Raw genomic sequence first — 144,179 nt, 5'->3', positions numbered from 1 at the left:
CCTTCTCTTTCTCCTTTTCTTTTCCCTCTTCCTTTCCCTACATCCTTCACCTCCGCGCGTCCGTCTCTCTGTTCGCCAGCCTTCTTCGAGGATACGATGTACGGTGGATCGCATTATCACGCGCATCTAACCTCCGAGAAGGCTACGCCTTTCGGCGTAGCGTGCCAACCGAGCGAACGGAGTAGACCGTTTCCGAGCAAAGTGAGTCCGAATAGTATGTATATCTACCGATGCGTCCTTCTTGTACGAGTACGTGTGCCGTGGTTCTACACGCGTGCATACCGCGCGCGGCCTTTTCACACTAATATGCGTCCTATAGAAACCGCTTCTTCACGCGTTACACACGTCCCTCGTCCGCATCCCCACACGCACGGCCGCATACGGCCGCACGCGGTCGCGCGCACGCATGCACACGCGGGCCAGCCAGCACGCACACACGCGCGCGACCCGTCGAAAGATACGTATCGTCGGATCGAACGACGGTAGCCGGGGAGAACCAGAGCAGGCAAGTTCCAACGCCTCTCCCTTCTTGTCGCCTATCCCCCCCTTTTTTTTTGTCGCAACGTCAACTCAACGAGGCAAAAACAGCGAGGGGTACACCGAAGACGGTCGGGATTCTTGTTTTCGTCGGCCTCGAACCGCTCGCTCCTCCGCTCGCTTTCGCTCTCCTGCTCCTGCTTCTGCTCTTCTCGCACGGCGGATTGCTCCGTTTACTGCACTTCCAGGACGACCGTAAGAAAAGCCCCCTAAGAAACGCGACGCGGAGTCCCTGCTCTTTGTCCGGCCCCGTAACTCGATCGATCGGCCATGATTTAGTATTAGGGAAGAGCAACCTCCCGCGCGGATCTACCGGAACCGTTCTATCCGCGGAACGATTTAATTGGCCTTATTCGATGAATGAGTGCCTGTTTGTAGGTAAGCGAATCGCATTCATCACCATATCGTCGGTTTCAATGCCACTGGGCGGTTTGGTTACCTGCGAATAATTGTCCGCTGCTACACGCTTTAGTGCGCCGTCTTCGCCGTGCATCGGTCGCTTGGGAAGTTTCTCGAATGGTTCGACGCGTGACTGATGTGTCTTGATAACCACAAAAAGTAGAACAAATCGGAGCAATTAAATTAAGTCTTTAGAAAGGACTTTTTCGATTGCGTCAGAGATGACGGTGCTTAAGATCAGCTACGTATTGTTCATTTTACATTGTATTTCGATAATCGGTTTGTGATTGGTCTTTTTATCGCATCTAATGGAAGCAGCAGCGATATCCTTTAACTGCGGAATGCTCTAAGTTGTGCCATTGCTGAGGACGCAATATCTTTTCGTGTTGTGTGGACTTCGAGTGCTTGTCGAAAAGACGAATATAGAAGTCAATCAAGTTACTGGCTAAATGGTTTAACTACGCCAAATCAGAATTAAACATTTTCATGTGGGATATATAAGACAAAAACAGCGCTCAAATGGTTTTAGAACGCTGGGTCAAAATGAACCCATGGGACAAGGGTTGATAAAACGAAAACTGAGAAGTTCAATTTTATGATATCGTTCATTCTTTCGAGGCTTTCGTAGTTTATTGATCACGTGCAAAGAAAAAAATTTTGAATCTGGGAAAATAATCTCATCGCCCAATGATAAATGTCGCATCAGACGACGTATTGGTAGAAAAATCGAATGCTGAAAATGAAAGGAACGTATTTTTTTAGCTTTTAGAATAATCCCATTCCGGTTCATAAACATATCATATCGAGTCACAAGCCTCTGATTTTCTCTATATCAGTCTACTGTTGGAATAATTTATAAATGTTATCGTTCCGTCTTGCAGATTGAAACGTCACAGTTTCGGAAATACTCGTTACATCGATTTATTCCTTTAGGAAAGTAGTACAAACCTTCAATCTTTGAACTGTATGAATAGATGATTGAAGAGAATTAATACGAATATATTAGTCAACAATATTTAGTTATGTGTTAATAACTCTCTCTCTCTCTGTTTACGATATATACTTCAGTTTATACTTATCACTATCTTTAATCATCATCAAACCACCTCGTGACAATGTCATACATTTGTCGCAAATTCTGAATGAATAGTACGCTTTCCACATCGTTTTATTAGCTATCAAAAACGCGAATACTCTTTGTTTTTAAACCTATCAAATATATTAGTGTTTCATTCTCAAAGAAGAAGTTTGTGCAATTGATTATCTATCTTCTCTATTGACTTTTTCATGTTGTTTCAACGTAACAGCAGTGGACGAATTAACATCAAAATTACCGGTTAAAATAAATTTCGAATTATTTCTTTCACAGTTCCCGATATTATAAAAATGTTTCTATGACAAATGTTTATATAAACTTCTTTATTCAAACTTACGATAGAAGTTCTAAAAGGTTTAAATAAATCAAATATTCTCATTGTTATAAAATAATATAGATTAGTCGAGTTCAGGGCTCGGTAATTCGAGTGTTAAGTCGAAAAGTGAGGGACAAATGAGGGTGAAAATAATTAAATATTTAGGGGACACAGTTCTTCGTCTAGATCAGAAATATTAATTTCCATAGTGATATATCAAGTAACCCCGTTAAAATGTGTAAGCCACGTAAGGATAGTGAAAGTAATTACTAGATTGCGTTTTTTTATGGAAAATAAAAATTATCTGTGTTGATTGCAAAATGCAGGAGCTACATAGGCTCTTATTTCTTTCTTTAATTATTTTAACGAGTTGAACATAATACAACAATGTATCTAAATTCTTTGAATGTTTTCACTGTTTTTAATTGTCATATTAATTTTCACCATTAATTTTCACCGTCTGCCATTACAACAAATGAACATTATTCAACGAATACCATAACGATATTAAAGAATTATTACACTCGAATGATATTCTGTATATGTTACTTATTTCTAATATTTTGTATAAATAAATCCATAAAATCTGCAGTGTAACAGTTACTGTATAATAGATATTAAGCTCTCCGTTTCTATTCCGCGAGAGAAATTGCTACCGATTTCGGGAATTTTATGACTGTTGGTTCGACAGCCATCACGCCGAGCGCACCGTTGCGTGAAACATTACACGGCATAGCGTTATAGCTTTCGTACAACAGACGTATTCCTCCCCATACGTCTCGTGGGTATTAGCATTCACAAATTGTAAGTTGTCGAATGACGGAACAAGTTTTGTGTTTCTTTCGACCGGTAATCGAATTGAATGTCTCGTTCGGATGAAAGAGGAACGTTCACGCGAACAATAGGACACAATTCGAGCAATCGAACACCGGTCCCCGTTGCACCGATTCTCCGTCCAGCAAATTTGTAGGATTCTTCCCCGAGAATAAAGGAGTGAAGAACACCGACAGAGAGATTAGTATCCAAAGTTTCATTCGCAGAGATATTTCGCGACGGACTTTCACGAAAATATAGAGTCGCAGTTGCCACAATTTATCGCGTATTTTATTCCCGTTGCGCGGAGCTACCTAATTTTTTCTTGGATGAATCGGTATCGCGACGCGCATCGTTGTTCTACTCTACATGATGACGAAGCACCGCATTAGTTTGCACTGCAACGGGCCCCCGCGTGCATAATTTTTAATTACTTCTTCTTTCTAATTAATCCCGAAAGCGGACATCAAACTAATAACATTAATACAAACTTGGTACCGTATCCTGATATAAGGACGCGGAACGATGAGCATGAATGAAAAATAATTTTACGAGAAATAGCGTGCGTATGTATCGTATCGGTCGTCCCGATAACTGCATCGAATTGATGTAACATCCGGTCCGGCATTACGGAATCTCTGGAATCCGATTCTTAGAATGCGCGATGCAATAACAAGATTACAGTAAGTTGTTTTTAACGTCCCATGAAAGTTTTATTACCGTCGATTCCATTTCACGAAAAGAAACGTTTTGAATCGCAAAGAGCGCAAGCATTCGCAGGCATCCACTTCGAAATTAAAAGCCGTTGTATAGCCCCGAGAGATTACATCAAAGATTTATATTTCTTCCGGCTGGTTCCGGTTTTCAGAGAACTGAAAGTGAATTTCCGAATGTATCATGGCTATTCTCTCCGGGCTATTCGTTTACGTTTTACTGTAATTAAATCAACGATTTGCCCCGAATTCAGGACACGGCCGGCTATATGCGATGCTATGTTCCTCCGCATACATACGTACATGTACACGCGGCCGTGTAAAGTTACACACACACATGCACACATACACAAAGAGAGAGAGATACAGACAGAGCTATGTAAACGTTTGCATACATAGGCATGTAGAGGTATGCCAAGGATGCATCTTCCTCAATAGTCGAATGTATAAGTCAAGATTGCATGCGATGGAACAAATTTCCTACCGGGAGCCGCCGAAAAAAATTTGCCCCGTTTCTCGCCAGAATACGTCAAATGCTTCGGCGATAGTTTCTATTTGCCGGTGGCTAGTGTTTGAGCATATTTTTTAAGATCTACCAGAACGTCCTCCGTGTTTATAACCGGTACTTGGTTCGTTTAGCGCTGGCGAATGTTCAATAATTGGTACGGGAAAGAATCGTGTGTGCCTCTCCGATATGTTTTTGTTTTCCTTCTGATGCATCAAGCCGTCACGTATACGCGTACCGGGTCCATGTATGTTTCCCGATTGAAAATGTTCGGTATCGTTATTATTTGGTTGCGCGATGCGCGCGATTCGCTGAATTCGACGCGAATGCGAACAGGGGCGGTATGAATGGCGATGGTTTAGTGAGAAACAAAACGAAACACAATAACGGTGGAGGACCGATTCTCCGATGATTTCCATCTCTGACTTTGGTCAAGCTCCCCGTTGTCAATTAGCGGGAAAACTGATCGAAAATAAATTCAATTTTCTCTTCGCGAACAGTGAATGCATACTTGCGGTGAATAAAACGCGTGGCACCCATGTGTCGTGACCTATTCCATTCGTTCCCCGTTCCCGTCATTTCCGCCGCGCGATGCGGCGCCGTTCCGAAACGACGAATTTGAAAACGAGAACGGAATGGGAAAACGAAAAAAAGAAAAAAAAGAAAAATGGGGGAAGGAGCGCGAGGACGACGACGCGTCGTCGCGAACGGCTGTAAATAATTCTTCGCCCCGGAACGGAACCACACCGTTGGTCAGTAATTACACGAAAAGCATTTCAAACGCGGCGCGGTTAATGCGATCAACTGAAATTGAAAAATAACGTTGTTCCCCACCGATCCGTTTATTTCCCGTTTACAATGAAGCGGGGCAAACATGTCGGGACACCGGGGCTAACAACTACCGGAGAGTTTCTCTACGGTCGCCGTGGCTCATGCAACAGATAATAGCGTTGCAAATAAATCTGAGGGAGTGAGCCGGTCGTTATTGTGTCCGATCTTTTCAGTTACGATTCTACGCGGATCACTGCACTCGAGTCCCCGCAACGAGTTCTTGAATGTATGGGTGGTCGATACACGCGGCAGTTGGGTGGCTACCTGGACGGGACGCGACGTTTGCGGCCAGGTATCTACCCCATGGGTAGAAAGAAAGGAGGGAAGGAAGGAAAAAAGTGGTCGTCGCTGCGTGGCAGTTGGTATCTGCTCGTGGCGTCGGCCAGTCTACCCTAGCATTGTTGCGGCTTGTCATTGAGGGGGTGTGAGCAGAGGGACGTGAGAAGTCAGGGGGTTTACAGGGGGAGGGGAAGAAGGAAGGAGGAGAGGGCGACCGGTGAACGTGGAAAGTAGGTAGGGTAGGTGGGCTAAGGCTCTCTCGGCGAAGGTACCTCAAAAAGGTAGAGGAAGGCGGGAGAGAACGCGAGAAGGGAACTCGACGAAGTAAATATGCGACAAGTTAGCATCCGCATATAAATCTAGCGGCGCTCACGGTGACAGGTCACGCAGCGGAGCCTTCTAGTTTAGATCGGGGCTCCCGTTCCATTTACCCACCTCATTGAAGGCGTACGTACGCGCATGTTTTGCGCGGACGTGCACGTCCCCGTCCACGATCACGACCACGACCACGACCACGACCACGACCACGTTCACGTTCACGAAATCCCGGAGTTTTATGCAGTCCCGCGATCCCATCGGGATAATTCTGAAACGTCATGGGACAGAGTAGGCGGCCGGTTGACGGTGGCCAGGGAAAGAGAGAGGGGTGGAAGGTTAGGGCATGAGCTGGCAGTTCAAAGAGCAGCCGACTTTTTCTGTTCGGAAATCCTTTTGTGCTCGTTTCCAAAGAAGCACGTTGACGGAAAAAGAGACACGGTCGCTCGTAAATCTAACTCACAATTAAGAATTAAAGGAACTGTTACTCGGCCCGGAGTTATACAGGGGTGGGGGGAACACTTGGAAAAGGGATGCCCAAATGTCAAGATAGGATCGCGTGCAGACATGTGGTATTCGCATTGTTGTTCTCGTCGTCGTTGCCGTTGTAGTTGTAGCCGGTAGACGTTGTAGCCGGCGTAGCTGTGTCGTAGCGTGTACCGGCAGGGAAATAGAAAAGGAGAGGAAGAAAAGGGGAAAGAGTGCAACGGCAGCGGCAACGACAGCGACAGTGACGACGGTGGTGGCAGTTTTCGCGAAATTACTGGGTTCAGCGGCGTACGTTTAACGGGTGCCAGTACAGGATAAAGGGTGAGGGATCGCGGTGTGGTGTTGGTTGATAGGGGACGAAGCGAGGGGGTTGGCAGCCGGGTTCGTATGTATGCGCCGGTAGAAGGCACAGGTAACGGCGCAGGTGGCGCGACGGGGCGAGTCGCGCTAACTTCTCTCTGCAAACATGGCAGTCGTCACGCAAGTCACAAAACCCGCCAACGATATCGCGGCTTTCGAACTCGCCAACAAATACTAGGAAAACGAGTATTCGAAAGCCATTACACGCAATGGCCGCAACGACTATCGTTCGTTGCCGGCCGTTAGACCCGCAAGGGACAGGAGGATCTAATATCTCTAACGTGTCGGTGCTGTGCGTACGCCGTTCTGCATATATGCAACTTAGGCCGGCAGATATGTTTTAAGTTTTTGCCGGGATTCGACGACGTTGACCGATCGTAAAAGCGATTTCACTGGCACGGCACACAGAGAACGGCCGACAAAAAAGATTGGAACCAGATCTTGAGGCCTGGCAGCGCAGCGATACGAGCAGAGGCGTAGGCCGCGGTTGAACGTGCCCTGCGAAATTGATTCCATTATCGATCGGCCAAGCGGAGCACAGAAAGCCGAGAAATTGCCGGTATTTTGTTATCGTTCGTTATCGTACGTTATCGTCGCGCGCGAGTAGGATATCTATGCATACATCCTACCTAGGAAGCGTAGGTATGCGAGTATGTAAATGACTCTCTGCGCACTGGATGCAGGCCAATGTCCTGCTGGTTGCGCCATTGGGATCGAGCGATCTTCAAGGCCGTCAATTGCTCAGCTTTAGTCCTCAATGGTGTTTCGCAAGAACGACCCATATAACGAACTTGACGCGACGCGTGGCGCCCACCCTCCTTTGATCTCCGGTGAAAGGTGCTCTCGCGAATCTCGAGGACGCTCGACCGTTTTATCGTGAGTTCCCTTTCTCCTGAATTGCGTCGTGCAGTGAGAGCAAACCTCGTGGAATCGACCCGCCTTGCTGCCGCTCTTACCGCGATACGGAACGGAACGGAACGGAAATTGGTGCGACCGTGTGATACCGCAAAGATTGGCGCACCGAGCGCGCTCGTAGACTCGATCCCTGCCAGCGAGCGCTAGATCCGATCACGTGGCCGGGGCTAAGTATGGTGCAAGTAATTACAGTTGTACTTACATTCCGCGGGAACCCGAGTAAAACTGGTTTCGTACGGACTGCCCACTCGAGCTCTCGATTGCAATAGCGCCGCGGAAATCATATTTCTGCGAAGTATTTACGAGACAGCCGGCTCCGAACGACAACTGGATCGCTCGGCCGGAAAGAAAAGAAAAAATGAACGAGTGTAAAGCGTACACCGAGATTTCCATCGGCACTTACGCGAACTATGCGTCTCAGAACTTTACTGGTGAACTTTCCGGGCTGGTTTTATTTCCTATGCTCTCTCGCAGTCACCGGGCGAAATAAAAAAAAAACTCCATTTAGCCGGATGCGGATGTTCCGCACTTCTTTTCCCTATTATCGTCCTATAAACGGCGCGTTTAAACTTTCAAGAACAGAAACTTCTTGGGGAACTGGTATCGAACGGAAGTAATTTCTTGTGTGAATGCGCAACACGACCCCCGACGCAATCCTCGCACGACCCTTTGCCGTGCTCGCGTCGCGTTTCACCGACGACCAGAGCCTGCTGATTTTCACCTGTTTGTCCGCTGAAAGAAACAGATTTTCCAAATAGAAACATTGGTCTCCGTGGTACGTGCAGACTGCGGTAGTGGTGTAGGCCCATTAATAATGTAAGTGTGCAGATGGTGTGCAGTGAGTGCGCGGTGGCGCTGACTAGGATCAATGTTCCGTTCGCAATCTATATAGTATATAGTACAGTATATGTAACGATAACCGGCTGTACGAGAAACAACACCGTTACACAGGTTACTTCCACAGAATGTATTTGCAAATATTCCGATCAAACGTAGGATAGAACGGATATATTCGAAAGCAAACAGAGACAAGGATCGCCGTGATTGCGTATTCTTCGAGTTCTTCTGACTGTGATTCTTCGAAAAATAGAGATCGATTTTCGTGTTCTTACGATAGAACGCGTGTAAGCGTTCAAGCGCCGCAAAATTAGCTTGAAAGATCGGGAAACGTCATGAAATGTAGAAATTTAATTGAAGCATGGTGGGTTAACACGAATTATGCGGGCAGAACGTATCGCGAAAAGGGCCTCCGGGATGATAATGTTGGTCCGAAATATAAAGATATAGATCGATCCTCTAACAATAGAAATAGGAACGGTGAACGATGATAGAGCGATAATGTAGTCCACGCGTCCGGTAATTCTAACATAATTTTCGGGCGGACAGGATGGGGTTATTAATCAGATATACGATTCGCAGGTGTATAATAATAACGTATTTTATAAATTTATTCACATGATTTAAATAAATCAAGTATACAGTTAAGTTTACGACGCATGCGCTAAATGCGTGTCTCTGTGGTTCACGGTGTCGCGAGCGCATGCTTTTCCGCTTCTCACTCTTAATTATCGTTTTTTTGTTGTCATTCATTCTTACGCGATGAATAATATCTTACACGAGGCGACGCGTCCGAGATATACATATTTACATATCATACAACATTCGATTGGACATATAAAATTACAAAAAGGTCACTCTACCTAGTCGAGAATTGAAAATTGAAGCTAAAACTTTCTACGCGGCGGAACTCGTACGCCAGAATCGACGTTATCGTTTTGTTGGTATTATAGTTATGTACAATGTACATACGTACACATACGCTGACGCGCGTATACAGCTTGCGGCTCTATTTACATATTGCGCATTTTTTCTCGTTTTCTTTTTTTGTTATTTTATAATAAATATGTACACGCGTGGAAACGAATCGCCATTTATGGACGATTACCCGGCGATTTTCCGCGCAAAGGAGACGGCTTGTTTATACTTTATTGCACAGTGAAAAGTCGTCAAGCGAAGTGGAAGAGGGAATAGAAGAGTCCCAGTCGGACTAGGTTCTCGCGAGACGCCATTCAGAAATTCACATAGTACAGTTTTGCGCGCGCGCAATCTGTTCCCGAAGAGAAAGAGAGAGAGTGAGAGAGAGAGAGAGAGAGAGAGAGAGAGAACGAAAGAGATGGAGGTTGAGGTTCTGATATCTAGCGAAGAAGGATGAAAGACAACAAAAGAGAGGGAAAGGGTGGAGGAAATAGAGCGAACGCAAGGGAGAAAAGGAAACGGTACAAGTGGAAAAGTGGACAATCACGCTTTTACCGATGAAACAAAGCAACAGCGAGCATACTCGACGGGTAGAGAAAGAATCGTCGCAAACAAATATTTCCAAAGTGGTTATCGGTGCTCGGCTAATCGTATGTACCATCGCGAGGCTACCCCGTCGTGTGTTCCCGTCGAGGGAAGGCCGTAACAAAGCGAAAGCTCGATAATCTTTAGAGGTACCAACACGAAATCTCGTTTATCCCGTAACCTCCGATACTCGATACACGAATTGTAATCGAAAATATATCTATCATTTATCAACTATCCAAGGTTATCGCGTTGATCACGATCAGAAAAACTTGGGAAATATCTGTCGCCGTCGCCGTCACCGTGAGTATACGCCAATCCCTCCCCTTTGCGGCGCGGACACGGAAAGCGGGACAAGCTTTTTTTTCCAACGGAGAAATGTATCACAAGCAGAAGACAATTCACGCGGAGCTAGACGAGATAGGCCTGGCCGGAAGATGGTGGCGGCGGCGGAGGCGGTGGTTGTTGCTGTCTCCAGGCAGTTCTCTCGAGCGTCGAATAATCCGAGTCGATGGACGAGTATATGTGTTCGGACAGCGGTCTCCTGTGATCCTCGCTGCTGCCGCTGCTCACCGTCGTGTTCGTGGCGATGAGATTGCTACCTGGTACAGTAACCGCATCTCGGTAGGCGTGATTGACGGTCAGCCTAGGCTGCGGCGACGAAGGTGGCAGTTGCTGTTGCGGCATCGAAACCGTGCCGCAGGAATAGGCGGGCGGCGCATGCTGCAACATTAATGCGGTTGTTGGGGACGAGTCTTTGAAGAAAGTCCTCTGCCTCTCTTGCGCCCGCAGCGTCGACATGCTCGTCTTCTCGCTGCCGACGCCGTCCAGCGTGTACGTATTGATGTTGCGTTTGTAAACGAGCGGCGACGATTTGTTCTCCATGGATATGTCCCCCGTATTCGCCGGTGGTATCGCGTATCTCAGACGCTCCCAGAACCTCTTCTCGCCCCACGTGAGTATCGCCGCCGCGGTTCGAAGGTACGGCCGCAGCTCCGGATCGCGTTCCACTTCCGGGCATGCATGGCCAGCCTGTACAACGATCAACTGAGTGGTCCGGCCGCGGAGCGCCTCGTGAAGCGCCGCACGGAATTCGAACCGCGACCATTCGGTTTGCAAGAAATTACGAGTTAGAACTATCAGTACTCTGCGGGACGCGTCGACCGCTTCCAGGACGATCGGTGCCGGGGCGGAACTACGGAGCACGCAGGGCAGATCGCGATGGTGTAGACACAGTCTCAGACCGGCGGTGCCGTGCTCGAGCTCCACGGCCAACGAATGAAGCACGAAGTCCTCGTCGTTCGGACTGTAACAGACGTAGCAATCGTACCGACGTTCCCTGTCGCCGTCGCAACAAGCAGTCATCGGCGCGGCTGACGGTATCGTCGCCGTCCCCGTCGATTTGCCGGGTTTCGCGCGCAAGAATCGCAATCCGTACTTCGAGTAAGCCCAAGCGCCGACCGGCTCGCGGAATATGAACGCGAGGACTATGATTACCAAGAGAACCAGCACCGCCGACAGAGTGGCGGCTACGTGAGGCAAATAATCGGATAACATGATGCTTTCGATCACGCCGCCCTCGGAAAAGTAATCGGAACAGACCGTTTCGTTGACGTTCAAACGGCGCCTGTAAGCTGGTCTCGCGTCGCCGCCGTAATAGCACCAAACGTCGCTCGCATCCACGATCTTGTGAGCATTGTCCGATACCCAACCCGACAACTCCTGCAAGAATTTACACCGGCAAGACCATGGATTACCGCCTAAAGACAGTTCGACCAGCCGCGCGTTCAAATTGACAAGCCAGACCGGGAATGTTACCAGTCGGTTACCGCTCAGTCTCAATATCTCCAGGGAATGCAACTTCCAGAACGTCAGGTTACCGATATATCCTATCACGTTGTTCTGCAGATACAATTCGCGCAGATGAGAGAGATGCTCGAACTCGAAACCCTTCAGCTCGCGTATCCTATTGTCCTCTAGATGAAGTATCTGCAGATTGTTTAAACCGTTGAACGTGCGGTTCTGTATCGACTCGATGCTGCTACCGTTCACGTAAAGTACACGCATATTCTTGCGTCCGATAAACACATGATTTTGCAACTCGCGCAACACGTTACCGTCCAGATAGACCTCGGTCGCGTCCATCGGTATTCGCCGGGGTATTTCCTCGACTCCGAGGCCGGAACAATCCACAGCGTTCGTATTCCAAGTGCGGTCGTTGTAACACTTGCAGCCGGCCGGGCAGGTCATCTCGCAGTCGCACGCGTCGAAATCGCAGCAATGACAGAGGGCGAAACAATGGGCCTCGTAACGGCAAAGGAATTGTTCGGATCGGGCCGTGGAGGCGGGTACGATGGCGACGCCACGTGGGCCGGAAGTGCGGCACATCACATTGTCGAGATCCATGATGCGCGGGTATTCTCGGGTCGACGTTTGATTGTTGATCGCCGGCAGCCAGTCCATCGAGCAGTTGCAGTTGAACGGGTTGCTGCCGATGTAGAACTCCGGCAGCGGTCGATCCTCCGGGACTTTGGTCAGCAGCAACGAAGTCAATTCCATTGTCTCGATCATGTTCGCGTACATGTCGACCCTGGTCAGGTTCACCTTGTCCACGAATGTATTCGGCCGAACGACGCTAATGTAATTGTTATTTATAAAGAGCAACTCGACGCTGTCGGGCACCGACAACGGAGACAACTCCGTGATGCGATTATGACTGGCGTCCAAGGTTTTCACTTTCGAATCGCGAATCTCGTAGTAGTTTCCCAGGCTCTCGATGAAATTGCCGTGTATATCCAGCCATTTCAGGTTCCCCGGTATGAACGCGTAGTCGAACCATTCGATATGATTCTCGGAAAGGTTTAGCAACAGCAAGCTGGTTATGCTGGTGAACACGCCGTTGATGTCCGACAGGAAGTTCCCGTCCAATCGTATCGCCTCCAGCCGTAAATTCCTCTCGAACGCGTGCCTCTCGACGTGCTGCACCTTGTTCCTAGCGAGATTCAAGATCTGCAGGTACGGAAGATCCCAGAGCATACCGCGCGACAGATTGCCGATGTCATTCCCGATCAATCTCAGACCGGTTAGCTGATGAAGATTGCGGAACGAGCCATTGTGAAAATCGCTGATCCGGTTCTCGCCGAGGTCGAGGGTTTTCAAGAAAGCGAGGTCGTGGAGCGCGTCGGGTACAGCGGTAAGCTCGTTACCGCTCAGATCCAGCTCCTTCAAATCGGAACAGTTGCGAAACGCGAGCGGGTCGATGCTCGCTATAGAATTGCCGGACAACGTCAGGCGGTTTAGAACGAACAGGCCGTTGAAAAGTCGTTCTCCCACGGTGTGAAGCTTGTTGTCGGAGAGCTCGAGGGTGTGCAGATTGTAGAGCGGAAAGAACGCGTTGCTCTCGATTCGATCTATGGAATTGTTTCGTAGATCGAGTATCTGCAGGCAGGAGAGGTCCTTGAACATACGCGCGTCGATGTGCGTCAATGAATTGTAAGACAAGTCGAGGACGACCAGACGGATCAGCCCGAGGAAAGTGGTTTCGTCGACTTGGTCGCTGCCGAGCCGATTGCCGGCCAGATTGAGGACCTGCAGCTGCTTCAGCCGAGTGAATATACCCTTCGGCAGGTCGCGGAGGCCATTGTACGCCAGGTGTATCTGCCGAAGGTCCCTCGTGCTGGCGAACAGCCCTTCGGGCAACGAGTCCAGGGAATTATAACTCGCGTTGAAAGTACGCAGAACGGTCAGCCCGGTGAGCGCGTCACCGGCAATTTCTACGATCGCGTTTCGCTGCAGGTGCAGCTCTTGCAGTTGCCGCAGGCCAGCCAGCGTACTGTTCTCGGGCAACTGTGTAATCTCGTTCCGGGACAAGTCCAGAATCCGTACGTCCGCGCGACAGGCCTCGGTGGTTTCGTTGGGTGGCAGGTCCTGGCGGCTCAACCCGATGTCATTGGTGTCGCGCAAACGGTTCCCGGTAAGGTTCAGCGTTTGAAGATTATCCAGTCCGCAGAGGAGATTCGCTGGAAGCGTGTGCAAATTGCTCTCGACGATTTCCAACGTGTGAAGCTCCCTTAGACCGAGGAACGAGTCGGGCGCGAACTCGAGGACGCGACCAGCACCCCAGGCGGAATTGAAGGTCTGCATGGTCAGTCGTTTCAGCTCGAGAAGCGGTTGGAAAGCACCCACGGGTACGCGCAATACTTTACACCCGTCCACGTGCAGGTCGTGCAAAGTGGTCAAACGTTGCCAGCTTTGCGCGTTGAAGGTGCTCTCGAAATGATGGACGTCGCTGCACCGTATACGCAACTTGAGGGCCCCGTCGAGGGACGGCACGAGGCTCGTGATCGCGGCAGGATCCAATACTCGGAGGGTGCAGTCCGCGGAACGGGTGTCGTTGCCACCCTCGGACAACCACTTGCAAGAGGCTCCGGCTGATTCCGAGAGTATGGTCGATGCGAGGCAGAGGAAAGCCGCGTTAATCAGCGTCAGAAAAATATAGTTGGCTGTCATCTTGGGATCGTCGCAGGGGGATAGTTGCACGCAGCTCCCTTGGCTTCTCGAGTTAGGCTGGCCGATTTTATATCACTTTCGGAATACAGGGATACTATTTCGCACCCTTGCTCACCCCTTCCTCACGGACACACTCGCGCATCGACGACACACGCACGCACATACACACGCGGAACGAGTGCGAGCGCGCGCGCGCTCATGCACCTCCTATCACGTAAGTACGGACCGGCCCATTTCTCTTGCCCTTTATTCGTAGTTGGCTGGTGGCGAGCCACCCTGCCCTACGTTCCTCCACCGTGTCTCACTCGCGATCTTTCAAATTTACTTGACTCGACGGACGTCTCTCCGCTGTTCGCGGTTTCGATCCCTCTCCCTCTCGCTAACTAAGGTTCTACATACGCCCTCGTTGCTTGGCACTACTCTCTACGTGGTCGCACAGTCGCGGCAAGTAGTACGAACACGCTTTAGCGAAGCGACAGAACGAAAACAGTCTGTGCAAACCCGTATCGGCGAAGCGACCGTGCACCACCGTACACACTCGCCTCGCATCAAGCACTAGCACTGATCCAGCAGACCGCTGTGCGCGCATCATCGGCATTCCCGACCGTTCCTTTTCGATTTCTATTTCCGTCGGCAGAGGCCGCCACTTTATTAGAATTCCCCGCAGAGGCCGGCGCGAACAACACCAGAACGCGAACCGTAACGTTAAGTCCATATGCTCGTTGGTATGTGCACCGGTTTTCCTGTGCTCTTTGCCGATTGGTGCACTTTTTCCCTACTTCACCACAACCGTACCACGACAATATGCATACCAGGCGGTCACAGAGTATTCTGTGATCGATATATAAATTTTCAATACGAAACGGTATAGGGGGTTGTGCTTGACGGGCATCGGTTCGTGTACACATAATTTACGCTGATTTCATGAATCTTTCCGCATTCTATCTCGTTTCGATGATACGATTTTCCTAAATTTTGCCTAAATCGATGATCAGTTTGTTTCGAAGCAGTCGCTTTGATAGAAATGTTGGCGTGCTTCGAGATTCGAAGAGTTCATGAGAAATATTTAAATATCATTTCTTGGAAAACTCTGTCGTTACGTTCTGAAATACATATGTACACGTATCTGAGATATGTTACGAAATGTATCTTGGTTTGACTATGTTAACAAAATCGTACGAATCGTACACTCACCGCATCGTTCCCCGTGCTTACATATTTTTTTCAAGCGATGATGAAATAACATAATTTTTTCAAATATAAACCAAATATCGCTACACTCTTGCCATTTTAATTCTAAATCTTCCAAGGAAAAGGCAATGAAATCATTTTTCTAATAATATTTACACGCCCGCATACCATGTATGCCATCTGGGGAGAGTGTTCAAAATGTAAAGTTACGTAGCGTCGCTACTGTCCTTATAGAGTTGCAATTGGTGGAAGCCGAGGCTAGCGACCAGTTCAATTTCAGCAGAAGCTTACGTTGGACGTATTTGCGACGCGTTGTTGCGGAGTTCTGTTTAACACCTGATTAAAAAGTATACGTAAATAGTTGATCGAAACTGTTCTTATCTCGCTAGAAAAATGAGATTAGTGTATCTATTTTGCATTTTCCTGACTATAGCAGTCTGCAGCATTGCGAGGAATGATGGTAAGTGTAAAAGTTTCTTGCCGTATTGCTTTCGTGGAGTCTATTAACGTTTCGTGTGTCTAAGAATGTCTAATACGTACGAAACATTTCCCTGTAAAATCTCTCGTCGTACAGTTCGTGTGATATTGTTCACACGTGTGAAAAGTAACGGTACACGCTACGTGATGAGGTGAAAGGATACTGGAGAATGATATTCTACAAATTTTGTAATTTTACGCAGCGGTCACGAACGTTTGTTTTGCACTAACACGAAGCAACCCTTCGCTATATCGTTCGAAGCCTCTAGAAACGCATATGGATTTAATTCCATTTCGTAGTTTGACGATTTCTAATAGCTTGTTTCGGATTTCTCGGTTAATTACGATGTCCTCCAATACTTTTGCATAGAGGTTTAGTACTATTATTGATTTTGTGTAACTTTCATATTCTACAGTCCCGTAACTCGCTATGATATCTTATAGTTCGGCCAGTACATAAGAGTGGCGTTGGTTTGTTGTAACGTTTACAGCATACCGTGCTTTCAAGAAATTTTGTTCTAAGTCATTCTAGTAAATATTACGACATTTTGTTCGTTCTTATATATTGAAATATACAATGAGTCTTTTTCAAATAACTCTTTCGCAACTAATGATTTATTATGTGATATGTTTTTCTATCATGTGCTCTACTAGCATAATTGAATAAATACATTTCACAAATTTAAAGATTACGAATACAATTCTATAGAAATATTATATTAGCAAAGAGAATTTATTGTTTGTATAATTTTAATTTCTAGTAAATGTATAAATACTATAAATGAAGATATGAAAAATTACCTATATTAATGATTTATGTCCTGTTAATTCTTTACACAGCTGCTCCAACAAATGAAGAGAATATACCTGCGAACAACAGTCAGGTATATACTGCTGCAGAACCTGGAAAACCTGTAACTTCAGGAAATCCTACTGCAGTTACTCCCAATGCTTCTATAAATATAAGTAATATTACTATCGCTAGCTCTGATGTTAAACCTACCAATGCTACTAAAAATAATGATTCCGAGATAACTACTTCTTTACCAACAATTCCAACGAAACCAACAACTACGACTACAACAACTAAAATACCACCAACTACATCTAATAAACCTAACGAACAACCAATAACTACTACTATTAGTACCACTACTAGTAAACAGACTACCGTTTCACCAACATCTGTTACAACAGCAATTCCAATATCAACAAAGGAAGCTCCACCACACAAAGAACGGCAGTTTGATGGTCTCAGTTTCGTAGGTAAATATTTTATATCTTTTATTATTCTATCTAAAGGTAAATTACATTTACAAAATTATTTGAGGGAAAGCATAGCATAATAGTTTCCTATAGTTGCATCATGTTCTTTACATTTTTGTAGGTGGCATCATTTTAATCATATGCTTGATGGCAATTGGTATATTCTCCTACAAGTTCTACAGAACATTGAACGAAAGAAACTACCGTACGCTATGATGGTGAGGAGGTCATCGTCTCAAAAAGTACCGTTTTTTGACAACTTAAATGCAGTTATTTGAACTGAAAACTATAAATTTTATTATTCTATAACAATATTGCGTATTTTTATAACGCACTTAAGTGTTGCGTGGTTTAAGTGCTCTTAGTAATGTGATGTGCAAAAAAGCGAGTTCCGTTTATTTGTACCAATTACAAAGAAAAATTACATGTATTACAGTATTGTCTCTCAACAGATTCGCACGCGTATTGTGATTGCGAATGCGATTGCGAGAACGAAAAGCTAATTAAACGTGAAAAGCTGGAGTGGAAGGGGAAAGTACAGAACCTAAGGGCGTGAAAAAGAAAGGGAGAGAAAATCTGAACGTTACCATGCGTATGCGCAGTTCGCGCATGAATGTTGACGACCAATCAAACATACATTCCATTAAGAAGATTAATTTGACGAGATAACGATCAACATATTACGTTCGATTTGATTTCGTAAAATATATTTTTTATTTTCATCCTTTTTTTTTATTTCGTTAACGAATGTACTTCGTACATAAAAGTATAACGGTTACATTAGCATAAGATCATCAAAATGTACACAGATATGAAGGTTCCTATGTGTATATTTATAGAAAAATTAAAAACATGAGAATAGAGAATTAATCGGTTAAGACAGAGTTTTGGGAAATGGCTGTAAAGGATGCCGATTTCGAGAATTCAAAGTACTGGATGTTCTCTAAATGCAGACTATCGTCCCTGCGGAGATAATATTTAGCATTTAAATTTGGGCGATAGCGAGGGCGGTGGTGCTCCGTGTCGCTCGAAGAAACGTGACGTTCGTGTGTATAAAGTGTAGTCGCTCCTGTGGACGACTTTACCTTGTAGTAACGTTGACGTGGAATTTTCATAGAATTCATCAGTGAGATGAAGCTTCGGAATCTCGACCTTTGTACCTGTTGAAACACGATAGATGTGTAATGGTTGACGAAAATTGAAAGGGTTTCAGCATACCACAAATCGAACATGCTGCTTAATATTTTGTTGTGAAGGGTTTCAGTTACGTTGTTCATTTTTTGTAAATCTTTAACATCAGCGGAGTATAATAAAACTTTATTTTGAATAGTTTGTTCTCGAAAATATATATTTTCTGTTGCTGAGATGAAGAAATAAAAATTACCATCACGAATACAGATGCGCCGTGACCACGGCTGATTAAACTTGCTCCTATAACACCCTCCGCAGATTGCAACGCGGTTACGACACGCTCGATATCGTCTGGCAAAACGTCGAACGATTCACGCGTGCATTGATCATTTTCCCACAAAAGTCTCCCTGTAACATTCATCAAACGTTCATTCTATAATTTTCTCCACTGGAAACATCTTTTGGGATGAATGCGTGGTACCTAAACAAAAAAAAAATACCTTTGGAAACATATTTAAAGCGAGAGAGACAGGATTTACTATTATAAAGAAAAGTATATATACATAAATGCCTAAATAATATAACATATATTCGATGTAATATTTTAACAAGCTATGTAAAATATTTGCTTATATGAATTATACAATATTAAAAGTATGCAATGGAAAAAAAAACGGCAAAACAAATTGTGTTATGCTTTCTATACTGTTTGGCATCCTACCCAACTTCTTCCATCGTTGTGCTTGTATTGCTTTTATCATTTCCGATATTCTCTTATCTTCCTTGTGCATATTCTCGGCCAAGGTCATCGTATCTTGAGAAAACAGACGTTCCATCATCGAAGCGCCTTCCGAGTTTGCACGCCATTGGGATTTCGTGTTCCTGACGATCGCGACTTCTTTCTGCCGCGATAGATCTAAGTGGTACTTCGATGATTGCCGGAGATTGATATTTGGAAATTCGATAACAATCATTTCCACTTTGATCGTCTCCCAGACGTAGTTGTCGATGTTCAAATACCGCGGATCGAAGGCAATTATCGTATCTTCGTTTCCGATTACGGAAGTCAAGGAATCGGCAGTACGATTCTGCCGTGATCCCGAGGCCAGCCTCTGCGCCAATTGACACATCAGCGTCTTTTCCAGCACGTTCGTTGTTTGCGCATTCGTAATTGCCTCGAGAAAAGTGTATAATGCGACGACCAGGGCGGAACTGCTACCGAGACCGCATTTTACCGGCACCGTTGAAACGATCACGATCTCAAATCCCGGAACATGCACTGTTATCAGTGTGATGACATTAATACGCAAGACAGTCTTTTCAAATTCCATGTCTATGATTAATCGAACTCGACTCAACATTTAGATCGTGAAAAGAAACTTGGCTTATTTTATGATATTTTCAACGGCTACACTTTGAAAATACTGTGAAATATTTAATTGCGGAGCAATGAAAATGAGGTGTAATAGATTTTCAAATGTGGCATAATGTAACAATATTATGCTCGTTTGTATTTTTTATCGTCGTCGAACATATTCTTGTTCTTCGATTTAATCCCCGAAATAAATAAATTGCGATTTTAGTTAGGGAGTGAGATATATCCTTCGTAAATAAAAAAACCAGGACTATATTATGAATATAAATACATATAGATTTTGTTTAACAGTTAAACTAATGTGTTTAAAAATATTGTAGCGTGCACAATGTCTGTGTTACTGGATGTCTATTTTAACATTCATCATACATTAGATTGATAAGCTAAGAATGATTGCATTTAAACAGCAACATCGGGATCTAAATGGTTAAATTATTCTATCAGTTCTAACAGTGTAGTTTCCATGCTCGGTTTCGCTCACACTGACAACTAGTTATAAAAAGACTAGAGCAAAAAATATAAATATGACTTTTGTGCTATTGTAATTTCTAGTTATTAACCCTTTTAGTGCTGAACGACGATATATGTATTGTCGTTTGGTACACTAGAGTTGTGTTATATGCATCACAAGAGGTCTATATTTCAAAATAACTTTATAAAACGTTAAAATACGTCACACACGTAACACACAATTCAAAGAAAAATGTTTATTAAATTTTTTTGTTATATCTTATGCTGCTCAGCGTCGAGGTTCTGTATATGCCGGAGCGATAAGGTAGAAACGGGACACGGGATATCCCTTGATACAGGGTACATAGTTTCTTGAGACCGTAATCGCAATCTTCACAATGTTTATAATAATTATCAGACAGCTCAAGTGACACGCCGTGCATCGACACGGCGAGGCTAAAATCTTTCTTTCAGTCTTTATTGATCCTTCTAAAAACCGTCAACGTTTTGATAAAAATACAATTTGTATTTTTTTTTTATTAAAAATTACTGAAAATGAAGTACTTATATTTTATACCACGTGACATGAAAATATTGTTCGTAAAAGAGAAACTCGTTTCTATGTTTTTTATCATTGTTTATATTACTGTTATTCATATATTTTTCAATAGGTATTGAAATACAATCGCCATTACATTACTCTCCCATTCTTCCCCTATACGCTGCGTTTTGAATGTTTTAAATATCATTCTTAGTTTGGTTTTTATAGGCTTCTTCCTAAACCATAGTAAATTCGTCAAATTCGTCCGGTTATCTTCGCATAGACACCGGTTTTTCGTTCGGCACTAAAAGGGTTCAAGATAATTATACTATTTGTTTCGATGTTATTGAAGTTGATATTATCTGTATATTATTTCCTCCGTAAGTAATGCATATTTGATGAATGATCTGCAATTTTCATCGATAAAATGCGTTATTGTTTAGTCTCATTTGTCATGTTTCATTTGTCATTGAGAAAATGAATTCTATAAAAGTGAGCGCGTGTAAATGAATAGAACCCCCAACAAAAATTCAATAACGCGTTAAACAAATATTTATAACAAGTGCTACAAATCTGGTTTCGTTGAGCGCGTTAAAATGCATCGAAAAATATTATGCACTGACAAACATTTGTTCCACGGTTACCACATATCATTTTGTATTCTACGTGATTATCCGATTTCGCTGACTTTCAATTAGCCTGAACGGGATGCTTCTCGAATTAACGCTTCGCAGTAATCTTATCGCACTAATCCAATCCGTACTAAACGTACAAAGTGAAAAAAGAATCTAGAATAATGATGATCGGGTGGATACCTCGTTTGGCCTTGAAACATTGTATTGTTGCCTTTAAATACCGTATCCACGCAGGATTCTCCGCGTGCATCTGGAGATTGTCATCGTTCACATAAAACCTACACGTGTTCTCCTCGGCCAATTCGTCCAACAGCGTTTTCACGTGACACCATTTGTTGTCTCGACTCCGTTTACCAACTATCAACGTGACAAGTTGAACGGCCTGTTTTATTTCAAGAGAAGATAATGGACGACACATGTGTGTGCGTTACTGTACGTTTCTGTTACGTTTTGTGTACTATGACTGCAGGCTTTGCATATCCAATTATCGTCGAAGCAAGAGGTGAATTTACGATAAACACTGTGCTCCAATGACGATTGCCGTTTAGGTCAACCGTTGACAAGGTATTATCAGTGGCGAAAGTCATTGGAGCACCGTGGCTCTGTTGACGAACACACTTTTCACAACTGCAGGGTGACCAAAAACGAAACGAATAACATTCATATTTAGCAGCTTATGTAGAAAATCTTTATCGCGAGTCTGGCTCGTAGTTTTGCTCCAAGGAGTTAAGCATCGTAATAAACGTGCGCATATCATAAATATAATTTTCTCTTTTTCTTCCAAGAAATTGTTACAATCGAAAAACTTCTAATCGTTGTAACTGCGAAGATAATGATCCGACAAGATATTAATTGTTTTAAGATTTTATATTCGATGGAGATGTTCTGCATAGAGTATTTCACAATGTAGCATACGATTCTTTTTTTTTGATATCTCAATTATTTAATTTTTTATGAGTATTTAACGTTGATTTTTTGTGATAAGAACCTGTTTTTTATTCGACCCGCGGCCATTTCTACGATTATGAAAATTTTCGAAAACCCGTTAGGCTACATTTTAGATAATGCTTTTTAGTTTATAGATCAACAAAATGTTTTTAATTTAGACGTCTGTTCTATATGAAAAGGGATTTCGTAAACAACGAATAACATCGCCGTTTCCTACGATTTTTATTGACAAAAAAGAATCGAAAAACAGAACTGAAACTTACGTTTATATTCTCTTAGAAAGGCCGTATCTTTTATTCAGTAATCACATATAACAAAAAAACTCCCAAACATTACGTATTTCTTAATGCTTTAGGGTAGCGTCCCCCCTTAAAGGCGTTAATTCATGGTCGCGGAGTTAAGAATGTGACCTCGATATATCGCGAATGTGTAACAGCGCAGTTACCAGGATGAACGACGGCGATAATTCAGCTAGAATTAACATAGGATAAAGTCGTTGTACTAACTCAGGCTTTACGATATTTGCAGAATGACCGAAGTGATTTCTGTTGCGTACCTTCCGCGCGAGTATTATCGCGTAGCCACCCTGCGTGTAACAGATAAATTTTCACGTACCATGGACAGCGAGTTACTTTCCGCCAGATTTGTGCCCTTGCCGGCTATAGTGAGGCATCCGGGCGCGTACACCGCGCATGTAGGGAACGCGCCGTAAGTTTGAATAAAGTCCTGTTCGGCGAGGTTCAGCAGATCATCGACATTAGGCGTTTGTTGTATATCGTTCGCGGAGTCGTCGGCCAGGTAATATTTGATCAGTTTGTGGTAATCCTCGAGGAACTGCGCGGACGAAGTTTCACAGTATGTAAATGGTTTTCAGTAGTTTTCACGGATACGCGTGAATCGTTGCAAGGAGTTTAACAAGAATTTGCTCGCGAACAATGCGACACGCGATTTCTCACGGAGCAACGCTCGGCGGTGGCGGACTATGGTGGAAGCGGAAGTTTTATTCGGATTTTTCTATCACGAACAATGAGAGCTCTTACTTTATTGTTCGATGAATTGCCGACCGTGGAAGAGGCACACGCTGCGCGGATATTACGGGATTTATTGTTCACTCTGGAAATAGCCATCTGAACGGAATCCAAATGTTCAAATAAACCGATTTTTAATTTGACACTTCCGGTACGTTCGTCGGAGAGAAAGACGGAGGTAGAAAACAAGCGAGAAGCTCCTCCCTGCGAATTTCTATATTTCTCTCTTCTTTTATTTTTTCCTGTTTGTCCTGGCGCAGCCGTCGCGCGAGCTGTCACGTATTTAATCTGTACGATGAACGAAGACGAGAAAAATCTTCTAATAATTTCCTTGTTTGTGAACCGCGTCCGTAGAAATGAAATCAGTCAACAATATTCTGTTTCCCGTGAATGTGTCGAAATATTATCGTTCGTGATGTTTCGCCAATAAGGAAATATATTCGCGGAAGCACAGAGCAACAGCACTGAATCAGCGAACATTAATCAATATACGATAGCGTAGCACGTACCATGGAAATTAAACCGTGCTCAAATGTTGAATGTACAAGTTTGTACGATACTTGTGGTTACGTAAACCTTGAATTCTTCCTTGGAAATTGCAATTGTATGAAATCACTTCGCAGCTGTTACTTAATATTTATTAGATGTGCATATATTTGTTAAATACATATTTATTTATAAAAAGTTGGGACGCTCGAAGTTCAAAAATGTTTGAGTTCTCACAAAGTTATGGATTCGAATTTCACGAATCTATAAATCAGGTTTTGATTCATCTCTAATTTATTTATCTTTCATATAATATTCCTTCTACTTGTACATATACACATTATCACATCAAATCAAAAATTAAATGACATGTATTCGAAAACATGTAAATTAATTAATATTAATTAATTAATTATTATTATTAATAATTAATTATTATTATTAATTAATTAATTAATAACATGTATTATAAGATGCATATATTACAAGATTATTTATTAAGACTATTAAAAAATACATATATTATAAGATGTATTATAAAATCTATTACAAGATGTATAAAAAGTTTTATTATAAGGAAGATAAATAAATATCAAGTAATATATAGTATATTTGTATAGATATTCTACTTTGTTTGTATCGTTTGTTTTATACAATTTGTATTAATACAGAACTTTATAATCGGTAAATTGTTCGAGAACAATATGTTTAAGATAATAATAAATCAATTTATAACCATCTTAAAATTAGTTACTTACTATCATTTAATAAACACACGACAATTGTTTGCTTTATTCGTTTAAAGTTAGTATGAGAATACAGCATGTTTGAAAAATAAAAAGAAAATGTTATTCATTGTTTTGCGTATGTTAATTTTTAATTAAAGTAATCGTAAAAAATGAACTCAATATAGATTATGAATTATAGAGTAACATTGATTGTAACTATGTAATATGGCAATTTAATAATATTTATATTTGCATTTTATGACACAGATGCGATGTTGTCGAAGAAAGATAATATACGAGAAGAGAAATGGAAAAAACGTCTAACGAAAACGTGTGCTGAAACTAAAAATTGTTCGAGAGCGACAATATCCTTCTGCCAGTGACGTCTGTGTTGCTGGCGATAGTATAACGGAAATTGCTGGTGTATCGACACAGAAGAACCATACGCGGCGTGTGGTTATCCTGTAGTATGATAATGAGTCGTACGTCACGAACGTTCACGTAATTATCACAGCGTGAGGTTTCGAGCTCGGTCGAGATACGAGAATTATGTAAACTGCATCGAAATTAATGTGAGAAAAATTCTACTTATGTCAAGATCTCGCAATCTGCATTAACGTAAATCGACGAAAGGCATCAGCAATGCATAGATTTACGGTTTGTGTGTTTATAACTGTAATTGCGAATATTAGCAATATGATAATTGTGGTAAGCTATTGTAAATTAACATATGTATTTGAGAATTATGTAATGAATCTATCTGCAGGAAAATGTTGTGGGGTGTATACAGGGTGTTCCACAATTATTTTAACAGCCGAAAATGAGGGGTAGCTGAGGTCATTTGAAGTAACTTTCTCCTTTGCGAAAATGGAATCTACGGCTTTGTTTACGAGTTATTAACGGAAAACGTTGGCCAATGAGAGGTGACGGCGCGAAGTTCGAGAGCCCGCAGCACGAGGCTTTGACAGATGGTCGTGACGGACTCGACCCGCGTTCGAAGTATTGAACAAATCACGAAGCGAGAACTTTCCGGATTTTTTTTACTACGTAACAGTGATATTTTTAAGAAAAACGCTGTTCACCTTTACTTCAGAACGTCTGAAGAATATTTACTAATTTTTCGGACCCGAAATAGTAAGTAATTTAACCGTGACGGCCGTTTTAATTTTCTAGTGTGCATGACACCTTGTGTGTAACATGAAATTTTTAAGCAAGGTGTACAGTGAAGATTAACAAAGTACGTAAATGATATTTTAATTTAAATAATTCCGTGTCCGAACACAGTTCAACGAATGATTCGCAAAGCTAATTTAATAGATAATAATCGTGTTAAAGGACGTAAGAGATATGTTTGTTAGAGAAATATGGAGAATATTATCAATAACCTTGACATAACCTTGATATTAACCTTCATATAACCTTGATATGCCAAGGTTTATTTATTAAGACTATTAAAAAATACATATATTATAAGATGTATTATAAAATCTATTACAAAATGTACAAAAAGTTTTATTATAAGGAAGATAAATAAATATCAAGTAATATAGTATATTTGTATAGATATTCTACTTTGTTTGTATCGTTTGTTTTATACAATTTGTATTAATACAGAACTTTATAATTTAATAAATAATAATCGTGTTAAAGGACGTAAGCGATATGTTTGTTAGAGAAATATGAAGAATATTATCAATAACCTTGACACAACCTTGATATTAACCTTCATATAACCTTGATATGCCAAGGTTATGTCAAGGTTATATCAAGGTTATGTCAAGGTCAACATATGAAATTTTTAAGCAAGGTGTACAGTGAAGATTAACAAAGTACGTAAATGATATTTTAATTTAAATAATTCCGTGTCCGAACACAGTTCAACGAATGATTCGCAAAGCTAATTTAACAGATAATAATCGTGTTAAAGGACGTAAGCGATATGTTTGTTAGAGAAATATGAAGAATATTATCAATAACCTTGACATAACCTTGATATTAACCTTCATATAACACTGATATGCCAAGGCTATGTGAAGGTTATATCAAGGTTATGTCAAGGTCAACATATGAAATTTTTAAGCAAGGTGTACAGTGAAGATTAACAAAGTATGTAAATGATATTTTAATTTAAATAATTCCGTGTCCGAACACAGTTCAACGAATGATTCGCAAAGCTAATTTAATAAATAATAATCAAGGTTATGTTAAGGTTATTGATAATATTCTTCATATTTCTCTAACAAACATATCCCATTCGTTGAACTGTGTTCGGACACGGAATTATTTAAATTAAAATATCATTTACGTACTTTGTTAATCTTCACTGTACACTATACTTAAAAATTTCATGTTACACACAAGGTGTCATGCACACTAGAAAATTAAAACGGCCGTCACGGTTAAATTACCATTTTGGGTCCGAAAAATTAGTAAATATTCTTCAGACGTTCCAAAGTAAAGGTGAACAGCGTTTTTCTTAAAAATATCACTGTCACGTAGTAAAAAGAAATCCGGAAAGTTCTCGCTTCGTGATTTGTTCAATACTTCGAACGCGGCTCGAGTCCGTCCCGACCATCTGTCAAAGCCTCGTGCTGCGGGCTCTCGAACTTCGCGCCGTCACCTCTCATTGGTCAGTGTTTTCCGTTAATAACTCGTAAACAAAGCCGCAGATTGCATTTTCGCAAAGGAAATAGTTACTTCAAATGACCTCAGCTACGCCTCATTTTCGGCTGTTAAAATAATTGTGGAACACCCTGTATTTCTAAGTATTTATACGCTGATTTGATACATGATATTGTAGATTTTATAAACTTCAAACATAGTCAATTGTTTAATATTTTAACATAACAGAAAACTTATTGTTAGCGAAATGAAGAATTGGTGTTCAAAAATCTACTGAAAATTTTAATCAATATAATTTTGATTTTACACGAGTTTCTGTAAATGAATTCATTAAAATTAGCATATTGTGTAATCTACGTACTGAATGTTGTAACAGTATTTGTAGAATAACTTCAATGGAGTAATAGAACAATTAAATTTGGAATAGTAAAACAATTGAAAGGTCGTCTGCGAATAGTTTGTAATTTAATTTTATTATTAATGTCCTTATTGTGATATTTACCAGTAACATGACAATATTATGCAAATAATAGCCTTATAACTATTACATCTATCCTGGCTAGTGGCAGGATTTTGTATGGTAAAAAAATAAGTAATCTCTACGTTTATTAACATGTGTTGAAATTTATTTTTCAACAAGATCTACAAAATACCGTATATTATTGATTTTAAGTAATAAACTTTAATATTTATTATACTTTTATATTTATTACGTATAAAATACGCTGAGTTCAAAAATATTCGATCAATTTTTACTACATTTTTCTCTCTGTTCTTTGCAGATTATATGTATAAACGTACGTCAAATTGTACAACCATATTTTACTGCATTGCCCTAGGTCAATACTGGAAAGAAACCGGTTGTAAGATAAAAAATAACTTAAAAACAAACTTAAATATCTGTAAAGATATTGAAAGTGTATTTTTTAAAGAGATACGGGTTTTCTCAAATAGACTCAATATTCAATTTAATTCTCCTACTATATTTGAATTATTTTTAGATAGTCCGACGTTTCGCACAAAAATGATTTGTGACAAAAATGTACATAAAATATATATAAAATGTATATTCCTAGAATTTTTCGTCTTATAAAAATAACAAGACCGAATTTATTTAGATTTCGTGCAATCTTTACTACAATAAACCAATGTTAAGAACATTCCCTTTGAAAATTGCAAATTTTCTCCTTATAAAAACTCCACCTTATATCAACACCATGCCATCATCCCTCTAAATAAATACAGTCTTTCGTATGAAGCAATAGACGTCGGTTACTTTTAGGGCTCGGTAGGTTCAGCGGAGATAAGGTGATCGACACGTGGAAACGCGGCGCAACCGGTAACAGCGTGATTCGCTTCAGCTAGAGAAATCTAAGAAAGAATCCCGGGGACCGCGGTTGGCACGGGTGGTCCGTTTCAGAAGAAAATAGGCGCAGTCGTGAGTTAAACTCTCGCTAGGGGCGGAGTCCCTGCCCTTCGTCAATAAGAGCATGCTCTCTCGTATCCCTTTACTTCGTCTTTCCGCTCCCCACCTTCGAGGCGGCTCGCAGCATCCTCTCTACCACCCTTCATCCTCATCTACGTTCATCTCCCGTACACTCTTCTCGATCTTCCCTCCCCCCCGCGTAATCAGTCGTCTCCCTTACCGCTTCATTTCCCGTCTTCCCCTTGCGCCATTTTCATCTCCTCCTCTCCTATTAAATCACATTCTTCCGTCCTCTCTTTCTCCCATTTCACCCGCGACCACTTATCTCGCTCTCTTTCCACCCCGTTTCTTTTCCTTCCTGTTTTGTCCCACTCTCTCCCTAGAATTTGATCTCTCTCTCTCTCTGTTTCTCTCTCATTGTCCCCTTCGTCTCTCCCGCGGCCCCGTCGCGCCGAGCATTTTTCGTTGTTCTCGAAATACACCCGCGACACGTATCCGAGGAACCGCGAATGCCGGATGCTGAATAGTGGATGCTGGATAGCGGATGCTGCGACGCCATCGTTGGCGAACCAGCCGAGCTAACTCGGCGAACGAGCCCCACGAGCAGCCGGCACGGAGCGGAGTCTCGCAGCCGAGGCTCGAATATGCGCCCAAGGTGAATCCTGATGAACGTATCATCGATCGGTGGTTGCTGAACCACCCGCCGCGCTCGGTCCACGCGTATACGCGCGAAGAGACGCGCTGGTGCCTGTGCGAGCCGTGCCGCTACCGTTACTGTTGCTTCCGACACCTCGGGCATTCGAGATTTCCCGACTGAAACGGAAACTCCCCGGCGAGGGATCATCGGTCCCGACTCCTTCGACGGCTCCTCCCGTCGACAAAGGCGGCCCCGAGAGCACCAGATCGACCGAGAAAAAAGAACGGACGGACGGACGGGGATGAAACACTGAGGGAGGAAGAGAGAGAAAGAGCGAGGGAGAGACAGAGAGAAAGAGGGAGGGAGGGGGGGCAGAGGGGCGACATTTATCGATTGTCGAGGTGAGACGAGATACGGGACGTGCTGGATTCGAGAGTGCGAGATCTTCCGCCGTGACAGAATCAATTTGCGTGGACCACGCGTGCCGAAATCGTCGTCCGGATGACTCTGTAAACCGGTGATCTGTGTCATTCGTTACCTCGGTTGATGGTGGTTCTCGGTGGACCGACCGAACGAGCTGCTGGGCTGACGGATCAGAGACACCGACGACGCGGTGAAAGTGTGTGATCGGTTGATATAACGCGGTTGTTGTACGTGCGATCCGATGGTACGTTTCCCGGCGATACCTGCCACCGATCGGCTCACCTGATCGATGTGAGTAACCCTTCTTTCGTATCCCTCGTTACGCAGCGAATCCGCGGTTCGTCGGAGCGATGCGGATTCGCGATGTCGCTGTTAAACAGCTGTAGACTCCCGGCGGATTCGACCAGGCGGCAATGTGCCCGAGCGAAAGATCTCGCGGAATTTGTTCGGTCCTTAAGCAGGAGAAATCGGGGGAACGCGGTCGGCCCAGAATTTCTGAACGCGACTTGTTCCACGTTTGACATTTATCAAACGTGATACGTGTTCCAGCGCCTGGAAGCTGCGAGAGAAAGGCGGTTTATCGAACGCTCTCCGGTTATCGTGGTTGATATAGACGAGGCAGGAAGTATTGGCTGCAGCGTGGTTTATCAAAATTCGATATCTACCGCGGCTAATGCCAAAACACGGCTCGACCCATTTCGCAGCTGGCGAAAGGCACGGTTTCAGGCGATAGTAACAATCTGTAAATGCGACCTGCAACGCTGTGTAAAATGGGTTTGCTCTCGAACCCGCGGATCGCTGGCGTTAGTTTTGTTGCACAGCGAGTCGAAGAATAAGGAAGGAACGCGAAAATATAGCTGCACCTTATATGTGCCAACGCTGAAACTGCAGTGGCGCGTTGATTGTAGCGGTTACGTGATTTTGCGGTGAAATGTTCGCGACCAACAATGCTCGAGACAGATTACTCTCTCGGCGAGCCTTTGGTAGGCTTGTTTCTAAATATTGGAGGGCTGGTCTGCCGGGGAATTTCCTCGCGACGTCAGAAGCGCGAGCTTTTACGACGGATGCTTTTATTCGAAATATTATGCGTCTGTTGCAGTAGCGGTGATACATTCGCGACGTTAATTGATCGATTCGCCGAGCGTTTCTTGGAAATGCTGCGATAATGAGGAGGTTAATGACGTTGCGCATCCGCAACCAGAAATGATATAATGACATTAGCTGCGGCTCGGATAAAAAGATAAAAGCGTTTTACATATTCACGCTGAAAGTCAATGCTCCAGTTAATTGGGGGGGGGGGGGGATTACGTACTTCATAACCTTAATTAGAGATTGTATGTTTGCTGAGCGGATGCATAACTTTCAGGAGTTCACAGCTTTCCGAAGTCGCGATGGTTGCGAATGAAACAATCGGATTCATGATTTTCATTTATGCGTTAACATATTTGGACATTTTTTGTGTTTAAATAGACTCGTGTTTGGGAGACAGTCTTCGATGTTTCTCAGGTTGTTTTTTTTTTTTTATAAACTTTCTTTACGATTTTAATAGAATCGCGCGATCTCAAAATACAATCTTTTAAATATTAAATAAAATAGTAGATTATGTCATGTTTGACCGGTTTGTAAGGAACAAAAATATTTCACAGTTGCGCAGTTGGGGTCGATGTGCAGACTTCGGCAATTACAACAGATTTGTCTATGCAGTTTTCGCTAGAAATCGAGTAATCATTAGAAACGTAAACGATATAATAATTCTGTGGAACCCATTGTTTTAGTTTTCATAGATAAACCCATGTAGCAACACCTGGATAATCGGAACGATAATTGCGTCGCTCTATACGTAGTTCCATCTACTCGCTCTAAATAAGGCGAATGGTTCTACATATTTTTCGGGAAGATAGGAATTCGTAGTAGATTGGAACGATTTGAAAACGCAGTTTGAATAATTAAACAATTTAGTTCAAATGTAAATATATTAGCTGCAGTTTTGATTATTTTTGTATTTCGATTTTCATTCGTATCCGTAATTTTGCTCATGGGTATTCATGATGAAAATATAATATAGTCAAATTTTATGCGAATAATTGGTATTTCACTTTCCTTTATTATTAAAATCTGTCGATTGGATCTAGTATCGAAAAAATGTACGAAAGGATTCTGATTAATTCATGACATTTTATATAAATATATATATATTTTACTTTTATTTTAATAATAAAGGAAAGTGAAATACCAATTATTCGCATAAAATTTGACTATATTATATTTTATATATATTTATATATATATAAAATATAATATAGTCAAATTTTATATATATAAAATGACATGAATTAATCAGAATCCTTTCGTACATTTTTCCGAACATAATCATTTTTAGATTATATTCGGCGATTCGATCGAGTATAACATTTTCAAAAATCTATTTATATGCTTATAATACTTTCACCATATTAATAATTATTTATTTACTTGAATTACAGTTTATTTATATTTCCGTAAGCAATTCTACTTTGATTTGAGTACAGTGATATTTTTGTATCCGTGCAAACATAAATACAATATTTGAAAACATTTAATTCCTTAATGTGTAATATTCGAAATAATCATTTCACTCTAGACTAAAAATTAGTATCGCTGAATTCTTTGCACATGTTATCAAAGAGCGTAATGTACCTGTAGAGAACAGGACATCCTCTCAGAGTTAAATTAGTTTCTAACACTATTTTTGTTCAATTAGGTGTACTCTGTCACAGTATGGGTACCTCAAAGGGTTGGTATAAAACTGAAGAGAATGCAAGTGTAATGAGCAAAAGAATGAATATTAGAACAATATATTCGTAAAGTAAAAATGGAGAAAAGGGAGATTAAGAAATGTAAAAATATTTATAAATAGAAACTAGTATAGTTAAAAATTAATTTACACCGGATACTCGAAGCATCGACGTTCACTTGTTTCGTTAACCACAGAGGTTTCCCGTCTCTTTACTGAGCATAACTATGTAGATGTGCGTTCCACACAGAAACGTGCAATCATTTCCAGATATAGCAGCGTGAAAACCGAATACAGTGAGAACGATAATATTCGGACATCTTTTAAAATGCAACAATGTTTTTAATATTTCACCAAATAACTTGAGTTGTCTCGAGATGCTAGATTGACTAGTTTAGTTGACAATGATCGAATGAATGTTTAAATTTATTATATTTATTTTATTTAAAAAGAATAAACGTATGATTTTTTTCCGAATTTTGCTTATCCGATTGATGTGAAAATCTCGAAATTGCTTACATTTATCGGTCGAAAAACGTGGAACACTGTTCATAACTCATAACAACCTCAATCTACAAAGACCTATAAACTACACATCGTTCAAATTTTCATTTTGAGATTAGACAATAAGATCGAAAATTCTTTTATTTTCGTTGTCATTCTAACCAACTGCAATTTTTCCAAACATTTGTTCCCTCGTTATCTAGTAATCCAGTCAGTCTAACATCTCAAAATAATTCAAGTCGTTTGATCCATCTTTAACCCTTTGTACTCGGATGTCGTCAATACGGTAACACTATAATATAATCATGTCGAAGTGGCCTTTCTTTTTAATTATTATCTTTTTTTCATACCGTAATGGAATCACGTGAAATACATAAATAAAAGCACAAGATCTTTTATTCATTAATTCTAACAAAATTTCACAGCAGCATAACGATTTTTATTTCAATTTGATTTTGTATAGCAATATCACAATTTTTGCAAGATTTGCACAGAATTGCTGGTAGGTATGTCAGAAAAATCATCATTCAAGTACTAAAAATTAAAATTTAAAGTTATATAAAATTGATCACAGTGGATGGTATTTGAACATTTTCGCATCTTAAACGTCCTAGTAAAATTCAATTTCGTTCAAATACGTATATTACAATAAATCTGAATTTTGAAAATTAATCAGAGATCGGTTGAAAAAGTTATTCCATTTGGAAAGGTGTCAACATAGTTTCCGCGACGACAGTGCAATAAACATGATACGAACTTAAATTCCATACGTCGTGCGTCGGTTACCAATTACGGATATCATTGAACAACCGATGCGAGGATAATTTTATCCTGACTGCTGCGCATAAAAGATCTCGTACGGATGCAGTTCGGATGCAGTCTAGGGCGGAAGGAATCAAGTGAACTCGCGACCAGTGCACATATACATGCATATATCGAATATCGTGGTACGTATGTACTCGGGAACAGGAATAGTTATCATGATAGATACCGGGACCGATACCGATAGATCGATCGATTTAATTGGCAAGTCGCGACTGTCTCTCAAGTAGCGCTCGCATTCCTGAGGATCGAGCGCTATCGAGAGACAACAAGAAATACGGAGACGTTAGAATTCATGTTAGACGTCACATTGGTTGGAAACGTCACAAAGGAGAGGTCAAGTATTTAGATACACTTTTGAAATGCAACCTTCAAAATTATTGCACTTTATCACTCGTTGACGGTTCACTGAAACCCTCTATATCTCCCTGTTTTGTATTCGTCGTATGCAATCTGTATCGCATTGGGATTGAAGTAATCAATCTAGGATCGACATAGAAATATTCAGGACATTCTCTTCGATGAAAAGAACAATGCAAACAGCGGAATAAAATCGAAGTTTTATACTGACACAATATTTTGCTGTAAGATTGTAGTTGGAATAATAAGATTAGTTAATACTGATAATCGATTATTGCCTGTAAATCGGTAAAATTTTTGGTAAAATGTCAATTTTATATTGAATCGTAATTTAATGCAAATCGATTAATATAACATTGATACAATATTTTGTTATACGATTATAGTTAGAATAGTTGATATTTAAAAGTTGATATTTATTATAAGTAGATTGCACTAGTTAATACTGATAATCGATTATTGCCCGTAAATCGGTAAAATTTTTAGTAAAATGTCAATTTTATATTGAATCGTAATTTAATGCAAATCGATTAATATAACATTGACACAATATTTTGTTATACGATTATAGTTAGAATAGTTGATATTTAAAAGTTGATATTTATTATAAGTAGATTGCACTAGTTAATACTGATAATCGATTATTGCCCGTAAATCGGTAAAATTTTTAGTAAAATATCAATTTTATATTGAATCGTAATTTAATGCAGATCGATTAATATAACATTGATACAATATTTTGTTATACGATTATAGTTAGAATAGTTGATATTTAAAAGTTGATATTTATTATAAGTAGATTGCACTAGTTAATACTGATAATCGATTATTGCCCGTAAATCGGTAAAATTTTTAGTAAAATGTCAATTTTATATTGAATCGTAATTTAATGCAGATCGATTAATATAACATTGACACAATATTTTGTTATACGATTATAGTTAGAATAGTTGATATTTAAAAGTTGATATTTATTATAAGTAGATTGCACTAGTTAATACTGATAATCGATTATTGCCCGTAAATCGGTAAAATTTTTAGTAAAATGTCAATTTTATATTGAATCGTAATTTAATGCAAATCGATTAATATAACATTGACACAATATTTTGTTATACGATTATAGTTAGAATAGTTGATATTTAAAAGTTGATATTTATTATAAGTAGATTGCACTAGTTAATACTGATAATCGATTATTGCCCGTAAATCGGTAAAATTTTTAGTAAAATATCAATTTTATATTGAATCGTAATTTAATGCAAATCGATTAATATAACATTGATACAATATTTTGTTATACGATTATAGTTAGAATAGTTGATATTTAAAAGTTGATATTTATTATAAGTAGATTGCACTAGTTAATACTGATAATCGATTATTGCCCGTAAATCGGTAAAATTTTTAGTAAAATATCAATTTTATATTGAATCGTAATTTAAAACAAATCGATTAAGGAAATTACGGTTCCTTCCATTCAGTTATAAACACACTTATTTTATTATCGTGAAGGTTCGGATTTTTACGTGCGACGAAATTATTCAGAACGTTTTCTTATACACAACCGCTTCCATAAATGTTATCGTGAACCTAATATTTTTAGATCCATCTCCAATTTAATTGGATGTTTATATTTTGGACATTATGTAATTAGTTTCCAGTGTATACATACAATAATGATAACAGTAAAAAGTAACGAAAACATAGCTCGGGGAGAAAAGTCAGCAGAGATTATAAACCGGAAGTCATTTTAAATTGCAAGGTGGGGATTAAACCGAACAAATAAGTAACCTAATTACGATCATTTCAGATGTCTCGGAAATAAATTCAAATGAATAAATCGGTTTAAAATGATAAAGTATAATAGTGAAAATATCTAGATTTTATATTACTCTTTTACGGGGTTTAATATTATATTATAAAGTTTTTCAAAAGATTTTCAGAATTTATAGTTACTCAGCGAGAGGAGTAAAAATTATCCGATCAATATAGGTTCGAAAGTCAATCCTTATGACAGGAAATCACGTTTCAGTATCCAAGAATATTCGATAACGTTCGCGACGATTTTAGCAATGTTTCAAGACTTAAAGATCGCTTTATGTAGGTCGTTGAATTCGTCTCGACGTCAACCATAACATTATTTAGCTAAAAATATATAGTGACGATTAAACGATCAAGGCAATTCCAATTGTTTATTTAAAAAAGGAAATTTTCTTAAGTTTTTATATCGAAGTTTATAGAAGACCGCGTATTAATTAATTTTTGTTCGAAATATTTTTTCGTCAAAGCACTGTAAATAACTGAAAAATAGCGATATAATATAATAATATTAACACTTTATCGACCGCTAGCCTATTTATCGGCTTTTCGATTGCCAATGTTTATCGATCGCTAGCCTATTAATCGGCTTTTCGATTGCCAATGCTTATCGACCGATAGCCTATTAATCGACTTTTAGCTATCGACGGTTTTCGCTTCTTTACTGTTTTGTTAGTAGCTGACCTCCTGTATGCTGACCTCCCCATATCCTTATGAATTATAATTATAATAATTATATTATTATTTATTATTATTTTTAAAGGAATAAGCACAACACAATGAATAGCGAAAATTTAGCCGGTACTGGGAGCAAATGCGCGCGCGACTAAGCCAGTCCTTACTGAGTGGCAGCCTCAACCACGACCGGAGGATAAAGTGTTAATAACAATATTACTAAAGAATCGAAGCCGATACAAGCCAGAACAAACACATCTAACAGTTACGACACCTTTTCAGTTCTCGATAACCGTTTCAGCGAGAACCGATATACAACAGTTTTGAAACATTTCTTTCCGGGAACCCTTTGAATCTCTGATTATAAAGAAACCAATCAATTTGTTCATCGGACTGAAACACACGTATTCTTGCTGGTGAATACGAGTTGTAGGAGAAGCTGGCACGAGATCGATCAAAGTGCTTGGCAATGTTGATTCCGCCGAGATTTGCGATCGCAAAGGGTTCAATAATCTCTCGCGGATCCGCGCGAGTCAATAACACGAACGATGCCGGAAGGTGAAAAACGAGCTCGCGAAAACGCGTGCACGGTGGACGGAGCAATAGAGAAAACAGGAGTAACGAGCGCCGTCTAAATCTCGCGTTGAATCGCGTCGAGTGGGCACTTGATCCTCACTTGCCGAGCGATCGCTTCAATATTTCGGAAAAGAGAGAGACAGTGGCGGCGCAGGGAGTGAAAAGGATGACGTAGGGAACGCGGAGACGGATAGAGAGTGCGAGGGCCGTAGGGAATTAGAGAAGGTAGGACACGACTAACAGGACAGAGAGAAAAGGAAAAACAGAGTTCCTCGATTGCCGTTAACGACAATCAAGAGATTATCCAGTTGAGAGTGCGAGATCCTATACCCTATAACGTGATGCTGCTAGTTACGTTTCGTCGTTTGCGGGCGTCGCGGTCACGATCCCGCGTCGTTCTCTCTGTATTTTCGAATTTCAGGTCGGCCGGACCCGTGCTTTGTTTTTCTTTTTTCATCGACCACTTTCGTTTGATACAGGTGACACGCACCCTGCTGAATCGATCGGTAGAAAACAATTGGAAGCACGTCGAAATCGTGGTTATTATCGCGCTGAGACAATGCGCGACTGACAAGAGCTGGACAACAATCGGAAACGGAGGAGTGCTGCTCGCGCGAGACAAACGGATGAATACGGGAAAGCTATGCTGGTACATTGTTCATCACCGGCTTCGGGGCTCTTTGCAAATCCGACGTTATTCCCGTGGTCTTGGAACAAAAACACAGCGAAGACTACTCTTTCATCTCCGAAGGTTTATTTTTTTTTTAATATCCCGATACCAAGACATTCTGTTATCTAAAAATTTCATTCGAGTTCTCTGTTTATCTAAATAATACATGATTATATTATATTATAATATATATATATATATATATATATATATTATAATATATATATATTATAATATAATATAATCATGTATTATTTAGATAAACAGAGAACTCGAATGAAATTTTTAGATAACAGAATGTCTTGGTATATATGAAATTTTATATATATATATATATATATATATAATATATAATATATATTATATTATATTATAATAATATATATTATATTATATTATAATAATAGGACGTTTGGATGCCGGGATATCGTAAAAATGAATGTTCGGATAAGGGAGTCTCTACTGTATTAACCCTTCGCGCTCGAAGCTGTTTGAATTCGAAAACACGTTTTCTGACCCGCGGCATTTCCATTATTTATATAGAATTCTCGTTCGGAAAATAGCTACGATTTATTGCAATTTATGCGTATGAAATCGAGCACGTTGGCACGTACGATACTTATAGTCTTAACAGTTTTGAAATACAAACGAGTTCGACGCTGTCAAAATTATTTTGAAACGTGGCACAGCAATATTTAGCGGGGATCGTGATTGCGTGTCGAGTGCAAAGAGTTAAACACGGTGATCGCTTACATCGAATGCAATCGTTTTTCGTTTTCGCTGTCGACAAATCGATATTTCTGTGTACCCTCGTTTCTTTGCCATCGGGCGTTGTTTGTAGTCGACATTTAACTGTAAAATATTTAGCGACGTGTGATCGTACGAAACGTTATTTTTATCAGGATTTTTGGTGAAACGGCTCGACGTTGTTATCGGTTATGGAATTATTTATATAAGCGTTAAAAATTGAGGATACTGTTCCACGAATTTTTAAATACTTATTGCAGAACCTCGCCGAAAGGATTTCTCAAAATTATACTTTGGCGTAGCTTTTTTGTAGAGCTCGAGAAATATGATATCGCACTTTCGTTTTGATATGGATCAATCTACAAAAGCGTGTAGCATCGAGGAACATTCAATATTTGTAATTACGTGTTCATGTTCGTAGTTTTTTAAACACTTATGTCCATTGGTAAAAGAATTCATTACCGTATGGTAGTCGTTAATTAAATTCTTTTCATGAATGCGCAAACAACATTTTTATTACGACTCAATTATTAATTATATGTTGTATACTCGGAGTCTTGTTAGTTATGCGTTGTATACTTGGGGATTCTTATTAATTTAGCGTTAAAGAAATACAAGCTTTCAACGTGGAAAGGGTAGATTTTAATGTGGGCTTTTTTAGATGAAACAAATCATATGTGAAATGTTGCACTTCCATATTATGCGAACCATCTTGTATATACTTGGAATTAGGATTGAAAAGAAACTCGGATACATTTCGTTGATAACACGACGAGGGGCAATTTCGTAGCGGCACACCGGAAATTATGGAGTATCGGTGAATCAGTTATTCCATTTCCACCAATCATCGCTTCGCTTCATCATCCAACTCACCCTCTTGACACTAGAAATAGTGCGACTTGAACAGCTTTGCCGATGGTGCGACGATAATATTTGGTCTTTTAACTTCGATGGCTTAATATTTCAACGCATCGATTGGAAAATATTGAATCACAGAGATTAAAAATATAACGGTAATGTATTGTTTGTAGAATAAAATATTAATATTCGGAAGGCGGGACTTGGACGATTTCAAATATGTTTTACATCGGTTCGATCTAAGGCAACTTATGTGTAAAACGATTTGCTGTATAAATGAAAAAAGGATTAAATCTGGTACTATAACTAACCATTTTTATTAATCGAGTATTCATATCACCGTGCTTAACGAGGCTAAACGAGGTCCAGATAATTCGGATAATCGATAAGGGATATACTACCCCTGGAAAATAGTATTCGAACACGTTTTAAAACACAATAATTTTTTCATAACTGTATGATGACTGAAATACACTTTTTTAAATTTTAATATTACTAGTAGTAAAGGAAATGGAAAAATCGTTGTTTCATTTTTCGATCCGAGCCTACAACAAAAATTTGAAGAATGTCTCAGTAAACATGTATGAATTACCTGTTCTTGGTTGAAATTCGTGAACAACTGCTATTCTCGCGAACTTTAAATGTTCACAGCTCATATACAACGTCAACCGAGATCTACAAAACGCATTTTTTAAATGTTCGTTCCAGTTTCAGATAAAAAAGTTAAAGAACGAGAGCTTTTTCCTTTTTTTGTCGTACCAAGTAATAGTGATTTAGTAGTTGTATAGTAAGTTAATCCATTTAATATTTTTAAAAAATCAGGTCATTTAGTCCAATTTTGAAAGAAATTAAAATTAGCCAGAGGTTGTATCGCCACATGTTTCATTAAGGTCTATGGAGAAATTAACGTGTTTAGAAGAAGCACCTTAAAAACATGTCGAGAAAATTCTTAAATAAAATTATAAACGAATCTAAGTAGATTCAGTTATATTTTCATTTGAAAAGTCCGTCGTTCGAGTGTTAAATAACAGTTGCAAAGGCACGCTCGTTGCTTGGTAGGGCGGCATAAGCTCTCATCGAAACAGCCTGAAAAATGAGCGCAGTCAAAGCATTCGTACGCGTGAAAACTTATCGTTCAATTTAAAGTGTCACAGTCAAATTTAGAAAAAAAAGACAGTAGTTCTGGAAAATAGTTAACTGTCATACTTCCTATGTTATTTTATCCGTCTTCCGTAAATGAAGATGTAGCACCAACGATGCATCTCCGTATCCTGCAAAGCTATCAATCACTTTACGCTCAACTATTTCTATCAACAGTTTCTAGCGTCAGCGTTCTATCGGCGAACGCCACGAAGAGCAGAAAACTCTACTTTCTTTTCCTCGCAAAACTGTTGGTAGGGTTTCCTCAAACACGAACCCATAAAAGCTTGAATAGTAATTATAAGTGCGACCGGAGGATTCGACGAGAAATGTTTGCGAGAACGAGACGTTCCAGGGCTTCGGTCGCGTCTCAAGTACCCGTTGACGAGTGTTTCCAGCAACGAAAAATCGGCTCGAAACCACGACGACGACGACGACGACGACTTTTATTAACACGTTCCGTGCCACGTGTACCATCGATGGTACACGCTTGCATGTTTACTTAGTGAACTGAACAAATTGTTTACAAGAAATTTAGAACCGAAGAATCAATTTCCACCGCAAGAATGGGCGTTGATAAGTTTTTGTTACGTTGTTATGTGTACGAGAATTAATAATTGCACGTAATACATCAAGTTTTAGTAAAATATCAAAGTGTGAAGATTCGAGTAAAAAAAGCTCGGCACGGAACGTGTTAACCAAGGCATGGAAAACGCATGATGCTGTCCAAGGCGATGCGCGGCCGTATAAAATATTTCTTCCGCGAGTCTACTCTTCGATTTTGAAACTCTCGGCCAATCTCGCTCGCAATTACAAACTTATTTCAACTTTTTACTGAAGCGTACTCATTAGCGACGCGAAACGACCGCGATTATTATTATCTATTTACTAATTTCGCTTGCGTTATTCCGTTTTCAAGCAGGTCGGTGTATCTTTCTGCGCTGAGGAACGCTAACAAACAATATCTTTCCAGTGTATAACGACGACTGTACGATTACTCCGTTCCTCTGTCAAAGCGCAAAACATGCACCGTTAAACAGGCCGCACGCGAAACGTTATTTCGGTGCAATTTAACACGTTCCGTGCCACGTGTACCATCGATGGTACACGCTTGCATGTTTACTTAGTGAACTGAACAAATTGTTTACAAGAAATTTAGAACCGAAGAATCAATTTCCACCGCAAGAATGGGCGTTGATAAGTTTTTGTTACGTTGTTATGTGCACGAGAATTAATAATTGCACGTAATTTCGTAATCGTATCTCCTCTTCCCATATTGTTCATTTTTATTTACAAGCTGAAGGAAAATTGGGGAGAATTTACTACACACCCTCCTCCAAAAGTGTTGGAACACCTGCTGATCTAGTGTAAATTATAATTTTTTCTCGTTCACTTTTCAGGTTTTTGTTTTATGTTTAGTATTCAGTTTTATAAATATGCAGAACATTCTAAGATACGCATGCAACCAAACAGAATCAGGAATAATAGACAAAGTCCAAAGAAGTAATTAAAAAGCGCGGTGGATATTACATTAATTTTCTTTTATAAAATTGACCTTATTTTTATTATAATGTAAACAAAGATGATATGTGTACTTGTGTACTTGTTTAATACAATTAACTTTGAAATACATTGATGCATCAAGTTTTAGTAAAATATCAAAGTGTGAAGATTCGAGTAAAAAAAGCTCGGCACGGAACGTGTTAAACGTCAGGGAATCTGTTTCAAGAACGTTTTAGGGGATCGGCGAGCGGATCGAGGCCCGTGGTTCCACGTAAAACCGGAGCTGTAGGTGAAAAGTTGCGTGTGACTTTTTGCAGGATCTATCGAGCGGCTACACGAAGAAACCACGGAGTAATGATCAGAGGTACGCGGTCTGGGGTGCCGACCGCGAATTCGAGACAGGCGTGTCACAACACCGGACATGACTGCCGATGTAGATTTCGCTTAACCGGCGACCTAGTGTTGAGGATCCTTCTCGGCCTTTGCTACATCACCGGCACCTGTTGCGACTGGAAGGAAAGAATGCCGCAAGGAAGCAAGAAGATACAATTTGATCGCAGTCGAACGGCCGAGCTCGGCTACTGCGATTTCGAAAGCGCTTGTAATTCCTGGTGGAATGTAACTATACCCTTCAAACGAGTTACCCCGGACCGTAGCGGATTCGGGCCGATGACGGATGCTAGTAACTCGGTACACGGTAAGACACCTGCAATTTTGGACTGGAATTGGAGACACGGTCAAATTCGATATATAGTAAATTCTCCCTAATTTTCCTTAAGCTTTTAAATAAAAATGAACTATTTGGGAAGAGGAGATACAATTGTTTGAGCCTTGCACCTCGTTTTTATAATTGCTGACAAACGGAAACTATAAAAAAGAGCCGCGAGGCTCGGATATTCGTATCTCCTCTTCCCATATTGTTCATTTTTATTCACAAGCTGAAGGAAAATTGGGGAGAATTTACTACACACCCTCCTCCAAAAGTGTTGGAACACCTGCTGATCTAGTGTAAATTATAATTTTTTCTCGTTCACAGTTCAGGTTTTTGTTTTATGTTTAGTATTCAGTTTTATAAATATGCAGAACATTCTAAGATACGCATGCAACCAAACAGAATCAGGAATAATAGACGAAGTCCAAAGAAGTAATTAAAAAGCGCGGTGGATATTACATTAATTTTCTTTTATAAAATTGAGACGTTATTTTTATTATAATGTAAACAAAGATATAGATATGTGTACTTGTTTAATACAATTAACTTTGAAATACATTGATGAAATTATAACAATTTCCTATCGGTTTCTCAAATTTATTCAATTTTCTGTGAATGTTCTAAATTAGAAACTTAGAACTTAAATTAAATAAATAGTTGTGGAGGGGAATGTACCCGTGTTTTCGTATTCTTAAGTCTCGCGGTGCATTTATGGAAAAAATGTCTTGCATATAAGAATACATTGCTAGATAAAATTATGACAAATAGGAAATTGTTGGTATGAGAACTATAATAATACTTACATTAAAATGTATTTCATCGAAAACAAAATAGTACAATTTTACTTGGTCAGAAATATAAGACACTGCTTATAAAAATGAAGGAAATGTAAAAAATTAAGTAAAATTATTACATCTTTTAGTATATTAGTGGTGGGTAGAGCCTTCGTTATGCTTGGTGTTTCAACATCGGTGGTACAACCGAGGACGGGATGATTTTCCATGAAAAAAGAAATAGAGAATAAGGAATAACATTTTTTTCATTTAAGGCTTCGTTGACGCGAGAATCGAATTTAAATATTCAGCATTTTCAACAATTTTTGCATTAATAAAGTAAGTTAGTAACTAAATTACATGTCTTATTTTTATTTGAACACGCTCTAAATCCATAGGCAGAAATGAGTAACGAAACACATGTTGATACTAATGACATTAGCGCTATTTATAAGTGACATATGACTCCTGTCGAGATCCATCCATCTAAACGATTCTAAACCATAGTTACGTGTATGCGTACTCGCTGAATATACGAAGTATATGAATATACAACGAAGTCTCGTATAAAAAAATTTTATTCCTTGTTTTCCATTTGTTTTTTCATGTCTCGATTGTACATTTTGCTATGCTATTATTTGTGTTACTATTTAAGGAAGAACAAACTGCTTTGCATAGAAAAAGCTTTTTACTAAAGAAAACAGAACCGAATCCTTTTGAATTACAATATATCTCTCATCGGTACAATTAAACGAAGAAACGTGTTATTATAGAAGTAAACAAAAATTACGTAGAGAAAGAGATATTCTCGAAGACGCAAATATATTATGTATAATTTCAAATGATTCATAAAAATAGATTGCAAAAAGGTAATATAACTACATGTTGCATCTAACGTAAATGAGTATTTTATTTTCCAGGATATTATAGATGAGCACATTTTTTTATTAAATAACAGAAGAACTCTCAATTATATATTTATATAATGAACTATAAACCTAATAAGAAAGATCTGTAAAAATTAAACTATTTTATAAAAAAGTATTCTATAAAAATTAAACTCAATTTAGGGATCTAAAAAATTAACTGATAAATTACATATTATTATATTAAAAAGATTCTAACATTCTGTTTCAAGAAAATAATAAGCATGGATATGTAGATTATTTAATAAGCTAAAAATGTGTTCATTTAAGCTCATTTACGCGGAGCAGCAATTTCACATGCATCAACCTTAATAGTAGTCATTCGCATAAACGCGTCGCTCAATTCGCATAATGCGTTTATGCATACAAAATGTATATAACAATTTAGACTGCTAGGTATGCCTCCATTATTTTAAATAATGAACGAGAACATTATTTAGAATGGTTGTTTGGTTGCAAACGTGATAATGCAATGACTACATTATAGTTTTTTCACAGTTACATGATGCATAACCTTGACATAACTATGGGCACATCTTTTATGTGGAATCTTTATATGTTATTCCTTCATATGGAATGCATGTTCATAGAATATTTATTTTATAACTCACTTTCGCTACAAAAAAATTCAACTGAGCATTCAAAATTTGCTACTGTATCGATTTTGACAAGAAAAATTATAGACTGCATTTTTAAAAAAGTGCAAAATTATTACTTTGTATATAAACGTCATTTTGTAAATCATATTTTCGATTATTATTTGAAAGAAATAGAGACAATTGAGAAATATGTACTTTATATTGTATAACTTATTGTTTTTCTAATTTAATACTATAATTCAATTATTATACAGTCGTATACGAACATATGAATTTGGAACGGAATAATTTTCTTAAAATTGCACCAAACAATTCGAATTTTTTTGAGATGATAAGAGGACGAGTTTGCTAGACATGGGCATACAAAAAATTGCAAAAATTGTAATAGAGTGCAAGATGGAAAAAATAAAATATAACTGCTTAAATATGAAATATCAATACTTCATAAGTCAATATCTGCAAATATACTGCAATTGGATGTGACTTATAGCAATTGAAACTAATTCAATTAGAAGTTTTACGTATTAACGATAACAGTGTTGCATAACAATATGTTTACTATTATTTACTCGGTGCAATTTGAGAAATCATAATCATCAGCTACTTCATCAGCTAATCATCACCTTTACACAACATAATAATATTATGTTGTATTTCCATTATCACGAGCGTTCACAAGGAATTCTGAATAATACAAATATTTAGAAATAAATAATAATAAAATATAATAATAAAACAGATTTTTATATTTTGTTACCGGTGCAGGTACACACAGTTTATAACTTTCATTAAGTATTGCTCACTTTCTTGTGTATTCGACTCTTTGTAATAGCTACTACTATACGCAATTTATTTTTTTCAACCAATATTTAATGACCTAGTGTTACTCCACATATTCAAGTAACATGAATATGTATTTACACAGTCGTAAATATTTTTGTACACATATATATATATATATGAGATATATTTAAATTTATTTATATATATATATTTATATATATATATGAGATATATTTAAATTTATTTATATATATATATTTATATATATATATATATATATATATATATAAATAAATTTAAATATATCTCATTCTCTACTGGAATTTTATTGAAATATTCTGTTAATAAACTTATAATAATAATAAGAGGATAACATAAGCGTGTACTTTGGTAGTTAAGGATTCAATAAACCATATTTTGCGAAAAGGAAAAAAGTTTGTGTTTAAAAGAATTAAATTACCTTTAAAAAATTCTAATGTACTGTCGTTTTTCACCAGGACACTATCTGTGGTTTACTGGCAGTGGGAATATACAACTGTGGTCTTCTACGATCCCTCGAACAAGCCCACGATGTATGTTGGAATTAGCTTTATATCAGGTCGAAATGAACGATGGTGTTATCAATTTAGTCATAATTACAAATAATACAAGCTCAATTACTGGCGAAAAGCAAGGGAATAATCGTGCAAGGTACGTAATTGTCATGTCATTGCCAGAATACGAAAGCATTCCGTTGTTATCTCTCAAATGAATTCACTTAAATGTTATAGGTGGGAGAAATTATTATTTATTTTAGGCGCAATTAGTCAGCCGCACCAACTCTTACTGGAATTCTTTATACCCCATGAGAACTCAAGCGTCGGTGTTGATAATATTCGTTTGATCGATTGTTTTCAACGTAAGTATCATCCTTTGGTAAGAACTAATTGATAAACGAATTTTCTTATTCAAATCGATATTTGTCTACACTGAGCATGACACATTTTTGTACATTTCATTTTGATTCGATGTCAGCACGTAAATATTGTTCATTTATATAGAAATAACATTTCTTCGTTAGTTTCGAATTTGCTTCGTTACGCTTCGTGAATAATTTTATCATTATTTGAAATAATATTAGGTCTACCGGAAAGTTCTGTCCGTTTGAGAAATGAAAGGAAATAATAGATTTTTCATAAGTTTAGTAATATTTATATTGTACAATATAATTTCTGTCGTTACTTATGACCTGTTGCCAGCGTGATGGCAATTTGTGAGCAACATTTTTCAAAAATATATGTCTCAAATGAACATGTGCATATCTATTGAAATTTGCAACGACATTATCAGACAGAACTTTCCGGTAGACCTAATGATTTTACATCATTGTGAAATTCTTTTTCTAAATTATACGTTGATCTAATTTATCAACTCTGCGAGTCTGGTTTATACCGACATTTCTGCTGGATAAAAGGAACGACGTGATCACGTTAAATAATTATCCGATAATAAAAACCATTTTTCTAAAGAATAACAACCCTCTTTCATCTATCGCATCAGCGGAACGATTATTTTCGTTCACGGCAATATTGGAATTTTATTAAAAACAGAAAAAAATAATAATATTGAAAAGAGCCTTGTTCGAAGCAAATTGGTGTAAAGATTTCTAAAAATAAAACCTTTTTGTCCCATGTTATTTCAAGGATTATTTCATTGGTCATATTTAATTGATTATTTTCATTTGCAAATAATAGCATCGAAAAAATGATGTTGCGAAATGAATTATTTCAAAAATCTATGACAAATTATTTCGATTACGTGATTTTTTACTTCGAGTTTAAGTAAAATTTGCCGAGTCTGTGTGGTGCAAACGAATGCCAGGTGTCAGAAGGGAAGAAAAATTTAAATTTTTGTCTCCGTTTACAGAAACGCCATTGGTAAGAACGGTCTGCACGAAAGACATGTTTCGGTGTAACAATGGCACGTGTTTAAACAATACGCAGATATGCGACCTAATAGAAGACTGTCCCGATGGCGAAGACGAAAAGCAGAACTGCGGTAATTGGCAAATTATTGCTTCCCCTCTTTTTCGGTTTAGTTTGGCTCGTCTAACGTATGACAGACTATAATCGAAGAGCATTTCAGACAAAATTCCAAAGAATGCCAGATGTAATTTTGAAGACGGATGGTGTGGTTGGAAGAACGTGTCTGGAAAACTTTTAAATTGGACACTTCACAGGGGTGCGACACCGTCTGGCAAAACTGGACCTAGTCACGATCATACATTCCGCAATCAGTCTGGTAGGTGTAAATATAAGTATACTGCATCCATTTCGCGTACACTGTCATAAAAAAATATTTAATCACTTGTTCGACGATGATTAAAAATGAGTGGATTAAGACAGATTAGAATAGACTTGAAAGATATCGCTGTAGCATCAACCTATTAAAATGATCCATGAGAGGAAGAACAATTTGGTTTATTATTTATTACAACCGATGTAGAAAACTGAAGAACCATCTGACACAAAAGAGAGCTACGAATTCTTATTTTTTTGTTATTATTAAACCATTAATTGAACTGAAACTTCTTTTTAGATAATAATAATCTTTGCAGAGAGAAAAGTCATTTATAATATATTTTTCAATAAAAATTATTACACATGTGGAATTCACGATTCATACATTGAGACGTTGATCATGGCCATGGCTTCATAAACTGTGGAAACTCTTATCTTTTCTATTAATTTCGAAAAAGCAATTTAATTTTTATTAGATGCGAACGCTGAAAATCATTAAGTATTTATGTGCAGTAGTACAAACTTTATTATTACCTTAAATTAAATTCATGTGTAAATTGTATTAAACATTGGTTAACAATTATTAACAGTCATAAAATTATTTTTATATCAGTTAGAACTTCGTGTAATATTTAAAGTAACCATCTAAACTTTCACTGTAACAATTAAGTATTTATACATTTTTTCCTAAACAATGGATCATGTCATGAAATAAAATTTTGATTATTTAAATTTGAATATTTTTTAATTCTATTGACTACTAAACTATAATATTTGGATTAATGAGATGTATTTTGATGAAACTAATTTTAACTAGAAATAAAAGTAATGACTTTCATTTAGAAAATGATAGAAACAGTGATGATAAGACAGGGTTTTATTTAAATATTTTCTTTTATGGTTCAATTTATCAAAAATATGAGATAAATCTGAACGTATTATTCTTATCCAGGCTATTTATATTCCATATATACAAAATCTATAGCTTATTTATAATACTTCGTGCGCATTAACCACTTTAAAATTAGTCTTCGTTAGCCTGTTAGTACGTATCATTGTTCTTTATCAAAGGCTAGAAGTTTATTTCTTGTTAATGTTTGCATAGAAAGTAAGAAAGTATATTTAAAATACTCTCCATAATAATAATGATAATAATAAAAATAATTCAGTCTTGTTAATTAACGACATCAATATTGACTATATTATAGACTGAATTGAATATTAACCCTTTTAGTGCTGGGCAAAATGCTAAAATCATACCATTTTTATGATTTTATGGTATAACAATTTTATTTAAATTACGTTCCTTTAAATTACGCAACTGTTGTATACAAAATTTGTGTGTCTAACGCATATTTTGGAAGTTACGAAATACACAAGTCGCGTGGTACATTCTGTGTATATAATTTTCAAAAAATTATTTTTAAGTATAAAATATATATTTAATATTTAATCGGAATAATACAATTATATAAAATAATAAATATAATAGAACGTTTAAGCTATATTATTATTTTGTTTTCTATCATTTCCGTTTTTTATGGCCTCATATGCATTACGTTCTTATCATATGAACATCATTCAGATAATATTACATGCACTTACATTATATCCGTGTTATAAATCATATAACGATTGTGGTGGATCAAAGTTTTCGTAAATACTACAAATTAAACAATGTGGCTCTGACTCGTGCCAACATACATTGAAAGGGTTAAGAAAGTAAGTTCCGAAAAGTGAAAGAAATGAAACTTCGTTTCGTTTTAATTAACATGACACGAATGCACATTTCTTCCTGACAGTAACGAAATATTATTTATTTCTAATTATAGGAACGTATGCATACGTAAACGTGTCTAAAGCCCTTGGATTGGGAAGCTCTGGTACCATTGAGAGCCCATTATACAATCCGACACCGCTCTACAGCAGCGATAAGAAAAGCCCATATTATAGATCGTGTCAAGTAAGCTATTCCTTTTGTGTCAAACAATATCAACCTGAGTCTCTTTTTACACGGTATTGCTTTACACGATTCATGTTTGCGCTGCTTCTTTTACCCGTTTCATTCATAGTTACATGATTTTTTAACACGTCTCGTTCACACTTGCACGGTGTGACTCACGGTTCGCTCGCGACTAATGCGAGAATTTGGTGTACTAGGAAAACAGATCTACTAATCCTCGGAACGCGGTTATCGGGTCATTTTGGCTCATTGTTAGTATATTTAAATCGTCACCGAATTACACGACTCTTGAAAATGAAATTAAATAAATTGCTGTTGCACTAAAAACAATAGAAAGCAGTAAGTAGTTTTCAAAATATGTTTTGAAAAATTGATCAGTAAAGCTGAAACCAGTCATTAATAAACTGCTGATCTGATGCATTTCCGACAAACATAAAAACGTGAAACACAAAGCTGTAAAGACAATAGAAAAATTTACGGACATTGTTGCATTACGTTCAACTCTTATTACGATCATCAACAACAAAACTAGCGAATTATCAAAATGACTAACGTGTGTTGCATTTTAAGAATGACAAAACTGGACTCACCTAGACTTTTCGCCATTTTAATTCTCGCCTTTATTCCTTGAACAGAGAAATTTATTTAATCGTTTCATAAAAAGCAGTCCTCAAAATTTCAACAATTTAAAAATAAAACATGTAAGCACACACACACACATTTTCATTGCAGGTTCATTGTTAAAAGAGGAAAGACACTTTCGTCCGACTTATGTTTCTTACAATTAAAGCACACAAGTTTTATTTTGTTTAAAAATCCGCAGTCTAACGATAAGCATTATCAATTGTATAGTAATCCGAGAATGAAAATAAAATATCATCTTTGTTTGTTCACACACACATACATACATATATATATATATATATATATATATATATATATATATATATATATATATATATATATATATATATATAGATATATAATATATATTCAGATATATATATAGATATATAATATATATTCAGATATATATATAGATATATAATATATATATATAATATATATTCATTAAATAGAATATTTTTAGCCAAATACTTTTTGGCTATTTTTATATATATATATATATATATACAAAAAGTATTTGGCTAAAAATATTCTATTTAATGAATAAGTAAAATTAATATATATATATATATATATTAAATAGAATATTTTTAGCCAAATACTTTTTGTATAAAGTGTGTGTTGGTGTAACACCAGTCTTATACTTTGTTGAATATGAATTTTTGCACGACTTTCTTTGCACGATGTTCTTCGCACGGTAAGCGTCCAACACGTAGAAAGAGATGCAGATAAAATATTGTAAATTAGAATCGTACATATGGTTTATTTGATTTTACGCGTAAACTTATAGGTGCGTTTCTTCTACCATCAATTTGGCAGGCACAGCGGTTCGCTAGGACTGTATTTAGTTCAAAAGAAACCTCATCAAAAGCATTCGGACGTACTTTGGTGGTCTTACGGCGATAAAGGCGATGTTTGGTACAGTCAGGCCATCGCTTTGCCGGATATACGATACAGGTATTATTTCATGAAACGTACAATGAAGCATAATGCGCATAGTACAGTAGTGCACGGTTTTTATATCGATTCGGGAGCCAGAACTGACGCGAGCATGGCTCGACAAAATAAGCGAGATAGAGATGTAGTACGTCGAGCAGCGACGATCGATGGTCGGCACTTAAAGGGACACCACGACCAGCAAAAAATAAACGCGCAATAAAGAAAATGTCATTTACAGTAATCGTTGTCTTACCTTCGTAACTGTAGCATCGGTGGATAGCTGAGATTATTCCGATTAAAATGAGTCCAAACACGATATAAATCGTATCACTACAATCTCTAGGGTGAGCACGTGAGTTGCACACCTGAAGGAAAACTCTTAAATTACGATTTTTGTACAAAGTTGTTAAATACATTCGGTTTCGAAAGCAAGTAAAGGTTCTTGTACGTGGGAAGGTTTCCAAATTGTCGAGATCAACTAATTTAATGTTACGTGCAAGTGACGCGACTCGTCCTGTATAATAATTAACTCTTCGATAAACGTAGTCCGATTTACATGGTGTTTGGACTCATTTTAAGCAGAAGACTCTCAGCTAACCATCGGGGCTACGATTATTAAAAGTAAGACTAAACAATTACTGAAAGTATAATTCTCTTTCTTGCATGTTTACTTTGCCCAGTCGTGGCATCCTATTGACGTAGTTTGTCTTATTTAGTAATTCTCTCTATCTTTGTCCACTGAGACGAGGCTTCGTGTAAATTTAATCGTACGGATTTCGTGTGAATTTAACTGTGCACGACTGTATCTACAAAATACCTTGAGTTTATGACGTGGTACGTTTATTGCAAACCGATTCGTGAAAATTTTCGAATAAGATAAGAAAACCCTTATGACATTTATTCGTCCTAATTTTATCGATCTGTCAAATTAATTTTATATCAAATTTAAATCAAATTTAAATTTTTATATATAAAATTTTTATATCAAATTTAATATCAAATTAATTTTATAGATGTTATAGGAGAAGATGAAAAATCTATTGAAAAAAAAGATTAAACTTGGAACATATTTTGTACATTGAAATTTTAAAAGGGGACTTTTCACCTCTTTTTATTTATATTTTACCTCTAAATACAGCGTTAGATATAAATGAGATATAGGAATTACCTAATTTCTCCTTAAAATTGATTAGACACCGATTTTTAAAGAATTTGGCATAGATAAATGATTCACACAACCCAGATACATATTTGACTGACTTTAAAAATAAGTTTTGTCGTATAACATTTGTATTACTTTCGCAGATACTCCTTGCAATTTGAAGTAAGCAGAGGCATATCGTCAACGGGCGACGTTGCGATTGACGATTTCTCTTTGAGTCCCGAATGTTTCGGCATTGGTAAATTAGAATCTTTAATAAATAATATCATGTATACGCCTATGAAACATTTATATTGCATTTTGTTTAATTAGGGGTTCCTCCGGATGTCGTAGGAGATTTTAATTATTCCAACCCTGTCATTCCAGACGTGGAAACAATACCAGGCCAACACGCAGATTTTATGAACAAGACTGGTACTGTATAGTGATAATTATGTAATATCGATCTAGTCTTGTCAATAGTGATCATTATTAGAGGATGTTTTGATGCATCGTATATACATTCATTTTATCTTCCGCGACGGAATAAAATAATAATGACAGATAATCGTTATAAATAAATAATGATATTATCCATGAACATTATTCACGTATGACAACACTTTATTAATTCAAGAATTAATAGTAGACACAACATTAAAATTCGTATGCACATTTATGAACTAAGTAGTCAACTAGAAATCAACTAGAGAACGAGGATTATTATGCAAAATAAAAATTCTTTCCATCGATTTCAAAAAAGCAGGAGCTACGTAGAAATTAATTTGTTCTCTTTAGAATTTTGATAAGTTGCAAATAATATACAAGAATTCTTGAATTCGCGTTTCATGTCTTCGTTGTTTCGTTCTCCCTCCCACAAAATTTTGTCGAAAGTGTATAAGATTTCCAGTCTAGCTATTATAAACAGACAAACCGTTCTAGAGTAATACTTATAATGAATGCTTCTGGTCAATGAATCTACATAATACCCGAATTTCCAAATACATTGTATAACAATATTACAGAAAAATTGTATGCTAACTCGAGACATATAAAAAGCATCCACTTGCATAATCTCTTTAAAAAACCAAGTTCGTTGTTCGTGAAATATATGATATGCTATTTTTAATACTGTTATGTGTGCAAATACTGTCTACAAATACTTTACGATTTTGTAGTTATTCGAATTACAACTTGCGGGGCCATAGGAAGAACAGGCCCAACCGCTGAACAATGTGCCGAGGAGTATAATGGAACGAACATGGCCTTCGACCCAGCACTACTACGACTAGACGAAGATATGGTGCATTTAAATGGCGTTCAACGATGGATGGCGCCCAGCTATGGCTATTACACGTATGAATTCTCTCTGCAGAGTGTCCCAAGAAGGGTGTAAGTCCTCGAAAGGGATGATGCCTGTGGCTATGCGAAGTAACTTTCTCTTTACAAAACTGTTCTTCGTGGCTTTGCCAACATGTTGAATGCTATGGAGGTTGCCTGTGATCGACGAAGCCAATATCACAGAAAGCACATAGTTCGAGTAAAATGATCTTTTCGTCAAATATTATCATCGTTACTAAAACGATGTGAAACCGTCCAGCGAGAGAAATGCGTCCCCAATGATTAAATACTTTAACTTGTTTGGTGTATAAATGATATTTTACCATAATATGTAACGCATAATGAGGAATTCATGTTGACCAGACAGGCAAGCCATGTCAAGTTAGCGTGACATTCAACCTGTTAACGAATTATTAACGAAAAACCACGGACCGATAGCGGTAGCGTAATGTGGACATCTTACCAAGCTCGAGGCTTGCACAAGAGCGTAAGGGTGGTACTTATTTTCCGACTTCCTATTTCTTCTAGTCGTACTCATTTAAACAATGAGAACTCGTATCACAATTTGTGTTAATGTTAAGAAATATATTTATGATTTAATCACATTTTAAACAAAATATTTGTAAACTTTAGCCTTATGCTTTACTTTTAAAAGTACAGGGTATCCTAAAATTATGGTAGTTCCGGGAAATCAGCGGTTCCCCGGTCATTTGCAGTAACTTCTTCCTTAGCGCAAATGCAATCCGTGGCTTTGTTTAACCCTAGAAAGATAACCATATGACAACGTACGTAAAAGATAACCATACGCTTCAGAGGCGCATGCTTTTCTAAGGCGTCAATTTTATACATTTTCTATTTGTGACAATAATTTATAGACCGTACCGATGTTAAACTAACAACGAATTTGATTATTTTATATTAAATTAACGACGACAAAGAATTCTAACAAAAATCCGTAAGCTTATCCGACAAAGTAACACTTAATGATGCAGTATTTACTTAAAACGATGTATTAGCATAACGATAAACACGATCCGCATGGATACAAACATAATTTCTTTTTTATATAAATTATCGTCAAGAATTATATATATAATAACAATATAATGGATATTTATTTAAGTTAATCTAGTCATTTTAAAGGTTTGGCATTATTGTCAAAATAAAATGCATTTATATTATATTTTTTTATATTTTAAGTAATTTTAAACTTAAATCACTAGACCTCTATGAAAAATTAACAAAAATCAACAGTCTTCGCAGGCGCCTCTGCGACGTAGGTTATCTTTCTCGGGTTAAAAGTTATTAACGAAAGACAGTTCTCATGTGCAGTGCAGACATAAGACATTGTCTTTCAGTTGAAATATTTCTGTCCGCGTTTTTCGTTAATGAACGAAAGAAATCACCCCTTTCAAGGGCTTAAAACATATCGTTTAATCTTAATGAGAAAATTGACACGATTGTTTCAACTATACCTGGTTAATTGTAAATTCTAGGTTAATTGGACTGGGTGCGCGTGGAGGTAAAGGATCTAGTGGGATGGGCGAAGCGTTGGGTGCCCTTGTTCGTGGAGTGATCGAACTAGAAAAGGGTGATGAGTTATATTTCATGGTAGGACAACCGGGAATAGACGCGTGTCCTAAAGTAAGACTTACATGTATTATTCTTCGCAAGTTACTAGTTACAATTATACTGCTCCTGTAAATTCATATTTCCATAAAAATGATTTCAACTATAAACAAAACAATTAGATACTGGTTTAATGTTCGTATTCCGAATCAGCTGGGATTCCATTTCATCTTATTTCATTTCGTTTGCTTGTATTACGAACGTATGAACATTTTTGTAGATACACACATTTACCATTGATTAATTATCTCCTGTTCTATTTGTGACAATAATTTATAGACCGTACCGATGTTAAACTAACAACGAATTTGATTATTTTATATTAAATTAACGACGACAAAGAATTCTAACAAAAATCCGTAAGCTTGTCCGACAAAGTAACACTTAATGATGCAGTATTTACTTAAAACGATGTATTAGCATAACGATAAACACGATCCGCGTGGATACAAACATAATTTCTTTTTTATATAAATTATCGTCAAGAATTCAAATTGTAAATGAAATTTCTAGAACTTTAGACTGAAAACAGACAGTTGTCAAACTGCTGAACAAACTAATGGGACAGATATTTCGGGATTTACTTCTACTATACGGGACGTGAAGAAATTTAAGATAAGAGATGGTGGTGGTGGTGGTGGTGGAGCAACGTATATCTTTAGAGTGAGTCGATATTTTTTATTTCTTATATTTTACTGACAATCCATCGAAATACAAAAGTAACGTTGATTTGTTATAGTTGAAAAAGAATGGTGTGCAACAACCGATACTCATAGCTGGTGGTGGCGGCGGTATAGGCCTCGGCCAATTTGTTAATACCGGTGTACAGCATGGACGGGGACCAGTGCCATCTGGAAAACAGCCAATTCCTAGTCCGGTTCTTTCACACGATAACGGTAAGTCACAGTTAGACTCGAGTATAACGCGCGTTTCGGCATCGCGAATTCCTATAACGCACCGTAGATATTTCGATCACCGTTCCATATGTGTAACGCGATTCCTTGTGTAACGCACTATATAATAAAATGAAAATATGTAAAAGTGAAGTGAACTAACTACAGGAATAAGACGAAGACGTTAGAACGCAACTTTGGGCGGCCCGGTTAGTGACTAACGATCGACAGTGCAAAAGTTGATGTGTAAAATATTTTGTATTGCTCTTTCGACAAATTAAGAGACAACGATAACATTTTTTTGCACAAGTCGATAATTAAATCAATAAGCACAAATTCACGCAAAATATCCGAATGGTGTACGAAGCAATAGCAATTTGAATACATATTGGATGCCTAACGATAGAATTTTCCACAACTGTGTCATACCAACAAGAAAGACAAACGTTATTGACACTATCGAGCACTAAAAAACGTATGCTGTTTTATAAGAATGACAATATTGAATTTATTTAGACATTTCGATATTTTTTTTTTAGAATGTACATTAAACTCAAGGCGGATTTATTTAATTATTTTCCACGATAGAGTCTGTATAATTTCAAAAAATTTAAAATAAAAAGGGTAAAACCGGCCCTTTTGCCGGCACGATAGGTTTTGGATTAAATTGCGTTACTTTATAATAAATGGAACTTGTTGATTTACAAGTAACATATTATAGCTATTACATTTAATTCTCGTACACATAACAACGTAACAAAAACTTATCAACGCCCATTCTTGCGGTGGAAATTGATTCTTCGGTTCTAAATTTCTTGTAAACAATTTGTTCAGTTCACTAAGTAAACATGCAAGCGTGTACCATCGATGGTACACGTGGCACGGAACGTGTTAACCCCCAGCTGGTGTAATGATTCTCACAAAAATCTCGGGGATAAATCATAGATCCCGTATAGAAAACGCAAAGCTTAATAATTTAGGTTTAGATAAACGCTGTTTTATTCTTAACTAGCGTATAAAACTAGCGTATAAAATAATAAAGACCTGGAAAATTCAACTTTCATTAGAACATTAAATAGAAATACAATGTTAGGGTTATGAGTGACCCCAGTATACCAGTTAACTCTTGTCTGTACAACCCGAGGTATCCATTTCTATTTTTGTTGTAGTAATTCGTGGTAATTTTTGACAAAATATCGCAAAATTATTTTCAATATTTCGTGAGAAGAAAATGTATATAAAATATTTTAAACAATTAAGCTTTAAATATTGTTGATACTTTTGTCGTACACACAAGGATTAAGGGATGAAGAATAATTGTCGATTCAGAAATGTAATATCTTACTTCATTCTGCTAATTTTATGGTGTCTGATTAATAATTGCACGTAATACATCAAGTTTTAGTAAAATATCAAAGTGTGAAGATTCGAGTAAAAAAAGCTCGGCACGGAACGTGTTAACAACAATCACGCGCTGTCCAATGGAAGATATCGCTCCCAGTGTATTCCCTTGGCAGACGCGAGAACGGTTCTGACGTTCTTTGAATGTAACAAACGACGTTTCAATTTCATTCGGTCGATTCACATGATTCGCCGTTGCAGTGGCGCGCGTCAATTCACGTTTAGTTATAACTGTTTCGAAACTGTGTTAATTACCTGATTCTAGACGGCGTAGGTGGCCCCGGCGGCGGGTGGAATTGGTCATCAAGCGACGAAGCGGTTCAACGAACTACCGATGGAACAGCTTTAATTCGGGGTGGCATCGGAGGAATTGGTTGCGGTCCTGAAAATCACGACCACGGTAATGGTGGATTCGGTGGCGGAGGTGGTGGATGTCGTACAGGAGGCGGCGGTGGTGGTTACATAGGTAACGGACGAATCAATATTATTCGTTGTTTGCGCCTCTGCTGAAAATTTCAACTATTTTTAACGCCAATCCTGCCAGCGCCGGTCGAATCACCAGCTTCGGACTTCCTATTTTAGTACAATCGAAATTATGACTGGGAAATTTCTGAGAAATGTTCGAATCGCTTGTTCAACACTATTTTTACTAAAAGGGTTAAACGGCAGGTTTTAAGAATTTAATTTAACACTGTCTTTACCAATGGAGTCAAAATAGAACTTCTCAAAATTTCATTCAACGCTATCTTGATCGATTAGATCAAAACTTTAATATTTCGATTGAACACTATTTTTGTCAAAGGTTTTAATAAACGTCTTTTAAAATCTCAATTCGAAATTGTTCTGTTTAACACTAGATTTACGGAGCAGAGAAAACAGCTGTTCTATATTAGTTTATTAAAGTAACAATAAGACATTTATTCTGATTTTTAACAAGTGTTATTGTAACATTTCTTGTAAGTAACATATAAATTGAATAAATAACTCATAAATGTATCTTTACGATATGAATAATCATAAATTAAACAATTAGTGACCCGCCATTTTGACGGGTTCCGTAAATCTAGTGTTAATTTAATCAGTTTTCTTCTATTATGTTTTCCATCTTTTCTATAATGATTATATAAATTAATTTAATATTGATTAATGATTATATAAATAAAATACATAACATGTACAACCACTTGTTATATAATTAAGTTATAAATAATTTTGACACTTTATAAAATAGAATCAAACAGCTGCAAAGTTTTCGTAAGTTTCCATCAATTATTTAGTGATTATTTCAACAATCACTAAACAATTAATGGAATACAAAAATGGTGATGTTTTTTCAACTTTTTTATTTGGCCCTAAAAATCGGCAGATAGAAAACGAAATAAAAGAAATACGAATCTCACCGGAAGAATTGATGAATACTGTTAAATGCCGTTCTCAACGTGTTAAAATTATTAGGGGAAGAAATGCATTTTTGTCGAATCTCTGTTTTGCTTAATTGACGCAGACAATTTTCACTCTGCATAACGATCCGCAGTCTACTTATACATATAAACGCTGAAATTGGTTAATGTTTCTATGAGCTATGCTCAACCAAAAATAGTGTTAAATAAGGTAAATGTTGTAGTTTCGAAATAACTTGTTGAACAAGGCGACAACTGAAGAGTGAAAAATCATTATTATTGCTATTTTTACTTCTTTGATTCCATAGGACCTAGTCAAATTTGGTACACTTTGAAACGGAATAATTTATCCGGGCTAAAAAATGTACTTGTACAATAATATACTCGACGCACCAAATTCGATTAGGATCGATACAGTACCATGCATGTCAACTTTTCAATTATTGTTTTTCTAAACGAACGTCTTCGGTGCTTTGGAACTTTTGAGGTTGATGAAAGTCAAAGAGTGTCGAATTAATTTCAGAATTAATTTTTAATTGTTAGCGAGCAATTCCTTGTTCTCATGTGCATGCAAGCAAAGCGATGCGTGTTAATTGACGGGCATGCATAGTTCGAGTTAGGAAAGCTGTTGTCTAGTTCGATGTGATCACCATAATTTAGGCGGCGACACGGGCCACACGGAGTCCTCGAACGGTGAAGGTGGTTACTCGTACGCTAGCAGTGAGCTGATACTCGTTCAATTCCGGCCAGGAGTAAATCGCGAGCCCGGCGAAGTGTACATTATTCAAGCTATCAGTGGATGCGGCTGTGATTACCGTTGCATCGCCCTTGACCAGTATCTCAGCGAGACAAAATGTTTGTGTCCACCGGGGTGGTTGCTTAGTAACGACATGAAATCCTGCGTCAGTAAGTACCTCTCAATTCACCATACTCTCAATTCAAGTACGCACATTCCATTCGTTTAGGTATAATTTTTCGCAAGAGATTGCCTGCAGATTAACTTGTATTAACCCTTTTATATATAATATTATATTTTATTTATTTATATATAATATATAATATATAATATATAATATATAATATTATATATAAAAGGGTTAATACAAGTTAATCTGCAGGCAATCTCAATATATTATATAATATATAATGTAATATATATATTATATAATATTATATATTATATATTATATATTATATATTATATATTATATATTATATATTATATATTATATATTATATATTATATATTATATATTATATATTATATATTATATATTATATATTATATATTATATATTATATATTATATATAAATATAAACGACGATATATCGTCGTTCGGTGCACTCGCCAAAAATACCAACGACGATATATCGTTGCGCCTCTGTTAGAGCCTTATTATACTCATCACAAAAGATCTGTGTTTAAGTATAACTTCATAAAATGTTCAAATGGTTCATATTCGATGCAACACAAGTGAACAAATGTTTATTAGATCAACTTTTTGTTATATCTTATGTTGTTTCGTGCCGAGGGTCTGTATATGCCAGAGTGAATCTTTCACGAATTTCAGGAAAGTAAATGTTGAAAACGATAGCCAATATAACCCGCGCCCGTTATTTTCGGAAATACCCGGCCCTAAACATTTGCCACCGAACATATCCAAACCAATAGAATATTTCGATTTATTTTTTACGTACCAATTTCTGAACATGTTGATTTTTCCTATGTGCAATTACGTTTTGAAAAAGAGAAATTACTTTGTACGATTTTTATTGTCTTATACTTATGTTATTCTTATGATTTTTAACAAATATCGAAACTTCATTGATATCGATTTATTCTCCATTCCTTTCGCAATATGCTGCTTTCTGAATTTTCTAAATATCACGCCTACTTTGGTTTTTACGAGCATTTTCGCAAACCTCTACAAATTCGCCGATTCGGCCCAGTATTCTTCGCCTAGGTACGCTTCTTTCGCTCGGTGCTAAAAGGGTTAAAAAAAAAAGAACAGAAAAAAACAACTTTCACTTTCACAAATTCTGGAGAAATTAAACAATTGCCATTTCTATTCAATGTTACAATTATACTGTAGTCTATCCTCTATACACTTTCCCCGCTTAAATAGTGCAGTCTACGATTTTAGAATCAATGTTTTTACCGATTTACACTTGCACGGCGGACCGTTTTTCAATTTTTCAATTCCAATCAAGATCGATCAATTTTTCAAAACATATTTTTGAAGATATTTTTTGTAGACTTACGAGTCTCTCTGTTGTTCCTAGTTGCAATAGCAATTTATCTAATTTATCTTCCGAAAATTCGGACAAGATTGGATTTATTCAAACTTCGTACGATTTCGATCATAGCATACTACTGTGATCAAAAAGTAAGGTGAATTTGTTTATAAAATGTAAATTCTTTATTTATACTTCCAAATCAATTTCATCCCCTTCAAAGTAATCCCCGTCCGATAAAACGCACTGTTTCCGACGCTTTTTCCAGTCCTCGAAACAGTCGGAATAGTCTTTTTCCGGTATAGCCTTCAAGACCTTCTTCGATTCGGTTTTTATCTCCTCAATCGTGTCAAAACGGCGTCCCCGCATCGGCCTTTTGAGTTTGCTGAATAACCAGAAGTCGCACGGAGCCAAATCAGGCGAATACGGTGGTTGCGGAACGATATGAGTCGAGTTTTTGGCAAAAAAGTCGCGAAGAACCAATGCAGTATGACATGGCACCAATCGAGACTTGACGCGTTTGAGACACAAAACATCCTTCAAAATGGTTTGGGCTGAACCAAATGATATTCCAACACTATCAGCGAGGTCTCTCATTGTCAGTCGACGATTTTGAAGTACCAAATCTTCGATTTTTTGGACGTGGCCCTCGTCGGTAGACGTTGATGGTCGTCCAGAGCGCGGTTCGTCTTCAACGCGTTCTCGGCCCGCTTTGAACTCGTTGTACCACTTATAAATGTTTTTTTGTGCCATAGTTTGATCACCAAAGGCCTTCCGCAACATTTTCAACGTGTCCGCACAAGAATATTCGTTCCGCAAACAAAATTTGATGCAAGTTCTTTGCTCAACAAAATCACCCATTGTAAAAATCGAAAAATTCACTTTTGGTCGTTTACTAAAACACGTGTAACTCGGAGATAATTAAACCTTTTAACAAACAGACGCTTGGCAATTGTTATAGACAGTCCTACCAACCTAGGAAAAAAACAATTGCCTGCCTTCCTAATGTCCGGGAGTTTTAAATGACAATTTCACCTTACTTTTTGATCACAGTAGTATATGCTTGAATAAAGAAGATTATGAAAAAGTTTGTCATAGAAAAATTTGCATAATTCCAGTAACTGTAAAGGAAAACATCAGAAACCAGTTTCCTTTTGTAGACATTCGTGTTCAGCAATATGGCAAATGTAACGTTGTCATGTCAATTGTTCGACTTTGAATGATTTCAAATAAGAACTATAATAATCGACGTAAATTCTTTAATTTGCAGTGGCAGACGACTCTAAGGGATCGCATCAAACGTTCATGATTCTGTGGATCACTCTAAGCGTCTTCCTAGTGCTCGCTTGCTCCACCCTCTGCCTAGTAATTTGTAAGAGACTGTTGACCAATATTGTAACGTACAAGTCAATGCAAAAAGCATTCGTACACTGCATTTCAGATTTTTCACAAATTATCGATACTTGAATCGTTCTAATTTCGTAAAAGAAGAGTCACATTTAGCCTAATGAATCTGAACTTATTTTAAAGCTTGAAGCGGAAAACTGAAGACTTATATTTACTCGAAAATGTTACGAAAATCGAAACTCTCCAAAGCCATATTAATCATTTCTTTTCACGAATAAATCGACCACGCGGGTTTGAAGATTGAAGCTTCCCCTTTGCAATGACCTCTCAGAAACTTGGTGTACGACTTTCCTTAATTGTTTTTCATGAAACAGAAACGAAAAACAAGTTCGGTCGGTTTATGAATGCCTTTCATCGATAGATAATCGTTACCAAAGTCGAAAGGCGCTCTCACATCGGCGACAAGTTATGTTCGGCAATGGTACAGAGTTAAGGTCGTTGCAGGCCGTTACCGACACCATGATGACCGAGTTCAATCCGAACTACGAATTTGCTGGGAATCTTTACAGTTTTAAAGATTTACCGCAAATACCCCGCGATTACATCCACTTGGTAAAGTAAGTCGTAGATCTAATACGAATTGAAAAATATAGCGGTGATTAGACTGCGGATCTTTATGCAGAATAAGAATTGTCTATTTCGGTTAAAATAAACGGAAGTCGAATAAAAATGTATTTCCTCCGTTAACCACTTGACATACAATGACGTCTGGGAGACGTCATTTACTTCATGTGCCATTGTAGACTTTGACGTCTCCAAGACGTCAAGAACTGTATTCGGCGAACGCCGTGCATTTCATTATTAGATTCTTTAATCGTTTCGGTCGTGCATTGATGCTGTTTTGTTTAGACTGTTGGAGATGCTTTCCCCCTCCTAACAGTACCGATAAACAAAATTGCATCGACAAATAAAACCGACCTGTGTTCTGGAGTATAATCGTGGAATGGGAGGTGTAGACAAGCAGGACCAATCTCTTGCATGTTTCCCCCTCATGAGAAAATGTGCAAAAGGATATAAAAAAATATTTTTTTATATGTTTGATGTAGCTATTTATAATGCTTATGTTTTATATTCCAAATTGCCTACTTCACAAAAGCAATCGATTGTGAATTTTCGATTGAATATTGCAGAAGACATGCTTTGTAATTTGTCCCTGCCGGACTAACCGACACGCGGCAGACGGTCGCAAAGTGAATGCCCAACTCGGTTACAAGCAAAATATTGGACACATTTTCCTGAACATATACCCGCGACAAATAAAAAGCAACATCCTGCAAAAAGATGCCATGTTTGCGTAAAACATAATATAAGAAGTGAAACAATTTGGCAGTGTAAAATATGCCTCGTTCCGCTACATATTACTAAATGCTTTGAGATGTATCACACATTACAAAATTATTAAATTATTATTTTATACTATTACTTAATTGTTGTACACTAACACTATACTTCAACCCTATTGAATGTTATATAGCAATGTAACTTTAAAAAGAAAAGGCCCTGTTTCTGAGCTTGTACATGAGTGTCCAGTTGAGCCAAATTAAATAGTATTCTTCGGACGCGTCGATGCACATTTTATTCGTATGTCAAGTGGTTAATAAATTTAACCCTTAACGGTCCAATGCCGCCATACACGCGGCAGAAATCAATAAAACCGTAAAATCTGGCAGGAAACATTGGAAGAATATAGGCACGATTGTTTCGATGAAAATATATCAACGAAGTTTTATTTAAAAAATGAATATCTCTTCTCTATATTCGATACAAAAATTTTCAGTAAAAAATTTCTCTTCGTCTGAAAAACAGACTGGACTTGGCAGTGTGTAAACTGGAAATAGTTTTGGTCCCCTAAGGGTGGTTAACACGTTCCGTGCCGAGCTTTTTTTACTCGAATCTTCACACTTTGATATTTTACTAAAACTTGATGTATTACGTGCAATGATTAATTCTCGTACACATAACAACGTAACAGAAACTTATCAACGCCCATTCTTGCGGTGGAAATTGATTCTTCGGTTCTAAATTTCTTGTAAACAATTTGTTCAGTTCACTAAGTAAACATGCAAGCGTGTACCATCGATGGTACACGTGGCACGGAACGTGTTAATATATCGGAAATAATATAATAGTATAGTAAATTCTCCCGGATTTTCCTTCACCCTGTAAACAAAAATGGACAATTTGAGAAGAGGAGATACGATCATTCGAGCCCTGCGGCTTGTTTTTATAATTGTTGACGATCGGCTATTATAAAACTTAATTGTCCATTTATGTTTACAAGCTGAAAGAAAGTCTGGGAGAATTTACTATATTTTAAAAATCTTCGACTGTTTTCATTGCGCTCGTTTTTCTCGCACATAAATGTATAAAATCCGCTGTTTACTGATGAACTATTTTCCGATCAAAGGAACCAATAATGAGCAATTGATTCGTGCCGTAGGCCCCTGGGTCAAGGTGCCTTCGGCGAAGTATTCCAAGGTATTTACAAATACAGTCGCGAAGAACACCCAGTCGCCGTGAAGACTATACCTCCTTCGTCCACACCCCAAACCGAAGCCGACTTCATGATGGAGGCATTGATAATGAGCAAATTTAACCATCCTAACGTCGTTCATTTCATCGGCGTTTCCTTCGACAAGAATCCGAAATACATTGTCCTGGAACTGCTCGCTGGTGGTGACCTGAAGAATTTCCTTCGGGAAGAAAGACCACGCGCGGTAAGAGCACGACTCTCTTTCAACCCTTTACACACGAAGCCACTTTAGCTCTAAATCAAAAATAGTTTTTCTAATCTACAGTATTTTCATTTGATATGACTCAGTTAGCGCATTTTATTCATACAAGATTTGCGACTGGTACAACGCTTAATCTTTTAACAGTACCTATTTTAAATATGAACAAGTTTGATAACGTAAAAATTATTTTCGATCGCGATGCAATAATTTTTAGCGGTGTCTCAAAAAGATCCATTCGAGACTACAGTTTACCGTTCGACTCGGCTCTGACATTCAACATTTTTCTTGTCTTTGAACAATCTTCTAGAAAATTGTATCACCTTTGAATAGTTTTTTTTTTTTTAATTGTATCGCCTCTGAACAATTGTCAACATAATGACATTTTAACCAAATTGTTATGTTCCTGAAATCGAGTGACAATGGTAGCGATCATTGCGATTTAATCGAATTCTAATTGATAGTTACTTTCGTACGTGATTCTAATTGACTAGCCACACACACAAGTGGAAATTATATCGTATACGATATGCTAGTCATTGTCAGTCATTATGATTGTTAAATACCGTTTCATGTGACGTCACTCACACCCACCCTAATAACACTTAGGCACTGTGAAGGATTCGGGCAACAAACATGGAATCTCGGATCTCTGATAATCTTATCTAAAAAGAGTCATTAGTTTCTCGGGCTAAGACTTTCATAATAATAATTTCATAATAATAATTTCAAAATACGTTCAAATACATTTAATAATAGAATAGAAAATCTATTTTGAACTTTGATCAAATATGTTTTACTTATCCCAAAACTTATCTTTCTGTACGTGAGTAATAATAATAGTAATATTAGTAATAATAATTTCATAATAATAATTTCAAAATACGTTCAAATACATTTAATAATAGAATAGAAAATCTATTTTGAACTTTGATCAAATATGTTTTACTTATCCCAAAACTTATCTTTCTGTACGTGAGTAATAATAATAGTAATATTAGTAATAATAATTTCATAATAATAATTTCAAAATACGTTCAAATACATTTAATAATAGAATAGAAAATCTATTTTGAACTTTTATCAAATATGTTTCACTTATCCCAAAACTTATCTTTCTGTACGTGATCTCTAATGCAATTAGGCAGAAGAAAGTTATTCAATATATTAGTGCAGTAAATGCGCCAATATAATTTTTGTAGCATTCGTGTCATGACAGTCGTGTGTTGTAAGAGATTAATCTCTCTCTCTCTCTCTCTCTCTCTCTCTCTCTCTCTCTCTCTCTCTCTTTCGACAGCTTCGAAATAAAATGATTAAAACTTGAAACAATCGTAAAAAATCGCGACGTGCAGAAAGACTCTACCTAACTAGGAAACAGATTACCATTCAAAGGATTGCCAGGCAATCCTTTAGTCACTGTACTCGTCAAAATGCTCTACAATTTCTATGTAGAAATAGAGGACGGAGCTGCGTTAGAGTCCTGGAACAGAAAGAAAAGCACAGAGATATTAAAATAATACGTAGAACATCGTTCGTGAAATTATTCATTTCTACAAACTATTCCATGTAATTTGCATGTTGATGAAGATTGTACTTACATTATCTCAGCCATCCACATAGTCCCTAGATTTGTAACAGTACAAGAAATTCGATCAAATTCAATCACTATTATAAATGTGAAAACAGATTATGTGTTATAGGGTATAGATGCTTTGTGTGCTGATAAAGATAACGCTTACATCGGCGTCTCCTCGACGAAGCCCGGCCGCGTTGCTTCTCGATCTCTCTCTTCAATCGCAAAACAATATAAAAATAGATTAGGATGAATAAAGAAAGGACTACGACGTACCACGTAGCGATCTTTGTTTGAATTCGAAGCGCACGACAGATTTTCAAACAAAATTAATCTTAGCCGATACAACGAATCTGCGATGAAAATCGCGACGACATCTGCGACGCATTTGCAACGATGTTTCGACAGGACGACTCGTAATGAAATTCTGCCCTTCGAGATACCGTATGATATTCTCGAAATCCTCGTGACCTGTTATAGCTACGCCGAGTTAGTTAGGATTAGGCGGGCGATCTCGAGTCGACGCGAAGAATACAACAATAATTTTTCCTTGAGGCAGATAGAAATCTGCTGCTCGTTACGACTCATGGGCGTAATCTCAAACGCGACAACGAGTTTCATAGATTTCAAGGAAAATTCTTGTATGTAACTGTCAGCCGAAAGCCCCACCCGAATACGGTATCGAAGTACACGTTTAAATTCTCTGAAATGTATGCTACGGATCTCCTATGTGATTTATTGCTACATCGATGCTAAGGTTCGACGGAGTCGATCAATCGTGTAATACGCCACGCGACGCAGCTTCTTTGACTCGAATTCCCGAAAGACAACACGAAATGGTCTTCTTTTTTAGTGTAAATCGTATAAGTAAAACCGCGAAGCTACAAGGTACGTGACCAATGGCAACGGCCGTTGATGTTCTCCGTCGAATCGAAGCATGTGGCCTCCGAATTGCCCGACTATTTTCACTTTAAGTTTCTTTAATTTCGTTTAACTATGCATTTTTCTGAATTATAATTTAAACAGGGACAACTGTTAATTTTTGGCGGTCGTCAACAATGGGGTGCATGCGTATATTCCTGTTTTGGCAGGATCGGCCTACGTCGTTGGCGATGATGGATCTCATAATGTGTGGCTACGATGTTGCGAGTGGCTGCAAGTATATGGAAGAGGCCCGGTTTATCCACCGGGATATTGCAGCCAGAAATTGTCTACTTACTTGCAAGGAAGCCGGACGGGTTGTGAAAATCGCGGACTTTGGCATGGCGAAGGATATTTACAGGAGCGATTATTATCGAAAAGGAGGCAAGACTATGTTGCCTATAAGGTGGATGCCGCCGGAGAGTTTCTTGGATGGAATATTTACAACGAAAACTGATGTTTGGTAAGCTTTTGCCGATTATTCAGTCGAACATACTGATTTAGCTCATGGTGGCGTCGCAGTTATTTAGATATAATGATATCCGTTATAATTAGACTGCGGTTCTTTGTGCGAAATAAAAATTGTCTAGGTCAATCACCAGAAACAGACATTAAACATAGTTGATTATAGGGTAACAATATTTCTATATTCTCCCAATATATAGGAAGTTCCAAAAATGTGTCGCAATCCGGAAATAAGGAATTCGTGCGGTCATTTGAAGTATCTTTTTCCTTTACAAAAATTTTCTCCGAGACATCGTTAACGAGTTATTAACGAAAAACAGTGGCCAATGGAAGGCGAGCTTGGCTGCCGCGTGGCGGCCGACCAATCTCAGTCCCGTTCATTGGCTCGGCCGCCTTACGCCAGCTGATCTCGCCTCTCATTGGTCACTGTTTTTCGTTAATAACTCGTAAACGAAGCCGCGGATCGCATTTTCGCTAAGGAATAAGTTATTTCAAATGACTTCAGGAACCCCCCATTTCCGGATTACAAGACATTTTTGGGAAATCCCGTATTCACAGCCCTACATATCGTCAATTCTTTTTTCTCACAAACGCATAAATTCCACAGTCTAGATATGACCATATACATAGATATAAATATCTATCTTATTTACTATTGCACAGTGAAAATACTTCTCAAGAATAAGTTACACAAGTGCAAAGGGTAAGATTGGAAAATGAAGAAATTAAGATCAAGAAAGAGTAAAATTGGAAAATGATCGAACTACAAATTTTTATACTTTCCATTGTCAGTGAAGCACAAATGCGTGGTCTGGAGATCGCTGAATTAATTTAATTACATTTATTAATTTAATTTACTTATATTTTACTATATTTATTTATAATCGCCGAGTTCTTGGGTAAAAGAAAATTGACTAATCTTACAAGAATATTTTAATACAATGCACGATCTATCTAACAATGACACGATGTAACTATGTAAATGAAATTTCCAAAAGGATTGCACATTTTCTTTTATTGCTCTTTGCGCTACACAATTTCTGACATTCAATAAAACCTAGTCATTCCTTTATTTTTCACAGGGCATTCGGCGTTTTATTATGGGAGATCATGTCTTTCGGATACATACCTTACACAGGATGTAATAACACAGAAGTCACAACGATGGTAACATTAGGTGGTCGTTTAGAAAAGCCAGCGGGTTGTCCCGATCCTATTTACGGCATAATGACGCGATGTTGGCATCCACGGCCAGAGGACAGGCCTAGTTTTGCAACTATTGTTGAAAGAATCGGTTATTGTTTACAAGTAAAGAATGATATTCCGATTTGTATAATAATATATATAATTCATAATAATAACATATAATATATATAATGAATAATAATAACATATAATATATATAATTAATATAATAATAATATATAATTAATATAATAATAATCTGTATAATTAATATAAATAATTAATCCGAGAAAATGATATTTCCGTAGGACCCTGACGTAACAAATCATCCAGTGCCTAAGTTTGACATATTACCAATTTGTCAGCACGAAATAACGATCATGAGACCGGACCCGGAAGCGGAATGTATCAACGTGCAATCCGAAGTGAGTGCAGAATTTATTATTTATGAAAAATCGATAGGGATGGGATCAAGTACGATGCAAAATGTGATTTGTAATTCTACGTGATAACTTGCGGATGTTACATAGAACAACAGTAAAAATTAAATCTTTTGTAAATCACATTCCCCTCTGTAGAAATCAAATTAGTCCTTTCGTAGGTCATATTTATCTTTCTCCACCAAAAATTATTCATTTTGTAGGTTTTATTCATTCTTTTACAAATCAAATTTGCTTTTTCGCAAATCAAATTAACCCTCTTTACCAGATCAAGATTGTCCGTGTTTCTCTCTCATTCTCAGTTTTTGAATTTAATATCTATCTATTTAGAATTTATGTATTCATTTCCAAAATAATACAAATTTCTTCACTATTACTTAATCTTCAATAATTCTTTACAATGTGTCATCCAATTTTTGAATTTAATATGAATTTTATGACAAATAATAACAAATAAGTGAATTTCACATGCAAAAGAATTGAATAAGATCTGCGAAAGAGTAAATTTTGTTTGCAATAAGGTAAGTACGATCTACGAAATGATTAATTTGAGATGCAAAATGTCGGATATTTTATAGAAAAAGAATTGCTTAAATAATGAGAATATTAAGAGAACTTAAATTACTAGGACATACGCAATCTTCAATTTAAGAGCGATTAGTTCCAATGCAACGTGCACTTCTAATATACAAATATGATAATGTTTGATCGAATAAAATGATCGAAAGCAATCTTCGATGTATGAAAAATATTCAACGAAATCATGAATAGAATCGTCGAACATTTTCCGTCGGAGGAAAGCGTTGATTTCACAGAAAAGCTCTGACGCCGTTTCCAAGCTGTGTACGCGAAATTTTGAATCTACTGCCTCATTTATGTTAGCTAAGATTATTTCAAACCATCTGTTCGAAACGAATGTATTTTTGTCCTTGTGATCACGCGTACAATATCTCGAATCGTACATTCGAAATTACAATTGAATAACTACCCGCGACGTAAAGACGCGCTTGATCCTATCCTAAAAACCTGATCCGTTCCTGATCTAACAATTTAACAGCGATATCTAGCGAATGGCTGAAATCAGTTAATAAGAATATAAACATGTTGCCGACTCGTCGACGCGATATCGACGTTGTTTCTTATCTTTTGCGACGACCGTTGCACTAGTTACTTGATGGAACAACTTCTGTAATTTTCCTAGCTGGATGCGCGTGGCTACATGCAACCTAAAATCATTGATCCACGATCAGCGAGTCAACGCATGGCTCAAACTGCCGCTAGCGACGTATCGTCGGATCTTAGAAATGCAAATTCGAGTATAAGAACGTATCCGCAACCGACGGATCGTCCGCACAGCAGATTTCAAACCAATCTATACGACTCTAGTACAGATACCTCTGAACAAACTTACGGCGGTAATGCGAATCGCGATGGTTTCGATGATGAGAATGACGATACAGAGGTACATTTCACTACTAAACAAGTGATTAAGCTTCTGCGAAATGTTTTCGTTATATGTACTTTCGTTTGCGTCACACATGTAGCGAGTTCCGAAGCAATGGCAACTGCAACAAAACTAGTCATCGTTTCGGCTCATTTACGTTTTATATATGCTTGGACATTGTTTACGGACGATTTTAGCGAACACCGTTTTACTGAGTTCAGTGAGCACCAATTAGCCTGTTGATTTTTAAAGCATTCTTTCAGCACCCTGTACGCACAACACTTTCCCGGCTGAATTTCGTCGGTACATATTCTATCAGTTGAAACGAAAGAAATGTTACTACGGAAAAATGCGTCGTTTGCAATTTCTACCAAAGAATTGCAAATCTCGCTTGAATCGACGAGAAGCTAGAATTGATCGGCGATAAATACTGTTGCTTAATATTGAGCAAAATATTAGCTATGTTTGTTAACAGTAAACCTACCATGACGGTGAAAACGGTTTGCTGATAGAGAACAGAACGACGAGGTTCCGTCGAGAAATCCTAAAACATCGCGTGTGTAGAACGCACAATTGTATTTGTAGAGCAAAGAGAAGGCTGACAGCTCGAAGGATCCAGAGGAGGAAAGTGAACATCGAATTTCAAAGGACAAAAGAAACGGTAACGAAAGCATAACGACCACCGATACCAATTCCGACTCGTTGATCGTTGCTTCCTCGGACACGCCGCCAGACACAACGAACTCGTCACCGAATACACGTACCTGCTCTCCTAGCCACGCTGGCCTAAATACAACCGCCACCGCTAATGTAAACGGGATGTTAAAGAAAACTTCCTTAAAAGCTGCTCTCAGCTTGGACCCAAGCGCATTGTGCCGTGGCAAGATACCGTATGAGAAAATAGCGTTCTCGCCGCAGATCCAACGATCGAGCACACCTGGAAGCATGGAGATTAAAAAGGTAATTTCTAACGGTACACTCTCGGCTTTTACTTCCGTTTGTTTCATTTTCATCTGTGACGTTCGGCAGTCCCTTGCGTAAACTGATTATGACAGAGGGCGATTCTGATGTTTCGATTCGGTTTACTGAAAACTGATGATAACGCCGACACGGATTTTGCGTTCCGATACAGGAGGAGTTCCTGAGGTCATTTGAAGTAACTTTTTCCTTAGCGAAAATGCGATCCGCGGCTTCGTTTATGAGTTATTAACGAAAAACGGTAACCAATGAGAGCCGAGCTCGAGTGGCGCGAGGCGGCCCAGTCAATGGGCGGAACTAGAATTCGACTACTTGTTGGCGCAGCCGCCTAGCGCAAGCCAAACTCGGCTCTCATTGGTTACTGTTTTTCGTTAATAACTCGTAAACGAAGCCGCGGATCGCATTTTCGCTAAGGAAGAAGTTACTTGGAATGATCTTAGGATCCCCACATTTATAACTTGTACAATAATTTTGGAACTGTTTCGAATAAATATTTATCTAAAATAATTATTCGAATTGTTTCGAATAAATATTTATCTCAAATAATTATTCGAATGAATTCTTTGTAGTGGAATATTTTATTCGAATCTGTCATTATTCGTGACAGATTATTCTATTCGTTTATTCGAATACATTCTTCATTTTTCGCAAAATTATTCGAATAATAATGCCAATAATTGTTTGCTTCCTTCGTTTCTTTTTTACATAATTTTTTAAACGGTATAACTTCTTCAAAACTGAACCTAGAAGACTTGAATTCTTTTTAACTCGCATTTTTTAACTTTTTCTTTATCTTAACGTGACTTATGTAACGTATATCCTCCATTTTCTTTATTTTTTTTTAATATGACTATGCGAAATTGAGGATTTTACAAAGAACATACCTCCACAATTTCAGCACTTAAAATAATTCAATTTTCACAAGAACATTACATAATACTTTCATCTTCTGAATCTCAATCAATTAATGAAATATTTCATTTTCTTTGTTTGGTTAATAATCGACGTATTTTACCGTATTTATTAATGCATAAATAATAATTAATAATCGCACTGGATATAAATGTATTCATTTGCACTTTTTCTTAGTGTTGCTTTGCACATTACCAAGTTCTACATATAATTTTGTTATTAGTTTAAATGAATGACTTCTTTGATAATGAAAAAACTAATTGCAACGAATTCTAAACGATTTGTAACACCGTAACGATTAGGTTAAACGCATTTTATATCACATCTTTTACGTATTGATGGTCAAAAGTTATTTTAATCGTAAGCACTGTTTAACGTGCTATGCCTATTTTTGATATAGCAAGTTTTTTCTAGTTAACTGATTTTATTACAAGATTAATTGGAATGCTTTCATAAACTGCTATTATAGTAACCAAAGTTTTATGATAACGACATTTTTGTGCCTCGTCTGTATTAAACAATTCCAAACATGTTCTTTCAAACGTGTTAAACCGTAAGTAAATATCAAAGAAGTCGTAACTGTGCGAGGTTAACGAGGACACGAGATGCAAGCATTAATATATTACATATCTAATCCTACAAACTCTGAATAATAATCTTTTTATGGTATGAATGATTTTTCAACTTACAACAATAGCAATAAAACATATTTTATATTGGTGTAACAAGACTTATTATTGATAACGAAAGTACATTGCCAATGAATTACTTCTGATATTAAATATCTTACAGTTCAAAACAGTATCCTAGTAGTTAATGTCATTTTTTCAGCCTCATTTTTATTATACTGTATATGTACCTATTTTATAATTGTAATAGGTAAATTGCGAATCTCTGTTTCGATTTATAGTATTTACATATTTATAAACAGCTATTTTATTTTTACTATAACGAATTTTCTAATTGGTAAATCGAATTTGTCGTTCATTCCAGTTTTTACGAGACGATGAATAAAAATTAGTGTTTCCAGAAAAGTCTGCAGTCTAGCAATAAAGAAGTTGATTTTGAAAGCAAAATATTAGCCTTCGGGCGAAGTCGATGATCCGTGTGATAATAATCCCAAACCGTTCGCATGCACAGAAACAATTTGGATCATCTTGCCAAGTTTTGTTACGAATAGTTGTATGTTTCGCGAAGTAGCGGATTGTCAGATTTAATAACAAATATGAATTGGTAAATGATGAACGACAGTACACTCGTCCTCGTTCATCTCGTATGAACTTACAGGATGTTAAACGAAAATATGGAGTCGAAGGAAACGTGCGTTGGAAATTCTTCAACTATTTTGCAAGTTAAGGCTTCGTTTCTGAAATATTAACAGTTATATATGATTATATAAATAGAATTTGACGTAAGATCGTATTGGTGTCAATTTCATAAGACAAAAATGTTCAATCTTGAAATTAATATAATTACTAGCTGCCTTATTACGTCTACTGAGAAGAACTTCCAAATACAAAGGGTTAAACTTTCAATTCTTATACTTCAATTTTTTAATGCCGGTTGTTTCATAATGATATCCGTAATGTTATTCAAGTTATGATCTCTTTAGAAAAAGGTATGCTTTACAAAGTTAAGGAAGTATCTTGATCTAGACGCGTATTTGTTAGTTAGTTCTGAGAAGTTCTTTTTATACGAAATCAAAAGACTGCAAAGACTGCCAAAGGATGTGTTAATCTAATTCCAGATAAACTGTCCATTGTGTATTCGATTCTTAGTGTATAAAATAATAAAAATATGGGAAATTAAATTTTTACTAGAAAATAAGTTACAACGTTCTTATCCTAATAATTTTCCTCCTTTCTGTCCACTAACGTATCTGACGAACAATGTCTCAGCTTGCAAAATACTAAAAGACTTTCTGATTGCACGCGCGCCATAAACAGATGTCTTTTCCGAGCCTATATTTTTGGTGCATCTCGTGGAAACAATGAAAACTGTTACACCGCTTATGCTTCTTTTAAAATATTTGACCAAACTTCTGTGTGCTTCTGCATTCGGCCTAGTTGAAACGATCAGAAATCGCAAGGATTTAACATAACCCACGCTCGTGACACTCGATGTCCTTGTGTTTCTTCCAAGAGTCTAGCGACGCTTACCCCTGAATTCGTTTCATCGCAGTTCTATGTATGATGGAACTATCGTCTCTCTGTTCTTCACACGAAGGATCCTATGGTTCGCCAGCTACCAAGAGAAGAGGAATGCTCCTGCTGAGATTTGTACAAAGGGGAGTGACAAGACTCCCCGGCCGGCGGTGTTGCGACGCGTGCGACCATTACCAAATCGCTGCGACGATCCGCCACGATAACGGCAGTATCGATAGCAACACGTGTTGCGGAATCCTCGTCGCACATGTGGATACGAGACGAAGAGTATTCGCGTCGAGTGCATTCCCAAGAAACGCTTTTATAAATGGACACCGTGTCACAACCGCAAAATCAATTAACAACGATTCGTTTGTACGTTCTCCTTTATTTACTCATGCATACGTATTACATATATTTTATATAATATACACGTGTATACAGGGTGTCCGACTCCAACCCTCCCAAAAAGGGACACGCCGCGAATCATGCTCACACACGTTTCTTTGACCTCGCGACGGCATTTCGAAAAGCCTCGCCGCGCGATCGACTTTCTCGAACGGTTAACCGAGACTTTTTTGATTTCGTATTTTTGTAGCCGGTGAGACGGAAAGTTTTTCGAAACGCTAACTGTTCGTGTCCATTGTATCGGTTTATTATGTCCACGCGAGAGGGAAGACTTTAATTGCGTTTATTAAATGGACGGATGCGCGCCGTGCGCGCACGAACAATAACCATAGGTCGCTTTTTTGTCGCCGGCGGATCTGTTGACGCCGGCGATCTTCGGCGACGACGACGCGTCCACCCGACGACACAAGGAATTGCAATAACCGTCCGTTATTAAATTCAACTAAATCTTTTTTCTCGTCGCGCGTATCAGCACGCGGAACACATTACACGCATGCATAAATACGTAACGTACACACACACACACACACACACCACACAAACGCACGTAAACATAAACATACGTAAAATAATACGTACCTCTATGTACATGTCAGAATACTATGGTGTCTGATACAGAATGATAAAAGGACAAGACGAAACGAATAGAATGTTAAGAAACAAATATAGCACAAAGTTCGCAACACGGAACTTCGAATACATTCCATCGCAATTTGACAGAAATTATTAAGAAGAACTATATGTAGATTATATAGCTGTTATATGAGTTTAGCGATGTTCCTCCTGCAGATGGTGTGACAGAGACGTCGTTCTTGTCGTTTGAGGTATGCAGGTCAAATCGTCGGAGTCGCGAGCCGTATTGTATGAAATGTTGTTTTTATGGTTGCAAGCGACGTTGCTCGATGTATGATATGGTCAGAAAGAGGATCCGGTAAAAGAGCCGTCGAAGAGGGAAAAAAGGGAGACAGATAGAGAGAGTAGCGGAGAGTGTGCGCGTGTATGTGTGTGCGAAAGAAAAAGAGAGAGAGAGAGAGAGAGAGAGAGAGAGAGACAATACGCTATACACAAGACTTAATTTACACCAAAGATGAAAAGAAAAGAAAAATACACGTACGCGGCGTTCTTTCTACACATGCCTATAAACCTTTATATTATACGTATACATATGTATATCTATCAGAGATGTTCTTGGCAAAGGCTTGGCCCGAATCATCTTCATCCTCGATTCATTTACGATTATTATTACCGGACAACGATCATGACAAATCTCAGCGATTTATGCAACTAAAAAAGTACTATAAGGATGAAGATCGATCTCGGCTCGCGTGTCGAACACACGTCATCATTCTCGCCGCGAAAAATTGAAACTGACTACCTGAATGTTGATGCATGAAAGACTAGATTTAAATATAGTATTCTCGCCTACCTCGTTGACTCGTTAGTAGCCATGGAAGAACGATGAATGGTGGACAGTCCGTGTTTAACATCGATCTCGTTGTATACGATTGTCATCGCAAGATTCTAGGAGAACAATGGGCAGACGGAACACGCTTTCAAAGACAAAAAAAAAGAGCATTGGCCCTTTTTTATTTTTCTTACAACAACGACGTACTTGACGTACGCGCAGCGTATGAAAGTCAGCCACCATATATCTGTACGTGAAACGTAATAAAGACATGTTTGTGGAAATATACGTCGTACACGATCATTCCACGCGACATCCTTTTGGAGCATCAACCATAAATACGCATTGCCATTTATAAATATCCTAAATTGCTGGCGGCGATGACGTTATTCTTTTTTAAACGCTGAACCTGCTGCCGAGCTCTAAACTTGACTAACGTGCGTTGCTTCGTGGAAGTTACAAGACTTGCATTTATTCAGACTTTTCTCTGTTGTGATTGTGACGTATGCTTGAATTCAGAAATTCATTCAATCGTTTCCTGGAGAAGAGTTTGTATAATTTGAACGATTCTGAAATAAAAAGTGTCAAACCGGTTATATACCGAATGATAGATTCAATATTAATTGTTTAATATAAATATTTAATATATTTATATTTAATATAAATAATCCAGATTATTATCTTAAATAACTTTCTTAAAAGATAATTTGGGAAATACGAAAACGAGAGAATGAAATACGAACTAAACCAGGTGAAAAACATCCTAAACTACCTGAGAGATACTAACGTAAGAACAGAGATATAATCATCGACTTAAAGAGCCGATAATTACCAAAAAGTTGAAGCGAATTCTTGTATTAAATACTGAAGAAAAGAAACAGAAAATGTAATTTGTGGCAACACATCTAAAATTATTTTTGACGGAAAATTAAATTTCTTTATATTATTATGTGTACAATTTAAATTGTATTTAAAAATAATTAATATTAATCATTAACTATTCAATTATTATAATTAATTTCGTTTAAAAGAATAAAATTTAAATTGTAATATATTTCTGATAGAAATTTTGTGTTATAATAGATTTTTTTCGATAGAAATTTGATTTATAACACGTTTTGAATAGAAATTACAATTATAATAGATTTATTCATATACAAAATTTAGTACACTAAAATGGACATGAACAAAATGTAGGTAAGTCAATCCGTAATATATCTGAATAGAGAACTTGTGGCAATTGCTTTTGCATAAACAGATAAGTATATGAGAAACACCCTCGTTAAGTTGATAACTGTTTATTCCTTTTTTTATGTCACTGTATATTTAAGGTTAGCAAAACATAGTACCTAAAATATATGGAAATTCGAATCAAGGTATTTCTTGCTCTAAAACGAACAGATTCCAATGTGGAAGAGTCCAGGAAGAGGAATTTGGAATACTCCATATTCTTACAACAAAAAACTAACAAGACCAAACCAAGCAAAGTTTGCTTGGATAACAGCAAACTTCGATCAATCTTCATGAAACTTGGGAAGAAAACAATCATCTTTAATAGATTACGTATTTATATCACGATTCTGGCTCGTTGTTATTAGTGCAGAGGGTTAACACTGATGGAATCCTGGTGGCAAGGTCTCGTCAGAACAACGCCTCCTACAAGCTAGTTAGTGAGAAAGTTAGGATATTAATAGTGCATTTGGTCTAGACTAAAGTCGCCGTGTGCCTGGTAAGAAAAAGGGAACCCTTGAATATCTAGAGGTCCGTCGGATTCTTGCGGTGTGCGCGAACTAACATTGATAGGACTCTAAAATTTGGGTTAGTCTTTCGGGACACCAAGATTTATGGTGCTCATGTTCAAAGCGCAGTTATTTGCATCGACTCGATCCGAGCACTTTAGGCTTAAGTTCAGTAGATACTACAGAAAAAAGAACTCGTTGAAACTCTCTTTAATCAATTTAATTCCCGTGATTATGATAAATGCCTGAAATAAGAAACGATAATGTTTCCCATCATTTCATGTTAGAATTTCCAATGTAGAGTTCCAAACTAACAGATTAGGGCTTACTAGTTCGTTTCACCTGATGTGTTTGATAACATATACTATTCCTACTTTGTGCATTCCTTCGTGCAGCGTTTAGCAATCTAATGGAATATTGACCAAATCTTTTACGGATTTATGACATACTTATTTTAATATACTTACGATCAATAAGATTGATACCAAATAACGTTTCCATTTTTACATACGTAATCTCGTGCTTGCAACTGACTTCGTATAAAAAGAAACTGCAACACCGCGCAGTCAAGAAACTTCAAACTTCGAACTTCTCTGGATGGTACAGCTCTGCCAGCACATTCTTATACAATGGACAATCTAAAAATATAATTTCAATTGTTTTAAACATTCAAATATGAAATACGTAATTATAAAATTGCGACATACGTTCAACGTATTCTCTATTGCCATCTTGTTGGATCCGATAAAAACGTTATTGCCATGAAGCAACTGTTGTCTGAAAAGAAAAATTCGTTCCACAGTTTCATACGGCACAGTCGCACATTATTTATAGAATAATCGTACGTCAATGCAATAGATCGTTGCACGAAGATCACAAAAGATCGTTCTTGCTCAGCGATCGTGCTTACGAATACCAGTGAGACATTCCTTCTCTTCGCCTGCTGGTTGCACTATTCGTTTTCGTGACAACTGTTGGCCGCGAACAAACGCGTGCACCGGCCATCGAAAAATATAGATAAGCAGAAACGATGAAACCTTCCGACAGGCAGAGAAAATGGAGCACCGATGGAACGAGGAAGGGGTACGGACGACAATTCGAGTTTAGTTTGCGGCGTACAGTACGTTTGTGCCGCCCTTTCGAGAATCTTGAGGCTAACAGACGTGTAGTCCGCACGCTCGTGACTATATTTACCAAAGTATCTTCATTAGGGAGATGTCGAAGTACTCCTACTATTACGTGAAAACGATCATTGACGACACCGACAAGCCGAGAACGTACAGGTTTCTGAAAGGGTAAGTGATCGTCTGCGGTCCGCAATCATTTCCAACATTTTTCTCGGCCGCCTGGTAACAGTCTCATCCGTTTGCTGTGACAATTACAATTTAACAAAAGCAACAGGTGCTCGGCGTGTCGCCTTTAAATGATAATTTTACTCGTTAATCGAATCAGTATTATCGCGAATGATTTGAATTTCCTTTAATTGCGGCAGCAATTGGAATCTCGTTAAAACTGATTGCCATAACAGGCACACACCGATGTCCTCGTTATCGCTTTCGCGTTTAACATTCACGCGTGTAACATTCAAGTGCCAATCGATGACCTATTAAGACACCAAAATCCGCGGTCTTTGAACGGTAACTTTTATCGTCGGGCAGATGCCTAAAACACGTATTCGTACGTCTATTCGTGGACCCGTATGCTAACACAATTTCACTGCTCGTCTCTGGAACACTCTACGCGAAAGAAAAAATCAAAGCAGGAGAACAGAAAAAGAGCCTCGCGCGATCTAAAATAATGTCGAACGGCGTGCAGATTTCTCGAAAGAATGCCATTTATTCGTAGGGATCCTACCCTGTTCCAACCTCCGGAGGACACGTGGTCCACACATGGTCGCTACAGTCTTCTTTCGCGGCTGCTCAGAGGAGGACTTTCCGGCTCAGGTGATGTCTACCATCCGGGTAACGCCGTTTTCAAGGTTCGTCTTCATTACCCGTCTACATTTCTCATCTCTATTATATTCCTCTTCATTGTTCGCTCATTAATAATCGCGACCGTTGCTCGCTAAGATTTCGTGCAGCATATCTGAAAAATCCTCTCCGCGAGAAGTCCTGGCGACCCACCAAAGAATTTCGATATTCCTTCGGAAGCTTTCCCACCGGCGACGGTTTTAACGAGTTTTACGGACCATTTAGTCGGATACGTTCGAGCCGAAGATCTAGCAGCATCGAAACGAACCTCGCAGAGACAGAATGAAAGCGAGCAGCACCGCGATGGTCGGGCAATGCCAGCAGGGGGGGACACATTTTTCCAAGCTCCTCTTTGGAACGCCGCCAAATGCAGCTTTTAACATAAAACGGGCCCCTCGCGCGTTGCCTCTAACGTATAACGGAGCCATATTTTTAGCCAGACTACTGTCAAGGTTATCCCCTAGTTTTTCATGATTGCTGACACGTTTTTATGCTGCTGGCGGTCCCCGGTTATCGTGTTTCTTGATTTCCCAAGTGTGACAGTCATTTTCATTATCGTTCGTATCTTTCTTCGCGAGTAACACGCGGTTCGCGAAGCACCCGTTTCATTGAGGTTGATGTCAGAGAGATGAAACGTTTTGAAACTGTCCTAGTCGGTAGAGCTGTCCGAGAACTCGAAAATGTCGAGTCAAGTTGGGTGGGGAATTGTGTTCTCGGGATAAGTTTATTGAGGATTTTGGGATTTCTCGAACATGCCGAAATTTTCGAATATTCCGGGTCACCGTGAAACATCTACTCGATTAAATAACATTCGTACATTTATTTCTATTATAACATTTATTTCTATTATAACATTCGTATATTTATTTATTATAATTTTATTTCAGTCCATCCCTTTACGTTAAAGTTTTGGTGTTTTTACGGATACAGTAATTTCTCCCCAATTCGCGCTCTGATTCGCGCACAGAAATGGACAATTTGGGAAGAGGAGATACCATTATTCGAGCCCCGCGACTCATTTTTATAGTTACCGATTGTCAATAACTATAAAAATGAGACGCAAGACTCGAATAATCATATCTCCTCTTCCCAAATTGTCCATTTTTGTGTGCAATCTGAGCGCGAATTAAGGAGAAATTACTGTACTTTGTCGCTGCTGTTATAAAGATATATAAATATAACAAAACTAGTCTATAATTAAGTTATACAATTTTCTTTTGTTCCATGTCTCTGCGTCGTTCTCGCTTGTAACAATTTTTATTTCATTTCTGTTTTTTTAACATTATCACTCGTTGGTTTCGGTACTTTTATTTGTACTTATTTATAGATCTCAGAAGTCTCTCAACATTCACGTGTAGAATGCTTCTGAAATCAATAATTTAGAATGTTTGATGAAACGTGAAACAACAAAAAAACATGGCTTTTTGAGCAGAAGGTAGAAAGTTTGTATATTTTCTAGTTCATTGAAAAATACCGACGATGAGCCAAGTTAATGTAATTTGATAAGGTTTGAGAAAGAAATTATGGCAACACTTCGTGCAAAGTAATAACTACAAAATTCCGAAATATAGTTTTCTCCGACATTGGCATTCGTTGTTGGCATTCTAAGGGTGAAGTATGTAAAACGCATTTTTATCGCAATGTTATTTAAAAAAATCTATATTCTGTAATTTCTCATACAAGCAAGCAATGAAATATAAATTACCGTGCAATACCTAGTCATTTTTACTTGACGAACTATTTGGCTAATTTGTACGAGATCCTGAGGTGTCTATAAAATATGTTTACGGAGTGACAAGTACGTCTGATAAATAGCATCGAAATAACCAAGGTGTATTCGACTAATCAAGAATCATGTCAGTGAGACCATCGATCTCGAAACTTGAAAATAAATTTCGTGCTATCAATCCACAACGAAGGCAGTTGCAAAACTCTACATTATTCTCCCCTGCCAAACGCATGTTCCGAGAACATCTGCGCACGTAAACTATTAGACGAGATGTGGCAATAGATCGCGGTTGAAACAAAATGGATCATACGTTTCACTCGATTATACTATTTTTATCTTCGTACTTTATCGCGCCGACAGTTTATTGGCGCGATCTCTATCAAATATTTATCGCGTGTAAAGCCTGGATCTTAATGAAACAAAGACAACAAAAGATGAGACCTATTAATAAGATTTTTAATGATTGAGTTATATGTAAACGGAGCTCAATTTTCTTTTAAATAACAATTTCAAGAGATCTTGTTACATACTATTAGTTCAAATCATTTGTTCGATTATGAATGAAATTATTTTAACAATATTTTTGAGAAATTTTCAGCTATTGATCTTAGATTTTAAAACAACAAAGTGTTAAAAAATCAATTTCTATTGTTTCCTAATTAATATAATACAATGAGTCCAATATCGATTAATGAATTGACGAACATTTAAAATCAAACTCTCTAAATTAAACTTATAAAATCTGAAAATCTGTATTTGCCATATAGCTTTGTAAAAACAAATTACGTGCTTCGATCACTTATAGCTGGTTCTTCTTTTGAAAAATACTGAATTCACGATAAGGAAAACCGAAAAACACGCGCACTTTGCCAAGAAGAAAGCGTGAACAGCGGTTCCCGTTACAAATTTAAATATAGTACCGTTATTACGATCTGACTTCCAAGTATCACGCTAACTTTGAATTCTAGAATTTTTCGCGAACCGAAAAATATTCTACCTAATGTATACGTCGTTTCGCAAAGGTTTTCCTTCTGTCGCTTTGCAGGACTGTGAAATAAATTTGCTGACAAGTTTCTGCTATATTTGTGTAAAATGTTCAAACAAATATAATAATAAAATTAGGGATGTTTACAATTCTCACACACAAGGCCCATATGTAGCGTTACGCATCCTGATATGATTAACAGTTAACAATAAATTACTGTGAGGCACTATTTTCGTCCTACACAATCTCATTAAGCTATTTTAATCGGGGCTCGAAAGAGCTATGGGGCTTTTTAATAGGTTCCATTTAAAACATAGGCCGTGAAATCTTTTACAAAACATTCTCGCACTTCAAGTTTCCATAAGAACTTGAAAGTAGAAGTTTCATTTTATACAGAAATTCTAAATATATTGTTATATATTATGTTCTATATTCTATTCCATATATTATATTCTAAATATATTATTTGTTTGTTACATTTACTTACACAGTTTACAGTTCAAATCTCGTTTATGTTTTTCTTATGGCATCTTTTTTTTAAGAAAATTATAAAAATTGTAAAACATCTGTTCCACGATAAACTTTCTTAAACAAACTCCTAAGAGTAATATTTCTTTCAAAATTCCAAAGGAACAAATTAAAAGCAGAACTATTTTTAAGAAAGGAAGATGACTACTTGTTTTTCAGTGTATGATATTAACACTTCTATATCATATCCAATTAATAAAAATGTTGTTTGTATATCAAAACGTTTTTTTTCACTAGAATCGAAATGTAACGGACGTCAGCCAGACTACCCCGAATCACATGCATATTCAACGTACATTTAAATGCCATTTTTTGGAATACAAAATAACATAGCAAGAATAGTTTAAAAAGTGTATCTATATTCCTTCGCGCATAACATGAATACATACATAAATGACTTACGAATGGACTGCTGAGTTTATACATTTATAACGGGTACGAATACACAAAGCAACATAAAGTGGCCTTAATAATTGTACAACAATAAGCCTCACACTTACCTTCTCAGAAACCACAATGAATGAATGAAAACAGCAAATTTAGTGTCTGCTTTTATAAATTAATATATAAAAACTACCCACAAGTAATTCTTCAAATTACAAGAACTACCACATATTCATATTAAAAAGCCTGTGCGGTATTAATTCCTTTCATTACGATTTCTTGTACGTCGGTTACATATAGGCGACACTAACTTTTTATTAGTTTTCAACATTTATTTTGATCGTAATATATTCAAACAAACCGAATTTTATTAGGATCTTTAGGATACAAAAGAATTAAAATACCATTTATTATGATAAATTTTGACTTTCTAGATTCATTTTTCAGATCAATTTTCGGCATTTAAGTGTTAACAATTTCCCTAATAGAACAAGTGAATTTTTGTTTCTCGCATGTCTTCGTTTACTTTTATTCCTTTGTTAATGATAACAATAGAAACAAATTTGTTCGAATTAGAAAAGACTAATAAACAATCATATTTAGTAGACTAGATTCAAAATCTTCTACTAAAAAGAAAAATGACATTCTTCGTACAAAAATATGCTATCAACGTGGCTGTGAAAGAAATCATGGTGCAAGACGTTAACTATAATACGTCTTCCTTTAATTCTTCGCATTTTGTGAATCATAATGCAACATACACAGTTCTGCAAACAAGATCGTATTTATAGTGGAATAAATGGCTTTACGCAGTAGAATCTCGATTATCCGAACATGCTAAATAAAAGATGCTATATGTCGAAAATGCTAAATGAAAATATCCTGAAACTACCAAAAAGAAATTCTGTACCGCCACATCCTGTTCTCGTTAATTTTTTGAAGCTACAAAAGTACAAGCATCTGTAGCTTAACTGTAAGAAATCATTCCGGACATTCCAGTTCCCCTTGTCAAACGAAGGTCGCCTTTACTACGTTGCCTCGAGATGTTTCCTCCTTTAAGATACATTCACCCTGGCCGGTATAAAAATCATCTCGACCACCGCCATCATCAAATCGGTACCAAACATCTGCAAAGCTTGAAAGGTTGCCGTATACATCTGGATATACACTCATATACGATGCGATACCGCGCGTACTATAGCTGTTTCGTTTGTGCCGAGACGCCGACGCGGACATGGTCGCCCATTGAGCGGGGGGATGCATTCGTTCCAGACATTTATCTTTTAGGGCATATCGGTTAGTGTTTCGTCTGCTTTCCGGCCTCGAAGACGTGTCCCAGGAGAAGGCTGCGGGACCGTTCGCCACGAATTTTCGGTTGCACGAGAATTAATGATTAAGCTTCATTGATTTTACAAAGTGATGTGCCGCGAGACCAACAATAATAAAAGAACCAGATCTGTTTCACGCGTTGACAAAAGTGATTGTATTCAATCATAAGCCTTATTATCTTCGAGCGAAGACATTTGTTTAAACCAGTGGTTCATCGGAGATATATAGGGTGAGAACTCGGCTTCGTATCATAGTAACCTTGACATCGCGAGGGTATTGGCGCACCTTAAAGGGGTGTGACTTCCGATCGATACATACATTCCTTATCTGCGGTATATGTACGTAGTGTTACAACTGCTGTCAAAGTGTTACAATGATGGTAGCGTGATGGAGCAACAATTGCTGTAGTATGTCTACTCCATAGTAAACGGTAGATTATTAGAATCATCTTTAACGGATAGTCGCATGTTCTCAAAAAATTAGCCTTTCGTGCAGTCTTTTACTATTTTAATGCTACATATAAACATTCTTAACCCTAGAAAGATAACCATATGACAACGTACGTAAAAGATAACCATACGCTTCAGAGGCGCATGCTTTTCTAAGGCGTCAATTTTATACTAACAATGGATATTTATTTAAGTTAATCTAGTCATTTTAAAGGTTTGGCATTATTGTCAAAATAAAATGCATTTATATTATATTTTTTTATATTTTAAGTAATTTTAAACTTAAATCACTAGACCTCTATGAAAACGGTGCAGTCAGTTGTTTATTTCGCAGGCGCCTCTGCGACGTAGGTTATCTTTCTCGGGTTAATCTAGATACAATATTTTTCTAGTTTATGTAATATTATTTAATTCATTACTGTAGTTTTATATATTGATACCACTTTTAGATACTTAGATACCACTTTAGATACTTACACGTTTACAATACAAAAACTTCTCTTTACACTTCTGACTTACGCATAAACAACATTTTTTTTGGACATAAATAACATTTGGTTTGATTAGAATTTTTTTATCGAACATGTCCGGGGTAACATATGTTTCCGTTCGTATCAATATCTGACGCACAGCACCAGAATTTTGAGAAATGAAACTGTGAACAGCTTAATAAAATGAATAAAATTGTTTCGGACGGCCGATTTGTAGAAATAATTCCATGTTGAAATTACTTTATGCGGATGATGTCAGGGACGGTAATGATTTCTCTGGTTCCACATTTTTATGAGAACACGCTCTGCTTATGAATTTCGATCTCGAAAATTACTTGGCAGATATTAAACTGAATATTTTTTGATTTGATAATAAAAGTTAATTTATTGTATTAAACTTCTCAATTGTAAAATGATCTTCATGATAGCGACAACTATGAAAATGTTCTTATTTTACAACGAGTCGAGATAATGTGTGGAATAACGTATAGACGGCACGCTATTATAAACTTAAACTAAAGCACACTGCACCTTCAGCAACTCATAACGAGGTTAATTTTAAACTACATCGTGTGGCTAGACTTACTTTACAGGTAAACACTTCAAAGATACGATCGCGTATATTATCTTAATTTAAAACTCCTGACTGCGAAGGAAAAGTTTTCGAAATAAGAATTTTTTTTAATTTTCAAAACTGTAAAATTAATCTCTTAATTGCAAATGTATATAAAAGATCAATATAACTCAATAAATAATTTAAACTCGCCATAGTTCCATGTCCACTGCGCCATGTTTCGTTTGAAATAATATCCCTGACATTGATCGTGAAAAGTGGTTTGGCGTTGAACAATTTAGATTTCTTCGACATGCAAGTAACCTGAGTTCAGACAGTCTGAATTGATACAGTTTGACACCTTTGTACATTAGCAAAGAATACTATTTAATTGATAACCGGTAAAGTCACGCAGATTTTTATAAAAAGATTAAAATTATATATCATGAAAGACACGCAAATGCAAATTAAAGATCTGACCTTAAGTAAAGACGAAAAAAATGAACGAAATAAATAAAGGCAAGAGAATGCCAAGACCCTTTGTTTCAATTTAATTGTGTTTATTATACTTAATTTAATGCTAATTATATGGCCAAGAGATGTTACACAATGGTATCTTTGAAACACCAGTGAGTTGTCTCAGACGTTGCCAAGTTATGAATGTTTATATTGTCTCGCTGATGAATATGCAGAAGGAATTGTGTTCGAAATTACGTTTTTAAATTGTCAAATCGAAAAAATTATTGGAAATCTAATAAATAATTTGTTATAGTTTATTTTTATAGAATAAATGAAATTAACTTCGAACAGACAGTTTCGTTATCCTCTTTTCCTCACTTCAATTCTTCTTTTGTTTTATCCATCAGTGTTCATATCTCAAGGTCAGACTCGCTTCTAGCATCATTAATTTTAATTTTCACGACCTTTGTGAAACATAATTTCGATCTGCATAATAAAAATCTGTGCGATTTCATTATCAGTAGAATGACACAACCTTGACAGAGTTATGGCACCTAAGTAAAATATAAAATTTGATTTTAGAATAAAAAATTGAATTTCGACTGTTCTAGATATGTACGATTAAAAAACAAAAAAAAACAAATATATCAAACAAGATAGAGTGCAGTCACTGCTTTTAATAATTGACATATTCAACACCCATAAAAATGTATTAGAATAGAGTATTCGATAAAAACATTACAGAATCATCTGAACGAAGCTTATTAATGCTGTACGAAATGATTAAGCCAAAAATAATATCTGGGAGGTTCGCGCGTGGTCAGATAAAGAAATGTACAAATATGGTGCAAGCTGAAGATTTCGGAAACCCGTATATGGTTTCGTAACTGGTATCTGGGCCAAAGTCAAGGCGGAGATATGGATGACCAAGTTTGAAAGTTGAACCTTGAAATCAGTTTATAGCTCACTTTCGTTTATCTTCTTAAGGCTTGATGCCTCTGAACTTCAAATTAACCAAAAATTATTTAGAAAACATATAAAACATGACGTTATATTTATTAAGATGCGAATGTTTAGCAAGATGTTAAAAATTTAGTAAAATGTTCGAAAAAATAAATGAAAAGTAATGAAAGTTTAGTGAAAAGTTTAAATGTTTCAAATTTTTATATTACAAATAACATTGTTCGTATGAGTTATAGCTTTCAAGAGAATTGAGTTCTAATATTCGTACAAAAATAGTTTCGTTCAATTATGTTTTATCGCAGCCGATTACATCTGAGCTGATTTTTCTATATTGCGTTTTCGTTTTCGTTGAAATAGTATATTATTTTATTATTCCAGTCCAATAAATATTGTACACATTGACGCATCACAGTGTATAAAGATAAGTTAGGAAAATAGACCGTGCATTGTCATATCACTACTTTTAAGAATACGATTTCCTGTGAATTACGGAGAGATATAAATGACTCAAGGTACATATCAGACACTAACACGAATACCGAATTGGTAATAATAAAGGATTATTTTTGACTCGTGTTAGGACGCACCAGTTTGTAGGAAAGATAGCTTCCTAAAAATGAAATAAAACGTAGCAATTTCACTAAACTCATGGACATTAATTTCCTTATTTTCACTTCGTATTACTTTACAATAAATCGCATTGGTTAACGCCAGTTTCTCCTTGGTCTCTTAATTTTTTAAACAAATTGAAAACATTTCGAGAAATTCGATTTAGTCAATTTACTCAAAATTATAGCATAAAAATTGACCATCTTTGACTGAAGATAACTCCAGAGAAAATGGTAGGATGATGACATTTTTTAAATTAAAGCTTGAAACCTCTACTTTAAGATAATGTCTCTTGATCTTAAATTCGATGCGCCCTCGCCACTGTAAACCTTTAAATCTGAGGTCATGTTTGTCATATTACAAATTGCCAAGTTTGACAGAATGCACGGACTTCGAACAATTCTTTTTGAAGATGTCGCTTGCAGTGAGACGAAGTTTGATCCTTCTCTATTAATTTAAAAAAATTTCAGAATCAGAAAATTGTAAACTGAACAAATGACTATACGATTAATATAAAGTCATGGTAGAGACGTTCGCGATAAACAGTAACGTTGTATACGTGCTCGATCATTGTTCTATTCTAAACGAGGTGTTTTATTTTCGAGAAGATTTAATATTTAGTCAACGTACAGTTTGCTAATTTTAAAGAGAAGAAACCACAAATTGCATTTAAATTCTACAGCGATAGCATCAACAATGTCTTTGTTTATTGGTTAACGATTGAACACGTCAACGTCGACTAAACCAGTTACGAAACTGCAAAAACCACACGAGGTGAACTATATCTCGCAACGTAATGTATACATAACTATCAGATATTAAAGTAGACGCCGCTGAATCAGTCGGTTGTTCGTCATCCGTTCCGTCGCAGTCTAATGAACGTTCAACTAGCGCCGAGCCGGAAGGTTCAACGTTACAAGTTCAATTTGTGACGCAGCTCAAGGACAGGGAATTTCCTATCTACTAAGTGGACGGAGAGTCAGGGAATCGCGTACAAAACTATGGGTACACTTTAACAAAATTCGTGGCAGTGCGTCAGGTGTCGGTTCGCCAGACAGACGTGGCAGAGTGCTCCGGATCGAGAGGATCCTTATTATCGTTTCGAATTAGCCGACGTTGTAGGAAGAACACTACTTGCCTATTTCCTTATTTTGTTGCGGGAAACCCAGCGAATTTGCTTCACCTCCATGCGCAACTGCAGCGCTATAAAAGACTCTAACGCAGCGGGACATTTCAGAATCCTGGATACGCTGAGATCGTAGTTAAGTCAAAATGACCAACTTTCCCTCTTACGGATGGAAACCAGAAGTGGTTGAACCTGAATTCGTGCGACAGGCAGCGAAGAAAGAGCAAGTGAGTATTGATGTTCTTCTGTGCTACCACGACTTTTGACCATAAAAGGCGTTCCGGTGTCTTTGTGTCCCTCGTGATCAGAACAAGATCAACGTTCCGGTGTTACATGGATTATGTAATAACGTTGATCGGAACTTGGGACACTATAACATTACTGAAATTTGAAACGCCGCGCCCGAATTAAATCGTGTTACATCTCACAGATGGGGTGCGCGTATTCTGTTATGCCGCGTGCACACCGACCGGAGAAGGACAATCGTGTTCCGGACAAAACTCCTGATAGAATAATTTCATTTTTCATTTATTCGGAAAATAAGTTTCAATAATGGAAAGTAACCGTATCCTGAATATGCACTGTAAAACCTCCCATTTCTCGGCATCTTACGATGATATATAGCGACTTCAAAAAGCAAATTTAAATTTCCGAGAGCATTCATTTAACACGCTGAGTACAACTGTACACCTAAGTAAAATGGTTCCGACCTATATTGTTCATACAATTGTATACTTTGATATTCTTTATCAGTATAAATGTTCTGATCATGCACGACTGTTTGTAACGTTCACAGGCCATAAAATGCATTTATTTGCTACGTAAATATTAGTATTTTTCTACGCGATTTATTTATACACAACATCGCTGTCTACGATGTAACTTATAGTTGACAGAAGTGACCGGATTATCTATTACGAGATAACTTGTGTAGTAGCTCTTTTACATGTTTCACCGCGATTTATATGTAACTGTATCCATAATTTGTCGAATCCAACTTTAAAAACTCGCGCTACATCACGTGCTTTATTATAGACTGAGAAGTTAGGAACACATTACGCTAGCGTGAAGCCGAGGAAACTCGAGTTCGGCCGAAGTCCGAGCGTAAACACATACTTGCACATGCTCGTTCATGCCGGCGGTTGCGAGCACGACAATACATGTGTCTCGAAACGACGGAATTATGTCAACTTATCATGCAATCGATCATGCCGCGGTTTCTAGAAACATGTAACATTCGCTCCAGAAAAATCGAAGAGAGAAAAAAGATCGCAGAACAATGGCGTGCGTTTAGTCAGACCGCGCGCAACGTGACATGAGTGAGGGTAATGGGAGAATGAGCTCAGCTCGTGGCTCCAGACTTGTCAATGTAACGGTTCTATATCCGTGGTGTTGAATCGCGTGGAGAATCGAATCCGAGTGTCGCTCGAATTTTGTCGGGTACGCTACCCTAGCCTAAATCGAATTGGTCTAATCGCGTGGATATTTTCGACCCCGGAACGTGGTGATCTGTGGTGATCGCGATCGAGCTGGTCAAGGCGTAATTCACGTGGAAGATGAGTTACTACGGCGATGGGAGCTCGGCTCCGCTCGATGACATCTTCGTTAAGGCGGCCGTTGAAGTCAAACGGTTCCTCCCGTCGCTTTTCAACATCAAAGTGGTACGCGTCCTTAACACGATCATCGCTAGCTCAAGCTAATTTTACTTGCCTCCTCATTTCCGTTGCGCGCTAAGTCGCAGTTTGGGTATTAGTCAATGGACGAAAAAACAGCGAGCTCGCAACACCATTCACACGAGGACCAATATTTATTATGCGGCGAGCCTGAAAGCATCTCGCAACCAGACCCATGTCTCGAACACAATGTGTTGTTAGGCGCACTTGTTTTTCAAGTGACAGTAGCAGAAACTAAATTTAACCCTTTGTAACTCACTGGTATACAATATGGTACAGCAGTAAGATCGAGAGAATATTATTGGTATGATAATTGAGATTACCTTTTATCACAGATTTTATGAAGGCCGAAAATAATCAATTATATTTCCTTAACTCCCAATTGATAATATTCAATGAAAGATTATGGTTGTTTTTATCTCAGAAATTATCCACTACAGAGAGCTAAGTTAAGATACGTGTGACAGTTTTCAACTGAACGTGGAAACACCGGCTTTCTGATTTTGATATGGATTGTCTGAAGTTGTGAAGGAGATAATAACAGTCTTACCTAGAGGATATATGTAAAGGAAAACTAATGGAAATCGCATTTCAGTTGTAGCTTCCCGCGTGTCAGACCAGTTTCGAGATATTTCCGTTTTAAATGTCTTCGAGGAAATATCCGTGAAAAACGATCCCCTGCAGGTGTCTAAATAAACTTTACGAGTTCACTGCATCTTCTCCACCCACTGCATATTTATTATTGCTAGACACCGGTAACCGACGTGGCATTTAACATGTGAAATCCATGTAAATGGGGTTTCTGCTACTCTTACTATACGCGGATAAATCGTGAGCGGCAAGACTCATTGGATCGTTTCGCCGATGACGCAGTTTTAATAGTTGTAACATTGGTCAGATTACTGGTTTTTGTAGAAAAACTTGTTTTCGACAGCTTTTGTCGAATATGGACTATCTGAATAGCCTCTAAAATCGCTTATCGCAATATTTCGAAACTCCTCGAAGATATGCGACGATGCTTGGTTTGAAGCAACAAGAACCGATCGATGGCTATTAATATCGACTCATGTCATAAAATAGTTAAAATAGTTAATCTATGGAAAATAATGCATTATAAAGAATTAATAAAATTCTTTCGAATTATACAAAAGTATATTGAATGTGAGGATATATTCTAAAATTTTTTTTTTTTTATTATGAAATACATTTTGTTCATAAAAGGAAATCAAATTATGGTAATATCAGTTAATTTAATTAAAATATTAGGCAATACTAAGTTTGCTAGGCGGAAATTTGATTAATAATTGAGAATAGTATTTTTTTATAGCATCATTTACGTAATTACTATGTCGTGTACATCGAGAACTTTACACATATTGTTAATTTCTTAAATAAAAATAAAATAAAACTCAAATCATATAAATAACGAAGTATATATAAACTTTTAATAAAAAATTTCCGATGAATTTCGGTATGATAAACATATTACCCATGTAATTATAGAAGTAAATATCACTAGTGAGAAATTAAAATTAGGGTACGATATAAAAGAAAATGCTTTGTTGTGCTACAAAAATTACATTTTTTTATTGATATCAATAACTGAAAACGGGGGCTTTAAATGCATCAGTTATCTTGTTAAATGAGTAAAGATTTACTGTTCTTATGTATAATATCTATTGACGCATATTATCAGTACTTAAGTACTTATAGTATTTTATCTATTACTACAAATATTAGATAAGCCAATGCATCAAATATAAATAAAGAGAAAATGATATTCACTAAACTAAGAGTATTTGCTCATTTTCTCAATATTTTCCTTTACAATCTTGGTAAGATTCTTTTCTAATATAATTTCTTTTAAAATAAGTGGTAAAATAAAATGATCTTTTAAGAACTCATTTACATATTTTGTTAAACATAACATAGAAGTGTGCTTATACAATCTGATGTAAATAGCACATCTTCGGTAAATAAAATAATATTTTTTTACCATTTTTTATTTGTTTTCATCATACTAGCTGGACAATTAGATATATTTAAAATTTATGTTAACACTTTATCCATTAATGTGATTATTAAATATCAGTATGCAAAAATTAGAAATATGCAATACTCAATATGGCCTTGTCTTTTCGAATTTATTTAAATATTTGCATGCTGTTCAAGGATTTATATTATACAAGATAAACATAGAACGACGTTAAACAAATATAAATGACAATAAAATTATAGAAATATATTATAATATACCTCTAGATAGAAACGTGCAAAAATTATACACATACATATTTAGAATATATAACGCAATTATACATGACGTAAAGGAGTTGGTATTGAGAGGAAACATTTTATTTCTGCAGAAGGGCAAATGTAAAATTAATAAACTTTTTACAATAAACATTTTTAAAAAGAAGAAATTGGAAAAGACTGACACAAGAACGATAGAGTACTGTCAGTAATTATTTCAAAAGAAATGTTTTCAACAAACTGTGATATGCTTCAATTAATGGTACAACAAAAGACATAATCTAAAAGACACGAATTTTCAGTTTGAAATTGTTCTAATTTTGCACATTTAAATCATCTAGTGATGGAATATTTTTGCAATGAAAATCATCCGAATATTTTTATGATCGAGTGAGGATGGTACAGTAATTTCTTCCTAATTCGCGCTCAGAATGCACACAAAAATGGACAATTTGGAAAGAGGAGATACGATTATTGGAGTCTTGCGTCTCGTTTTTATAATTGTTGACAATCGGTAACTGTAAAGACGAGCCGCGAGGCTCGAATAATCGTATCTCCTCTTCCAAAATTGTCCATTTTTATGCGCAATATGAGCGCAAATTAGGAAGAAATTACTGTACATATAAATACTTCTCTGGAAACAGCTGTTTCACTATACGTATTTCATCGTGTGCCCGTGACCTATCGTAACGTCATACTCATCGAAGCAGGAAACTGCGTTCCTCAAATTGAAGTTAAGTGGATCACGTGTATGCACTCATACGGAACTCCCTGAAAATTATACTCCCGAGGCAGTCTAATAGGATTACTTTAATCTTCTCATCTTCATTGAATTCGATACGTGGATCTATCTACGCAATAATGCCACGTACGTGTTTCACGTTTTAATCATCTAATGAATAAAGTCATACCATGAATATGTGTCATAAATTAATTTAGCCATTGTTCACATTGAAAATGATACCAACAATCGATTAACATGACACATACCTCAGCATTTTTATTTTATACTTTCAAATAATAGTAACTTTATACTGTATTGTGATATATATAATCCAATAATGATATCTCTCTCTCTCTCTCTCTCTCTCTCTCTCTCTCTCTCTCTCTCTCTCTCTCTCTCTCTCTCTCTCTCTCTCGATAAGAGTATGACTAATTATTTCTCATTGTTATGGCATTGATATTATTTGTACAGTTGATCCTGACTATAGACAATAGTATTAATCATTTTCTTCGTTAACAATTCCTTCGTACTTTAAACATCTTTTAAAACATGCAATTTGGCAGATTTTGAAGAGTTTTGGAAACACTAATGCATACCTAAACAAGCTACTGCATTTGGTAGGAACACAACCAGATGATATACGAGTATTGCCATTTATGTTTTATACGCATGCTATATTTTGTTTGAAATAAACTTTTATTATCTGTATGCTTTATATTATCTTAAAATCTATATTATCTTAAAATCTGCTTTTTCAAACGCATGTGAAATTGTTAATTTTCTTTTGACTCATTGTCAGATCAGAAACTGTGCAGTATTAAAGTAAAAGAATTGGACATTTTCGGTATGCTTTTCGTCGAGCTTCAACGAAGGGTGAAACCAGTCGCTAAAAATATTTATGCTGTACGTCAAAGCATCCATCATTTTGCTACTTCAACTCTTCCCAGAAACTCAAATAAAAGAACATGTTAGAAACATTTCTTTCTTTTTTCAATTTAACGCTATTATAATTCTTACAGTATTGAATTTTGTAGCTTTAGTAAGCAGCAGTTTTAAAATGCTAGGCGTGTGCTAAAAGTGTCAAATGATACGAAACTCAGTCAACATAACAAAATTTATGTTCAAAGGAAAATTGTGCTTAAGACATAATGGACAGGACGTGTGCATCGATCGAATAGAAACGATCATTATTAAGGTCGATGACGATGAGAACGTTGACGTTGACTTTTTAGTTGCAACATCTCGATTGTACGCGATCGCGTACGCATTCTTTATCTCGTGCGAGATGTTTGCTAGAATTATGATTGAACAAAATACTCACAGCGTGCGTCACGTACTCCCGTATTCATTCATCGCACGTGCGTTGAGAACGCGTTCAAGACAAGAGTCGTCCATTTGGTTAATCTAAAATTCACCTGTTAGACTTCGCAGACTAATGCTTTTGCAATTCACTTATCATAAGAATTTTAAACGTCTCACATAAGCGTTTCGCTTATATGTATGTACATACATAGTGTTCGAAACAAAAACCATAACGTCTGAACTAATCAATTTTCGACTCTGAAGTACCTTAACACGTTCCGTGCCACGTGTACCATCGATGGTACACACTTGCATGTTTACTTAGTGAACTGAACAAATTGTTTACAAGAAATTTAGAACCGAAGAATCAATTTCCACCGCAAGAATGGGCGTTGATAAGTTTTTGTTACGTTGTTATGTGTACGAGAATTAATAATTGCACGTAATACATCAAGTTTTAGTAAAATATCAAAGTGTGAAGATTCGAGTAAAAAAAGCTCGGCACGAAACGTGTTAATACTTTTTTGAAGAGAATACAAAGATGCATTGATTTGCACAAAAACTTGTCTAAGCGAATTATATGAAACATAAGTTGGATGAAAATGTATCTCTTTTAATAATTGTAATGAGTTGGAAACAATGTAGCAATACCTGACTGTGAAAATACTCGCGTATTCATTTTTGTCATAAGTGTTTAAAATCCGCAGTCTAGTTATCAATCTGCTTAAAGAATGAATTAATTCGAATTCCATATTACTATACTTATGCAATACTTATGCGATACTTATGCAATCATAAAACGAACACAGAGACGCAATCTGTATACGTAAACCACTCTTATCATTTCGTGAGTGCGGATATTACGAAACTGGTGTGAACGATCGTAGATTTAGTAAATACACAATAAAAGTAGACAGATATTTGGTACAAGAATATATTTATAACGAAGGATCGGTTACTCCAAGGAGATCGATATTTCTGATGACTGTACAAACGCTTGTAATGAGCGACCACTAATCCATGTTAGTCACCGGATCTTGAGTAAGGCGATCCGATAAAATATTTGGAGACCACACAGATTGATTGTATGCGATTACAGTAATAATTTATTAATCTAGGATTGACTAATATTTTAGAAATTATTTGTTTCCAAATAATCAATGTCAATTCAAATACATTGTCATTCTTCGAATATACACTCGGTAAGGAAAATATGCGTGCACCCTTTAAAACGGAATAACATTTATAAAACTGGACCAAATGACTTGAATTTTGTTATGACGTCAGAAGGATTAGTTTACTAGACAATGAGCAAAACGATTTGCAGAAAAATCGCAATTGGTTGGAATAATAAAAAATAACAAAATGATATTTCTCAATTTTTTTATCTGAACCTATAACGAAAATTTAATCAATGCATTTTGTAGATCTCGGTAGTTTAAGTGTATACTTAAAAATTCATTCATTCACTTAAAAATTTCATATAAAATTAAGTAATTTAGTAGAATCTCGATTATTCGAACCAGATATAGGTGTTAAGAAAACATAATCATAATTTTGTTACAGTACTAGATTAAATTCTTACAGATTTGTGGATCGACTTAAATTGAACGACTTAGCTTACCTGTAAAACCTATTCATCGTAGATTTAGATAAGATTCTACTGTACATTTGTTGTGACAGTGGAACTACTATTTGAACTTCTCCTTATCTTTTATTCAGAAACGTAAATTATACAGTATCGAATGTTTGGTAGAAAGTCATTACATTTTATTAAAGAATTTAGCAAAAAGAAGATAATTTTTAATAAGTTTGTTTAGCTTACCGAAAATATGTACAGACCGAAAGATTCGTTGTTGAAAAACCCACAAATTACACTTTGAAATTTTTGTCCGCATCTAATGCTTTCCGAGAAACTCAATAAGATTTTTCAACTATAACTTTACAAGCTGTTTTTACTCCTGTAATGTGGGCTATAATCGACAAAAAAATACACGTTAAGTATTTTTTGCGAGTCCTATCCCATGCTAAAAGCTCATCAAAATCGTGTCTCTAAGTCGTTTATGCCTAGAGGAGAAATGAGCAATAAAAAAGGCAGCAAGAAGAATTCAACCGGGAGCTAATGAGGCTATGGCAGAATTGTGTTCATTATTCTCTGTAATTGCCTTACCGCTTCTGAACAATGCAACTACGGTTTACAAGGAACGCTAGGCACCTTCACATTTTTCACAACTCTTGCATCTACAAATAATAAAATATTAAATAAAGAATTAAAAAGAAGCTATAATATTTTCTCTTTTTATTTTGATATTTCAATTTATCAAATATCTCTATAAAACAAATGGTAAAGGTTCTAGAATAGAAGCAAAAAAGAAAACAAAAGCCATTATTTGAATTTATTTAAAACTACGTTTGTAAATTTATTTTGTATGCATTTAATAATTACGATTGAATTTATGATTTGATCTTTATTATTTCGCGAAGCATTAAATATTTTTAAGAAGTATAAAATCACTTAAATTTCTCGTTTTGAAGTAAAATAACGGGGAAAACTGAGACAGATTGAGATATGTTCAGTAGCCTACAATTTTTGCAACTTTTGTTCGGATCAATTGTTTAATAAAAAGCATGCTAAAATGTGCTCTGGTTCTCTTTCTTTATACATTGTAAATGAATATTTAAGAAAATACATCCACACACAAATATGTCTCTTCCTAGAAACGTCTTATCTATTTCCAGTTAATAGAACAAATAGCAGATTTTATGATATTTACAATTTTTATAACATCGTTACATATTATCTATTTGTTTCATTATCATTCGATTCTCTTATCTTATAGCATGTCATATTGATAATCTAAACTAAATGTGGTCGGTACACGTCCGGTCATAATATTGCAGTACCGCAATAGATAAGTTTAAACTGAAAATATCTATAGCAGTACACTTCCATCTGCAGTGGTGTATAGTTCAGTTTTTTTACCACAGTTCAGTGAAGCATTTCACAAGATTGAAAATAACGAAAAGTCGAATTAATATTTCTCCGAGCTTGGTCTTAATATTATACATATTGTAGACAACGTCTAATACCTGTGTATTATACATATTGTGCTATTGAAATGGAAGAGCGACGATACACATACAACCGTTTGTCAAATTATATGAAAGAGGGTGTTGCGGTTCTTAAAATATCGACAACCTTAGAACGCAGTGATACAAGAAGTACAAATAATTTAAAAAGATCAACGGTTTACACTTTCCCTCAAAATCCAATTGCACCGAATTCAAAGGCGGCCCCAATAAACAAGGGAAATTCAAATCTTGTGCCGAAATTCCAAAAAGAAAAAAAACCGTACAACGATAAGCCTATAAGAACTATTAAAAATTTTATCGGAAAATCCTGCTACAATGTATGCTACTATTATTCACGCATAGCTACATCGAGCAAAAATAATATTATTCTTTTCTGTAACTACAGCAGCAGTGTAATTTTTTACGGGAAAATGTGATACTGTTTTTCAGCTAGGAGAGAGAGGTTCTGGATTTAGGCCACAAGGATCTGTACAAGACTTCAATACTCTCAGGCGAGAATGTTTGGCTACTGGCTCGCTTTTCGAAGACCCCGAATTTCCGCCAGCAGACTCGTCCTTGTATTTTTCGAGAAAACCTGACAGATACATAGAATGGAGAAGGCCTATGGTAAGAAATCGTGACCGAACTACAATAAGTGAACATAGTATTTGTACGGAATATATTAAAAGTGCGATAACCTTTTTATAGTTGGACTAAATAACTTGAATTTTTTGAGACGTTAAAGGGAATAGTTTATTACACAGTGAGCAAACAAATTTTTGCAAAAATACCAATTGTTTAAAATAACAAAAAAATTGTTTCTTCACGTTTTTGGTCCGAGCTTATAATAAAAAGTTAAACAATGCACATTGAAGACCCCGGTAACTTAATGTATACATACACAACACCCTGTATCGAAATCGGTTGACACGGGGTCAAGTTATCACCATTGAAACATATCATTTGATCAAATGTTAAAGAAGTTATTACATTTTAAAAAGTGTCCGAATATCATCGTAATTCACTGTATTGTAGAAATGTGATCGTATTGCTCTAGATATTGCACTGTAGAATTCAAGTGTAACGTCGAATCTATGTTGTAGACGTTTTATCTATTTTATGTGGGCCAATATTAACCAACACTTCAGTAATATCTAGATATTCTCAATTTACATAAGATTGCCGTGTTAACCATACATAGATGACGCAATTTTACACCGCGAATTCTATGAATTTACATTAACATTGAATAGGTGAAGTACAAGATTGTGCCAACAGAAGAATATTTCCGAATATTCTTACACTACTTTTAACTTAACTACTTTGCATTCGATCTATTCATTTTTGTAATAAATGTATAAAATTTGCACTCTACTTGTTACAGTTACGGAAAGAAAACGTTAATATTTATTTCAATTCTAATGCTTCCAATTGACTTGGAAAATTCGTATGTTATACAATAAAAAAAAAAATCCGAAATCTAAATATAACAAATATGATTGGAATTGAGAAAGTTACTAAAATTTAAAAAGTTTGAAAGAATAATGAAGAGATTAAAAAAAATGTACATCGTTATATAGTAATGACAGGATTTATTTAAACTTTCTACGATTAATATTATTAAAAAAAAATGTCAAAAAGCTTCCCATAAAAACATTTTTATAATGTCTAGTAAAAGAAAAAATCTGAAATCAGTCATTTTTACTGATTCGGTGGTTCTAGTGTTAACTTTCTAGTTTTACCAACGTCTTGAAGCTGTAAAATAAATTTATTTTTCACCCCTTGCCATACTCCGACTCGTCATAAAAATTTCCAGTAATAACTTATTGAGTACAGATGTTATTCTGTCCATTAAAATTGGAATAAAATTCGAATCTTTTGTCACCAATATTTAAACATTCAAGTAAATTTAGGCACACAGTGTAAGCATCAATTTTCTTTCCCTTCTAAGAAATTATTGCAATCGAAAAATTTCTAATCGCAGTAACTGCGATGAAAATGGTATGGCAAGGGGTTAATAAGAGTTTCTTAAAGCATATAATTTGAACTATATAGCACTTTATCGGAATATGTTGCTTGCATTCCTTATCGTAGGAAATCACAGACAATCCTCAACTGTTCGTGGAGGGTTTCTCCAGATTCGACGTGCAGCAAGGTGAATTAGGAGACTGTTGGCTAATCGCCGCCGTTGCGAACCTTACCATGGATCCGAACTTATTTTTCCAAGTGGTACCGGAAGATCAGAGCTTTGAGGAAAACTATGCTGGTATTTTCCACTTCAGGTACAGGAAAACCTATTTGTATCAGAGGAACATAGAAAAAAAGTACTTGTTCATTCAAACAATCCTATGTGACTCAAATGCGCTTAAAAATAACATTCATTTATCAAGTCTGCACGTATAACAATAGAAACATACATTAATTAATATCAAATGCAGCAATCAGTCGTATTGTATGTACGTGGGTGTAGTCGCATTGGCTACGAGGTCATTAGCGACGGGAAGAGCCTGGCGTGGTACGTTTTATCGTACGCATTTGTTTCTGTTACAAAGATTATTGTGTCCATATTACATAATACAAACAAAAATTACATTTCGAGTCAGTAAATAATAAATTAAATAAAAAGAATAATACATGAGGTAAATAACGTAGATGTACGAAAAATACCTAAATTGTGGGGAAATTCTTCTCGAATTCGAGTGGAGACCCCAAAAATACTGAAGATTCCGCTTATTTAACACGTTAAATGCTGAGAATCAACCCCAAAAATACCCACACGATCTAAGTAATTTGATCAATGAAACTGAAACTAGAAGGCTAAAATTGATCATAATGGATCGTATTTTAACTGTTCTACATCTTAATCATCCTGGTATTATAATAAAAATGAATTATGAAAACTTGGTAAAAATTAGTGTCCCCCATATGTGACCGACGCGGCATTCGACGTGTTAATTGAGGCAGTCGTTTATTTGAGGCAAGACTCGAAGTATAGAATCTGATCAAAAAGTTCTCGTTCTCTTCACTTAATTGAGACAATCGCTTAATCGGACTAAAGAACGCTAGTTTCGATGTGTCCCAAATAATCGATTTTAAACTAGTTACTTATCTAACATCTTTCACATTCATACTTAGCATTCATTCATTCTTTTCTCGTTCACAATCGATTACTTTACACGGTTAAACTACGTACCCACATTAGTCTAATCTAATCTACATAATATTCTACTATGATATCTTTACTTGTGTATAGCTCTATTTTTATCCCCTCTTTCTTATATTTGTGTTTCTCTTAATTTTGTATTTCAATGCTCGTTCTTCTTTAGTATTGTTCTTTATTTCTCATTTCCCATTTCTAACTTTTGCAATTCCTACCTTTCCCTTTCCAGCACTCTACACCATTTCAACATCTTTTCATTGCTCTCCTCTGCAACTATTCAAGAGCAGTTCTGCTTAAAATTCCTTGTATTTTCCAATAAGGTGTTTATTATTCCTAAGTCTCATTGCATTGCGTACACTTCCTCTTTTCCTCATTTTCCCAGTATCTATGATTTTCCTCTAGATTCGTAGATCTAGTTCTTGCTTTCAATTTCATTCAGGATTTTTCCCTTTCTCTGTAAGTACTCCGGTAATTGCGTGCGTGATTCAATTTCCTTGTACCTCTTATTGTATTTCGCCCACTTATTGGATCTTCCCATGCAGTATTTGTCTATTTCTGTTTCCTTTCCTTTAATTTTTCACTCATCTTCCTCCTTCATATTTTGAGCTTTTATGCTCCTTTCTGGATATATCGTTTTGAAGATTTTTAATCTTCTATACCAAGCATTTCTTCAGTGTCAGCTTACCTTTGCTCTGCTCTATTTCTTGCTCAAAGGTTGTTCTATTTGCTGTTTCGGCTTTGAATTTATATCTCAAAGTCTTTCTTCTTATTATATAATTAGGTGTGCATCTGTCCAGACCTAAGCACCACTTTATATCTACATGGTACACAAATACTGATTTCTAAATTCTTATTTAGAATAGCACACGATATGTCTGACTTTAGTAGGCCTGAGACTACTGTACCCCTATCCACAGTTGTATTTAATGAAACTAATCCAAAAATACGATTCTGGTTTTTGAAACCTGGTGAATCTTGAATTGTATACAAAATTTGTAACATTGTAGAGTAAAAGTATTCCGAAATCGTGTGGTGCCTTTTAAATTTGTATGATTTGTATGATAAAATTGCAATATTTTTACCAATTTCTGCATTATGGATATTCGTATGAACTTATTCATGATATTTTATATATATTTTCAAATATACATATAATAATATGTTTTATCGAGCCCTACAGATAAGAATTGCACTTTGATTTATATTATCTTATTTTTTTATAAAATTTAGTTACTAATTCAGTTCATTCGTTCTCTCTCTCTCTCTCTCTCTCTCTCTCTCTCTCTCTCTCTCTCTCGTCCATTCTCTAAAGCTTTCTTGATTCGATTTTCTTTGGCATCCTTAATTATTCCCCTTTTCTCTTCTGTTCTTTCATAGGTTTCAATACATATATATTAATATTTATATTTTCAATGTATAACAGGTTCTGGCAATATGGTAGATGGGTGGATGTAGTGGTCGACGATAGGTTGCCGACTCACAACGGTGAATTAATGTATCTACGTTCTGCTGAGAGCAACGAGTTCTGGAGCGCTCTTTTGGAAAAAGCTTACGCAAAGCTCCATGGCTCGTACGAAGCATTAAAAGGTGGAACCACTTGCGAGGCAATGGAGGATTTTACGGGCGGTGTCACCGAGATGTACCAAATGGACGAGACTCCACCGAATCTGTTCAGCATTTTGCTAAAGGCTTACGAAAGGAACTCGTTATTGGGTTGTTCTATAGAGGTAGAACCGAACGGTCGATGCGATAACATGTTGTAATTCGTCAGTGTCTGTTGAATTTCTGGGGAAATAAAATCTGTTACTATTTTAGCCTGACCCGAATGTATTGGAAGCGGAAACGCCTCAAGGACTTATCAAAGGCCATGCATACAGTATTACGCGAGTCAAGTACGTGGAAATCCAAACGCCGAATCAGTTTGGCAAAATACCTCTGCTTAGGATTAGAAACCCTTGGGGCAACGAAGCGGAATGGAACGGTCCCTGGAGCGACCAGTAAGTTAACAAAATCACACCGGATGATGGGGAAGTGTTTAGCAACGTTAAAAGCATTTGGCATTCCTTAAATTGAGTATAGAAGCTTATAGTATAAGGTAGAATCGATGCATGCCTCAAATTCGAATTTTAAACTTGCGTCAAGGATATACAAAAGCTTTTATCCTTTATACGCGATTTTATACTGTCGTATAACTAGTAGTACAACCGGATAGGTACTGATTCTACGTAAAAATATAAGTTGGAAATATAGAATAAATTTTTTTCATTCAAGGTCCTGTTTTCGAGAAGAAGTAGGTCAAAAAAATAATACTATTAGCTAGGAATCAAATAACGCGTCTGATCATGACTTACCAATTCTAGTTCTCGTCATAGTAAAAGCTACGCGAACTTGACACATCTTCCAACTCAGTTTTCTCGAAAACGAAGCTTTAAATGAAAAAATATTTTTCTTCTTTTTCGACTTATTTTGTCCATATTGTCAGCTTATTGGATACATTATGAAGTAAGATATGCTCTTTTAAATCCACGCAACACAAAAAGGCTGGTTCATTTCAAAATTTGTTCAATTAAATAATTAAGTTTTCTACAGTTTAAGAACGGAAATTGATAGCATGCATAGTCTTGTTATACATATTTATAATGGACAGAAAATTGTGCTAAAAGTGATAAAGATTCATTTGTGGAACTTATGATTCGTTAGGTCACCAGAATGGAGATTCATCCCCGACCACGAAAAGGATGAGTTAGGCTTGACCTTCGACATGGACGGCGAATTCTGGATGTCATTTCAAGATTTCACACGATACTTCACGCAATTAGAAATATGTAACTTGAATCCTGATTCATTAACCGAGAATGAGTTAAACGCTGGTAAGAAGAAATGGGAAATGAGTGTGTTTGAAGGAGAATGGGTACGAGGTGTCACAGCTGGAGGTTGCAGAAACTTTTTAGGTGATTCAAATTTTATGCTCGTACATTCTGCGTATTTAACTTCTCCAAGACGGAAATAAATATAACTTCCATGGCCCTTTTCAGAAACATTCTACCATAATCCACAATATCGAATTACGTTAGAATATCCGGATGAAGACGACGATAAATGTACGGTTATCGTTGCGTTAATGCAAAAGAACAGACGAGCACAAAGGAGAATGGGCGCTGATTGTCTTACTATCGGATTCGCAATATACCATGTGCGTACTGAAAATTCATACAAGCAATTCGTATAATTTAAATACTGCTTTATACCAAATGTGATTCCTATTGTATGTTATTTGAATAATTTCCTTAATTTCATGGAAAATTATAGCCATTTTAAACTAATTATTTTAGCGAGCGATTTTTCAATAAGATTGACTGCTGAAGATCACTAGCTTACAGATATTCAAAATCTGTTCAAAAGTATTAATTTGTGTTCTTTTAAAAGCATCTAACTGATACAAATCATCCTCGTTGTAAACTTGCATAAATCGATTCTAGATATTTGTGCAAGATCAAACTTTTCTTTTATGTACGGAAATCAAAATTACGAAGATGTTTATTTCTTGAATCTTTAAGCAAAGAATAATGTAAACACCTGATTGAAATTAATTATACTTTGTATTAATATATACATAACACTTACAAAAGAGTAATTATATTGTAAATTTATAAATTGTAGTTGGAGTATCCTGAACGACTGCCCAAACCACTGGACATCAACTTTTTCAAATACAACGCGTCAGTGGCCAGATCGCCATCATTTATAAACTTGCGAGAAGTTACATGCCGTTTCAAATTGCCGCCCGGTGTGTATTGTATAGTTCCGAGTACATTCGATCCTAACGAGGAAGGTGAATTCTTGCTTAGAATCTTCTCTGAAAATAAGAATAACATGGAGTATGTATCAATTATACATATTTGAATTAATTAATTTAGAATATGTTACACATTCGAAAATTTTATTTTTCAGAGAGAATGATGATGAAGTCGGTATTGGAGAAATTGATGATAGGGTAAGACTATACATGTTTCTTACACATTATATGTCTTAACTGTGCACTGTCCGCACTGTAAACAAAGATTGCTAATTCACAAGAATAACGAGTACTGATGCAAACTATATACTAAACCTACTGAATCTATTTTCGTTATTCATTCACATAAACTATAGACTGTTCCAAAACTTAGTACTATCTGTTTTACTGAACAATATTAACAGTATTAAAAATTAGAAATATATGTAAAAAGTGATATGTAATATACATACATATGTGATATATAAAAGGATTCAATACATAATAAATTATTGTATATATACATATTCAACGTATGTAATTCATAGAATTTTTGGAACAGGCTTTTGACATATTAAGAATGAGCAATATAATGTATGCTAAGCTTCTGTAATGCTTCAAAATTTGTGTTTATGTAGATTTATTATAAGATATCGATTTTATAAAAATTTTTATGCACTGAACGCGAATCTGCAAAGCTTGTTTCGATGTATAGATTTGAAAATGATAATTTAAAAAATTTTATTTTTGAAAATATCTTATTCAATAATACTATTGAAGTATTTAAACATACAATAATTTTTAGTGTCTTAAACAAATTAAGATGTTAAACTATATTATCTTGTTCAAAAAGCGAAATTTTATTTCTTTCCAAAATTAGTTTTTTGAAAATTCTATATAAGAAATAATGAAACTAATAATGCACAGAGGTATATAAAAATCTCTTATGCAAGATTAAAAGTCGGAAAAGAAATTAAAATTTGTTGCATAATGTACGTGTCCGTTATTATTGTATATAATCCGTTCAGCAATAGACCTGGAACTAAAGCAGATAACCATGGATACTTGTGAATTAATCCTTATATCTCGCATGTTCACACTGCTTGGCTTCTAGGTGATTAACCCTAATAAGGATAACGAAGATGGTGGCAAAGTAAGTGAAGTATACGTTACTGTATACATATAATTAAACTAATTTTTTAAGCAGTGACAGATTATTGCACAGACAGTCGATTCGGGATCCACATAACACGGGTCTAATCTCAATTTATGCATTAATTATTAATTTAATTATTAATTATTTTTTATATCAACGCGTTTAACTATATTTTGTTACGAATACATCAAATTATTTGATGCATTTAATCGCTTTCTTTCATAATTTCAGAATTATAAAATTGTAAGCGATGGTCTTTAAATTTTTGTAATCTTACAATTAGGTGTTTAAAATACATAATCCGTCACTGTGTTTCCGTAATGTCAATTAATTCTATTTACAAGTCTTCATTACAGCGTGTACATTTATTATTTTGCTGGATGTATAATATTCTCGTTTTCTGTTAAGGTACGAAATGATCCAGATTCGGACCGAAATTCTGATAAAGTTCGAGAATTCTTCAAGAAACTCGCTGGTGATGATTTAGAGGTAGACTGGACGGAACTCAAAGAAATCTTAGATTTTGCAATGCGAAAAGGTATGGTCCATTCAATTTTCACTTTGATTTTATTTCTTTCTTTTACTATGTAATAAAATGGTACGTATGAAATTGCCATAACGCGTAGAGGAGTTAAAATGAAAATATTTCTCATTCTCCTATTTTATACAAATATAATAATTTTCGTTCATTTGTATCCGTATTACTTAATAAGTAATATCATCAGTTATAGCATCATTTATTGCTTTGTAACAAAAATCTATATCTATACATAGAAAAAAATTTTTAATGTGCCCCTTAACAAATTATCTACATTTCTAAGCAAGTGGAAAATAGAGAGAACATTCATTTAAAAGATGGACCGAAAAAGGAATTAATATTTCAAATTGTGTAGTTTTTGTATAGTTATAAATGAATGAAAACTGAGTATTATTGTTTAACTCAAATTATTTTTTGTTTTTTACTGATGCATTTATAATTTGACAGTTGGTAACAAGTTTTATTAATTAGAAATTCGGCAATTTTACACGCACTAATCCAACAGATAGTCGATAAATAGTATTTCGGAATGTTAAAATAGAGATAATATTTTATACAATTATGGTTTGTATACGATTGAAATTGACACCTTAAGTTTAAGTTGCATTTGATGTTCGTAATATAGTTATGTCTTCGTTTTTGTTTTTCGCTTATAATCAAAAAGCTTTCGTAATTTTCACGCTTCTTAACTAAGTATTGTCTATGGTTATTGATATACCTAGCATAATATCCGTAATTACGCTTCTTGGTCATTAATTGCTGACTTCGAATTCCTTATGAAACACAGTGACGTTACTTTGTTTTCACTGTGAATCAATTACTATGTGAATGTTATTGCACTGCAATCTGCACTTCCGTTATTGTGTATCATCATTTTTCTCTCTTTACATTCGTGCATATAATACATAAATACATTTGGGCCGCCACGCGAACCAAATATCTTATCGATAATGTTTCCTGATATTCTATCCATTTCAAAATTAAAACTATTTATTAACACAGCTATTTCGGGCGGAAATTTAATATCTTCAATGTGCATTAAAAGTTTCATTAATCATAGCGAATAGTTGCTCAATTAGAATATTATTGAATTAACAATCGTCGCATAGTTGATATATTTTATATATCAAATAAAATCTAATCGAAGATGTTACGAATTCGTCTAAATACTTTAAATATACATTCCAAAAATACTTTATTTTCGAAATTTTTACAAAGTCTCATTTTCGTAGCTCATTTTAGAAATATCTGCTATTGTCAACGAAAAAATTGATTTCATCTTCCAACGAATTCATTTATCATAAATATTTCGAATTCAGATATTTAATCAATTGACTTTAATATTTAAATTTTGTCATTTCCGCATTCGAATCTTCGCTAGCAGACGAATTTTCAACAATCAGAAAGTTGATTGTCAACTGTAGGACGAAATGACCCGAATGTACGTATGTATAATTTAATGTTAACATGTAGCTGTGTGTTACGGGTAGAACTACCACAATCGACGGGTCATAGTGAGACTCATGCCACAGAAACTGTACAAGGAAATGGTTCTTTTATCGACACACTCATCTCACTGCTGTGCGGCCTTTTTTGTAATAATGAACAGTACAATAAGCCCGTAGGTAAGGCATCATCTAGTATACATATACTACTTCATACTACTAGGTCACCCACTCGTATGTAACCCGGGCTAAATTCATTTCTACCGAATACAGTAATTTTTCCCTAATTCACGCTCAGATTGCGTACAAAAATGGACAATTTGGGAAGAGGAAATACGATTATTCGAGCCTTGCGGTTCGCTTTTATAGTTATCGATTGTCAACAACTATAAACACAAGACACAAGGATCGAATAATTGTATCTCCTCTTCCCAAATTGTTCATTTTTATGCGGAATCTGAGCGCGAATTAGATTCGGGTATTTGGTTCGGGTATAACAAAATCTGCAGGATTGAAAGCTAAACATGTCGTAATTAACTATCCCTGGAACTGAATAAATGAAAGTACTCATTTATTAATTACCAAATCTGATAAACTGTGGAATTTTATGCAATAATTTCTAAAACAATTTATAGGAACAGGACTTAAACATAAATTGATTGAAGCTCAAAGCAATGAGATCGTATAAAATAGAGAAATCATATATTATTGGCGGGAAATTAATAAGTTCAATAAGTTAAATATAAAACATGATATAAAATGTAATATATTTTAAATATTTACTTTCATGAATTAGGTTGTCTAATATGAAATGTCGGATTTCTTATCCCTAACAAATTTTAAGAAATTTTTATCCGACCATTTTTAAGGAGGAACTTTTTTATCGAAACTCCTAGCCGCATCAAAGGGCTTCTCATTACACGTTAAGATGACCGATTTGATTTACGTTGAAAATGAGAACAAAAATTTCTTTTAAATATTATGTCGAATAAAAACTTTACATTGTTGTACCCTAATTATACAATAATTGCATACTATTTCGCACTAGTTTAATGTAATGAAATAGTTCTACTAATAAAATTATAATAATGTTAACGATTCTGTTAAACTTACAGTTAATCGAACAGAATACATTTCTTGTACTTCTGTTTCTAAGAATAGAAATACTGACGTAAATCGAGGCGTTTATATTACGTGTTTCATCTTGTACATTATTTCGCACATGATTAGCTTCAGAACTAAATTATAAGCGGTATAAAACAAATGATACACTTAAGCAGGGGATAATTTTTTACATAAAAATAATCTGAAATTTAATGTTTTTTAAGGAGAATCCAATTTGAATGTTTTTTATTCGTATGCATTTTTCACCCTTCATTTTTGAAAATATAATTTTTACTGAACCTTTATTCACTGCGCCAGGTATTTGTTAATGTAGCGAATATTCAAATTTGATTTTCCGAAACTGTTTTGTAATTAGAAAGACAAACACTGATATACTCTACGTCGCTGATAAATAGAAATCAAGTAAGCCGATAATTAAGAAACATAAAGAAATAACATAGAGTTAGTTACGTATGTAAGATAGAAGCCTGAAAATTAAATGACTCAATGAAGAGACTGCGGGTTTTATGCATTTGTAGATTACGTGAATATACAATAAATATAAGCAAAAATAAAACTGAATGTCATGTATTGTTATATAGAAATTAATATTTGATTTTAATCGAATTAAACGCATTAGTGTTTTAATTTTTAATTTCTAATATCCAAAATACGTACAATATGTGAATATACATACGTACATATTAGTTATTAAATAATGATATAAAAATAATTCTGGTATTATTGTATAAACCACAATTGTGTTATACAATTGAATTCAGTTTTAATTTGATACTCATTTCTGTAGTTTAGTACATAGAGTATTTAAATTTGCATAGATATCAGCAGTCTAGTAACAACATTTTTATGTCTACCCATTTATGCATGTCCTTTGCCAAAATAAAGATAGAAACAATTAACGATTTCGCTTGAAAATAATTCACTAAATCCCCATCAAAATACAGTGTAAATGTTACGCGTAGATTTCTATAATATTGTTAACATAGCTTACTGCTATCCATTCGTGATATGTTCACATTTGTGGTGTTACCAATAATTGCAAATAATGACAATATAATCCCTTTGTGCTTTCTAAGATTTCAGAACTTCGTGTTTTCAGTCATTTGTGTTTATTACAAACCAAAAATGTATAAAAATCGAGTAAATATTATAGTTGGAAGGATTTGTCTGTGATTTCAGAGACACATGATAAGGGATTCAGTAAAGATGTGTGCCGCAGCATGGTTGCCATGCTGGATGCCGACCACTCTGGAAAACTTGGTTTCGAAGAATTTAAAACTCTATGGAACGATATAAGGAAGTGGAGGGTAAGTTAGCTTCATTAAGAAGCTAATTATATCAGAAGAAAATTACTATGTATTAATTATTTCAAATGTTTGAGTTTTGGGTTTTGTGTGGGTTTCTTCTATGAAAATTCTTTCAAATTTTGACTTTGACTCGCGGTATTTGAAGACTATTGATCTAGATCAGGTCTGGACAACTAATTAGTCAACGAGCGGTGAAATAATGTCGTTTAATACTACTGTCTGAACGGTATTTTAAATTTTAAGTATATTAATATACATAGATATACATAATAATGAAGGCAATGATTTGAGCGTCCAATGTTACTCAGGCCTGGTCTAGATTATTTATATAGACAATGTAATTTAAATAACTAATAAAAGAGAATTAGAAAGGTATTGTGAATGATTAACGCGGTAATCGCCGCTTTAGAATAAAAGTACTAATTGATCTAACACAATTTTTAAAACATCGCATAATGGAATTAGTTGCTTTTTAAAAAGTTTAACAATTTTATTTACATATTGTATTGATATCTCGACTCCGTATTCACATTAGTTATTAAAACTTATAGAAAGCAGTGATGCTACCAAAATATTTTCTTCTAGGCGGTGTTCAAATTGTACGACAAAGATGAGTCAGGATACTTGAGTGCATTCGAATTGCGGCAAGCTTTGAACAGTGCTGGCTATCGACTTAACAATCACATTTTAAATATTTTGGTCCATCGTTACGGAACCAAAGATGGGATGATTACATTTGATGATTACATAATGTGTGCAGTCCGACTCAAAACAATGATAGGTATGCGATTATCAATGAGTCAATCAAAACCATGCCGCATGATTGAAAAACAAATTTCTTTGCAGACATTTTTAGAGAACGAGATCCTGATACGACTAACACAGCGACGTTTTCAATGGAGGAGTGGATAGAGAAAACATTATATTCATAAATTGGTTCATGTGAAATACGTTTATCGAAAAGAAATACGTCCATTTCTTTTTCACTGTCTTCTCTACATTAAAAAATAAGCTGCGTTCGCTACTATTAATTTATTCAAAAACCATTCGTTTGTATATACGATGTTCAACATTCTATTATATTTTATTTGACGACACAATTGCAAATTCTATTTAACAGATCAATTTCTCAATATTTTAATCGAAGTAAAAATTTAATTTTTAGTTAGTTTATCTGCTGATAGGAACTGCTATTAAAAATTGTTTATGGGTAGCGAACCTTAATCATAACTTAACTTTCATATCTTAAATTACTATTTTGAAATAGATAACGAAATAGACAGAGAAACGGTAACCACAGAGTATCCTAAAATGGTTTATGCAATTCGAAATACTACTACTATTGAGGAATTTGTGTAGAAAATATTTTCTTTGATGTAACTTTCTTGTAGTATATACATAGTATCAGTTTTATTAATATTTCACACAACAGCAGAAATTGTTAATATTAAAGTATTGTTATTTAAATATACGAGGAGACCATTATTTACAGTAATATACGTAATATATATAAATATTTATTATAGATAAAGTGGAAAAAGCTTATAAAATATTTCTAAATGGTTCACTATTTTAACATTTTCCTTTTAATAATAAATTAAAGGATACTCTGTATAAAAATATGCCAAATTTATATAAACTCCATTATTTGATCTGTGCCTAACATAGAAAACCATTAAAAAAAGAAGAACAGTATATCTAAATTATTACAAGAAAGTATATATAGATCATTTCTATTTTTATGATAAGAGATCTGTGTTGCATTTTCATCGGTACTATTATGTATGTAGATAAAACGTGGTATTATGTGCCTTGAAATATCTTTGTATCTAAATTTTAATTTTGCTAAAAAACTAAATCTTGAAATAATAATTTATTAAAATATATGTAAACATATTCTATAATTATACACGAACTCCTAATATGTATAATTAAGAAGAATATAAATTATTTTATACAGCTACTCATATTACTTCTTTTATAAAATTTTCATCAACAATGTTTAAATTACAGTTTAAATAAAATTTAGTGATTTTACAGAAACACTTTTGCACTTATTCCTTTATTAATATAATATAACTAGGGAAACACAACAAAATGTTATACAGGGTGTCCCAAAAATGTCTCGCAATCCGGAAATGGGAGGTTCCCGTGTTCATTCGAAGCAACTTTTTCCTTTACAAAAATTTTCTCCGAGGCATCGTTAACGAGTTATTAACGAAAAACAGTGGCCAATGGAAAACGAGCTTGGCTGGCGCGTGGCGGCCGACCAATCTCAGTCCCGTTCATTGGCTCGGCCGCCTCGCGCCAGCTGATCTCGCCTCTCATTGGTCACTGTTTTTCGTTAATAACTCGTGAACGAAGCCGCGGATTGCATTTTCGCTAAGGAAAAAGTTACTTCGAATGACCCGAGAAATCTTCCATTTCCGGATTGCGAGACATTTTTGGGACACCCTGTTGAGTAGGAGATATTACTTCATCATAGTAGCTAACAACTAAATGACATCTCATGGCAGCAGACAAAGAAGTAATTACAAAAGGGAAACATTATAAAGCCCAAGATGTTGACAGGAAATGCTATCATACAGTATGACTCATACTTGTCTTTATCATCAAAATTAATTAATTAATTAATGATTAAGTAAACTTTGCAAGCAATTATTGATTATTAATATAATATTTAATTAGAATTTTATTTATACAACTAGTCGATTATTTTGTATTCAACATCACAGACGATTTAAGTCAAAGATTCTTAAATGAATATATTGCACTTCATGTAAAAATAACGATTAATAGGGTCTTGTTTAAAGAACATAAACAAAAGCATTTCTAGTAAATTTTTAAATCTGAAATAATTTGACCAAAGTATTTTATGACACGTTCACTTACATTATAATTTAAGACGTGATTTTTAAATTATTTATGCTCAAAGCTTAAGGATTATGGTCTAGATTCAAATATAAATCTAACACACTTCATTCATGTCCATAGTTTTTTTTCCTCTGGCAATATAGTGAGTCACTAGTAATGAGTCATACTCATCCATAACATAGAAAAACCAATGAGATATCTGTCACGTGACTAAATGTGTAGCCATTGTTGTCGTTTTACTCTATGTATGTACAATTCTTAAGATGAACAGATGATAGGCATTTCAATATTACATATCAAGACATGAGAGAGGACTATCGTTTCATTTCTTGAGTGTTGGATCGTTGAAGTAAGGTACATAGACCACCGATATACATATTAATCATTCAGTCATATTGTGCCATTACAAGAATATAGTGTCGTGTACCATAACATAACCTCGTTTCCATTTTAAAATGTGAGTAGACAATGAATTATATGAAATAAACACTGTTTAAATAATAAAAAGGTGGAAAGTTTAGCTATTAATTCATTTAAATGAAATGATTCTATAATCTGTGTTCTTTATTACTTAAATATAAACATGTAATAGTACATTTGAAAAGAGTACTCTTAATATTTCTTGTATTACTTATAGTAATAATGAATTTCAAATAATCATTTTCCTACAACATTCTTTAGTATTATACTATCAATAAAAGTCATAGACCACCGATATACATAATCATTCAGTCATATTGTGCCATTACAAGAATATAGCGTCGTGTATCATAACATAACCTCGTTTCCATTTTAAAATGTGAGTAAACAATGAATTCTATGAAATATAAACACTGTTTAAATAATAAAAAGGTGGAAAGTTTAGTTATTAATTTATTTAAATGAAATGATTCTATAATCTGTGTTCTTTATTACTTGAATATAAACATGTAATAGTACATTTGAAAAGAGTACTCTTAATATTTCTTGTATTACTTATAGTAATAATGAATTTCAAATAATCATTTTCCTACAACATTCTTTAGTATTATACTATCAATAAAAGTCATAATATACAAATTAAAGAAAGTAACCTCAAATGATGATACATTCCAAAAATATATGTATTTGTTTTATGTAGCAGATTGAAACAATGTCTGAAGTTGAAGAAACATCACCAGAAGCTGTAGAAGCAGCTGTTGAACAGGATGTTGTGTCTGAAGAAGATAAGCAATATTTGACGGACTATCTTAAGGAAACTGAGCAACGATTAGCTATGAAAGAAGAAATTCGAGCAGCAAACTTGAATCCTAATAGACCATCAGACACATATTTTAGTAAATTAGATTCAACATTAAAAAGAAACACAACATTTGTAAAAAAATTAAAAAATTTTAGTAGTATACAATTAGAAACAGTTCTAAAAGATATGATACATTTAAATTTAACAAAATATGTGAGTGAAGTTGCTACTGCTTTAGTGGATGCCAAATTGAAAATGACAGATGTTGCACCTGCCATAAAAATATGCAGTTTCCTGCATCAAACATATGCAGAATTTTCAACACATTTCTTTGAAAATTGGCAAAGAATTTTGTCTTTAAAGGTTGTGGATAAAATTACCAATCCAAGTAAACTAAGAGTGGATCTTAGATTTTATGCTGAATTAGTTAATGCAGGCATTTTCACACATAAACAAGGACTGCCTTTGCTTGGTTCAGCATTGACAGTTTTAATTAATATGGATAAAGAAGAACATAATAATGCAAGCATTATATTAAGTTTCTGCAAACACTGTGGTGAAGATTATGCAGGTCTTGTGCCCAAACGAGTAAGGGAAATATCAGAAAAATTGAATGTACCAATACCTAAAAGTAAATTACTTTCACCCGATAAACAGCAAAATGTTAGATTATTGCTAAGAGAGTATTACAATTCATTATGCAAGCACTTATTGAAAGAACACAAAGATCTTCAAGCTTTTGAAAAACAAAATCGAAAGATCTTACAAACTAGAGGTGAACTAAGTTCTGAAAGAAAAGACAAACTTGAGAGTCTTCAAGTATCTTATGAACGCTTGCTCAATAATGTGCAAAGCTTTTCAGATACTTTAGACGAACCTATGCCAGAACTTCCTGTTGACAGTGAAATGAAAGCAGAAGCAGAAGAAACATTGAAAATGATTAGTGAAGGGGAAGAGAATAGCATCCTTGAAGACATGTGGGGAGATGAAGAAACCAGACGATTTTATGAAGTTTTGACAGATCTAACAGTATTCCTTCCAGGATCGCATTTTAAAGAACTACCTAAACAAGATGTACCAATAAGTGAAGAAGCTTTGGATGAAGAAATCACATTTGATGAATTGGAAGAAACTGAAAAAGTAGATGAACCAGAAGCAGAAGTTGAGGAACCTCAAGTTGCAAATATTAGTAATAAAATACTCTTGGATGCATTTGTAACTCATTTGCCAAACTGTGTTAATCGTGAAATGATCGACAGTGCTGCTGTTCACTTCTTAATGAGTCTCAATACAAAACATAACAAAAAAAAGTTAGTGAAAGCATTATTTGGTGTGTCTAGAATTCGCCTAGATTTACTACCATTTTATTCACGTCTGGCTGCTATTCTTTACCGTGTTATGCCAGATGTTGGTAACGACTTGTGTTTAATGTTGAAGCATGATTTTAAGTATCATGTACGAAAAAAAGATCAAATTAATATTGAATCAAAAGTAAAAGTTGTGAGGTATATTGGTGAACTTGTTAAATTTAAACTTTATTCAAAGATAGAGGCATTATATTGCTTAAAAGTTTTGCTACATGACTTCACACATCATCATATTGAAATGGCATGTAACTTATTAGAAACATGTGGGAGATACTTGTTTTGTTCTCCAGACTCACACCAAAGAACAAAAGTATATTTGGAACAAATGATGCGTAAGAAAGCAGTCACTGCATTAGACTCACGTTATGTAACCATAATTGAAAATGCATATTATTTTGTAAATCCACCAGAATCTACTGGAGGTATTTCGAAAAAGGACAGACCACCGATTCATGAATTTATAAGAAAATTATTATATCAAGATCTTTCAAAAACTAATACTGATAAAGTTCTTAAGTGGATGCGTAAATTAGACTGGGAAGATGAAAATGTATCCTCTTATGCTATTAAATGTCTCACTGCCGCTTATAATGTTAAATATTTAAATATTCGATGTGTAGGAAGTTTATTAGCTGGACTTGTTGCGCATTATGAAACTATAGGTCCTCATGTAGTTGATGGTGTGTTAGAAGATATAAGATTATGTATGGAAATCAATCTACCAAAATTTAATCAACGTCGCATTGCTATGGTTAAATATCTTGGTGAATTGTATAATTATCGTATGATGGAAAGTGGAGATATTTTCCGTACTTTGTATTTGCTAATTACTTTTGGAGTCAGCATGGATCATAATATACCAAGCGTTCTGGATCCCCCAGACCACTTGTTCAGAATTCGATTAGTCTGTACATTACTAGAAACCTGTGGACAGTATTTTAATGGTGGTTCTAGCAAGAAGAAACTTGATTATTTTCTAGTATTCTTTCAAAATTATTACTGGTTTAAATACACAGATCCTATTTGGGGTCCTGATAATACTTTTCCTGTAGGTATAGATTATATGTATCGTGATACACTAACAATGTTGAGGCCTAAAATGCAATTATTTCAAAGTTATAAAGAAGCACAATCTGCTGTGGAAGAATTACGAAATACATTGTATCCTACTCTTGGAAATCCTACTGCAGAAGATGGTGCTGATGCAGAATCTGATATGGGTGTAATTGCTGAGGGAGATGAAGAAGTGACTATAACATCTGGAAATGGCAGTGGAGATGCAAAGGGTGTAGCTGATTTACATTTTGAGGAATCTGAAGATTGTTCTGAAGCACAGTCAGAGGAAGAATGGACAGCTGATGGAGAAAGAGATGATACTATGGGTACTCAAGAAAATACGCAAGGAGATCAAAGTCTTTCAGGAGGTGGCACAGATGGTGTTCTTATGGATGTCACAGAATTAAATGCAGCGTTACCTGCCGGTCCCAGAAGAGTGAGTTGTCCTGAAGATGACGACTTTTTATCCGCTCTTGATAAAATGGTTTCAGATAATATACAAGACAGAATGCGAGATTCCGTAAAAACACAACAAGTAGACATTTCAGTTCCTTTACATGTAAAAACTACTAAGAAAACGTATGAACAATTACAAGAAAGACCGTCTGACAATAATACGGTTGATTTTGTTCTTATGCTAAGGAAAGGTAATAAACAACAATACAAAAATTTAGCGGTTCCTGTGTCATCAGAATTAGCAATGAATCTTCGAAATCGAGAACAAGAACAAAAAGAAGAAAAAGAACGAGTTAAAAGATTAACGTTGAACATAACAGAAAGACAAGAGGAGGAAGATTATCAGGAAACAATTAACCAGAGTACAAGACCAGTGACAGTAAATTTAAATAGGGAACGACGACAAAAATACAATCATCCAAAAGGCGCACCGGATGCGGATCTCATTTTTGGTCCCAAAAAGATTCGATAAATTCCTTTGATTAGTGTTGAAACAATTTTTGTCATACTATAAAATCAAAAGTGATTTTATACAATTCTATGAACTACAATCGTCTTCGTACATTTCTATATAATTTTTAACAATTTAGTGTTTTTATTTATAATTTTGGAACCCACATTTGTTATTTATACAAATTCGCAGTTCAACACTGTAAAAATGTTATTTACCTAATATATTAGAACTATATAAATTTATTATATGTGTCAATATGTATTTTAGAGAATATCAATGAACAAAAAATATTGAACAATAAAGTTAATATCTTCCTTTATACAATTAATACATTTAAATACAACTATGTTTCTCCTTGTTACATGCATAGTAAGTTATATAATTACTATGTATAAATAAAAATAAATTATCAATTCAAACGAACTTTATTTGACTAATTTGCCATACTAATTTCATTTAATGTAAACATGTAAATTTCGCGATAAAAATTTACATATTGACATATTTAAGATAGTACTACTAAATCATATTATAACGGTTCGTTTTTTAAATATAAAAAATCGTAGAATCGTATTATTTCGAAATAGTTATTAGAGATATCTTTTTATCTTAAATATTATTTTTATTTTAAGCAGTGCAAAAAATTAATTATTTTGTTCTTCAAAAAACAGATGCAAAACGTTAAATTTGATATACAATTGTTTATTTTTATCTACGAAATTATTCCCGTGTACAAAATGAATATAAATAAATGTTAGGTGTGTTTATGTTTGTTACAGCTCTGTAATACAGTCTGCCATAATATCACATATCTACAATAATATATGATACCAGTAATTATAAATTAATACTAAATGCATACATGCATTTTTTCATCACCATCCTTTATGGATCTTCCTCTGCATCTTCAAATTGACCTGCTTCTACATCCATAGCATCATCTGCTTCTGTGCCATTGTGATTGGACCCTATTTGTTCTTTTAATATAAAATTATGATAAACACAACATTAGATAAATACAATTTTCATTCATATTACATTTTGTTTAAATTACATTTTATGCCAATATTACATTAATTGAATACTACCTGATGGTAAAATGTAGGGAGCATCACCAGCGCCAACTTCATAATTTTCAAAATCATCTTCTTCTGCATCTTCATAAATGTCTTCTTCAGCTGCAAAATACATGCATATTATAAAAATTCTCATCGTGAAATTCCTATACAGAACTTTATAATAGTGGTATCATTTACCATCTGAAAAACTATCTTGTGGGTCGGGATGAAGCGCTTGACAGTTATTCATTGCTTGAAACATAGCATCTAAATTATTTGTATTATCAGGAGCAAAACGCATTTCTGTAATTGGTGTATCTGCATCTTCGTCCTCATTTTCTGAACCACTGTCAGAGGGAGGTGGCAAGGGTACGTCTATACAAAAAAGTTAGGAAATTATAATTATATCAATGATGATGGAACCTTCTAAACGATTATTCAAAATATCAGATATAAGGCTACAATATTAAATAATGTTTGATTTTCGCATTTAATTGAATTCTATTCAACTTTTATACTATTTGAAAATATTTATACAAAAATGTTAAAAAGAAGATTAATATACCTGGAAGGTCTACTTTTGCATTAACCATAATATATAAACATTGTCTTGGATGTCCTATTTGATCTCTTGATATGCCATGTAAAGATATATGAGGATATTCAAGTGAAAATCCTTGTTGTGTATCATAGTTCACCCAAGAAAACAAGCTACCAATGCGAACATTATATTAAAATACATCAGTACGACTATGAAATATAAATTTGTTTTAATTTAGCTTTTACCTTTCAGTAATATACAGTGTTCCTTTTCCTACTTCTGTGTCATTAATATACACAGTAGTATTTTGCTCTTCGTGGCGTATTCCCTCTTGCGGAGCAAGAAAATTGCTAAGTACAACCATCTTTACCTATAACATTTAATAAAATAGTTTACCATTTATGTATATTACTATGGACCTGTAAAGAGGCCTATAACACAAATTGAATTTCATGTATTTTACTTAATTTTTAAATCTGATAAAAATGAGGAAAAAAATAATTACAAGGTTATACAGAAGTTTTAACAAACAGAACACTGATTTTATTAGAAAAATGCACATATATTTCAAAAAATGTATAATAAAATATCTGATAGAACATATAGTTATATATTGTATTAGATCATTTGCAGAAAAACATAAAAATACTACAAAATAATGCTACATAAGAATATAACTACACAGTGCAAATGTAATTCTGTTAGTTCAGTTCTGTTAAAATTGAATACCTTCTGCTACATTAATTTGATCAGTTTTATTATTAATTCTTAATGTAAACTTACCGCTAGCTTTTACAATGTAATAGTAAGCAAGATCGAACGAACTTTCCCTAAAATGAATTTTTAAAAAATGAATAACTCAGTTTAAAAACTTCAGATGCACAATGCAAGTTTTATATCGTAGCACGTAAGTGTTAACAATAATACAGTAAGGTCACTAACGCTCAATAGCCACAAATGTCAATATATAAATTTTTCATTTTATAATATTTGTTAATACAAAATTTCACCGCACGTTACGGTGTTGTGTTTCTGTTTTGCGTTATTGATATAGAGTTCGGAAGAACTTCGCTATAGTGTGTGTCATGTTCCGCTACGACTAACTATAGGTGGTATACTATATACATACATACATACATATAAGTACATACCAGTTCTGTAAGTACAATATGATTATAAGGCGGGAGATTTTCTGTTACGGTTTTAACATTTACAATAAATGTGGTTTCAAATTCTTTAGAAAAATTCTAACTCTATCGAGCAAAGGAAAAGAGGTAGAAATCTTTTATGTAAATAAATGTAATAACGTTATTTAAATAAATAAAACTAAAGCATTAATAATACTGAACATTAATGCAATTGCACTTTTCTAATTTGTTTAATTATTTAATATTAGTTTCTTAAAATTACTTGTTTTTTGTATTTATAAATTATAATGATGATGTTCACATATTTATTTTATTTATTGACATTATAAACATGTACTGATCATTATTGTACATATTGCAAGTATATATGTTTCATGTATACATCATACATACAATTAACTAATTTTAAAAATATGTGTTGAATGTCAAATATAACTTGATACCAAATCAAGAATGTATATAACAGAAATATGTGAAACTAAAACTATTGAAATAAATATTTTATATACTCGTCTATACAAAACATAGGTATTATAGTAACTTAAATGATAAGTGAACACAGGAAAGCCATCTGAAAATGTTTTATTATGATTACATGTGGCAAGCGAGGCTTTTGTTTCCAATTCCTCAAATTTAAAATTTAACTCTGCAACATTTTTACGTACATACATACATACTGTCAGTACAATAAAAAGTGCTTTTGTTAGTATTTTGCACTTCTTTCACTACTAGAATTTATTGTTACAAGAAATATCACTTTGACATCTTTTTGAAGATCGGTCAGAGTCCTTGGGCAAAAGGTTTTCTAGCGAACTTATACTATGCAAATATAACATATTGAAGAACATCTGGCTTGAATGCTATAAAATGCTTTAAAACTTAGTGACAAGCGAATAACAAATCACTTACATTGGAAAACATTACATTTATTTTTTTTTCAACAATGAGTCAATGTATATCATGGTTTTCATAAAAGAAGTAAAAAAACATTTTGCACATTAAAAACATCGTTTACACAATAGTTAAACATTCGATAATCCTTTAAATTGAAACCACTATAAGTTACCCACTGTAAATGAACTATATCATATTTTTTTTTTTCATGCCATACTTTATGGTAGGTATCAACGATACTGTACAGCTCATGCCAGACTCTTCAATTTCATATATATTCTTAGACTATTGATAAAGGTAAATAATATATGATAGAACAATATGGATACAATGTACAGCTGAATTAAATAGTTTATACTACATAATAGAGTATCACTAAACGTTACTAATGTTAATTGTGCATTCATTTTCTTTTTAATTGTGTTCATGGGTAACTGAATTTTATTGTTGATTTCAAGGGGCTAAGTTCCAAAAAAACATTGTAAGACATGTATCACACTAAATCTTGTGACATTTTTGATATGTTTTATGTTTCTAAATATCATAAAAGTTCTAAGTATGTAATGACAACCTGATTAACTGTAACAGTAGTAACAGTTATAGAAGTAGCACTAACGATGTACTATGAGTAATAATAACAGCAAGTAGTAGTGCAGCAGTAGTAGTGGAGGTAGTTATAATAGCATTAATAATGATAATCATAGTTATAATAGTATAGTAAGAGTTGTAGCATAGTAATGAGTCAAAGATCAATTGTAATAAGTGAAATAATATTACTAATGATGACTGTAGTATAAGTGCAATTATAATTTATTTGGTACACATTTAAACATAATTATAATATAAAGACAAGTATAGATCTCGATCAAGACATATAAAACTCTACCATAATAAGATGCATATAAAAAAAAAAAAAATACTTTAAATATCAATTAATACTTTTTTTAAAAAGATCCTTATTCTTATCTGTGCAGGAGTAAAAACATTTTCTGTATTTATAGTAATACATGAAAGTTTTTGTACGTGCAAGAGTATATAAATAAAAAGAAAATATATAAAACAATGTTAAAAAAAGATGTTTGTATGTACAACGAGAATATGAGTATGGCACGAAAGAAGTTTATGAAATATAACGTCAAATACTGTCTTAACATAGAATAAATAGTTAAAAATGATGCAATTTATCGTTATTATTGAAGATAGTGTCCTTGTAGTTTGCCTTTTAAAGACCATTTTTTAGTATGTATGTTTTTTTTGGAACCTTTCCCTTTGTATTAATCTACACCGTCCATTTGTATACTTCACTTATATCATAAATACAAAACTTCCAAGAAGAATATTCTCAGATTTACTAAACGCAAACTTAAGTTTGCAATGTGTTTGTGATTTCTCGATGTACAGTTACCAAATCTTGTATATATCCAGCTAATCTTGCATTTAACGTATCCAAGTTCTGCTTCTGGACTTTATTTGCACTTAATGCAAGTTCCAATTGTTCATGGACAACCCTTAACATTTCACGAAGTTCCACATTTTCTTTCTGTAATGCCTGAAAAAGATACAGATGGAATGAGTACTAAATAAGCATCATACGCAAAAATTATTTATCACACTTTTCATGAAATGTTATTATACATGAAACTTAAAGTTTTAGACATACACATACCAAAAAATCTTTATTTTTTGTAGCTATAGTAAGTGCTTTGATTTCTTCATTTCGCGTTTTAAGTTCACTTTCTAATGCTTCAACTCTCAACCTTAGTGCTTCGCTATTGCCTTCAGCAATTTTTCCAGCTTCCAAATCCGCATACTTAGCTTTAATTTTAAAATTCTCTTCTTTATATAACTGTAATTGCCTTTTCCATTCATCTACATTCGCTGTAGATTCTTGTAATGCACTTGTTAATCTTGCATTATTCGTTTTCAAAGTAGTTAATTCAACCTATAATTAAATTTTAGTTTCAATAATTAAGAAGAAAAGTAGAAATGACAAGTTCCCAACTAGATTTACATTTTTATATATTATATCATACCTCCCATTTCTTAGCATTAGCAGAACTTTGTGTCAATGCAAATTTCAGCCTATCATTCTCATATTTAAGTTGCATTTCTGTTGATTGTGCACCTTGCGCAGTATTAATCTGTGTTTGTTTGCCTTGATGCTGTGGACTCTCTGTACTCTGCTGAGAAACACTCTGTGATCTCGAATGGACTGCATTTTTCAATTCTTCATCCATTTTATTCTGACAATTACCAGGTAAGGGACTGCTGCTTACCAAAGACACATTGTTTTGAGTAGAAATCATATTAGCATTTGGGTTTGGGTTATTCGAAGTGGATACATTTGAATTAATCATTGATGAATTTGGTGGATCTATAAGATCTTGTTCTGATGATGGCATACCCGATCGTGACGTAATCGGGCTAACATTTGCACTAGTAGCAGGAGTAACAGAGGAGCTGTTTGATTGTAACTTAGCATTAGCTAATTTAGTGGCCTCCTTCACTTCATGAAACTTCTCTATAAACTGCCAAATGAATGATATTGTCTCTGAGATTGTGGTGTACACATGGCTGTACGTTAACTAAAGACATATTTCACAAACCTTTCCTAATTCTTCCTCAGATGAAAAGCCAAGACCGTATACGGTGTTAGCTCTAACATCTGACCACTGGCCAAATTTTTGCGACGTTTTCGTGAAGGTCATATTTGGAGTAATAGTACTATTTATTACTGCCTAAAAATTAAATAAATAAATATAAATAATTTTTCATACAATTTCGTCACCCTTAAAAATTTAATCAGTTTTCAGTTACCTTTGTTCCTTCAACAGAAATTATTCTATACAGACTTCTGGTCGAGTCATAAAAAAATGAAACAGATACTGCTGCTGTAGAGGCAGATACCCAAGACCGTTTTGTCTTGGGATCGATATGAAACACGTGTGCTTTGCACGTGAAAATAGGTTGTTTACTGCAATTTATTAAAAGTAATATAGGTATTTAAATATATGTCTTTAATTGATACATGCACATCTACTCTTATGCCTCATACAAAAATCAAAACTATAGGAGTTTAATAACAAATATTTTGAAGTTTATCTTTTCACATAGTTTATTCTATATGTTCTACAAAAATATAACAAAATTAAATACATTAATAAATCTTAGATGTATACGCATGCCTTAAAATTAATAAAATTAAACTGCAGTGATATTTGTAGAAAATCAAAAGAAATAATATGAACAGGCAGTTTTGTTTTATACTGTTTCAGAAAAATAAATATAATTCTATTTGAAATTTTCTAAATTTACTATACGTGCAGCATATGTACAACTTATATACATTATTTAAAAGTAACAAGAAATTTCAATAGTTTATAAATTCTTTATTTTAAAAGAAAACAACTGTAATAAAAATGCAACATATTTATTCTTCTACTAAAGTGTGAAATCACTTATGCGGCCTGTCTGAAAAAAAGGACATGTAATAATAATAATGTGACAGTGAACAATGCTTTGAAGATAATAATAAAAAAAATGATGTTTATATATTTTAAAATAACACAATGACGTCAATGGAAAATTAAACTTTTGGAGGAAAAAAAAAGTGTAATATCATAGGTAGTTTAATCATTTATGGAATAAATTTTTTATTATACAAATCTAAAAATATACCGAATAATGCACGAGTAAACAACTAGAATAAACACATCTCCCGCGGTACTAATTTATCCCACTTTCGCTGTTCTAATGTATGGTTATATATAGATAAAAGAAAAGAAAAACATTCTGGTCCAGACTCTCTTCCCTTGTACGCACCCACCTAAACGCGTATCTCCGATGATGTCGGAGATAAGATCATAAATGGACAGGAAAAGATAGTAGAGCTCATTAGTGAACGCAATGGAATTGACCTATTTTATAGTAATCGACAGCATTCAATAATAGAATAATTAAGGATAATTTATAGAACTCATATGCGACGTGGAAAGTGTGCCTCGTGTGTACATATATTACACACCCTTAAAAGGCGGTGCGGAGTATTACCACGTTCACTTACCCCATTGTTTCTTTGCCGGATGCCATACAAGTATATGTTAATTTCACAGTCTCATAGAAAATTCAATTAAATGTGTATATGTAGTAGCTTTCTACTAATAAGAATTCTCAAAATTATATGAAAATTTATAAAAATACGTCCCACAAAAGATTAAGGTACACCAGTTGACAGCCGCCATCGGCCAAAACTTTATAGCGAACAGCAACGATCACGCAACAACATGAATCTAGTCGAGTTTCCACCATATACCTGGATTTAATCGATTTTCCACGAAACGTTCATGTCTACAGTATGGTCATGGAAAGATTCGCGTGGCGCTAGTGCGGTGAGCACACACGGCATAACATCTTCTAACGTTATTTGAAAGATCGAGTTTTACCCTCTATAAAAGCAAGTGAAATCGTTTCTAGTTTTGCAGTACAATATTGTTTTAAAACGTTAAAATGTAAATAATTTTTAATTACTTATGAAAACTGTCCTATTTCCATTTTATTATCAGATATACAGCTTTTCAAAACCATTTCCTATGTCATTCAAGAGAAACTACAAATTCATACGATCCATTATCGCTATCTTCTAATATAACACACTGAAAAAAATAGGCATTTCAAGTTGCAATGCGACAGTTGGGAAGCGAAATAATAATAAAAACAAAAAATACCCATATCTTTTGGATGCTTCATTTGAATTATTGTATTAGTTCTACTATTTATTCATAACACAAGAGCACGGGTGCAGTACATAATTTGTGGCAATATCTCCTGCGTTTACCACTAGAGGGTTCATCACTGACATTTGATTTATTGTTAGCCAATAGGTCAATATAACCTTATTGATGAAACCAAATAGATAAACTGGAGCGAAACGTTTCTTTCTCTTCCTTTTCCGTTCTTCTTTTCTTTTCTTCTTGATAATGTTACTATGAAAGATTCTACCCTGGATATTTTACGAATATTAAGAAATTGGTTACAGATAGTATCTCATAAATATAGCAATTAGTAATAAAGAGCACTAGGAAAGATGTGTTAGCTTGCTTTGCTTTGAATTTGAACCAGTGAGGCGTGAGACTAGTGGCGCGTATATGTTTATGTTACGCATGCATGTACATATATAGAAGATGGATCACCACAAGTTTACTTCTGAAGCGCCATCTGACTTCAGCCGAATTAGGGTTTATAAAGTTTAAAATGTGTCGAATATAAAATTGTATCAAATTGTAGAACATTACAAGAAGATAAAATAGAGCGTTAAAAAATGGAGGAAAAGTAATCTTATTCTTTTTGCATATACATAATAATATTAGTTGGTGTTTCGCCGTAATCGTAGCGTAGCAAGCGTAGTACCCATAGCGCGTTTGTGGTCAAAATAAAGCGCGAAATTACGAAAGCAAGTAAAACGCGCGCGATCAACAGCAAATTAATGACTTTACACATTTCAAAAATGTATCACTGGCTAAACATTTCAGGCTATTGAAGTGAAAAAAGGCACTGAGCTAGGTATATAATCGATATTTGCCACTGAGGCTCTTCTTGCATGCAACAGTACAATTAGTGTTAATAAGTTTAAATGTACTTCGAAAGTGAAAGCATGTGCATTGCGGTGTTTTACATTTCCATTGAGATTCAAAAAATGTTAAGTAACAAAAATCATCAAGTTTTTGTTTAGCTCGCATATACTGTTCAAAGCGCTGTGCAATAGTCGTATCATCATAAACTAATAATGTGATCGATTTGAAATAGGAATAGAAAATAAGTAAGTCAACAGCACGTATAGGAAAATAAGAAATGATAGAAATAAACGAAAACTTTGGGCTGTTAATGTGAAGGAAAAAATATATACTGATCTGAAATACGCGCGTGTGAGTTCCCGAGTATCTGTTGCGATCGTTGCGGACCGCCACTATCGTGTCGTACAAGCACCACTGACTATAGGTGGGGACACCGTTTGTTTCCCGGGAGATAACTTCGGACCTCGCTGGTCTATACGAAGAATTACTAGATGTAGTAACCTTCACAAGGCGTATACCTATGTATCGTTGGTAAGCTCTGCGGCATTGCTTAGAATGTTGGCAGTATCCTGGAAGCGATGCTTGAATACACGACCATTTTTCGTTACATATCGAATCATCCCGTTGTTTTTAAAACTTTCACCAATAGCGAGCAATGAGTAAAAGAGCAACGCAGCATAGTAGCACCACAATCTTCTATCCTTGTCTTGTATCCCATTTTACCTGAATATGTACAATGAAAGTGCGCAACGTTTAGTGGGTGGGGGCATTGTGCGAGAAAGAGAGAAAGAAGGAGGGGGAGAAATTGTCCGTCTTGCGAGCCGTCATAGCTGAATCATCGTGAGAGGTTCTTACAAGAGTGCGATAATAAATGACATTGTGATTGAATTAGTAAGCGGGAGAGGTACAGTGTGTGGGACTACTTTTAATATAAAGTTCTGATCTCGATGCGGAGACCCGACGAGGAAACGTGATAAACAGTGTTTTGGCGTGTGCGTGATTTCCCCGTGAAACGATGAACGGGTTAAGTTTGAGTGAATTGTGTTGCTTCTTTTGCTGCCCACCTTGCCCGTCCAGAATCGCTGCAAAACTAGCGTTTCTACCACCTGAGCCTACGTATACGTTTATCGAGGATGAAGGTTCCAAGTTTGCTATTTCTCTGTCCGAGAGGGCCGAATGGCAATATACAGAAGTAGCAAAAGAGTCGGTAGAAGGTTTCTATGCAAGAACGTCACGAGGCAATCGAATAGCTTGTGTGTTTGTACGGTGCTCAACTACTGCACGGTTTACCATTTTATTTTCTCATGGCAATGCTGCCGATATTGGACAGATGTCTAGTTTTTATTTGGGACTTGGCGTCAGAATAAATTGTAACATATTCAGCTATGATTATTCGGGGTACGGAATCTCCAGTGGCAAACCATCAGAAAAGAACCTCTACGCTGATATTGACGCTGCGTGGCATGCTCTCAGAACACGGTATGGTATTAGCCCGGAAAACATTATCCTGTATGGTCAAAGTATCGGGACTGTACCAACGGTCGATCTAGCCTCGCGGTACGAGGTTGCTGCAGTTGTTCTGCATGCACCTCTGATGTCAGGAATGCGAGTGGCTTTTCCTAAAACCAAAAGAACGTGGTTCTTTGATGTCTTCCCCAGGTAGGTAAAAATTTGTACGTGCTACATGAGTCTTTGTTTACTCCGTTAACGATACGCAATCTATAATTCGTTTATCTTCTGCTGTCATTCGCACAGCTAAGGTTCACGCGCATGACACTATCGCTGAGTTTATACTCGACGCCAAATATTTTGGCCGGTCTAAGGCAACTTTTCTACCACTTTTCTGCCAGAGATGGTTTCGCTTAAACATTTGGATGAACATGTTTCAAATTATACAAAAATATTCTTACGATGTAGTTTACATTCGTTAGCAAAATTTCAGTTGTCATCATCAAATTTATTTGCCTTCCGTTTTTATCTTGATATTGTCTTCTTTACTCTTTCTCTATAGATGACTTCGGTTAGAGTGATGTTTCTATTTCAAAAATGCTGACCCATGAAGAAATGAAGTACAGCTATCGTGGAACGAAATATCGATATTTAAAGCAACAGAAGGGTTAGATATTTCATTAACCTCTGTTTCTCAAATACATACACATAAACCGGTAGAAATATTTAGCGTTGTGTTTAGTATATATTTACGTAATAGAGGTACAGAAGATGCTTCAGAATTAAACGATAAAGCTAATCACGCAAAAACAAATCGATGTTTTTATCATTTAACAATCAGATATTATGACTTCTAGATATACATATAACCGAGTAACATTCCGAAATCCGATTTCCGGGAATCGTTGTTAAAATACTTTATATTCTAGTCAGTTGAATGCGCGATGGTTCATGCATGCACTCACACACGTGACTTGCGTAGATACTTCGTTTACAAACGCGTTACAATCGTGGAGATATTATTTCAATAGAATTTTCAATGATTTTTTTATATTTTTACCGTATACTTCTTTTATATTATCCCGATATTTTATTCCGAAACAAAATTAAAAAATTATTTAAAAATTATTACGCAAAGACGATTTTTAAAAACACAACAATTTATATTAATAATTTAACTAAATTTTGGTTTGAATATCATCGAAATATAATGAAATAATAATAAATAATAATAATATAATGAAATATAATGAAGTGATAGAAATTATTCTTTCAAATAAACCTACTTAATTTGAAAATAGTCTAACTTCTAAAATTTTTTAAACTTTTCGATTTGTGTTTGCATGGTTCGCCGATTTCTGTAACATTGGTATACTTTCTATACTGAATATGCATATAAGATTTCTATAAGACTTCATTTACACAAACTCATGGAAATATGTTGCAAGTTTGAGTTTAGATTCAAAAGTTATCTTTTCGGACTATACTCATGTTTTTCTAATTATATTATGAGAAGCAATAAAAGTTAATCTAAATACTTCTCATGGAAACCTTTAAATTACACACATCGTCGTATTCTTCCTTAGAAGGCATTAGGTTTATACTACATATAGTGACCAATATCTATAGTCTGTGATGCTGTATATGGTCTTTTAAGTTTATTTAGTTTAAAAATTTGCGGACTACGGATTTATTTCATATAGGAAGTACTAGATTGAATTAAAACAGAAAGCTCAGATAATTACAAACGGAGATAGTTTAGAAAGTAAGAAAATAGTTTATTATACACATTACGATATGTATTTTTATAAGAAAGAAATGTGTTTAATATTTTTCAAGTTGCAATTATAAATTTTAATTATTGATATTACATATTATTAAATTGATACATTTATTGTGAGTAAAACTAAATCATCAATGATTTTATTACACACATGCTATTAAAACTTTACATCCTTTTATATATGTACATATAAAATATAAAATATCTTTTACAGTATAGATAAAATACCCAAAGTTACGTCTCCAGTATTGGTCATCCATGGAACTGAAGATGAAGTGATAAATTTCAGTCACGGTGTGGCCATTTATGAAAGATGTCCAAGAACTGTAGAACCATTATGGATTCCGGTATGCATTTCTGTGTGTTAATTGTAAAACGTAAATAAAGTTGTTAATATAAACACAAATTATCTTTCTAGGGTGCAGGCCACAATAATGTGGATTTATTTGAACAATATGTGGAACGATTGAAGCAATTGGTGAGTGTAGAATTGGTGAACTGACGGCGGCTAAGCCTCTCCCAGGGTCAGGGGGGGCAGGGAGGACATATGCATGTGGATAGTCAGGGGCGCAATACTCCTAATAATTCAAACACATCCAGTTCCAGTTCAACAAACTCACAGACTGAAAAACTTGTCTTGCAATCGCCTCCCTCAGGGGAGAAGACACCTGTCCTTCTCTATGATGAAGAATCATCTTCTGCCTCTTTAGACGATTTATACTTCTGTAGCTTACAAAGGAAACTCTCCTCAATGAGAAAAAAATATTCCAAGGATGATGTCATAACTGTAGCAGTAATTGAAGAGAAACTAATCAACAAGATGAAAAAAATGAAAAGTGAAAAAGAGTAACTAAAGCTGTGCAGGATAAAAAGTATAGTAAAACAATATTAGTGGTACGCCTTTTTCGATGGAATCACATTGATTGAGCTGTTAAGAAACAGACAGTGGTGGCAAAGGAAAATTTAAAAGATAAGCGTTTTTAAAGCGTACCATAATTTTACAAAAAGGGATTATATTTTACAACAGCAATGAATTTTTCATAAATATATACATGATATGGCGCTATAAAAACAAGGAAAACATACATAGGAATAAGAAAGTATATGTTTTATTTAAAACATTTAAACATGTGAAGAAATTAGTTGGACAAAAGTAAGTTTAATTACTAGTTTCTGTGATTATATACTCTTATGTTTAGACATATATTATTGTTAATATTTTATTTTTTTCTTTACTGTCTACTGTAACAAAATGTTCCAAAGACTTACGATTGCAGCAACTGTGACGATAATGGTTAACAAACGGTGAACGTTTTTATGATTTTTTAGCGAATAATTTCTTTCGTTGTATTATTTTTTAATTTCATTTTTCTTCAATCTCCTTCTCGCTATTTTTTTATATTTTCTTGTTCATGAGTCATCATCTTATCGTTTCTTGATGAAGTTCTCCTTAGTTCGTCAAATTGATTTCCAATTTTATTTAAATCTTTTACCATTTCAAACTACTAGCTATTTAATATTCATAAATTTTTTAGTATTTTTACTCATTTATGAAACTAAAGATTTTAAACATATTTTTGTCCACTCTATGCGTCGTATAAAATGGATTGTTTACATACCAGAAACAAAACCAGTTTTATCAACAGAAAAATATAATGAGAAGACAACCCAGGGTAGATGAGTGTTACCAAAACGATATAAAATATTTAAGTACGAGTGTTATTGTTAGTACTGACGTAAAGATGCCAATTTAAAACCTCCTTTTGTCCGCCACTGTATTTCTTCATTGAAGAATGAAGAAATTCATATACATAGTAAGAGTCAAAGAAACATTGTTGACAAAGCTTTGGAGTATATGTTCCATCAAAGTCAAAAAGAAAAAAATCAATTTCATTATTTTCCAATACCTTTAGTAATAAGATAAAAGACATTTTGAATGTTAGGAACCTTCATGCTCAGTTTAAAACAGGGAAAAATCTGCAATTCAGTTTAAATACAATAGGAAATGTTCTAGAACAGAACAGATTGGAAAGATGCGATACTGTGAGCTGTGTAACGTTGTCCCAACATGAAGTTACTTGAGTTATTTGGTTATTGAAATAGAGTAACTGCCTTTACAAGAAGTTGAATGTTAATCGTCGAGTTGGTCATTTGGAAGATCATTGAAAATGGTGAAGAAAAACCATGTACTCAATACTCCGACAAGATTGAAGGAAAGCAACTTGTAAGATCAAGTATTAAGATAACTGAACGACACAAATTCCACGTGTTTGGCAAGTTACCGCTCTACTATTCTTCCACATGACTGTCTACAGAAACCACAGATTTATACGCACGACACATATTTGGGCTGTAACAGTGCTAGTGAGATTGTGCACATTAACACGTACGATACATTTACAAAATTTATTATATTTCTAGACTACGAAATAATGCAGAGTGATAAAAAAGAATTCAAAATATCTAGTGTAGATAATACTCGCCAAATGAATGAAAATGGTTCATATATGCATCATAAGTAGGAAAGTTAATATTTTCAAAGCGGTAAACAAGTTCTCGTTTCAGTTAAGACGGATGGCTTGATTATTTCCAATATTTTATCGCATTAGAAAAACAATTTCTTTGTTGTCATAATCTGTTTTAAACGCGTATCATAGTTACATTTTTATTAGGCTTCGTTAGAGGAACAATGATTAAGCTTGTTTAATTTCTTCATTCGTTTGGTAAGTACTACCTATTCTAACAATCTTTTTTATCATTCTGTATTTCTGTGCATACTGAATATTCTTACTATGTGTACACACATACCAGTGTACGCAGTTGTATGTTGCAAGCCGTTTCTGCAGCATAGAACATAAATCGTTGCGACGACAAATACGTCAAGTATTATTATTTTTATGAAAAGTCTCCTTAAGATTGAGGCGGACAAATGGCTTATACACACTGAAACATTTTCTGCCAGCGTGAAATGCAGCGAAATGCAGTGGGTGTGTAGCAAAAAAAATTCCTCGCTGAACCTATACACCTTGTATTTCTATGATGACTTCTACACATTGCTATCGATTAACGAATAGTCGAACAGTTTCGGAAGAATCTCCAATTGTGTTCGTCGTACTATGACATTAATGCATTTAAACTTGTTTTTCATACAAAAGAAAAAAAAAGAGGAGAGAGAGAGAGAGAGAGAGAGAGAGAGAGAGGATTGTAGCTACTAATAGATTTGTTAATGAATGTGAGATGTATGAACTGCATCGCGTGTTTTCTATGGCTCATCTTTAGAGATTAGGTTCAGCGGTGATATAGATGTTGCGTGAAGTCGCATGTTTTTATAAATGCATCGCTGTCACTGTGACCAGTGTATATGATAGCTGTACGAGTAACAAAGAATAAAGAAACATTTGTTTTTATATTGTCCCACAGCAAAGGCCTGTGCAGCGAGCAATGGAAATCTTCCAGGTAGTAAAGAATTTAGGATAGAGATATTAAAGTTAATGAATAGCGGTAAGGAAATTCGTAAGCGTAAGACGTTCTAGCGGACGGTATGTTTTATCGAGAGTGAATTAAAAAAAAAAATGAAAAGTGTCGAGGATCTTGTAAAACAATAATAACAAATACAAATAGATAGGGACAATATTACTACCAAACTTGATTATAAATTAGTTTATTTCTAATGAGATGAATCGTTTGGAGAACCTTATCTATAAGTATGTTTCTTGTTAGTATTTTTATATCTCGATAATGTAAATACAATGCAATTAAATAATTTTCCTTTTATTAGTATATGTGTAATGTATGCGACAATGTGGAAAAGGCCGCGCGGAGCCAATGGAATGAATCGGCTCTACGTATACAGGTACATATGTAGAGACATGTGCTATTAAAAAACCAAAAGACGAGTCTCTTACCCGCAAACTAATCAACGTGAGGAGCAAGCGGAATCGGCCAGGGAGCAAGAGGAAGCGGTCGCCCGCTTCACCTAATCACGTCTTCTATTCATCGCGTAACTTAGCCAATAGTAACTCAGAATTTGGAAAGTGTGAGGGAACAGGTGGAGCGAACAGCTGATTCCCTTATCCCTCGTGTTGATTAGCTTTGTTTGTGTAAACGCTTATCTTTTGATTTTTGAATAGTACGTATTTCTGCGGGAACGTTTCCTCCTTGGTTTCTGAGTAAATTATTGTCAGCATTTCTATCCCGTCCCAGTTGTCATTTAAAATACATTGCTACATATGTATATCTCCAGACTACAAGTATAAACTGAAATTATATAAATATAATTGTGGCCGTCGTATGAATGAATGGAAAGTGAATATAGAATTACCAAGTATTTAAGTAAGGGGTAATCTAAAGTAATCGAACTTTTTTTTAAGATGAATAGTGATTTACACGGAAACCATCAGTGATGTTAGTACTTCTAATTGTCATCGTGTTATTATCTTTACTCTCGTGCCACCGACGTGGATCATTCTCGTTACTCTATTCTGTATACATAATCATCGTTTCAATTCAACATATTATTATTTTACGATAATATCGCGCGCATAAAATACCAAACCCATGTTCTTTTTGTATTCACTTTCTCTTAGTATTAATCATCTTTAGAATACCGTGCAGTGTACAATGCTATGAAATATGGTAATGAGACCGATACTTTTCTTCCATTGGCCTTCGCCGTATTTAAATCGATCGACATCATCTATCACAATTCTTATATATATTATACATACGCATGTATTATAATATAATATATATTATACATATGCATAATAATCTGCATAATATATAATATATTTAATAGTCACGTGTATAATAATATAAATATATTTCGTAACTTGCAAAGGAAGGAAAGAAGTTTATACCGTTATTTGACAAATGTCCAGTTTTATAAACGGTACACACATCGAGGAGCAGATTTATCGGTATTTACAATGAAGACAGTGAAGAGAGTAATAACGATGGGGATCGTTGCTTGTGACAAGAATCTGTGCGATTTGTCGTTGGTGAAACTGGTTAGAAAACAAAAATAATAATAATAATGATAATGATAAATATCTTTTGTACAGCGTATGTTCGGAAGCATAGACGTGTCTCCTCTTTCTTCTACTTTCATTCTCGATCCGTACGTCGCCGTGCTTTCTCTCTTTCTCTCTCTATTTCTCTTGCTCATTTCTTTAACTGTTTTTTACTGTTCTACTCTGTCTCTCATGCGCGCAAAGCAATCGACCGGTTCCGAAGAGTACTTTCGTCTTTCATGATTGCATCGTGCCGGTGAAATGGTACTTGGCGGTCTTCTTGTTTGGGTACCGCGGATCATGGTGTGCTGGTATTCGTAAAAAAAAAGAAAAAAACTGTACATAATAGCGTGTAAGTGAAGCATTAGAGGTAATATGTGCTCAGTGCTCTGTTCGGTCGTATCCCATGTAATTACTAGGAGAAGATGGGTCAAAGAGATGGGAGGGAAGAGACGCATCATCCGTTGGTAGATATTGCAATCTTTTGAATTCGATTATTTGAACGTCGCACGCGTGTCTTTCGGGGAACGAATTAGAATGGGTTAGTCGTTTGATAAGTAAGATCCACGTAGGATTGAATTGTAGAAACGATTAGAAGAAACCGAGGAAAGAGAAGAAAGATGAGTATCGTTTGTCCTGATATGAAGAAAACTGAAAAAAAAACTATTGTTTATTTAGCGCGTAAAGATATCAAACGGGCGAATGACACTATTTCTTACGAAGATCATGTAGAATGCGTAGTGAAATGCATAAACATACGTACATACATACATGCATACATCCATAAACGAATAACATAAATCGCTGGTCGTTCGATCAAAACTATTTCAAAGTTTTATACTTGCATCGCTCTCGAATCAAGTGTGCCGGGCGAATCATGAAGTAATTTGCTGATATTGCGACGTCGAAACAATGTAATAATTGTTATGTAAATTACGCAGGTTCGAACACACCATTATCCAATGTAGCTTGTTTTAACACCGGATCTCGCATTATCGCGTGTCATTTGCTGACTAAATCAACTCGTCAGAAACATAATCCCCCTTGTTTAAGTAATCGATCGACATGGCACTTCTGTAATCGTAGAAATTGTGATTGAAGTGACGCAAGACGTTCATCGTCATCTTTTTCTAAAGAAAAATCGAAAATTAAGTATGTACTCGTGATATCCTGTTTTTTAAATATTTCTCTTTTTTTTTGTTTTGTTAGTACATTACACTGCAAATTGGTAACTGTAATTAATGCTATTGAGATAACAATGTTAATAAAATCCTATAGAAATGACAGCTGTGTTGTGTGGATTCACTTATATCGGTTTTTTTTCTATTTGTCTCCTGAAATCGTATATCCTTTGTCACTGTACTGCGATGGTATTTTATTGCCTCCATTTTGTCGGTCGCTGTTCCGAGCCGAATCTCATGTTCCGTGGTCATTGAAGTTAAGCTGCTGATAACAGTGACAACGATGTTCATTGGTTTCAATGGAAAATCATTGAAGGATATCACCGTGTTTGTTGACGTTGATTTTATCGTATACTATAACTCTTTGACTACTGTATTTACGTTAAAGAATTAAATGTTTTACAAATGTTGAGAATGTTCGCAGATAGGAATATTATTTCGTTGCAGTAATTAGAATAAAATAGAATGCAAATTGATTGCTGAACTTTTAGTAACTTGCAAATGAGATTTACGTTATTTTGATAATTTAGAAATGCAGGATATCCTTTTATTATCATATGAATAGACTGCGGATCATTCTGCGAAAAAAAATTTTCCAAGAGGATTGTAAGAAGAAAAAGTTATAAATAAGAATAAATTGCTTCTTTTCGTAATTGTAATATGTGTAGGATAGCGTAACTACATTATTAAATTTTTCTTATGCTTTCACAATTTTATATTTCAACAAATGCAAAAAATCCGTAGTCTACGCATGAGACAATACTAACAACTAACAACTAACCGTGAATTTACATTTCTTCACTATTACTATTTGGTAGAATTATAAAATACTATGAACATAAAATGAAGTAGAAAACATAAGATTTCGTTTTCATTTTCAACTCCATTAATCCCCGAGATTTGGTTTTTATAAATTGATCTATAAGAATAAGAATTTAAAAATTGGGAAAGAGCTATTTCTGTTCGCGTTTCTGTATTTATAGACAATAATAAAACCGTGTCTATGTTCTATCATTTCTGTGATCCCCTTTATTGTCAGCGATTAGTAATTTATAATACTATAATTGTACGCATTTTCTGTATTTGATTTATTATTAGTCATTTATGTCATGCGCATTTTTATCAGCTTGAAACTGAAAGGAAATAAGATTAGCTGTCATTAGTTTCTGATATCATGCAATGATAGTATTCGTCACACGACTGACAACTGCATATAACTCTAACGTGTTTCATTTTACATCAAAATTTTCTACTAACACTAGAACTACGAAACCAGCCAAAATGGCTTCCTTTTACAATTCCTAATACTATAAAAATGTTTTTAGGAAATTTTTTTAGACGAACTTCTTTGTACAAGCTTATATTGTATTAGAATTAATATAATATATTGCATATGTTTATTACTATATATTATAAACAGAAATCGTACGAGGTTTAAATAAATCTAATCTTGTCATTGTTCTAAAACAATATACATTAATCGCGCGTTCAAAGTTCGGCAGTTCTAGGGTCAAAATATAGAATAAAGTGACATAATATTTTCTACGCATAAGTAACATAACAATTTCTGTCAACTTGAATATTGATTCAACGCTTTGCTTATCTAATATGGTAGTTCTAATCTAACCGGCGGTTATCTAACAATTTAAAAAATGAACGATCTACATTTAATTTCTTGCTATCTCAATGAACTCTTCAATAGCAATTTCCATTATCAAGTAAGTATAATCACGAACATAATCTACCAAAATGTTTTGGGAGGACCATACTTATTTTTCATATCATATAATCACTGGAGAAGTCTATTGCCAGATGCCCGGTAGGTAAAGCGTTCTAACAGAGCAATAAGTTTAATTTTTGAATTGTCGATTAACACGTTCCGTGCCACGTGTACCATCGATGGTACACGCTTGCATGTTTACTTAGTGAACTGAACAAATTGTTTACAAGAAATTTAGAACCGAAGAATCAATTTCCACCGCAAGAATGGGCGTTGATAAGTTTTTGTTACGTTGTTATGTGTACGAGAATTAATAATTGCACGAAATACATCAAGTTTTAGTAAAATATCAAAGTGTGAAGATTCGAGTAAAAAAAGCTCGGCACGGAACGTGTTAAACATTTATATCGTAGAATATATTGAGCGAGGTTATCGAGTGGTAGTGTGACCTGTCTAGAGAATGAACACTTCAGCTGCACATGTGTTAAAATAATCATCCATAAATCGTTATTTAATATCCTGGACGACATTATCGCGAGCTTTGTTTAAATGTGTAACATAAGATTTAGTGAAAAATGTGTCCAACCAATGAATGAACAAAAATGATTAACAAATAAACGATAATACCGCATCGAATGATATTGTACAAAAATCATTGATTTATTGGAACGTACCTTAAAATATAAATTATAAATTTCAAATGGCGACACGCATAGCCCTTGGATGCATTGGATATCGTTAATACAACTACTAATTAACATTAGATCGACCCCGTCATAATGACGGGATGCAAATTTGTTAATTTACGATTATTGAGATTGTAAAGACATCAATTACGAGGAATTTACTTACTGTTACTTGCGAGAAATATTAAAATAAAAATGTCAAAAATCCGAATAAATAAATTATCGTCACTTTTATAAAGTAATATGAAATAGTTGCTTCCTAAATAGATTTATTGGAACGTACCTTAAAATATAAATTATAAATTTCAAATGGCGACACGCATAGCCCTTGGATGCATTGGATATCGTTAATACAACTACTAATTAACATTAGATCGACCCCGTCATAATGACGGGATGCAAATTTGTTAATTTACGATTATTGAGATTGTAAAGACATCAATTATGAGGAATTTACTCACTGTTACTTGCGAGAAATATTAAAATAAAAATGTCAAACATCCGAATAAATAAATTATCGTCACTTTTATAAAGTAATATGAAATAGTTGCTTCCAGTGCTCCATAAGCCTAACGTTAAACAAAGAATATGTGAAACAAATTGTACACAGAAACAAAATGGCATCTGCGAGACACCTGTAGGTGTATAACAGAACCACTGTATCTATCAAATAATGTGAAAACGATGCAGAAACGTTACTTTTGCGTGTAATGCGGGGAACGTTCACTCTCTGTAGGGCGTTCATTCATTGGATAGATCACCGTACGCACATTTCGGTATTCTGTCCGTCGTAATCGTGGAGGGAAGCAGGCCGACCCTAAAGTGTGGTCTCGAATTTCAGCAAGGGTTCACGCCGCTTGCTCCTGCAATTAGTTTAAGTCGTCGCCCGTTGTTACGCAGACGCATAATTCTAGTTTTACCATCGTATAACGATAATGCGACAACGTTTGCATCGATCGGCGATATCCTGACTCGAAGGTCAATGCGTTTCTACAACGAAGGGGAAGGAAATGCTCGAGAACTACGAGCTGGTTCGCTGGACTCGGCTCAGCACCTTCGCGGCTCACCTGCGCTGAAACCTGATGCTGACGATAAAAATGAGAACAGGTTACGCGGCAGCTCGAGCACTAACGGCTACACTATACCTCGAAGCAGCGTGCTAAGCTACTTCGGGAAGGAAGCAAAATTTTATGCCACTGTCGCGTATTAAGAACTCAAAACCGTCTGCCGTTTCCTGTTGTATTAACTATTTCCCCTTCGGCGGTTCTATTCGTTTCGCGGTCGGTACGCGTGAAATCGCATTACGAGAAAAAAAGGGGGTCATCCGCGGCGCGATTTGTCTCTAATCCACGTCAAATCATACTATTCAGGAAATGGGTTCCGTCTAACTGCTTGATAGTATCAAATGCGGTTCATTTGAAGCGTGCCAAATTGTACGCGGTTGAATCGGCGAATGAGCGGTTTAGAAAATCAATGGACCTCGTCGGAATGTCTCTCGGAATATTTTCGAACATCGAAATTTCTTTCGTTGCACCGACGCTTCGTTAAGAAAATACTGCTGCATCGGTCACGTGTTGGTGACACTAATTTTTAACTAGCTCTTGAATTTGATACATTGAACGAATTGAATGTTGCTAGAATTTTTAGAACACGAAAGGGTAAAAACTGATGTTTGCTACAGTAAATTTGAACTTTCTAGTTTCGGTTATTGATATCGTGGGAATTTCTGGGGGCCGATGATGTCCGGCACCTAACGTGTTAACGTTGAGTTCAGTTCCATTCATCGAATGGAACGTGTTACAACTATTTATAGTTTGATTATTGTTCGCTTTTCTGAATAGATAAAGGAATGATCTAATAATAAACGAACGAATCTTCGAAACTCTGATAAAGCTATCAAGGCGAGACATAGAGGCTGTAACTATCTCAGTTGCGAAGATGCTATGATTTTCGTCGATTCTACTCGGCGAGTATTGTATCGTAACGTAATCTTTCCTGTCGGCAGAAACACGTGGTACTACCTACTATCGAAGGAACGAGGCATTTGCTTTCTTTTTTTAAATTACTTTATCAACGGCTTCAGCGTTCTGCCACGCCCTCGTTGTACAGCGTCACGCAGTCTGCTGAACAATTGTACTCCGTATCACAGGCTGCCGCAGCCGTAGTGTCCACTAAAGAGCCTGTGTGCTTCGTTCGTGCATAGGCATGCAACGCGCTGCAGTAGTATTTAAAGGAAACGCTAATTTAACGTTTAGTCACTTATCGTATTTATTGTATTAAATCAAACGTTTTTTTTCTTGTTTCGTTAGCCACAAAATATATGTGCGAAAGCGTTACTATGTGAGCTGTACAAAGTCGAAACTAGGCTCGCGTAGTTCCGGGCAAGCACGCGTTCGCGTGTATCTCGTTGTTCGTAAATGTGCCTTAACAAGAACAAGTAGGTGTTAGGAGCGTATTATCTTATCATAGTAAAAACAAATGACTATTCATGGGAGCAGCTGTCTTTACGAGAGCAAGCCATTTGTTATATCGAACGAGACGTGGACGAGAAACGAACAAATCTCCAAATTCATTGTGTCCTGCTTTTCTTGCGAAGCCAGAATTCTTTCACCGCATTTCGTAATGCTGAAAACGATACGAGCTATTTCCTTTCTAATTGAACGAATCCGGTATTCGTTGAAACGGTAATAATATCCGTGTAATAACTTGTATTCACGTCAGTGGAGAATATTTTATTATTCTCGTTCCAATTAATATATTAGACTTAATTATTGTTACTCGATTTAACCATTCTCAGTATTATTGTTAGCACATAGTCATTCGATAATTTTTCAATCATGCGAAGTAAGTTATTTATGATTGCACCCGATGTATGTATGAAATAGAAATTTTCTTAAATAGTTGTAGTCTGATTGGGTGGAGAAATGTGGAGACTTTTAATTTTATGTAACATATTCAAATATGTACCCCTCATGTGA

At 35.5% G+C, this 144,179-nt stretch overlaps 10 protein-coding genes and 1 long non-coding RNA gene across 32 annotated transcripts; 5 read left to right on the top strand and 6 right to left on the bottom strand.

Annotated features, from left to right (window-relative positions):
* Nucleotides 1-8,990: 8,990 nt before the first annotated feature.
* On the bottom strand, nt 8,991-15,505 carry Toll-7 (Toll-like receptor 7). Its single transcript, XM_033474726.2, has one exon. The coding sequence runs from the start codon at nt 14,415-14,417 to the stop codon at nt 10,320-10,322; it is 4,098 nt and encodes a 1,365-aa protein (XP_033330617.2). The 5' UTR covers nt 14,418-15,505; the 3' UTR covers nt 8,991-10,319.
* A 357-nt stretch (nt 15,506-15,862) lies between these two features.
* LOC117222800 (uncharacterized) lies at nt 15,863-18,680 on the top strand. Of its 2 annotated transcripts, none has more exons than XM_033474728.2 (4): nt 15,863-16,068; nt 16,926-17,351; nt 17,473-17,569; nt 17,804-18,680. In XM_033474728.2, the coding sequence occupies exons 1-3, from the start codon at nt 16,002-16,004 to the stop codon at nt 17,565-17,567; spliced, it is 588 nt and encodes a 195-aa protein (XP_033330619.2). In that variant the 5' UTR covers nt 15,863-16,001; the 3' UTR covers nt 17,568-17,569; nt 17,804-18,680. The 2 variants fall into 2 exon arrangements, with proteins under 2 accessions (XP_033330619.2, XP_033330618.2); XM_033474727.2 differs by having other exon boundaries at nt 17,473-17,593.
* A 230-nt stretch (nt 18,681-18,910) lies between these two features.
* On the bottom strand, nt 18,911-22,472 carry LOC117222811 (galactokinase). Its single transcript, XM_076527250.1, has 3 exons — nt 21,664-22,472; nt 19,189-19,761; nt 18,911-18,963 (listed from the first exon to the last, which is right to left on the bottom strand). Exons 1-3 carry the CDS (start codon nt 21,899-21,901, stop codon nt 18,911-18,913), a joined length of 864 nt encoding a protein of 287 aa, XP_076383365.1. The 5' UTR covers nt 21,902-22,472.
* Nucleotides 22,473-22,529: 57 nt separating this feature from the next.
* Nucleotides 22,530-24,278, bottom strand: LOC117222798 (uncharacterized). The gene is made up of 2 exons (XM_033474725.2): nt 23,472-24,278; nt 22,530-23,265 (listed from the first exon to the last, which is right to left on the bottom strand). Exons 1-2 carry the CDS (start codon nt 23,556-23,558, stop codon nt 23,002-23,004), a joined length of 351 nt encoding a protein of 116 aa, XP_033330616.1. The 5' UTR covers nt 23,559-24,278; the 3' UTR covers nt 22,530-23,001.
* Nucleotides 24,279-29,724: 5,446 nt separating this feature from the next.
* Alk (Anaplastic lymphoma kinase) lies at nt 29,725-78,170 on the top strand. Of its 6 annotated transcripts, none has more exons than XM_033474664.2 (25): nt 29,725-30,072; nt 42,548-42,927; nt 46,521-46,713; nt 46,794-46,921; nt 47,929-48,060; nt 48,148-48,303; nt 50,135-50,265; nt 51,683-51,849; nt 53,137-53,231; nt 53,306-53,407; nt 54,151-54,328; nt 55,810-55,957; nt 56,456-56,605; nt 56,682-56,838; nt 58,502-58,702; nt 60,297-60,542; nt 63,143-63,244; nt 63,641-63,836; nt 65,720-65,996; nt 68,676-68,968; nt 70,053-70,278; nt 70,464-70,580; nt 71,797-72,057; nt 72,625-72,999; nt 76,156-78,170. In XM_033474664.2, coding segments are annotated over exons 1-25 (4,461 nt in total). In that variant the 5' UTR covers nt 29,725-30,070; the 3' UTR covers nt 76,204-78,170. The 6 variants fall into 6 exon arrangements, with proteins under 6 accessions (XP_033330555.2, XP_033330554.2, XP_033330552.2 ...); XM_033474663.2 differs by lacking the exon at nt 29,725-30,072 and adding an exon at nt 37,665-37,961; XM_033474661.2 differs by lacking the exon at nt 29,725-30,072 and adding an exon at nt 37,665-38,063.
* Nucleotides 78,171-78,200: 30 nt separating this feature from the next.
* LOC117222770 (uncharacterized) lies at nt 78,201-81,906 on the bottom strand. Of its 2 annotated transcripts, XR_013035022.1 has the most exons (3): nt 80,333-81,906; nt 79,236-80,263; nt 78,201-78,455 (listed from the first exon to the last, which is right to left on the bottom strand). It is a non-coding gene; the product is annotated as an uncharacterized LOC117222770 (long non-coding RNA). The 2 variants fall into 2 exon arrangements; XR_004490757.2 differs by lacking the exon at nt 78,201-78,455 and having other exon boundaries at nt 79,169-80,263.
* Nucleotides 80,768-114,693, top strand: CalpA (calpain A). 10 transcript variants are annotated; one of them, XM_033474670.2, is made up of 16 exons: nt 80,768-80,920; nt 81,471-81,603; nt 100,675-100,851; nt 102,319-102,506; nt 104,808-105,111; nt 105,200-105,381; nt 106,085-106,335; nt 106,420-106,577; nt 107,045-107,262; nt 107,336-107,378; nt 108,274-108,312; nt 108,724-108,853; nt 110,344-110,478; nt 112,603-112,730; nt 113,316-113,511; nt 113,577-114,693. In XM_033474670.2, the coding sequence occupies exons 1-16, from the start codon at nt 80,841-80,843 to the stop codon at nt 113,660-113,662; spliced, it is 2,448 nt and encodes an 815-aa protein (XP_033330561.2). In that variant the 5' UTR covers nt 80,768-80,840; the 3' UTR covers nt 113,663-114,693. The 10 variants fall into 10 exon arrangements, with proteins under 10 accessions (XP_033330561.2, XP_033330565.2, XP_033330566.2 ...); XM_033474674.2 differs by lacking the exons at nt 80,768-80,920; nt 81,471-81,603 and adding exons at nt 86,519-86,779; nt 91,312-91,427; XM_033474675.2 differs by lacking the exons at nt 80,768-80,920; nt 81,471-81,603 and adding exons at nt 86,856-86,980; nt 91,312-91,427.
* A 1,112-nt stretch (nt 114,694-115,805) lies between these two features.
* Upf2 (UPF2 regulator of nonsense mediated mRNA decay) lies at nt 115,806-121,018 on the top strand. 6 transcript variants are annotated; one of them, XM_076527171.1, is made up of 2 exons: nt 115,806-115,958; nt 116,728-121,018. In XM_076527171.1, exon 2 carries the CDS (start codon nt 116,737-116,739, stop codon nt 120,175-120,177), a length of 3,441 nt encoding a protein of 1,146 aa, XP_076383286.1. In that variant the 5' UTR covers nt 115,806-115,958; nt 116,728-116,736; the 3' UTR covers nt 120,178-121,018. The 6 variants fall into 6 exon arrangements, with proteins under 6 accessions (XP_076383286.1, XP_076383282.1, XP_076383284.1 ...); XM_076527167.1 differs by having other exon boundaries at nt 115,807-115,958; nt 116,725-121,018; XM_076527169.1 differs by having other exon boundaries at nt 115,808-116,061.
* On the bottom strand, nt 120,846-123,085 carry icln (chloride nucleotide-sensitive channel icln). The gene is made up of 6 exons (XM_033474735.2): nt 122,542-123,085; nt 122,004-122,128; nt 121,783-121,928; nt 121,416-121,592; nt 121,248-121,337; nt 120,846-121,136 (listed from the first exon to the last, which is right to left on the bottom strand). Exons 2-6 carry the CDS (start codon nt 122,120-122,122, stop codon nt 121,045-121,047), a joined length of 624 nt encoding a protein of 207 aa, XP_033330626.1. The 5' UTR covers nt 122,123-122,128; nt 122,542-123,085; the 3' UTR covers nt 120,846-121,044.
* Nucleotides 123,086-123,473: 388 nt separating this feature from the next.
* Nucleotides 123,474-128,120, bottom strand: homer (protein). Its single transcript, XM_033474719.2, has 6 exons — nt 127,864-128,120; nt 126,618-126,774; nt 126,407-126,538; nt 125,834-126,328; nt 125,467-125,742; nt 123,474-125,349 (listed from the first exon to the last, which is right to left on the bottom strand). The coding sequence occupies exons 1-6, from the start codon at nt 127,887-127,889 to the stop codon at nt 125,164-125,166; spliced, it is 1,272 nt and encodes a 423-aa protein (XP_033330610.2). The 5' UTR covers nt 127,890-128,120; the 3' UTR covers nt 123,474-125,163.
* A 1,822-nt stretch (nt 128,121-129,942) lies between these two features.
* LOC117222863 (alpha/beta hydrolase domain-containing protein 17B) lies at nt 129,943-138,898 on the top strand. Its single transcript, XM_033474848.2, has 3 exons — nt 129,943-131,029; nt 132,817-132,949; nt 133,021-138,898. Exons 1-3 carry the CDS (start codon nt 130,386-130,388, stop codon nt 133,102-133,104), a joined length of 861 nt encoding a protein of 286 aa, XP_033330739.1. The 5' UTR covers nt 129,943-130,385; the 3' UTR covers nt 133,105-138,898.
* The last annotated feature ends 5,281 nt before the right edge of the window (nt 138,899-144,179 follow it).

This window comes from Megalopta genalis, chromosome 17 (assembly GCF_051020955.1).
Source record: "Megalopta genalis isolate 19385.01 chromosome 17, iyMegGena1_principal, whole genome shotgun sequence".
Taxonomy (NCBI): Eukaryota; Metazoa; Arthropoda; class Insecta; order Hymenoptera; family Halictidae; genus Megalopta; species Megalopta genalis.
Note: the sequence above shows the minus strand (reverse complement) of the source record. Positions and strands in the feature narration are given on the sequence as shown.

Coding starts and splice junctions, on each gene's coding strand:
- Toll-7 (XM_033474726.2), bottom strand. CDS start 14,417: ATGACAGCCAACTATATTTTTCTGACGCTGATTAACGCGGCTTTCCTC.
- LOC117222800 (XM_033474728.2), top strand. CDS start 16,002: ATGAGATTAGTGTATCTATTTTGCATTTTCCTGACTATAGCAGTCTGC. Junction 16,069..16,925: donor CAGCATTGCGAGGAATGATG/GTAAGTGTAAAA, acceptor TTCTTTACACAG/CTGCTCCAACAAATGAAGAG. Junction 17,352..17,472: donor TGATGGTCTCAGTTTCGTAG/GTAAATATTTTA, acceptor ACATTTTTGTAG/GTGGCATCATTTTAATCATA.
- LOC117222811 (XM_076527250.1), bottom strand. CDS start 21,901: ATGTGTCGTCCATTATCTTCTCTTGAAATAAAACAGGCCGTTCAACTT. Junction 19,762..21,663: donor ATGTTTCAAGGCCAAACGAG/GTATCCACCCGA, acceptor CACTGATAACAG/TGCATGTTCCGGGATTTGAG. Junction 18,964..19,188: donor GTTGGGTAGGATGCCAAACA/GTATAGAAAGCA, acceptor TTTTTTGTTTAG/GTACCACGCATTCATCCCAA.
- LOC117222798 (XM_033474725.2), bottom strand. CDS start 23,558: ATGGCTATTTCCAGAGTGAACAATAAATCCCGTAATATCCGCGCAGCG. Junction 23,266..23,471: donor GCAATTCATCGAACAATAAA/GTAAGAGCTCTC, acceptor TCGTCCGCGCAG/TTCCTCGAGGATTACCACAA.
- Alk (XM_033474661.2), top strand. CDS start 37,939: ATGAATACGGGAAAGCTATGCTGGTACATTGTTCATCACCGGCTTCGG. Junction 51,850..53,136: donor TTGCCGGATATACGATACAG/GTATTATTTCAT, acceptor TTACTTTCGCAG/ATACTCCTTGCAATTTGAAG. Junction 56,606..56,681: donor GAGCAACGTATATCTTTAGA/GTGAGTCGATAT, acceptor GATTTGTTATAG/TTGAAAAAGAATGGTGTGCA.
- CalpA (XM_033474667.2), top strand. CDS start 100,272: ATGGAAGAGCGACGATACACATACAACCGTTTGTCAAATTATATGAAA. Junction 100,563..100,674: donor TCGGAAAATCCTGCTACAAT/GTATGCTACTAT, acceptor ACTGTTTTTCAG/CTAGGAGAGAGAGGTTCTGG. Junction 106,336..106,419: donor AGGTTGCAGAAACTTTTTAG/GTGATTCAAATT, acceptor GGCCCTTTTCAG/AAACATTCTACCATAATCCA.
- Upf2 (XM_076527171.1), top strand. CDS start 116,737: ATGTCTGAAGTTGAAGAAACATCACCAGAAGCTGTAGAAGCAGCTGTT.
- icln (XM_033474735.2), bottom strand. CDS start 122,122: ATGGTTGTACTTAGCAATTTTCTTGCTCCGCAAGAGGGAATACGCCAC. Junction 121,929..122,003: donor ACACTGTATATTACTGAAAG/GTAAAAGCTAAA, acceptor TCGCATTGGTAG/CTTGTTTTCTTGGGTGAACT. Junction 121,338..121,415: donor ACAAGATAGTTTTTCAGATG/GTAAATGATACC, acceptor TGTATTTTGCAG/CTGAAGAAGACATTTATGAA.
- homer (XM_033474719.2), bottom strand. CDS start 127,889: ATGGCATCCGGCAAAGAAACAATGGG. Junction 126,539..126,617: donor TTTCTGTTGAAGGAACAAAG/GTAACTGAAAAC, acceptor TTTAATTTTTAG/GCAGTAATAAATAGTACTAT. Junction 126,329..126,406: donor CTGAGGAAGAATTAGGAAAG/GTTTGTGAAATA, acceptor TTCATTTGGCAG/TTTATAGAGAAGTTTCATGA.
- LOC117222863 (XM_033474848.2), top strand. CDS start 130,386: ATGAACGGGTTAAGTTTGAGTGAATTGTGTTGCTTCTTTTGCTGCCCA. Junction 131,030..132,816: donor TTCTTTGATGTCTTCCCCAG/GTAGGTAAAAAT, acceptor TATCTTTTACAG/TATAGATAAAATACCCAAAG. Junction 132,950..133,020: donor TAGAACCATTATGGATTCCG/GTATGCATTTCT, acceptor TTATCTTTCTAG/GGTGCAGGCCACAATAATGT.